This window comes from Hemiscyllium ocellatum, chromosome 22, assembly GCF_020745735.1.
Source record: "Hemiscyllium ocellatum isolate sHemOce1 chromosome 22, sHemOce1.pat.X.cur, whole genome shotgun sequence".
Lineage (NCBI taxonomy): Eukaryota > Metazoa > Chordata > Chondrichthyes > Orectolobiformes > Hemiscylliidae > Hemiscyllium > Hemiscyllium ocellatum.
Genome location: NC_083422.1, coordinates 42,265,999 through 42,410,177, shown reverse-complemented (window position 1 = coordinate 42,410,177; position 144,179 = coordinate 42,265,999). Strand labels below are relative to the sequence as shown.

General features: G+C 41.0%; 2 protein-coding genes across 2 annotated transcripts; one reads left to right on the top strand and one right to left on the bottom strand.

Annotated features, from left to right (window-relative positions):
• Positions 1-47,489: 47,489 nt before the first annotated feature.
• Positions 47,490-69,593, bottom strand: LOC132826489 (pancreatic lipase-related protein 2-like). Its single transcript, XM_060842448.1, has 13 exons — positions 69,550-69,593; positions 69,413-69,461; positions 65,956-66,110; positions 61,758-61,883; positions 57,153-57,287; positions 56,952-57,060; positions 55,949-56,068; positions 55,746-55,865; positions 55,460-55,578; positions 50,770-50,899; positions 50,559-50,670; positions 48,860-49,027; positions 47,490-47,574 (listed from the first exon to the last, which is right to left on the bottom strand). The coding sequence occupies exons 2-13, from the start codon at positions 69,459-69,461 to the stop codon at positions 47,502-47,504; spliced, it is 1,416 nt and encodes a 471-aa protein (XP_060698431.1). The 5' UTR covers positions 69,550-69,593; the 3' UTR covers positions 47,490-47,501.
• A 16,749-nt stretch (positions 69,594-86,342) lies between these two features.
• Positions 86,343-134,848, top strand: LOC132826488 (docking protein 1-like). Its single transcript, XM_060842447.1, has 5 exons — positions 86,343-86,422; positions 87,276-87,572; positions 96,003-96,075; positions 125,334-125,506; positions 133,702-134,848. The coding sequence occupies exons 1-5, from the start codon at positions 86,366-86,368 to the stop codon at positions 134,770-134,772; spliced, it is 1,671 nt and encodes a 556-aa protein (XP_060698430.1). The 5' UTR covers positions 86,343-86,365; the 3' UTR covers positions 134,773-134,848.
• Positions 134,849-144,179: the final 9,331 nt, after the last annotated feature.

The window sequence follows — 144,179 nt, the reverse complement described above, 5'->3', positions numbered from 1 at the left end:
AAACCAGTTTTACAGAAAAACAGTTGAAGAGTCTTTCTTCAATCAAATGGTTCTGGTAACTGCCATAAAAAAATCCTGCCTAATAAAAACATTTCTCTCCTTTTGAAATAGAGCATCCTGCCAGAGCTCAGTAGGGGCAGTAAGACTACAGCCTTTCATTATTGGATATATTTTGCTTGTTTTTCATTTCCTTTTTCTTCTTCTTTTCTGGGTCTCCTTTGTTACAAAGGAAATTGATGGCTCCTCTTCTTCCTGTTTTACTTCTACCTCCTGCTTCTTTTCTTTCTTCTTCTTTGTCGGTTCAGCCTCTTCGATGATTCTGTCATAGCAAGCTCTAAAAGACAGGCCTTTTTTATGGATTTCACTTCCTTCTACATTCCCTCATCACCCATTTCCTCAAACATCCTTTTCTTTGGGGCTGAATGTACAGTCGAATCCCCAGGTAAGTCATATGTTTTCACTTCACTCTTAAGCTGTGCGTGAGTCTTTCTTGTGCCATTGTTACTTCCCGTCCCCTTTTCTTCTCAGTTTGTTTTGAAAAGCCATCATAATATTGTCATAGAGTCATAGAGTCTTGCAGCATGGAAGTAGACCCTTCGGGGCAATTCATCCTTGCCGACCAGGTTTCCTAACCTGAAATAGACCCATTTGCTTGTGTTTTGCCCGGATCACTCTGAACCTTTTCAATCCATGTATCTGTCGAAATATCTTTTCAATGTTGTAATTGTACTAGCCTCCACCACTTCCTCTGGCAGCTCATTCCACATATGCATAACCCTCTGTGTGAAAATGTTGCCCCTCAGGTCCCCTTTAAATCCTTTCCCTCTCAACTATGCCGTCTAGATTTGGATTCCCCTATCCTATGGAAAAGACCTTGGCCATCTACCTTATCTATGCCCCTCATGATTTTATAGACCTCTATAAGGTCACACCTCAGCCTCTGATGGTCCAGGGAACAAAGTCCCAGCCTATTCAGCCTCTCCTTATCACTCAAACCCTCCGTTCCCGACACCATCCTTGTAAATTTTTCTCTGCCCTTTCAAGTTTAACAACTTCCTCCCCATAGTAGGGTGATTAGAATTGTACACAATATTCTAAAAGTGGCCTTACCAATGCCTTGCTAATCAACCAATGAACACAGTGAAGTTGACTAACAGCCTCTTCTGAGGGGTTGGCTCATACACAGTCTAGTGTACTGCTCAATGGCAAAAGTGAGCAGATTGAAGTCAGCTTTCTAACATATCATCAATTTGTATTCGCCACCTCACCCCATAATCCTGAGATCCACCACCAGACCCAAACACCTCCACCTCATCTACTAGTAGCTGGACTGCAACCACAAAGGGATGTTTTCGTGGGTGTGCAGAAGATTCCTAATCAGTTACTTTCATCCTGTAAGCAAAATTGAGGACATCAGATGCTTGAAACCAGAGTTTAAATCAAAGTGGTGCTGGAAAAGCACAGCAGGTCAGACAGCAACTGAGGAGCAGGAAAATCGACGTTTCGGGCCAAAGCCCCTCTATTCCTGATGAAGGGCTTTTGCCCGAAATGTCGATTTTCCTGCTCCTTGGATGCTGCCTGACCTGCTGTGCTTTTCCAGCACCACTCTGATCTAAACTCTACTTTCATCCTGTGCCAGTCCACACTCCCTGTTTTTGAAGTGGAATTAACAGTTCGCCATTTGGGAGACAGGAGATATGTGTCTGAAATGAGGATGATGACACATCAGAAAGGCCTGAGGAATGTGTTCCAGGAGGCACAAACCACAGGACCACAGCTGTATTACAGCACACAGGAGACCAATTCAGCACATTGGTTCTGCACCAACTCATTTAATGAGCATCTTTACCTAGTGGCAAACTTCTGCTTTATTCTCATTTTATTTTTATCAAAATAATTATCCAACAGCCTCTTGAATGCCTCAACTGAACGGAATGAAAACTGTGTAGTGGCCAGACGCATCAACGAACAAGCCATCAGCATTTTGAAGGCACTTGGGAAAGCCATTCAATACACACCGGCTAGGATCTCCAGAATGAACATGGTGTGTAGATCCTTAACAACAGTGAGGTTCACACCTTCAGGAGGGAAAAAAAGCACAAAGCACAGATCCTCCTGTAATAATTCCAAGGAGGAGGAAGAATGAGAAGGAGGTAAAGGACCAGCTGCTGCCTGGGATGATCCCATTATTGTCAGTTGCAATGAGATTTCATGAATCACTCACCCAACAGTCACATATTTTCCTCTCAATTCCCTTCATCAAAACATGACAGTTCTGCAAACAGCTGCATTTAACTCTTCTAGGCATCAATCAATCCTTTGTAAGGACTGTATCTTTTTATTTAAAACCTGGGAACTGCAATGAGAAAGGTTTAAAAACCAGTGTTTGAAAGAGTGGCTGCAAGTTTGAAAGCAAGGAGCCTGATACCCGTTGCAGGTTTTGCAAGCATCCTGTCGTGGTTGCAGTAAGCTGTGACCTTTGAAATGATAAATCAGCGAAACTTTCCAAGTGAATCAGTTACTCTGTACATCTTACAAACCAGTAGAAGGACCCAGAGAAAGATTTCTGAACAACAAGCTGAAGAAGGATTGTTTCAACATTGCAACCAAGAAGCAAAAACCACAGAGCTGACTTTCCAGTTTTCCTACCTCTGACAATAATCAATTTCCATATTTATTTGTTTGTGTGCATTTGTGTATGTACATGATTATAAGGGGATTAGAGTTTTAGTTAGCAATATTATATACTACTGGTTTATATCTGTTTATCTGTAGTTAGGGTCTAATTACTTGTAATAAGTAGTAATTCTTGGTTACGGTTGAGACCTGGTCTGTGGTTTCGACAATTAGTCTGAAGTTCAAGTAAATTGGGGTACTGTAAAAATATCATTACCATTTGTTATAACTCTGAGAACAGTGGGTCATGATTTATGGTGTGCTACCCCACTGCATCATAACATCTTGCTATTCAAACAAAAAGGCCACTTTCTAGACAGTAACCAAAAAAATGGGCAATGCAGAAAGGAGGAAGGAACAAATAATATGTATACAAAAGAAAAAATTGACAGAATCCTAACCACCCAATGTTGTATAATGCACCCATATGCAACTACATGTCTACCAGATGTAATCTCACCAATGTCCTTTACAATACAGAAAAATGCCCTTAGACTAATACTACATTTCATTTCGCTTGTAATGCACAGGTCACCAGGTGAAAACCTAACATTCCTTATTGGTACAACCAAAGTGTACTCAGGTGTAATGGGTGTATGAGTCCAGTGACTGTATACCCTGGTGTTTGACCAAAACTCACATTCACATTTCGCATTATTCAGACATGTAGTAGACAAGTAAGCAGTATGTATGATGTATGTCCCTATGAGTGGCTGACTGCATCAAAAGCACATTCCTATGGCAGAGGAATTGCAATAGGCAGAGCATTGACTGTACTGAACTAGCCCCTCCTTGCAAAACTTAGAACATAATGTCTAATGTTAGGTGTGATTCTGTGATTGAACATCTTTTGCTGAACAACCCCAAGAATTACTTGAACAACCAATTTAAGATTATCAGTTGGGCTCATACTGATACTTCCTAGAAGCTACATAATTTCATGAGCAGCTGTATGTCTCTTACAAGATAAAATTATGTGGCATGGCACCATTTTTGAATGAAACAAAGCATGGGGAACAATAATTTCTGGGTAAATTCTCCATGGCAATGCTTTGACTAATCAGAGTGATCTTGCCAACCAATCAGCACTGTTTTCTCATGCAGTATAAATTATTGCTCTCTTTGAAATTTGGTTTTCCTGAATCTGTCCTGAAGAGTGCAAGGTGAAAAGCTTCAACAGCATATCTCTCTTCATCAACAATAATCTGAGTTTAAAAATCTGAATGCTTATGATATTAATAAAAATGTAGCTGTAATCTCTGTCATCACTATTTTCTATTGTCACTTCCAAATACTTCCAAAAGTCTATAGTGCAATCCTGTCCATAGTTCAGCTAAAGCATTGTTCACATTTCAAGTTTCCATTGTTGGTAATTATTTAGAAAATGTACTTAAAATTGTCTTAGTTTTACCATCCTGGGAAGCATTCTCACTAACTGCTGTTTGGACAAATTTGTTAAAAGGGATTGTCTGATGATCAAAAGCTAAATGGGTTGGGACCCTACTCACTGGAGTTTAGAAGAATGAGAGGTGACCTCTTTGAAACATATTGGATTCTGAAGGGGCTTGACAGGGTAAATGCTGAGAGGAAGAGTCCAGGACCAGGTGGCTTAGTCTCAGAATTAAGGGACACCAATTTAAGGTTGAGGTGAGGAGGAATTTCTTCTCTCAGAAGGTCATGAATCTTCAGAACTCCTTGCCATAGGGGGCACTGGGACAGGTTCTTGTGTATATTTACAGATGAGATAGATAGATTCATGATCAGTCACAGAATCAAATGTTATGGGGAAAGGGCAGGGAAGTGGAAATGGGGAATGTCAGACCAGCCATGATTCTATTGAGCAAGCTCAAGAGGCCTAATGCTCAACTCCTCTCCCTATTTCCTTGAGTGTTATGGCTCATTAAAATAGTAACTGCAAATGATAAACATTCATTGTCCATAAATCACTTGTCAAGATGTTGGTAAAACTGTTCTATGAATGCAGGTTAAATCTTTCCTTCTTCAGAACCTTTGACATCATGTAATTCACAATTTATCCACAAGGTAGCAGTTTCTGCCTATATTTCCGGTCTGAGAAAAACACAGCAATAAGCAGCAACGTACCTGAAAAGAGAATCAAGCTGATTAATGATGTGGGCTCTTGTACCATTGTGAAGTCACGTCTTAAATGGAGCAATCTGGGGGAGAAAATTGACACAAATAAAGAAAGAGAAACATTGATAAATTATCAGGTTAAAATAAAGCACAATTATTGAAGATGGAAAGGAGTACAAACAAGACAGAAAGATAAAAAGAAGATACAAAGAAATGTACAAAGTAAATTATGTTAGTGATCTCAATAGATGATTTAAATGTAAGTGATTTTGCTCCAAAACCAGTTAATACTGATCTTGTCACCGGTCCCTGCAATTCAACCTTATTCTGGTGTGTGTATTTTGTATTTGAACTCTCAGACAAGTAGTTGTGTGCAGAGTGTAGTGAGTACGCTGTTGTCTTTCTTGATTATGTGTTGCGAGGTTGCATAAAACAAAATTCAGTTACTAGTCATCTCCCAGTATACTATTCCCAAACACTATCTTCAGAAAATAGTATTATTTACTTCTTTCTGTATTCTTACATGAGATGTGGACAAGACCATATTTTGCGCTCATGACTAACTGCTCTTGATCTGAATGGATTACTAGGCCATATCTAGGAGTTAGTTATGTTACTGTAGGTCTGGAGACATATTTGCCAGACCAGGGAAGGATGGCAGGCCTCATTCCTAAAGGATGTTAATGATACTGGTACTTACTTTCAACGGCTTATTTTTAAGAGAACTCCAGATTCCTGAAGCTACAGCAATGTTCTGAATTTCTCATGTGAAAAAAAATCACATCACAAAGACAGAGGAGAAGGCTGAAGACAGCAGTGGAAAATGCCCACCAGGTTTAAGCTGATGAACAGCTTGGTAAAGCATTTTGGACATCCACTGCAACCAATCAGGTCTGGATTTAATTATTTATGGGATGCGGACATTGCTGGTCAGCCTAATATTTATTACCCAACCCAAATTGCTCAGAGGACATTTGAGAGTCAACCATATTGCTGTGGATCTTGAGTCATATGTTGGCCAGACCAGGCAAAGACGGCACATTTTATTGGTGAGTCATGGTTTTTCCAGCAAACAGCACAGTCATAATCAAACTTTTAATCCACGATTTTTTTTATTGAATACAAATTCCACTATCTGCCATAACAGGATTTGAACCTGGATCCCCAGAACATTACTTGGGTCTCTGGATTAATAGTCTCGTGATAATATCACTGGGCCTGCACTTCTGTTTGTGATTTCACACAACCATTGGCTGATATGATGTCCACTTTTGAAGTCTGGACCATGATTTGCAAGTCACTTACCAAAGACCAAACAGTCACCTGCAGGAGCTACAGGGCCCAGTGTTACTTACATGGCCCGGCACCCAAGGTAATTTGAAAGCATGTCTGAATTTACAGAGTGTCTAAAAGTATTGTTTTTGGAGGTGACCTTGTGGGTTCTGGCATTTGACAGATTATTGCAGCATCCTCACAGGAATGGCAGAGAGTAGGTAACCTCACACCAGCTCCAATAGGTATGAGGCCAGCAATATAACAAGAAGATTGTACAGTGGCTGCAAAGAAGGAAAGTTCTCGTAGAGTCCTTTCTGCCAAGGTGAAGCTGGACCTCTCTGTGATATCGATAGGAAGCTGGTTGGTATACCAAGCATTGGAACCAGTGTCTGAATGCACAATGCCTCTCAGTGTACTCTCAGTGTACTCTTGTGGAGCTCCATCAAAATCCTTATCCTGTATAGAGTCATAGAGATGTATAGCATGGAAACAGACCCTTCAGTCCAACCTGTCCATGCCGACCAGATATCCCAACCCAATCTAGTCCCACCTGCCAGCACCCAGCCCATAATCCCTCCAAACCCTTCCTATTCATATACCCATCCAATCTTGTAACTAAATGTGAAACATCACTCCCTGGTGAGCTGTCACCTGAAGTAGCCTTTATCCCTGGATAGACAGCAGTCTACTAATGTCTGGTGGCACATCAGGTGCTGATAACAAAGGTATACAGAGTTATCAGTTATCCAAAGGACATGGATGGGGAGTGTTTCAGTCAGTTAATCAAATGCATAGTTTAGCCAACCATCAGGACCTTGCGATCTTGGCCGGATAACTGAAATTCGGATAATCGAATGCCAGATACTCTAGGTTCCTCTGTACTGACTTTTGGGTTACACTCAGTTTCAGTATCTGGCTTGGTGACAGCAAGGGACAAATCAAGTGGCAGTGGTTCTTCGTCAGGTACTCACCCTCCTTCTCTTGGGATTCCTAGGTATTGGAAAGCAGAAAATCAGAAGGAAAAGGTTGGCTTGAGGAACTGGAGAGTGGGGTGAAGAGCAAGTGGTTTATGGTCACATCCTTGCAACTTACTCATCATGATAATGAGCAGGATGAGAAAGAGCTGGAATTTGATAAGGAGAATAGCATAAGATCAAACCATCTGGCCTGAATGTTTTCCTTTCTGAAGTTTGCTCCTGAGTGCCTCTTGGCTTTCCATGGAACCACGTAATTTCTTCTCCTATCTACATGTACTACCAAATTCTCCAGCACCACTTCTATCCCTGGAACCCTCGGTGTTCCACTTCTCTTCTTTACAACTGCAGTTATAGAATTTAGAAGTCTCCAATCTCAAATTGTAGTTCCCCATAATGAGGGGCAGATTGTATTGTATTGGCATGGTGGTGCTGGGCTCCCTGCTGAGCACAGAGGGAGGCTGCAGTATGGTACAGGCTCCGCCTTACGCTTTGGTCATGGAAATAATTTTGCAGCACCAAATGAGCAGCTTCCCACCTCCACCAGAACTGTAATCCATGAGCTTCCGTCCTGACTGCCTGTGTGAACTAGTTTTTATCCCCAAATTTCTCAACATAATATTCATTTTTTTAATCAACAGACAGCCAACCTAGAATATTAAAAATAGTATCAGAAATGGAATTTTCTTCAGGCTGTAACAATGGAGAGGATTATGAGTGGTGTTTGATGCACACTGAGTTAGCAAACTGTCTTTTGTCTTTACCTTAAGAGTGAGATTCAAAATTGACTCTGACTAATGTGTTGACAGTTTCCTGTCTCAAAGCTGTAAGGTTCCTCAATGAATTCTGTCTGAATCTACTTCTGACTGAGTCAGAATCCACAACATGATACTATTAATAAATCATTGATTTACTGATTTAATCAGAACTGAGAACTAACTGGTAAACTCACCTGAAGTCTTAGTCAGTTACAAGAAATTGAAAACAATTCACAGAACTCTTGGAATTTCTTAAGCGTGGAGTGAAAGCAATTAATCTATTTGCATTATCTTTATTATATTCAAAATGTGTATTTACACAAAGTCTTGTATATCTTTTTCCATTAATGCTTTGAGATGGGAAATTGTGGTAAATCCTTGGAGCCTTGAGTAATCAGTGCCTTCTGACATATGTCAAACTCCTTAATGATCACATCAGGCAGTTTTTCCCCTCGCAATATTGTTAAGCCTGATCTGCAGTTGAATGGATCCCATGCTTTCAGATCTACCTGTCCACTTAACTAGACAAGAAAATTATGTATTCATATAGAAGCCAGTTCCTTCCCTTTGCTGTTAGTAAGAGAGAGATGAGGATTTCTAATCTTGCAAAACAGGAATTTCCTAGAAATGCTCAGAATTCTCGAGATTCCAGGACCTTATTCTTTAACTACCTCAAATGAGTTTGTGCACTGTTCATATTTTCAAAATTTCTGCTTGACTGACTTACAGGAGAAACCATTTAAAATATCATTATATAATTGACAATATATATCAATACTGTTGAATATTACGGGCTAATTGCAATTCAGATGTAATTCACTCACTGTCAAAGATTTTATGCAGCTTCTAATTTTTAAAAAAATGCTCTGTTCTGTATGTATCTGAGTTGGTGTCAAAAAAAAGCAACTTTAGGAATAAGGTTCCCTTATGAGATTGATGCAATACCTTGAAGCCTTGGAAAAATGGCTGGAATTAGACTTGACTGTGGAGAAATTAGAGGCACTGTTTAATATTGGGTACTGCGTTGTGCATGAATTCTTGTGTTTGTTTTACTATTTGATTGCTACAGAAGAGCGAATAATGTTAAATAATTTATTTAAGTGAAACACAGCAAAAGAAAATGGACACAGAAGAATAACAAGCTGTCACTAATATTTGTTCACAGGAATAGTACAGGAGGGCTTGGGGCATTGATAGGATGATATTTATTTATGACTAAATCAGACAGAATCATTATTGTATCATTTACTCAGAGTCTATCATTTTGGAGCTGTCATCCTTGCCCTGAAGAGAAAATATTTGAATTTTCATCTCCACAGATGACCAAGAATATGTCCACATATCTTGTTGCTTCCCTCTGAAGGTCATGTTTGCATTTTATTTCTGTAATGCTTTAATAATTAGGGTGGCATGGTGGCCCAGTGGTTGGCACTGCTGCCTCACAGTACCAGGGTCCTAGGTTCAATTCCAGCCTCAGGCGACTGTCTGTGTGGAGGTTGCACATTCTCCCCATGTCTGCGTGGGTTTCCTCCGGGTGCTCCAGTTTCTTCCTACAGTCCAAAGATGTGCAGGTCAGGTTAATTGGCCAAACTAGATTGCCCATAGTGTTAGGTGCATTAGTCAGAGGGAAATGGTTCTGGGTGGGTTACTGATCAGTGTGGACTGGTTGGGCCAAAGGGCCTGTTTCCACACTGTAGGGAATCCAATCATCCATCTTTTGGAGTATTTGGGTCTTTTCTACCATCTTCAGGAACTTTACAGTAATGTTCTTAATGAGTGATGAGATCCTACATGATGCTATTCAGATTACAAGAATACATTTGAAGTGTAGATGCTACTGTAATGCAGGAAATGCAGCAATTGATATGTGCACAGCAAGATTCCATGAACAGCAATATGGTTGTGATTAGAAAATTATATTTTAATTACTTTGTTTGATTGATCAATATTAGCCAGGACAACAGTGAGGACGCAAGGAACTCCGCATGTGGTCAGGCTGCTTACCCCAGACATCAGACCAACAGCTGCCCACCCTCCTCTCCAAGCCACCAATCTGCTCTGTTCTGCACCAACATTCAGTTTGATTAGACTTACAGTGTGGAAACAGGCCCTCCGGCCCAACAAGTCCACACCGACCCGCCGAAGCGCAACCCACCCATACCCCTACATTTACCCCTTACCTAACACTACGGGCAATTTAGCATGGCCAATTCACCTGAGCCGCACATCTTTGGACTGTGGGAGGAAACCGGAGCACCCGGAGGAAACCCACGCAGACACGGGGAGAACGTGCAAACTCCACACAGTCAGTCGCCTGAGTCGGGAATTGAACCCGGGTCTACAGGCGCTGTGAGGCAGCAGTGCTAACCACTGTGCCACCGTGTTGCTCCAAGGTAAGCTCCAGAACTGACTCCCCTGTGCCGGTCTCTGCCCAGGACTCATTGACCTCGCAACGCTCCGAGACTCACTGCCCCATGCCTGCTGCTGCTTCAGGATTTGCCTCTGGAGCTAAGGGGAGAGAAAAAGGAAAGAAAAGAAAAAGAGAAGAAAGGAGAAGGAAAAGACCAGATGGAGCAGAGGATCTCCAGCGGGGCTGTCTTACTCTGCCACCATCTTGCTGAAGGGTTCATGTCTCTGGAACTAAAGAAAATCTCATAAAGCAGTTGTTTTAACAATTGTCAGAATTTTCTCCTGCATCATTAGTATTGGTGGCATGGTGGCTCAGTGGCTAGCACTACTGCCTCACAGTGCCAAGGGTCTGGGTTTTATTCCACCCTCAGGTGACTGTGTGGAGTTTGCACATTCTCCCAGTGTCTGCATGGGTTTCCTCCAAAGATGTATGTGTTAGGTGTATATGCTACTGTGAATTACCCACAGTGTGCAAACTGGATGGATTAGCCCTGGGAAATGCAGGGTTACACAGCTGGAATGGCCCTAGGAGGAATGCTCTTTGTAGGGTTGGTGTGGACTCGATGGGCTAAATGGCCTGTTTTCAAACTGTAGGGATTTAATCACTTGTGAATTTAAACCCCACATTTACAGTGCTCAGTCTGCAGCTTGATGAGTAAACATTAGAAATGCAAAATAGTGACTAACACAATTCAATAAAAGTATGTGAGGTAGCTTTAGTGGACATGCTTTTCCCTGTTGGCTTTGGAATCCCGCAGTGAAGGTCAAACTGGTGACAGAAGCTGCACTGTTTACTGAACAGTCGCTGGCTGTGATTTATCCTGAATTGGCCAAAGAGTGGCCAGAGGCCAGGATCAATGCTCAATTAAGGACAGTGGGCAGGCTCTGGAAACTACAAGGATAATAGGAACTGCTCCAACACTGCTTTAGCAGTGAAGTGAGACAGTGTGCACCTTTGATTAAACTAAATTACACAACAGATTAGGCAGCCTGACCATTGTCTGGGATAGACTGTCTTTCTCCAAAGGGTGGTCTCTCTGTGAAGGTGAAGCTGAAACCAGGTGGATAGGAACAGCCTCTAAGCCTGCCTATGCCAGCTTAGATCATCTCCAAAGGAAATGATCCAGGATCAGGATGGAGTTATGAAAGCGATCAAAGGACGCAGAATTCCCAGTGGACCCAGCTCTGTGCACACCCCATCAGAGGCTAAAAATTGAACCTGTTGTCTCCTATTCTGTGTTTGCTATCAGTAGCTACTTGCTGATTAATCGTTTCTTATTGATAGATTTATATATTTGATTCCTATTTCTCTATTCACTCCTTTGTGTGTTCCCTATCTCTTCATTTGTGCTTTATTCTTATTTATGATGGCAATAATGTTGAAATGTGCATGCACAGGGGAACCTCGATTATCCGAGTATCAATTATCCGAAAATCGGATCATCCGAAGGAGATCTCTTGGTCCCAATGGAAACATCACGTCAAAGACGTGTTGGCAACAGTGATTGCGTCTTTTGTCTACAGTGATTAAACAGGCACCATCTCCAAAAGACTAACCTCCCGCTCTCTTTCTCTCCCCACACTTTCCCTGGAATTCTACTGAGGGGTGTACCCTAAACCCCCCCATTCCCCAGAAAATCTCTCCAACATTGTCCTGTACAGGGCAAAGATGGAACCTGTCAAAAAGTTGCAGTAAAATGTGTGTGTGACTGTGGCTGTGTCTGTGGCTGGCTGGCCGTGTGTATGTGTGCGCGCTATTTGGAGATTTACCCCACAAAGAGCAGTAGCAGCAATCTTGTTGGTGTCCAGGTCAGCTGCCCTGGAGAGGGGACGGGTGTGTACGGAGTTGAGGGGTGGCAGGCAGGAAGCTGTATTGGATGGGTTTCAGGGTGGGAGCGATGTTGGGGGCGGGGGGACAGTGTTGGACAGGGTTGGGGGTGGAGGGGTGAGGTTGGGAGCAGGGGAGGGCGGTGTTGGACGGGGTGTGGGGTCGGATGTGGGGGTGGGGTTGGATGGTTGGACTTTAAAAACTCCGAGCCCCAGAGGAAAGGCATTTGATTGATTAACCGAGTAATTGATTATCCGAACGAAACAATGCCCGCGCGTCACATTCGGATAATTGAGGTTCCCCTGTATCTAAATCTGACTACAGATCATAGAAGCCCTACAGTGTGGAAGCAGGCCATTCGGTCCTTTGATGCTGACCCTCCAAAGAGCTTTCCACCCAAATCCACAGCCCTTCCCTATCCCTGTAACCCTGTATTTCCCATGGCTAATCCACCCAAGCCAGTATATTCCTGGACATTATGGGCAATTTAGCATGGCCAATTCACCTAACCTGCACATATTTGGACTGTGGGAGGAAACCGGAGCACCCAAAGGAAACCCACACAGACATGGGAAGAACGTGCAAACTCTACACAGTCACCCAAGAGTGGAATCAGGCCCCTGGTGTTGTGTGCCATTGTATTGTTGTATTATCCAGATGGACAATATGATAAATGTTAGAAAAAATATAATCAGAGGCCATTTCCTTTTTCTATTCTGACACACAAATGGCTCAAAAGATTCATTGTCAATTTTCTGTCCTCGACAACTAATAAAACCCAGGTGCATCTCATTGAAGAGTGATGATCTGTGTCTCATCTACTCACCATTAATCCCCTTAATCGCCATTGGTGTCATAAGGTTTATCATTGGCATCGGTTGAGTGGGTCATTGATGCAATTTATTTGAATAATTTCAGCGAACCTGCAACTGGATGGCATCATTTTCTCCTACAAGGGAGTTATGGCGTTGGTTTTCAGCAGATCTGTGCTTACATGAAGGAACACAACAGCAGACTTTTTTAAGTACACCCCTTTCTGGTTACATAATCTCACACCAAGGTATTTGTTTAGGACACAATATGACTTTCTCACAGTGGCCTGGAAAAATAGGTTTAGAGATTTATGTGGGAATTAATGTTTCTGTGTTTGGCTGCTGTCACAGTGCATTTGCTGCATTCACTGTTTTGCTACATTCATACCTGTCTAGTAGATTAAACTTTAAACCTGCTTTAGAAAATGCATTACTGAATTACACTAAGTCAGTAAAAACAAAACATCTCCTACTGTTCTCAACGTGAATGTAATCATGAACTTTTTTAAAGCTGCAACTCTACATGTAAGGTCAAGAAATATTCTTCTGATGTAAATTTGTGTATTCATTTTTCAGAGTGTTAAACACACGAGCAAATAAACGAATTACCTGCACAGTTTGCACTAAAAAATGGCTTTGTAAACTGACTAATATGATTTGCTGTGAACGTACCCAGATCTCATGAAACAAGGGAGATTCACCAACCCAGGTGGGTAACCTTATGGTGTATAGTCTTACAGAAAACTAATACAAAATTCTAAGATTTACCAATGAAAAGCAATCTGAAGGGTTCTTGTGGCTCAGTGGTAGTGTGCCCACCTCTGGGGTTAGAAGGCCTAGTTCAAGCCTCACCTGGATATTTAGAGGTTGATGTCAGCTGGGAAAATAACTCATTTTTGAAGTAGCACATCTCCCTGAGCCAAAAATCAGATCTATAGTATATTGACACTTAAAGAATGCAGGAGCAGGCAGATTTGTTCCCTTTTTTTGACAATATTAAGGTTTTCTCTAAAATAGAAAATGCCCATCAGATTATTTATTGACATGTTCCCAATTTGATAAGTCTTAACATTTTCTAGCCTGAGGAAAGATCATGTTTGATTTTCTGCCAAACATTTCCTTTATATCCCTTTCTGTTATTTTCAGCTGCTGCTATGTCAGGGGTTTTCTCACTTCTGAGTGAGTCTGTGGAGTCTGTCCAAGAGAAACTAAGGGGAGTGGGGGTGGGGTTCAGGTGGCCAAATGCTAAGGGAAGAAGACTTGGGAAAACCTGGATGGTGTAGGTTTGGGGAGGTGGGAAGCAGATGGTGTGAAGGAGTTGACTACAAAAGAGGGATCTGGTAAAACATGAATGGGAATTGAGAAATACAGGAAGGAGATTTGTTCATGTCAGGAGCACCTTAGCCTCAAGGAGAAGGATAGTGCATCATTGCACCTGGCATGGTCACCTCCTTTGCCAGCTGGGGGTCATGGGGAGGAAGGTGGCAGAAATAGGCTCATGTAGATGGGTTGAGTGGGGCCCAGGAAGGAGCGAAGCCTCTGGGCTTCGTGGGAAGAGTTACGAGGAATGGGATCTGGAAACCACTGTCTGATGTGTGCTCTCTGTTGCTATCCATCGGGTAGAATTTATAGGAGCCAGAATGACGTGGGCTATAGAGAGAAATGTGGCAGAATTGCATGGGAATTCCAATGAAGTTGACATCAGGAACACTAGTGTTGAAGCGAGGTTCTCACAAGGCAGCAGTGAGTTGCCTATTAAGGGGCATTATTGCTTGTTAATGACTTTATTCACTGCACAACTCAACTCATTAATATACAATTTCCAATTGAACCACTTACCACAAAGAAATGTACATATTTCTTCCAGGGGCTGCAGCAGCGTCTCTATGCAGACATCGCTCCATGGTACATTGCACATGGACCTGACGTTAAGCGTCGTTGTGGCACAGATCCCTTCAGGACTAGACAGAGACTAAAACAAATAGATCCAGTGTAAAAGTATTAGCTGTTAATGTATGCCCTCACACCTTGTCTTTTTTATCTTTCCCTCCCACAGTGCAGTCCATGGTTCTGCAGCTGGGGTGGAAGAAACCTATTGGTCCTGGAGGTTTAGTCAGGTGATCCTGGGCCATTTGTGTCTGAACAGCTCAGACACTCTGAGGTTCTTCCTACCAAAGATAAGAGAACCTTCAAGGTAAGAAGGGTGGGAGGCAGGGAGAAGACTGATCAATCAGACTGATCAATCACCTCTGGAGCATCCCGAGAGAGACTTCTGAGGCACCCTCAGCTGGGTGCATCCTGCCACAATCCCATCTCCCTGTAAAGAAAGGGCACCTGGATTGCATATCTCCTGCTACCATCCCTTTGGTCTTGAGGACCAATGGACAAGGTGATAGAGTGCAGGTTGGTGTCTCTTCAGCTGACCCTGAGGGTACAGGACCTGGCAATGTATAGCAGCACCAACCTGTCCATGGAGTCTGCCAGACAGTCACATACATGAGGCAGCTTGGTGACTCCTGCAACCTATGTGTAAGGAGGGTCATTGCATCCCACATCCCTGTCTGCTGCTCCTGTTCCTCCCCAATACCACAGGGGCCTCTCCTGCCTGGGTCTGAGCAGGTATTTCTGATTACCCTCGGCCTGGGGCATTGCCTCCTTGGGCAGCTGCAGAGCTAAAACAGTGAGGTGCTCACCAGATTATGCTACCACACCTTCTGGGTGTGAGACTCCCACTGAGGGATCAGTATTGGAGCTGGTGGGGGGTGCAGGAGGCTGATGATTCCTTGGAAGTGAAGGAGGTAGTTTCTAGTAGAATAGACCCATTTCTGCACTGAGGCTGTGGACATTCCACAGGTACCTGCAAGAGACAAAAGAGAGAAAGTGTCATAGCCAATGGTTAGAAATGGTGTGCAATGAATGAGACTGAGAGACCAAGGTCACTATGAGAGTCACAGTGGAATGAAGAGCAATAACTTAGTGATATCCCACTCAGTTAGTGGGATTTCTTAATGTCCTCACAGGATCTATTCCGCAAGAGCCAGGGTTCTCTCCTTGTGGAGACTGGGGAGCTTAAAATCAGGCACCACTCCACCTGTCCTAGTTCTTTCCACTCTGTTATGAGCTTTTTTCTCCTGTCATGGGAGAGAAGAGAGATTGAGTGTGATTAAAGTGTGTAGCAATGCTATTAGTGCTGGTGCAAATGATTGAAAGGTGGTGAGCTATCCCAAGGTAGCATGGAGGCCAGGCCGGGTGTGTGAGGGTGGAGGGGTTTGACAGTGAGTGAGGGAAGGTAGTGCAGGCAACACTGAGAGTGGCGCAGTGTTGGGAGGTGGGTGCAGTGGGAGAGATAGAGCGAGTGTGAGGTGGCAGAGAGAGAAGTGTGGCACTTACCTTAGTGGAACAGAAGAAATTCATTTACATTCCTTTCATCCGGCCATTCCTCTGGACCATTGAAACAGGACTGACCTAGGTGGTGACCTGCAGCAGGCTGACAGGATCTAATGGCCAGTCCTCTGCGAACAGACCCTCACCCCTTTTCCACTATCCCATCCAGCAGGACCTCCAGGTCTCTGTCAGAGAATTTTCTCCTATTCAAACATCTTTGGAATGACAGCCCTTCGATGAGCAGGACATCACCAGAATGCCAGTGTTCATCCGGGTGCATAGCGGCCTTTTAAAGTTGGCATGGCCACCAGGGATGCTGGTCCTCTGTTGGCTCTCTGGTGAGCAGTGAGTTGTTCAGAGAATGCCTGGTAGTAGAATGAGTCTGGAATCGGGTGAGAGGGGCACATTCAGGATGGGGTAGGTAGTTAATGAGGCCAGTTTGGCGAAAAATCTCTCTTGGGCTCATGGAGAGAGACTTGATTAAGCTGACAAAAAAAGGCAGCCTCTTGGGTGAGAAGAGATGCAAAGATACTGTCTGCCCTATTTGATAGATGTAAAAAATCCTGAGGAACTATATTGAAGAAGAGTGGGGGAGTTATTCCTGATGGCTGGTCCTATTATCCCTCAACCAACCTCACAAAAACAGAATATGCCAGCAAATCACATTGCTGTTCATGGGAACCTTCTGTGTGCAAATTGACAGCCACATTCCACTGATAACAATGACTCCACTTCAATGCTGAATAAATACTGTGATACATCCAGTGCCTGAATGACACTATGTAAATAAATGTATCTTTTACTTTAATTCATTCCTCTTTCTCTGCCTCCTTTGAGGCACACTGCATTCTTGTCCCTTGGGGATGTTAAAATAACAAGCAGCATATGTTCCTGACTGATGACATCCCCCTGCATTGTCTCTATTTTATTAGCCATTGAATAGGGGCTTGGAGTGTTGATCTCTGTCACTTAACCACTTGGTCCCTGCTTCCACATTTATTATGCTGGGCAATGATTCTACAATAATTTCTTGAATCTCCTCTAGCAAGTTCTCAGTTCCAAGTCATCAGATATTACGATCTCACCAAGTGAAACTAAAGCTGACAGTCTAAACACAGGTTGGAAATGTTAGGTTCCTTTCCCAAGGTTTCACACACGAAATGCAATTTGCACACACCGACTTCTGTAAACAGTTAAAGTTTATTAAAGCCTGTGGAAGCTCGGTGACCCCCTTTGACACTCTTCATAGGAATGTGAAGTTGGGTCAAAAGAGGCCCCAAACAAAGGAAACACATCCCTTTTAAACAGGTCAGGTGGAAATGCTCACAGGTATTCCAGCCACTCCACCTCCCCATAACCACATGTTACCCCAGATACAATGGTAGGATGAGGTCATCCTTGGAGATAATGTAAATGCCCTAATCTTGGGGAATCATTATGCAAATGATTTCCTGACTCAGTGATTCCTCAAGACAATGTAGGTGTGATATGTTCTAGCTGCGGGGCAGCCGTCCAAATGGGTTCTGGTTCCACTACTTCCCTGGACAATATAGGTGTGATATACTTCAGTATCAGGGGATAATCATGCAAACGAATTTGATTGGCTGGGGGAATGGCTATGAAAACATTTCCGAATGGAAGAGACTGAATGAGAGTTTAATTTGATAACAGCAGTAGAATAGTAGTAAATGGTTGCCCAAATAAAGTGTAGATTACAAAGGACAGCCATATAAATTCCTGCATGCTGTCTATGAGACATTTGTCGGTATCGGCACTACCTCGTGCTCCCATGAAGAGGTTGAGCAGTTCATCCACTTTACTAACACCTTCCACCCCAACCTCAAATTTACCTGGACCGTCTCAGACTCCTCCCTCCCCTTCCTATACCTCTCCATTTCTATCTTGGGCAACCGACTCAACACGGACATTTACTATAAACCAACTGACTCCCACAGCTACCTAGATTACACCTCCTCCCACCCTGCCCCCTGCAAAAACGCCATCCCATATTCCCAATTCCTTTGCCTCCACTGCATCTGCTCCCAGGAGGACCAATTCCAATATAGAACAACCCAGATGGCCTCCTTCTTCAAAGACATTTCCCCTCAGACATGGTTGACGATGCTCTCCACCGCATCTCTTCCACTTCCCACTCCTCCACCCTTGAATCCCGCCCCTCCAATCGCCACCAGGACAGAACCCCATGGTCCTCACCTACCATCCCACCAACCTCCAGATACACCATATCATCCTTCGTCATTTCCCCACCACCAAGGATATATTTCCCTCCCCTCCCCTATCAGCGTTCGGGAAAGAACACTCCCTCCGCGACTCCCTCGTCAGGTTCACACCCCCCCCCACCAACCCAACCTCCACTCCCAGCACCGTTCCCTGCAACTGCAAGAAATGCAAAACTTGCACCCACACCTCCCCCCTCACTTCCCTCCAAGGCCCCAAGGGATCCTTCCATATTCATCACAAATTCACCTGCACCTCCACACACATCATTTACTGCATCCACTGCACCCAATGTGGCCTCCTCTATTTTGGGGAGACAGGCCGCCTACTTGTGGACCATTTCAGAGAACACCTCTGGGACAGTCGCACCAACCAACCCAACCGCCCCTGGCTGAACACTTTAACTCCCACTCCCACTCCACCAAGGACATGTAGATCCTTGGCCTCCTCAATTGCCAGACCATAGCAACATGACGCCTGGAGGAAGAGCACTTCATCTTCCGCCTAGGAACCCTCCAACCACAAGGGATGAATGCAGATTTCTCCAGCTTCCTCATTTCCCCTCCCCCCACCTTATCTTAGTCCCAACCCTTGGACTCAGCACCACCTTCTTGACCTGCAATCTTCTACCCGACCTCTCCGCCCCCACCCCCACTCCGGCCTATCACCCTCACCTTAACCTTCTTTCACCTGTCGCATTCCCAACGTCCCTCCCCCCAAGTACCTCCTCCCTACCTTTTATCTTAGCCTGCTTGGCAAACCCTCCTCATTCCTGAAGAAGGGCTTATGCCCGAAACGTTGATTCTCCTGCTCCTTGTATGCTGCCTGATCTGCTGCGCTTTCCCAGCAACACATTTTTCAGCTTTGATCGCCAGCATCTGCAGCCCTCACTTTCTCCTCAATGTCGGGCCTACCCACTTCCAGAATATTGTTTCTTGGAGAAAGACAGTACAGTTTAACCCTTTAACATTACATTACTATCCAGAAAGATGGTACAATTTAATGCTTTAACATTATAGGAAAACACATGACTATCACACTATACCATCAGCTTGGTCCCTAATACTAGCACACGCTTGATTTAGACAGCAAAATTGCTTTGAAGCAAGGCTGCTTTCTACAGATGCTGCACTTACAGAGTAAATGGGCCCCAGGATTCTATTTAGTATGAGCATCACATGCATTAGAAACTGACTTTAATGCTTTCTCAACTTCCTTTCTTCCATGACATGTTTTAGTACCAAAATAACCTGAAACTGCTGACTCCCAATTGTTTACAAGACACAAGTTTAAGCTACGTTATGATGTTATTGTCTTCCACTGGTTTTTCACCAATACTTTATGTGCAGAGTAAAATTCCAAAAAATGTTTACATCAATAGCAATGACATGCTGAGGTAGCTTTTCCAACATTTACTCGGATCAGGCAATGGTCAGGCAGTGTGTTCTCATTAAACTGCCTGGATATTTCAGCTCTCTTTAATTTCAACTTAATCCTTGGCACATGATTTAGACTCTTGAGTTTAGCTCCAGTGTGAAATTGTTGGAGCTTTTAACAGATGTTAAATTTGAGTGAATATATGAATGATCCCTAAAAATGAAAACAAACATAAACAAACACATCAGAAGCCAGAGTAACTCACAATAAGCACAGGATTGAGTCTTTATGTATGTCTTTGAGATCAATGTAAATGCTAAAGGGAGAGGTGAAGTGGAGGAATAGGTCATTGGAGAGAGCCACCCCACTGCCCTTCACATTCTTTTATTTTAATGTTATGCCCTTGGGTCCTAGTCTCTCCTGACAATGGAAATATCTTTCCAACATCTACTTTGTCCAGGCTATTCAGTATTCTGTATGTTTCAGTTAGGTTTCCCTCATTCTTCTAAACTCAATCAAGTGAAGACCCAGAGTCCTCAAACCTTCCTCATATGTTAAGCTTTTCATTCCTGGGACCATTCTTTGAGCCTCCTCTGAACACGCTCCAGGGCCAGTGCATTCTTTCTGAGATATGGGGCCCAAAACTGCACACTATACACCAAATGTGGTCTGACCAGAGCCTTATATAGCCTCAGAAGTACATCCCTGCTTTTATATTCAAGTCCTCTCAAAATAAATGCCATAACTGCATTTGCCTTCCTAACTACTGACTCAATCTGCAAGTTTATCTTGAGAGAATCCTGGACTAGATCTCTCAAGTCTCTTTCCACTTCAGACTTCTGAATTTTCTTCCCACTTAGAAAATAGTTCATGCCTCTTTTCTTTCTACTAAGGTATATGACCTCGTACTTGCCCATGTTGAACTCCATCTGCCACTTCTTTGCCCACTCTCCAAACCTGTCTAAATCCTTCTGCAGCCTCCCACCTCCTCAATGCTTCCTGTCCCTTTATCTTTGTACTGTCTGCAACTTTAGTCAGAATGCCCTCCATTCCTTCATCTAGGTCATTAATGTATAAAGTGAAAAGTGGTTGTCCCACTACTGAGTCTTGCAGAACACCAATTGTCACCAGCTGCCATTCTGAGAAGAACCCTTTTATTCCAATCTCTGCCAGACAGCCAGGCTTCTATCTTACAGGTAGTGTCCTGTGTGGCACCTTGTGAAAGACCTTCTTGAAGTCCAGGTAGGTCACATCCATTAGCTCTCCTTGGGCTAACCTGCACATTACTTCCTGAAAGAATTCCAGCAGATTTGTCAGGCATAACCTCCCCTTGGTGAAACCATGCTGACTTTGCCCTATTTTTCCATACATTTCCAAGTATTCAGAAATCTCATCCTTCACAATGGACTCCAGGATCTTACCCTGATCGAGGTTAGGCTGATTAGTCTGTAATTTTCTGTCTTTTGCCTTACTCCCTTTTTAAACAGGGGTGTCATGTTAATGATTTTCCAGTCATCTGGGACCCTCCCTAATTCTAGCCATTCCTGAAAGATCACACCTCTGCTATCTCTTCAGCTATATCCCGTAGAACTCTATGGTGTAGTCCATCTGGTCCAGGTGATCTATCCACCTTCAGGCCATCAGTTTTTCAGGAATCTTCTCCTTGGTGATGGCCACCATATTCAGCTCTGCACCCTCACTCTCTTGAATTTTTGGGATATTACTCTGTCTTCCACTGTGAAGACTGACATGAAGTAATTATTCAATTCCTCAGCTATTTCCTTGTTCCCCACGTCTATGTCCAGCCTTATTTTCAAGTGGTGCAATGTTCACTCCTCCCTCTCTTTTGCCCTTTATATATCTAAAGAAACTCTTACAATCTTCCTTTATATTGCTGGCTAGCTTACACTCATATTTAATCTTCTTCTTCCTTATTTCTTTTCTTGTTGGTCTTTGTATGCTTCCCAATCCTCTGATTTTCCACTGCCCTTTGCCACATTATATGCTTTCTCTTTTGTTCTTATGCTATCTCTGAATTCCCTGGTCAGCCATGATTGCCTCATCCTCCCTATACCATGCTTCTTTTTCCTCAGGATGAATCTCTGCTTTGTCTCCTGAATTACTCCCAGAAACTCTTGCCATTCCTGTTCTACTATCTTTACTGCTAGGCTGCTTTCCAAGTCAATTCTACCCAGCTCCTCCCTCATGCCTCTATAGTTCTCTTTATTCAGTTGTAATACCCTTACCTTTGATTTTATCTTCTCCCTGACCATTCACTCTACAGCTCCCTGACTGATTGACCATGGTTACATTAGACCCATTGGGTTAACCATGGCCCAGAACCCAGACAATAGACATACTGAGCCCCTGACCCTAAGCATTGCAAGAGGCTGATAGGTCACACCCAAGTCCCTGGACTGATAGCGGATGAAGACTTTCTGTCACTGTGCTGTGACCCTCTGACTAAAAGCTTCCTCCATTAGCCTGATTGAGGACTACTCCCCTTCCACTTTGAGACATGGGCTGTTAGGTTGATGCACACATAGTGTGTTTTCTGTCACATGGTGGAAGTGTGAGATTGATGTAGCTCACTGCCATAAAGCAACATGTCCACCCTTTGGTTGAAGACTGCTGAAACCAGAACAAGCTGTTTGCCTTTGTGTCTGCACTGAACAACATGGCAACTCAGAAATGCTGTCAGCCTTTAAACTCTGGCTGAGAGGGCAAAGTGTAAAAGAGCAAGGCAGAGATGCTGTGAGCACCTAGTGGGGACAAAGTGAGTAAGTATTAAGAGAACAAGCACAGAGTCCTGAAGTGTCCAGGCTAAATCTTTGAGATGAATGCCTCTCCTTGCCATTGTCCTGGTAGCAGTATTCCAAGGAAAGGTGCTGGTACATTTCAAAGTGCCATATTGGAGAGCAGAATCATATTGTAAACAGGTTGGAGCTGTGCCCTGAGCATGTGGTGAGATTGGTACCTGCTTCGTGCCAACCTCTGTGGATGGGGTGTGTGGGCTTGCTGCCCATGGAGCATGATTGATTGCTGTCCAAGAAGGATGGCCAGAGGAGCAGGCAGAGAGCTGGAGACACTAATGACCTGCTGACTGTCAAGTTGGGAAGTGTTGCTATCTGACAAATAAGGGAAAGGGAAACTGTATATTAGTCAGGTGAGATTAATCAGTAATGAGATGCAAATGGACCGTATATATAGACCTTCTACTCCTCATCAGCGAGAATCCCATCCCGCTGTTCAATGCTTATTTGGAAAATGGGATGTTTTGCTCTCAGCGTTGGAAATCCAGTCACTGCTGATCTCACTGGATTTTCCCAACTGTCTTGTCAATGCTCATATTGTTCAGGGGTTGGAAAGCTTCAGGCCTGAGTGCCTGACAACAAAGGACTCCTCCCCAGGAACCCATGAGCAAAAGGGGCTTGCTTTTCGCAACTGCCCCATCCACTGCTGGTTGAGTGTCAAATGGGATGTAGCCCTTAGTTTCTTTTCTAAGGGTCCTATTTGGTATTGGTGCAGGAAACCCATCCATGAGCCTTCAGCCCAAGACTCAATCAGGACAGAAGCAGAAAGGTACCTCTCACCCTCAAGCCCAATTTAGTGTCCTCCTGCCTCCACACTCGCCTCGAGGGAAATCAATAAACTCCACTGATCCATACGCACATTGTTGCAATTCACATGATATTATGTGACTATTATCAGCTTGTTTTGATTGATCAATCTCAATCAATGGCTGCAGAATTTGCTTTTGTTGCAATGTTAGAGTTCTTTCTGAGAAAATGACTTCAGTCTAACATTTGATGAGCTGATTAGGGCATTGTGAGAGGGAACTTTGAAAGTGCAGCAATGAACACAAACCTGTACAAGTTCTGATGTTTGTGTGAAGCCCACTTCCTGTTTATTACCATGGATAGGATGTGGTCTTCAGAAGGCAAAGCAGCAACAACATTAAAGCAACTAATTGATACAACTCATCTTGTTTCTCTTTCTGAAAACATTTGTGATTTTTGCTTCTAACAGGGTATTTTAGTTGATGTGGCAGTGCTTATATTACCTCCCATAATGTAAGAAACTGGACAGGGATACTTTGGTACTAAAGTGTCTGATAGATGTTAATTGTAATGATTATGTACAAGTAAAAAGTGAGGTCTGCAGATGCTGGAAATCAGAGCTGAAAATGTGTTGCTGGTTAAAGCACAGCAGGTTAGGCAGCATCCAAGGAACAGGAAATTCGACGTTTCGGGCCAGAGCCCTTCATCAGGAATTCCTGATGAAGGGCTCTGGCCCGAAACGTCGTATTTCCTGTTCCTTGGATGCTGCCTAACCTGCTGTGCTTTAACCAGCAACACATGATTATGTACAAACAATGCACTCCAAAGACAAGCCAGTCTTGAAGCTAATATTAATCTGTTTGTTTACAAAGAGTACCACGATGTAGCATGTCATGCTTCAAGTGATCCTGCGATAAGATGGCATACAAGTTCTCCATACCCCCAGGTCACATGCTATGATGCAGTGATGATATCTTGTGCATGTTTCCTGAAAGTAAACTTATATACTGACTGTGAGATGCAACATATTGAACAGGTCTCCATTTTGGTGAGTGATTAAAGTCTAATAGCAAAGAGAGCTGCCAAGTGCAGAGAATTTTTAATTGTAAAAATGTTTTTTTCTAAGTGAACCTACTGAAATATTGGGCTAGATTTTGGATAGAGCAGCAGGAACCCCACTCCTTAAAAGTTCGTGGTGGCATTACATTAAAAGCAGTACTAGTTCCCTAAGGTCAAGACTTTTACCCCCATCTCAGGAAGGAGTCCAACTTCGGAGAGCTACCAGCCTACAGTGCCAGCTTCGAGTAGTGGCCAGTGCTGGAACTACATGCAGTCTCAGACAAGTAGTGATTACCGATTCACCCCTCTGGATAAATGCAAAGTCTCACTGGGCCTGGCTCACAGATCCCAGTGATGGGCCAGGTTTGAGAGGCCAGTCATGAAGGTTAAAACGGAGTGTGATGTTGCAGGTGAGTGCCTCTGATGGGCATAAGGGCACCCCAAAGGAGCGTTCAGCCCTTTATAACATATATATATGTATATATACATGCGTGCGAGCACACACACACAAAACATGAGGCCATTGCACCAGACCGTGCAGTAAAAGCTGTCAGACTACCCTCCAGGTATGTGCTTCCCCTGGTCTGGGTGAAGGAGTGTTGGAGATGGAATGAGACGCTCAGGGTTCCATTAATTGACCACTTAAGTGCCTGAAAAGGCCTAAAGGCAGACGGGTGGCCTGTGGTATTCCTGTCATCACTCCAGAAGCTGCATTTTATGACCAATCCCACCTTTAAACATGCTGATGGGAAGAAATGTAAAATTTAATCCAATATTTTACAGTAAATATCATTTTGTGACATTATCATTATATATTTGCAGGACTAAAGAAAGGATACATTCCCTGACTTACAGTTAAATCAAAAATTGAATTTTCTGTCACTGAAATTTCCATTCCTTAGCTGGAAAAATGGAAATTCTGGGAATCCCGTAGTGAAAAAGGGTGATTTTCTGATGGGGTGTAATATGTAGCAGAATTTTATTTTTTCACCTCCTTGTCCCTTACTCTATCCATCAGTATTTATGTTGGGATTAAGCTTGTTCTGACATAATTGTCATCTTTTGTGCATTGTAGTGATAGATGCACATGGAACACATGCATCCCCGGTGAGCAATTTTTTTAAAGAGTTGGAAGGATGTTCAATTTTTAATGTCTGGTTTTCTTTACTGCAATCAATGGCAGAATGATCAATTCCAATAAAAATTCTGCTAAATTGAAAACTTGGCTGCATTTTTTTTTGAGAAAGGACAGTCAGCGAATTTTCTTTTCACACTCAACAACAACAGAACTACATGAGCAGACATCCAAGACACTGAAAGATCTCTGATAAATGGGCTGGGGTGGGAAGAGTTTAGTCAGAAGTGCTGTGCTGCAATGCTTGTCGGAAGGGCTGAGAACAATGGTGAATTCGGCCCTTCTGTCTTTTCCTTTTACTTTTCATTGTCAGCAACACTTTGATAAATGTGGGAATAGTCCTTGAAAATTCTAGGTCTGCTCTAACTTTGGAGAAAACATCAGTCAACTTCAACCTAATTTTTTTGATAGCTTCAACCATTCATCATTTACAAAATAGCTCTGTCTAAACCCCAGAATTGGAGCACCAAACTGTGACATTTCTGTGGTCTTGCTTTCTGAAGAAAACAAAAATAAAAATGGTTTGTCTTCCTGAGACATTTGAATGTGTCTTTCTGTTTATTTTCCACATTGTTTCCCACCGTATCCTTCTCATAAACTCTACACTATCACCTCTGCTTCCTCAATTTTAAAATTTATTTCCCGAGGATCAAGTACCTTTATGATCTCCCTGTTCAGCAACTCTGTTACCTGCTTTACCCCAACAACATCGTGAGGTTTCCATTCTCCTCTAACTCTAGCTTCTGGTGAGCTCTTATCTGCCTTCACACCAGCCAATGGTAGCTGTGCCTTTGCCTGTCCTAGGCTGTAAGTTTTGGAATTTATTTCTTCTGCTCTTTAATTCTCTCTCCTCCTTGAAGACACTTTGATGAGGCATTTGGTCACCAGGCCCAACTTTGCCTTCTTTGTCTTTGTGGTAAGCTTTACATGGTAATGTTTCTGTGAAAAGCAATGTTTGTTTTCTTACTTTAAGGCATCAGATACATGCAAGTAGCTGTTTTGTGACTCTTCACCTTGCCATTCAGTAAAACCTACTCTTTTTCGGCTGAATGAGGCCATGCTGTTCCCATTTCTGACCAAAAAAAAAAGCAGCTATCCTAAAGGGTAGTCAGCAACATTTGAAAAACAACTAATACTGGATACCTTGCCTTTATTGTAAACACATGATGAGCTATTTACTTAGCATGTCTATTGAACATGAAGATGAGCTGATCTTGTATCATGGGGTGATAGTAGTCACAGTTCCGAATCCAGAAGCTGTGCCTGAAAGCAGTGCTACTTTGCTGTGATGACAACATTGGTTCCCTGTCCAGTATTATATTGACCTTGTCTCTTTTACTTCATTTTGTAATTTGTAAGTGTGACAAATTGACAGCACCAAATTTGCAAGGTGGGTCAATGTATGCTCATTAAGCTGGTAGGTCAAGGTCATAATATGTTGGCCGACTAGCTCTTGTTTAGTCTATCCAAAACAGATGATGGTGTAATTTGGCAGCTGTTTTTCTTTTGTTCATTAAAAAAAAACTGTGGTGGGAATTTTGATGGCTTTTGGTGAGCTGACCAGCATATTGTCAACCAAATAGTGCCAATTGGAGGACCCAAACCAAATGGGCCACAGGACCTCATTGGCATTGGTCGATAGGCTCTGAGTTAAAGTAAATGTTGGCAGGAACCCACCAGCACCAGATCATCTATTAGACTTTAGAAATGATCTTATTGAAACACATAAAACTCAGAGGAGTCTTGATGGGGCGCACTGAGAAAATATTTCTTTTCAGAGGAAGATCTAGACTTAGAGGATACAATGTGAAAAATAGGGGGCTCCCAAATAAGGCAACGATGGGAGGAGGAATTACGAGGAGGAATTTCATCTGTCTGAGTTGTATTTGAAACGCGTTTCCATGGAGAGCCATGAAGGCTAAGTAATTGAATCTATCAATGGCTAAATGAGATAGATTTAGCACAAGGGATAATTTACAACACAGTACGAGGCCATTCAGCTCATTGTGACTATGCTGGCCAGAAAATAAACAAAAAAACTAGCCTCTTACTCTTATTTCACCTTCTGGAACCTGATTAATTTCACTTTATTTTTTGATGAATTGTAATCACTGAAAGGGTATGGGGTTCAGAAGGAAAGTGGGGTTAAGCTCATAATTACACAGCGTAACCTTATCAAATGGCCGAGCAGACTCAATGAAGAATAACGTATTTCTATTCCTGCATCTTATGCACAAGGACTCTCAGAAAATGTAGTTCAAGTTTGAGATTTGAGGAAAGCAGGCCTTTTGTTGGGTAGACTTTCTTATGAGTATTCCCATACAAGATTCTCACTTTCATTAGGGTTCCAGATCGGATACCCCAAATTTCCAAGCTTTTGGATGAGGAAGGATGAACTGTCTCCCCTTCTTTACTCACCCACTCATGTTGTTCTTTGCAACAAGGTTAAATTAAAAGGACCCTTTCCCTGTGGATACCTTTCACCTGGACCAAATTAATTTATCTTCTAATAGGAGGCAATTTAACCTGGAATTCTCGAGTAATGAAAGAGTGAGTCTACTAGTTACTAAATGCAAGATGAGATAATAACACAACATACATGCATACAGCTTAGAAATAAGAAATGAGTACAAACAAAGGTAAAAGCTGAGAAAAATATAGACAGCAGTCTCTGAATTCTGTGAAAAGTAGATGGTGGGATGCTGTGATTATTACATTGGCTGATACCAGTGGCACTGAAGTTGGCAGGTGAACAGTTGAGTTAAAGACTTGATATTGGCTTGGCTTTGTAGAGCAGCTGAAAAACCCTAGTCCTAGTCCCTTTTGACAGCATCTTCACTCACTTTTAGCAAAAGAATTTATAACTAGAGGTTTCCTCGACTGAGACACTAACAGCACACACCTTCACCCACCAACAGATTGCTCAGACTAAATCAGTTCACGGCTTGCTCGCTACAGGAACTTTCCATCTTAAAATGGATTCAATGCACCTGCTAAGAGTCAGGCTGACATTTCAGGTTGATCATCAGGTTACATCGGATTCAGTTCTCTTCTGCACCTTCTCTGAGGCCTTGAATTTGCTTCTAACATGCAGTGTTGGAAATTAAACACAATCCTCCTGCTGGAGTCCAGCCAGTGTTTTACAAAGCTTGACATAATGTCTTGGCTTTTGTACTTAATGGTTCTATTTATAATACCAAAGATCTTGACTTACACTTTAGCTGCCTTCTCAAATTATCCTATAACTTTCAAGGGTTGTAGATACAATCACCTGCCAAGTCTTTCTGTTCCTACAACCCATTACAAATTGTACCAATTAGTTTAGTTGCCTTTCATAATTCCTCCTAGAAAACTGAACTATATGACAATGCTCTGCCATTTCCTCCAGCAAGTTCTTGCCCATTTCATCATTAAGGATATTTTATTGAAGCTGTTTGGAGATATGCATGTCTGGAGCAGGTGGAACTTTAGCCCGTACCTCCTGGATCAGAAGTGGAGACACTGCCACTGAGCCACAAAGGTCCCATTTCTGCAGGATGTTGTACTAAGCCTGGACGTAAATGACTGCAACCAAAATGTTGACAATTTTGAATTTAATCAGAGTATGATATGGGATATAAGACATTTGTTATGCACCAAAAATATAAGATTATGACAAGTAGTGTTTACCGACCAGATTGGGCACGATGGATGGCATGCATAAGCAGCCCTTCCTTTACATCTTAGCTTTCCAAATCAGCAAATTTTACCTCCTCAAACTACCCAAAAGTGTTTGACTATATCTATCCTTTAGAGTCCTCATCCAGCAGTAATTGCACTAAAACCACACACAGTCTGTTTTAAATGCTGCCTTCAGGGGTGAACCTTGTCACTGGACTGGAAGGACTTTACCTATTGCAAAATAATCAATTTTGCCTTCATCTAAATCATGGGGTAAAGGTCCACTCTCATAGTATCTAACTTCCAAGAGGATCTTGATCATTTCTAATACCTACTGCCCTTGATCTACTTGGTCTTTGCATCACCTTTTCCTATCTCATTTCATGCTGTTCCACCTGATCAGACCCATCCCAAGACATGTTCCATCTCCAGCTTTCAACTCACTTTCCAAGGCTCAATTGTTCCAGAACAGTCCTAAGCAGGCAATAGTACCTGTCAATGAGTTGCTTAAAAATAGTGTTGAGCCCAGCTGAACTTTTATTCCTTATCAAACTAGCAGACCATAGTGATTCACTAAAGTAACTCTAAATTTTAAATGCCAGTGAACTTTACATACCAGCAGGTATCTTAATTAAGCAAGGTTACATGGAAAACACTAAAAAAAATTGCATTGTAGGGTTATGGATTTTTCTAGCTATGGTTCCAATGACCATTACAAAGAATAATCTGTCCATGAAGTTTGCTTCCAGTTATACAAAATTTAAAGCAGTTTCTAAGAAATTTAAATTTGCAGCTCTGTTCAATTCTATTATCTAATTGAAACAGATTATGAATTTATACAAGGCACTATCTATGACCTCCTAAAGACTGGTACTCAAAGCTAAACATCTTCTGAGTTTCATCTCATCTAGAAACTTTGAAATTCTGCTCTGGATATCCAAGATCAGGTTATTAACATATATCAATAGGAGCAGTGATATTAATACTGACCTTGGCAGACACCACTGCATGCTTCCATCAATTGTGGGACACAATCATTCACCACTAGTCACTGATTTCTGCCCCTTAGCTGATTTTTTTATCCATGCTGTCAATGCTATTTAATTCAAAGGGCTTCAATACTTTGTTCTAATAACATTAAAATAACTACTTAGGTGATATTTCTATCACTTGTGGCTGAATCAGGATATTGATCCAATTTCAATTTATTTTTAAAACAAAAGGACAAAAAAATCCAATGCACTCATCAGGGTTTTATGAAGCAATAAATGACTCCAATGCTGATTAAACATTGAAGCTGGAGGCAAGACATTGAATGAAAGTACAGATGCCACTTACTGGTAAAGACCCTTGTGACAAAATGAAATGTTATTGCTATAAAACTATATTTTAAAGTTTGCGAAGATTTATAATTGCAAATCGAGTCTATAATGAAATAATGCCCCTACCCATTGCACAGGATGGAGCTGAGTTACAGCCTTATATGTGCAAATTCCAAAGCACTAAATTCTGTCATGAAGTTCGGAGGATGCACCAAACAAACTCTAGGTCAGTTCAACTCCGATTAAACTTTACTGGATTGATATTATAATGCTATACTGTGTATAAAGCAGCACCTAGATTGTGGAGAAATTCAAATGACACTGCTATCAGCTAGCCAGACACATTAAAGTCTTGAACTCTCAAGTAATACAATTACTGGAAGGAAACAGGCACCAACATTAATACATCAGGCAATCACCAACAATCGGTCTTTCATTCTCAAGCACCCTTAGTATAGTAGTTACGTGCAATTATACCTGTCCCATTTCCAATATAATTCTGCTAACAGTACACCTTTGAACATAATCCAACCTCAATGCATTAAATGGAATAAATCAAGAGCCAAGTTCCATTTAGAGCCAGCAACACCATTTACACTACAAAATACAAAATGTACAGCAATTGATTTTTAAAAGACAAAATAGGAAATGAATTAGAATTCAAAGATTTGTAAAGCACTTATTTTGTCCATTGTATGTAGAAATTCAGCTTTTAAGTGTAACGTTTCTTGCCAAATACTTAATCACATACAAGTTTACTGTATTATGCTTTACACACAGGAAATCAGATAAGGAGTTCAATTAGTTGTGGTAGGTGACTTTATATGAAGCTAGGTTGTGTTCTGCATATAAATGGCCAAATATTGTTATGCATTATATTCAAAATATCAATGTACTGCTCAAGGTAATTTAGTTGATGAATCTGAAGATGTATTTCATACTTTGTATGATTTATCACAGGTAGAGGGAATATTTATATATTCTACTCAGGCAGTGAGGAATAGGGATAAAGAAATCAGACGAAATTTTAGAGCATAACTTTTTATGTTGTTATTTCAAGCAAGATTAAAGACAAAAAAAATCAAAGTGGGGTACCATTGTTGTTAAGATTCCTGCTTCATATTGGATGCATGCCTGTCTGGTAATAAATTCAAGCTTTGTTCCTTGTTTAGATTTCATCTAGACCTGGAATAGGATGATTTGAAACCTAATGTGTGATGAATAGATGAAGAGGTAAAGTTTAGCAGGGTGGAAAGGTTCAAAGAAATCCTTCAAATTTGTAAAAACATAAACATACCTCTGTTGGAGCATCTACCATTTCTCAAATAATCCCCCAGCAATATCCCCACATTTTCTATAACCACTTTTCACAATTATCATTCAACTTCATATGAAAGGCTTGATTTGCACTATTGCTTATGATGTGGAACTTATCTGTGGTTCCTATCCACTAAATTTCATTACAAGACAAGATATTCTCAAGTGCGAAATAACAGATAACATTCCTTTACACAATAATGTTATAGGCTATTGAATACCTGCTACACTCTCAATAGTTCAAAAAGTTCAAGGAAAAACAAGCACTTGATCAAACTGTCTGCTTGGTGACATCGCTGGAAGGGAAAAGCCATCTCAACAATATAAAATAATTACCAATAATTATCTGAGAAAAGGACTTTGGATTGAAACATCATGTACGACAAAGACCAGGTGTCAAAGAGTTTTACTTAGTATTTATTTTCAACTGATTTGGCAGGTTAGGACATTGAGGAAGTCAACTTTTCAATTCCGGTTTCTGAAGAACTAACTTCACCACGTTATATATAAAACAAATTTACATGAGAACATAAGAACTCAGAACAGGAGTAGGGAATCATTCACTCTTTCAACACTTGAAAGGGAGAGAAAGGAATGGAGACAACGGAAACTGCCTGTCCAGGATCCTCTTTGGTGAAGAATCAGGGCTGCTGGGTATCCATCCTGTTTGGAGACAGTGAGGTCTGCAGATGCTGGAGATCAGAGTTGAGAGTGTGTTGTTGGAAACGCACAACAGGTAAGGCAGCATCCGAGGAGCAGGAAAATTGATGGGTTGACTCCTGATGAAGGGCCCCAGCCCGAACTGTCGATCATCCATACTGTGTGTCCTGCTCAAAATCAATTTCGAGGAATTAAGTCTCTATGTATTCTCGCTAAATCTGCTGGAAGAATCGGCAGTGTGTTCAGATTGGTTGCCTTCTGTGACAGATTCGGCCCCATGGAACCAGTTGAGCAACACTAGAAATGTGTCAACAGATGGTATATGTGCTAATGCTTCTGAAAGAGTTAATGGTGAAACTGTGTAAGTTTTAACCAATCTGATAATGTCACATAATCTTTGGATGGAGAAGATGCAGTCTGTTATGAGGTTTTAATGGAGACAAATGTATCATCTCTGACCTGGGATAGTCTTTGTAATTTTATCTAACCAGTACCTTGTACCTATTGGCATCATGCATTAAACTACACCTTGTTATTTAATTAAATTTCTTTTTTCTTCAACTCAAGAATGGTTTATCCTCTACCACTGCAAATTAGATAGGCATTCAGACTTACCAAAGCAGGGAGATAACAGTCCTGGTAGCAGAGATATCGCCTCTATTATTGTGTTGGAAGATATCGGTATAAGTCCTGCCTCAGTGATGTGTCAGAACATGGTTGAACAGGTGGATTAAAAATAATTTCGGGAAAGGGGAATTGGTGTCAGTTCATATTAGTGGTTGGTAATGCAATATCCAACAGCTGAGATCTGGAATAGAGATTGGGAAGGCAGGAAAATTACCAGATTTTGCAGAATGGTGTCTTTCTGAAGCACTCCTGATCCCTGGGACACCCCGGTCTATTTCTCCTTTACTCTCAACACACCCCCACAGCACAGCACCTTCCCCTACAATTACAGAAGGTGTAACACCTGTCCATTTACTTTGTCCCTCCTCATTATCCAAGGCCCCTAACACACCTTCCTGATGAAACAGCGCTTTACCTGCACTTCAGTCAATCTAGTCTATTGTATTTGCTGCTCACAAAGTGGTCTCCTCTACACTCGAGAAGTGAAGGGCAAACTGGACGACTGCTTTGCAGAACACCTAGTTTCTGTCTGCAAAAAAAACACTGTGCTTTCAGTTGCTTACCACATCACCGTGTTCCCTGGTCAACATCTCTGTCTCAGGCTTGCTGTAGTGCTCCAGTGAATCTCAGTGCAAGCTGGAAGAACAGCACCTCATTTTACACTTGGGAACCCTGTAGCCTCTGGACTTAATATTGAATTCAACAATTTTAGGGCTTGACACATCTTTCCCCATGCTTTCCCCCAATCCCCATACACCAGACCTTGTCATCATATTGTTAACTACTAATAGTCTCCAATAGCAGCTATTCATTCTCTTGGGCTGGTCTTTATCCACTCCTTTGTCTGTTTTTCTATCTCCTTGGCGTTATCTTTGGACGAAAGTGAGGACTGCAGATATTGGAGATGAGAGTCAAAAATGCGATGCTGGAAAAGCATAGCAGGTTTAGGCAGCATCCGAGGAGCAGGAAAATCGACGATTTGGGCAAAAGTCCTTCTTCAGGAAGCCCCTTAGCTTTACCAATCATTTACTCATTCTCCCATACTATCTTCCACATAAAAACCATCTTTTTCCTAGCTACCATCAGTTCTGAAGAAGAGTCACTCGACTCAAAATGTTAACTCTGATTTCTCTCCACGATGCTGCCAGACCTGGTGAAAATTTCCAGCAATTTCTGTTTTTTTCTGAATTTCTAGCATCTGCAGTTCTTTTGAACTTTGAGCCTTGTGTTTGAAGTTTCCCAAGTGTTAGGCCAGGATGTGAGTAGCTTACTCGTTGAACAGTTTGGCAGGCAACATAAATTATTGAAAACATCAGTTCGGAATGATTAATAGAGACCACCAACAGAAGGTTTGCTCCTTAATGTTGTAATCCCTACTATCCCAAACTCCCCATCTTGCACATGATATACAAATGAGTCACAGTGACAGACACATTCTCTAAATACCCCATACTGATGTCACTAACACACTGCCATTGTTATTATAGGTGAAGATTGTACGATTTGCAGAAGGTGACCACAGTCAGAGAACTGGGAGGAAGTGAGGACTGCAGATGTTGGAAATCAGACATTCCTGACATTCCTGATGAAAAGCTTATGCTTGAACCATTGATGCATCTGTTACTTGGATACTGCCTGACCAGCTGTGCTTTTCCAGCACCACACTTTTTGACACAGTCAGAGAATGCCGAGTCCACATGCTTATTTTCTCTGTGGACGAAATGTAATAATCATTCATTGTCTACAAATAAACATAAGCACATCTCCCCAGGACTGACAGACTCACCAGATTGACTTGGAAGGAAACCCCCAAATGGTCATTGTCCAGCCTTTACACAGAAGTCTCCTTAGCAGCCCGACTGACATACCTGTAACCCTCAATCAGTTGCGCGTGACCTACAAATCAACAGATAGCAAGGCTGTTTTCTGCAACCACCTGATACATCATCAAAAGATGCTCAGCAGCCCTCTGCCTCCCAACTGCAGTCTCCTATAAACCATCTTGTAGGAGCATGGTCCACAAGCTGGCCTGAGGTAAGGCAATTAAGTGGAGTACTAAGGATCGTGGTGAAAGAATTGTCAGTCTGGTGTTGTAATTGGGCCTTATTGAAGTATTTTAATGAGGTTTTCAAAACCTCAGTTCAACCCCTATGGAGGAGTCTGATCCAATATGTTGGGCGGCACATTTTCTAGAATGTCAAGTTGGATCCTTTGGTCTTTGCTTTTTAATTAATGTCAACATCTAAATTGGTCAAATGTACACTAAAGAACTCTCTAATAGTTCAGTCCCAGTCTGGGAGCAACACATTTTACTGTCTTTGCAACATCCTTTCCATTTCCTGCATCACTAATTCTCGTATTTCTGGGTCGGGTCCATTCCTTTGGCTAAGTAGTCAAAGAACAAAGAGAACAAAGAAAATTTACAGCCCAGGAACAGGCCCTTCGGCCCTCCAAGCCTGAGCTGATCCAAATATACTGTCTAAACCTGCCGGTCAATTCCTAAGCATCTGTATCCCTCTGCTCCCCATCTACTCATGCATCTGTCCAGATGCACCTTAAATGAATCTATCATGCATGCCTCTACCACCTCTGCTGGCAACACGTTCCAAATGCCCACCACTTTCTGTGTGAAATACTTGCTGTGTATATCCCCCTTTCCACCTCTCCCCTTGAAAGCATGACCCCTCATTATTGAATCCTTCACCCTGGGAAAAAGCTTATCTCTATTCACCTGCTCTATACCCTTCGTGATTTTGTAAACCTCAGTCAGGTGCCCTTTCAATCTCCTTTTTTCTAGTGAAAATAAACCTAACCTACTCAACCTTTCTTCATAGCTAGCACCTTCCATACCAGGAAACATCCTCGTAAGCCTTCTCTGCACCCTCTCCAAAGCATCCGCATCCTTGGTAATGTGGTGACCAGAACTATATACAGTACTCTAAATGCGGCTGAACCAATGTCTTGTACAATTTTAACATGACTTGCCAGCTCTTATACTCAATACCCCATCCAATGAAGGTGAGCATACTATATGCCTTCTTGACCACTCATCCATCTGTGTAGCAACCTTCAGGGTACAATGGATCTGCACTCCCAGATCTCTCTGCCCATCAACTTTTCCCAAGGCTCTTCCGTTCATTGTATAATTTGCTCTAGAGAGCCAACAACACAGTCCACTCTGACCTTAGTCGTGGAATGAATCAGCTCAAAGTACATTACAAATGAGATCTGACTCTCATTGTTTCAGACTGCTTTTGAATCAAGCTCCAAAAATGAAAATCATATTAATTCATGGCATCACCTTGTCCTTCTGTAAAAATCATTTTGACTGCTGATCTAATCATGGCCTTTACATTCAACTAGTGTTTCCTCTTTCAAATCCTCCCATTTCCTCAGAGGAAAGGGGTAGCCATGGGCACCCGCATGGGCCCCAGCTATGCCTGTCTCTTTGTCGGCTATGTGGAATAGTCCATCTTCTGTAATTACACCGGCACTACTCCCCACCTTTTCCTCCTCTACATTGGTGACTGCATCGGTGCCACCTCGTGCTTCCATGAGGAAGTTGAGCAGTTCATTAATTTCACCAGCACATTCCACCCTGACCTTAAATTCACCTGGACCATCTCTGACACCTCCCTCCCCTTCCTGGACCTCTCCATCTCCATCAATGACGATCAACTTGACACAGGCATTTTTTACAAACCCACCGACTCCCACAGCTACCTGAATTACACCTCCTCCCACCCTGCCTCCTGCAAAAATGCTGTCCTGTATTCCCAATTCCTCTGCCTCCGCTGCATCTGTTCCCAGGAGGACCAGTTCCACCACAGAACACACCAGATGGCCTCCTTCTTTAAAGACTGTGGTTCAAGATGCCCTCCATCCACGTCCCGCACCTCCGACCTCAAACTCCACCCCTCCAACCACAACAAGGACAGAACCCCCCGGTCCTCACCTTCCACCCCACCAACCTCCGCATAAACCACATCATCCACCAGTTTCCCATTTCCCCTCCCCCCACCTTACCCCAGTTCCAAACTTCTAGCTCAGCACCATCCTCATGACCTGTCCCACCTGTCGATCTTCCTTCCCATCTATCTGCTCCACCTCCTCTCTGATCTATCACCTTTACCTCTTTCTCCATCCAACTATTGCACTCTCAACTACCTTCTCCCCAGCCCCACCCCCTCCCATTTATCTCTCCACCCCCGAGGCTTCCAGCCTCATTCCTGATGAAGGGCTCTTGCTAGAAACATTGATTTTCCTGCTTCTCAGATGCTGCCTGACCTGCTGTGCTTTTCCAGCACCACTCTAATCTTGGCTCAAATCTCCAGCTTCTGTAGTCCTCACTTTAACCTAGTGAATGCTGATTGTCATAGGGAGCTTACCCGGTTATTTAGTCTCAACGAGGTTAAACATTTCACCAGTCTCCATCTCTGGAAACTGACCACAAGATATTTCAGACTATTTTAGCAATTGAATAATCATCTGGAACTTGTTACCGCTTGATCTAGTCATCTCAATAGTATGCTTGGATCAAGCTACTTTGTCTAGTTTTCTAATCAGCTAATAGAAGATCCACAAAATTTGTTTTCCAAAGATTAGGAGTCCAACTTCATTTTTATGCATCTCCAAGGCTGATATCTGCAGCGAAATCATGGTAAGACAGAAAGACACCTCTGCACCAGCAGGTATTAAATTGAAGTAGAGAAATGAGCAGAAATACAAATAGAAAAACAAGTCATATTATATACAGCAAAACATCAATATTGCAACAACAATAAGCCTGAGGAAATTGCATAACTGTCAAATCTATCAGGTTAAGATTTAAGCTAGGCATAAAAACATCAAGAGATCGTATAAGCTAAGGCAAGGCAGTTTGAAATGTAAGCCTCAGGTAGCACATCGTGCAGCTGAACCCAAATCAAAATATTCTTAGAAAACTGAAGGCCTGATACTGGCAGATATGGTTTGAAACAGTTCAGGAAATCACAGAATTTGCACTTGGGATGTCATTAGATACAACTATCAGAGCTCCAGAGGATTAGACTAACATAACACAACAAGTGCTTGCAGCAGACAAGTGAACGTTATTGTGATGAGAGAAGAAAAGTCCAGGAAAATTGACAAAGAAAATTGTTGATTGAGGGGTTGATAAAAAATAAAGTCAAGGCAGCATTTTGGGTCGAGTCCTTCACAAATTCACAGATACTTCTAATCTATAAATTCACGATTGTGAATTTTCATCTAAAAAAAACTAAGTGAAATAAAATTAAATAGCAAATTGTAGCAAGGGATTTGGAACTAATAAGTGACAACAGAAAGGAGAGGTTAAGTGCATAGAAAACCAGAAAGGGCAAATACAGTGGATATGGAATAATATAGAAGTAGCAGGAATTAGATGGCAGCAAATAGCAAAGCTGACAAATATGGTGGTAGAATACATGTGCATTAATGTGAGGAATATTACCAATACAATTGATGACTTAGGGAACAAGTGACAACAGTATTTGACCCAATATGGTATCAATAGCCTTAGCAAAACTGGAGTCATTGGGTGGGGGGAGGGCTGGGGAGTCCTACATTGGTTGGAGTCATAATCCACAAAAGAGAATGATTATGAAAGTCAGAGGTCATTCAATTAAGTTTCAGCTCATCGGTGCAGGAGCTCCTCAGGATAGTACCTAGGTCCAACCATTTCCAGCTTCACTAATGACCATGCCTCCATTATAAAGGGCAGAAGTGAGGATTTCCACTGATTACTGTACAGTGCTCACTACAGAGCAACACCTCTGATATTAGAACATAGAACATAGAGTAGTACAGCACAGAACAGGCCCTCTGGCCCTCGATGTTGTGCCTACCTTTTAGGCGAAAGTGAGGACTGCAGATGCTGGAGATTAGAGTTGAGAGTGTGGTGCTGGAAAAGCACAGCAGATCAGGCAGCATTTGAGGAGCAGGAGAATTGATGTTTCGGGCAAAAGCCCTTCATCAGGAATGATACCTGCCTATCTTTTATCCTAATCTAAGATCAAACTAACCTACATACCCATCATTTTACTATCATCCATGTGCTTATCCAAGAGTCGCTTAAAGGTCTCTATGTATCTGACTCTACTACCACTGCCAGCAGTGCATTCCATGCACCCAGCACTCTTTGTATAAAGAACCTACCTCCGACATCTCCCCTAAACCTTCCTCCAATCACTTTAAAATTATGTCTGCTCATGATAGCCATTTCAGCCCTGGAAAAAAGTCTCTGGCTATCAACTCTATCTATGCCTCTCATCATCTTGTTCACCTCTACAAAGACACCTCTCATCCTTTTTTGTTCTGAGAAAAACCCTATCTCCCTCAACCTTTCTTCATAAGACATACCCTCCAGTCCAGGCAGCATCCTGGTAAATCTCCTCTGCACCCTCTCTAAAGCTTCTACATCCTTCCTATAATGAGACAACCAGAACTGAACACAATATTCCAAGTGTTGTCTAACCGGGTACATCTGTAGCCGAAGTTCACGGCTTTTAAATTCAATCCCCCAACTAATGAAAGCCAAAACACCATATGCCTTCTTAACAACCCTGTCAACTTGGGTGGCAACTTTGAGGGATCTATGGATGTGGACCCCAAGATCCCTCTGGACCGCTTCACTGCCAAGAAACCTGCCTTTAACCTTGTAATCTGTATTCAAATTTGACCTTCCAAAATGAATCACTTCACACTTTTCCAGGTTAAAGTCCATCTGCCACTTATCAGCCCAGTTCTGTATCCTGTCAATGTTCCATTGCAACCTGCAATAAACCCTCCACACTATCCACAACTCCACCAACCTTTGTGTCATCAGCAAACTGACTAACCCACCCTTCCACTTCCTCATCCAAGTCATTTATAAAAATTACAAAGAGCAGAGGTCTCAGAACATATCCCTGTCAAACACCACTGGTCACCCGAACTCCAGATTGAATACCTTCCATCTACTACCACCCTCTCTCTTCATGGGCCAGGCAATTCTGTATCCAGGCAACCAAATTTCATGTATCCCATGCCTCCTTGCTTTCTGAATGGGCCTACCATGAGGAACCATATCAAAGTCTCTGGCTATCAACTCTATCTATGCCTCTCATCATCTTGTTCACCTCTATAAAGACACCTCTCATCCTTTTTTGCTCTAATGAGAAAAACCCTATCTCCCTCAATCTTTCTTCATAAGACATGCCCTCCAGTCCAGGCAGCATCCTGGAATCATATCAAATGCCTTGCTAAAATTCATATACATCACATTGACTACTCTACTTCAATAATATGTTTGAAACAGTCTATGAAGAAGTTCACTGTTACCTTGTTGTGAGTAATTAGGAATGGGCAATAAATGTTAGTCTTGTCAGGATTCCCAAATCTTGTAAATAGATTAAAATGCTGCAAGAGAATAAATGCCAGCAAATTAGGTAATGGGTAATTGTGACTGCTGAGGAAAACAAAACAAAAAGTAAAACAGTAATGCTGCACATTAGTAGTATAGGAAGTTGAAGAAACAGTCTAAAGTGCAAAGAAGTTGAATAATTCCTAAGATGTGTACAGGAAAATATTCTTATCTGAATTCTGCTAACTAAATAAGAAAAGAAACAATGCTGGATCTACATCTGGTATAAGAAATAGGTCAAATGGAATATGTTTTTATCATAATAATTAACTTTACTTAGTTGAGGAAAACATTTCAAAACACAAATGTGAAACTGCTTCTATTGGAAGAAAAGTGATGTGGCTGGTTTGTGAAAGGATCTGGCACTAGTGGTCTGGAAACAAGGAGTGGCCCAGCACAAAGTGAATGAGCAATGTGAAACAGTTCAGATACAAACCAAACATATTCCCAAAATGATGGAGGATAGGTCTTCAGAGCTAAAGCCTTCTAACTGGCAAATGAAATAAATGTTAAAATGAGAATTGCAGTGAGGTCCCATTGGAATTGGCAGCATGATCAATGAGCTTTTTGTTTTATTTTAAAATAATCTAGTCTTGGTTATAACGACTGCTTTGAAGTTTGCAGATGATACAAAAGTTTGCAACAAGGTTGGAGCAGACCTCTGGGAGACATCAGCAGATTAATAACAGGAGCAAACACATTGCAGATGGAATTTAATATGGATAATTGCAAAGTCATGCACTTTGGAAAGAATAAAATGAAGAGGCTGTATAATCTAAAGGGGGTATTTTAAAGTAGTGCAAGAACAGAAGAATTTATGACTGATATTCACAGTTATTTTAAGGTTACAGCACATGTAGCTAAGGCAGTGATTTGGCTTTGTCAATTGGGGAATTGAATATAAACATCAGGAAGAATATTACAAATCATACGTTGGCCTCAGCAGAAGTATTTTGCATACATCTGGGTCTCATAGTCAGACAAGATGTCAAGGTTATGACAAGGGTACAGAGGTTTATTAAGATGCTATCAGGACTGAGTAAATTTAGATAAGTGGAAAAGGAAAAGCAGCTGGCTTTGTTCTCTAAAATGGACAGGTAAGGAGAAATCTGTTGCAAGTATTCAAAATTCTGAGCAATTATGATGGAGCAAATAATATTTCTTCTTACAAGCGGGTCAGTGATCAGAGGCCACAGATGACTGGGACTCTATGAAGAAGCCCACAAAACTAAGTTTGAGTCAAAGACTTCAAAGGGTTCCAAATGATTTACTTGACTAACTGACTTACTTACCCAGACAAAGTCAGATCGATTAAAACCTGATCTTACTCCTTGTTCACAATAAAACTGAGCCTGCCTCCCACCCGCCAGCTCTCCACCCCTTTACACCTCTGACACCACCCCAACTTGATCTGACCTATCCAGATGCCCCATCACCAGACCTAACCGGACCCAACCCACCCACTAGTCAACAGTGCCCAATCTGACTGACTCCCGACAAACTTAATCGTCACATCTCACAGCCAGAACCTGACCTGAACTACTCTGGCCGACACTAACCCTTAACCTGACATTGTCTTGAACTGATCCAATACCCCAACATCACAGACCTGACCTGATCCAACAGTTGACCCACTCTCCTGCTCCTTACTAACATATCTGCCCCGCTATTCCTCCAATCACCTGTCAACTCACACTGACCCTGATCTCCTCACCTGCCATCCTACCCCTTCACCCAGCCACTTTTACCTACCACTCACCCATGTGATAACAACCCTGACCCTCAGCCACTAGGAGAAAGTGAGGACTGCAGATGCTGGAGATCAGAGCTGAAAATGCGTTGCTGGAAAAGCACAGCAGGTCAGGCAGCATCCAAGGAGCAGAAGAGTCGACGTTTTGGGCATAAGCCCTTCTTCAGCCCTTCTTGAAGTAGGGCTCATGCCCGAAACATCGACTCTCCTGCTCCTTGGATGCTGCCTGACCTGCTGCACTTTTCCAGCAACACATTGACCCTCAGCCACTACCCGCCACCCTTCTTCTCACTGCCTTACATTGCACATTGACCTTTTCTTGAGAGCTTAGCAAAAAGACTTCGGATATTATTGAAAATGCAACGAATAGAGGGATACAGACCAAGGATAGGCAGAAGGGATTAGTTTAATTTGGTGTTATACTTAGCAAACATCATGGGCCAAAGGTACATTTCTATGATGTGGAGGTGCTGGTGTTGGACCAGAGTGGACAAAGTCAAAAATTATATGACACTGGGTTATAGTCCAATACTTTTATTTGAAACGACAAGCTTTCAGAGCCCCCACTCCTTCCTCAGGCTGTTCTATGTTCTATTTCAACCCCACAATACAGCAATTACTGGTGCACTAAATGGCACATGGTTTGGCCTTCCACTCTGATCCTGTTCTCAGTTTTGTTGTGCTCCCTATTTCTCAAGCTACCCGATTCAAATGTTTGGGTCAGAAAAACAGATCTCTAGGACAGGGTACTTGAAAAGGAGGAAAGTAACAACTTATATGTCATTGCCATTTCTCAGAAGATTTGGCCCTGAAACATATTTTGTCTTGTATGTCCATATAGACCACACAAAGCGTTGATTCCTGGCAATTAAAAAGAGTATTCCTCATCAGCTGATTAATTCTAGCTCACTATTTTTTTTAAGTGGAAGCAAATATTTAATTGAAACAAGTAATCATATTAAGAAACTACTGGAATTTCAATATTGTGCTTGCTTCACCCGCAGTCAAAACATGTCAAAGGATACAGGAACTGCTGTCTTCTGAGTGCTTACTTGTTCAACTGCACATGAAGCTCAAAATATTTAATATTCTGAGAATTTAGTGAGGCATCACACTGAAAAAGATAACAATGCCTTGCAATGCAACCTGAAATCCTCTTTCAAGTGATATGAATCCAGCTGCATCAGCCCTCACCATTAGACCCACAACAAACTGCCTTTGTGTTCTCAAGTACTTTCCTGGTATTTCTGAAAACGACATCCTCTGTGTATTGTTTTCAAGGCTGACAGATCAGTAACAGTTGTATAATGTATTCATTTTCCCAGCCAAAGCTGTCTGAAAAGTGCTGTGCTTCTACATAACATGTCTCTGGAAGACTAACACCAGAATGCTAACAGGAGTTACAGCTTTTTTCACATTTAGTACAGCAGATGGCACTGTGCTACCTATATTTTCAGAAGATTGGATGTGAGTTTAAAGTCCAGAAACTGGGAATGCTGAAGACTTACAGACTAAAATAAAATCGAAGAACTGTGGATGCTGGAAATGTAAAATTCAGAAAGTACTGCAGAGACTCAGCAGGTCTGGCAGCATCTGTAGAGAGATGTTCTGATGAAGGGTCACTGAACTTGAAATGTTAACTCTGCTTCTCTCTCTCCACGGTTGCTGCCAGACCTGCTGAATTTCTGCAGCACTTCCTGTTTGTGTGCCGAAGAGTTTTGGACTGTTAATATTTTAAAACGTATTTTTAAACTAAAGGTGCACGTAAATGAATGAAGAAAATGATGTGGGAGTGAAAGGGAAACATCAATTGTAAACTCTTTTAAATAAAATTAAGTTAGCGATTAATAAGGGCAGGATTAAGTCCTATTTTCGTAGCACCTACTCGGAAACCTACTGTTAATAAGGGACATGAAGGTGTTATATCTGAATGCATGCAAAATAAGGAATCAGGTAAATGAGCTTGTGGCGCAGATCAAAATTAGCAGGTCTGACATGGTAGGCCTCACAGAGACGTGGCTGCAAGGGGCTCAAGATTGGGAGCGGAACATTCAAGGAGATACATCCTATTGAAAAGATAGGCAGGTGGGTAGAGAGGGTGGGGTTGCCTTATTAGTAAGAAATGAAATGAAATCAATAGTAGGAAATAAAGTAGGGTCAGATGGTGTAGAATCTGTATGGTAGAGTTGAGGAACTGCAAAGGTAAAAAATCCATAGGTAAAAAAGGTAAAAAATTTATGTTAGGGTCTCCAAACAGTAGTCAGGAGTTGAGGTGCAAGATACACCAGGAGATAGAAAAGATGTGTAGGAAAGACAAAGTTACAGTAATCATGGGGGATTTCAATATGCAGGTGGACTGGTAGTGGATTGCAAGAAAGGGAATTTGTGGAACGTCTACAAGGTGGCTTTTTGGGGCAGATGTGCAAACCCTACACAGATGGTCACCTGAGGCTGGAATCAAACCTAGGTCCTTGGCACTAAGAGACAGCAGTGCTAACCACTGGGCCAATGTGCCACCAGTGCACCCCTGATGGCACAGCCTTAGCGTAAAGCAAAGACCTTTTAGAACGGAAATATGGAAAAACTTCTTCAGTCAGAGAGTGGTGAATCTATGGAATTCATTGCCACAGAAGGCTGTGGAGGCCAGGTCATTGAATATATTTATGACTGAGATAGATAGATTCTTGAGTATCAAGGAGATGTAGGGTTACTGGGAGAAAACAGGAGCATGGGGTTGAGAAACTTATCAGCCATGATTGAATGGTGGAGGAGACATCAAGTGGACTGAGCAGCCTAATTTCTGCTCATATGTCTTATGGTCTTAAGTCGTTATAGATCTGACATGTTGGCAAGCTCATGAATATAGATAACATAGACATGCCACTGGATCACAGGGCAGGGTCACGGCCTCTGATGTCAGGATCCCATTTCACAAGATGGTCATTGTAGGAGCTGACACTGTATTTAATCAGCTCCTGTTAGAGTGGGATATCATTCCGCAGCCCTTGCAGGTTAAGTCTTGAACATTTCTGTTACTCCAGCACAAGAAGACATTCAAAGTCCAGGGCAAAGAAACCAACACCGCACAAGATCATTTGGTGGCCTCGACTGGGTCATGGAGCTCTGAGATGTCCCTGCCTAACCTGATCAACCCCTCCAGTGCTCAAGGATGAAGTCAAACAGAGTGGATGATTCCCAAGCTGCTCTTCCTCTCCCTTTCCTTGTAGGCAGCATCCTTAATTTGCTTCCCTCAGAGTCTAGTCTGGAATGTCTCTTTAAGTTATGGAACCTCTGCATCTCAGTTGTGCACTGGCCCTTTAAATTCTGAACTTGGTATTTCTGGGTTCGGAATTTCTTGCCTGAATCTTCATTCCTCAGAGTGTCAGTTCCATGAGATTTCACACAAAGAAAACATCTTTAAGATCAAGTTAGTGCCTGTGATGAAGTCTCCTGGAAGTTCAAAGGACCTTCTATACTTATACCAAAAAATATAGGAGCAGAATTAGGTCATTCAGCCCATTGAGTCTGCTCTGCCATTCGGTCATGACTGATATGTTTCTCAACCCCATTCTCCTGCCTTCTCCCCATAACGTCTGATCCCCCTTACTAATCAAGAACCTATCTATCTCTGTCTTAAGTATACTCATTGACTTGTCTCCACAGCCTTCTGTGGCAATGAATTCCACAGTTTCATCACTTGCTGGCTGAAGAAATTCCTCCTCATCTTACTTCTAAAGAGTTGGCCCTTTGCACTGAGATTGTGCCCTCAAAGTGGCTTCCTTAATGTATAATAAGCCTTAGTCTTATTATACGAAGTCTTACAGAACAACATGAACAGGTAAAAGGATTTAGGGGCTATTATGGGAGAAATTGGGTAAATGGAGAAGGATTACATATCAGACATGAACTCACTGAATGGCTGGAAGGGCTGAATGGCCTAATCCCATTCTCATCTTCCTTTATTTCATTTATAATTTCTTGTAATATGTCCAGAGTGTCCATTTGGGATGTAGGATCAACTTAAAAGCAGTAATCAAGTGAGATAATTAATATACTCAGGTATTTTATTTGTTTTACTTCTTTGCCAGTTAATACTGCTTCCATATTGATAAATGTTGAAGATAAGAAAAATTTTGATTCATATAATAAAGACCGATTCAGTTGAATTAGTTTCTTTCAGTAATAAGTGCTGGCCCAGCCAGTGACGCCCATTTCTCATGTTGAATAATAAAAATATTTTGTTATCTTGTCTCTTTGCTGTCCTCTCTGTTGGGAAGATATTTATTCCTCACTCACATCTTTGCAGTCACCTTTACTCAATTGTAAAGCCCTTACATCAGATTCCACCTTCTCCCTCTTGAATAGCAGGATGAATTCTATTATAAATGGTCACTGCCCCTTAGGGTTACTTCACCTTAAGCTTCCCAATCAAGTCTGCTTCATTATGCATCAAGGAAACTGCATTTAATGGTCATTTCAGTGGGCAAGTTACTGGAGGCATGAGATACACATGGACATTTCACTAAATTGAGGAGGCTGAGAAAAAAATCGTATTAAGTAGCATATAGGTAAATGGAAAATTAAATGTATCAATAGATCTCCCACCTCTGATGGGTGAGTCTCCTTTTCTGACACTTCCCTCCCACTGAATAATCATGAGTAGTTCCCCACCACCAGATATCTAACATATGATGTCCCATGCAATTCTCCATGCCTGCCTATACTTTTGCACACTTCAGAGAGCTCCAACAATCCAGCCCACTTTATCTTGAAGTTTACAAGAGAACTCCTCACTGTATAATGTGATCGGTGTCCTCAAGAACTGACAAGACCTGACTTGATCATCATAACGGCTGCCTGCTGCTGAGGACGTTACGCTTAGTATGATACACTGAACTTATTGCTGTTTTAATGTTATCATTGCTGATTATGATCACATCTGAGTCTTCTTTATATGAAGGCATCATCTGTATACATTTGTACAATGAGAATACCATTTTTCCTTAAATCAAGTTCAATGACTTTTGCTGTTTAACTGGGCGAATGCCTGCCTAATGTGTGATAATTATTCCATTGTATCATAGATCTAGAGAAATGTAAAGCAAATTATTTGAAGTGTATCATTTTATTTTCATTTGTCCAAACTACAAGATTGTGAAATGATCTTTAAAGATTTGAGCAAGGCAAAATAGTTTGTAGAACATCTTCACCAACAGCGTCAGTCCCACAGAATGTGAAGCTGCAAAACAAAAGGTTACTTTTAAATTATTTTTACATTTATGAAACATTACATTCCCACATTTCATCAATGTGATTGTACCTGTACCACAAAATAATGTAAATGTGCTTGCTTTCTTTTAGGGTGATACATTCATAAAGCATTTCCTATCTCTTCCAAACAATAATTAAATATGTTCAGTTTTACAATGAGGAAACATTAACTGAGTAAGAGTTGAACATTTTATTTGAAAAGATTAGAAGTCCAATCTAACAACTATAGAAATGAGTGAACTGATAACATAAAAGTATGTGAAACTTTACTTCATTCCATTATATGTGCTATCTTGTAGATGAAATGCTTAAACACATTTTCTAAAACCCTTTTTATCAAAGCTTTCCAACAGTTATATACTGATCAGTTTTTTGCTGAATTTCATATTTGCAAGACCTGAGTTCAGTTGAGTCTGGGAATCAGGTGGGTGAGGCTGAGATAGTGAGCCTGAGGTAAGCACAAAGTCTCCACTGGCCTGTGCAGTTTGAGGCCCAAGCAGTTTTAACAGTTGTATACCAGCGGAAATCAGCAAATGACAGGAATATCAGGGAGTGAGATGTCATCCACTGGCACTGAATGTACAAGTCAGCATCTCAAATTAAGCCATGGAATAAAAAGTAACTGGTTGAAACTTAATGATTTTTGACAATAAATCCAATAAATATTTACCCTGTGATTTACTGAATAAAGGTGGTACTTTTCTGAAAACGCCCCAATCTATGAGCTGTTGAGATTGATTTTCCAGAGTTTTTGTTGATTTGCTGTTGAAGTTACAGCAGACGATTAGAACAGAAATTTCAGGCTGCTGATTTGTGAGCTGGCACCAGAAAAAAACTCAATAATTAATAACTTCTGATTGTTGGAATGTTTTCATTCAGTAAGGGATGGGATGTGGAGCTTGGAGATGAACTTGGGTTTCTGGGCTTAATAATGTTCAAGTCCACAACTGAGGTGAACAATCTTCAACAAAGGCTTATCAAAGCCTCGAATAAGCTTGTGGGTAAAGTATTGTAGTCAAACAGTCTGGATTTATCCACAGAAACTGTAATGGAAAGATACAGAGCAGGGATGAACTGAACTGGTCCTATATCTGCAGTTTTGTAACGTTTATGAATCTCTTCTCTCTGCTCAATTTCTATGTCTAAATACACTTGTGTAACCAGGATTCACACTAGATATAAAAATAGTATGAAATATTACAGCCAGTATTTGAATCATTATTTGGTCCATAATTTCATAAGTGTGCACTTACGTTTGTTGGTCATACACTCTTAATAAAGTTACCATTTCAGCACCAATTTTTGGCCCAAAAAGATTTGGCAACTTATTATTCCAGATAAATTTGACTTTTGTAATCTCCCCTATGTTTTCCTCCACATCAATGTCAGCTGTGAAAGTTTTTCCAGACTCCAAAAGTGCTCTGTGAAGTTAAACATAAAAATTAGCACCTAATCATTTGTGGCATTCAAATGTTCCCCAGTGCCATAATACAGGGCAACCTCAAGTTAAACAGTGGAATAAATAATGATTGAAACAATCCTAATGGTTTTTAACAACTGATCTGGCAAATATTTACACTGAGATTCACTAAATTAAGTAGATAATTTTCTGAGGCTTGCCCAATCTATGAGGTGTTTAGATTTTCTCTACCGTGCTTGTGTGATCAGAACAACTGCTGCAGAAAGTTCAGGCAAATAATTGTGGTCATTTATGAGCTGGCACCTGAAAATAAAATGACCTTGAAAGCTGATAGACTGCAGTAAAACCCAGCTGGTATACAGATGTTCCTTTCTGAATGGAAATGTGCCAACCTAACTGGGCTAGCTTATATATTCCAACTTTGTAACTAATGCTTAAGTACATTGCCAGTGGCCTAACAAGTTGCACACTTTTAAAATTGCTGGAGGGGGTGGATAGGTCGCTGATGATGTTCAGTGTAAAGAAGTGTGAGGTAATACATTTTGGTAAATAGAGCATAGAGAGACAATATAAAACAAAGGATTCTATTCTAAAGGACGTGCAAGAACTGGATGAACTCAACACTTGTACAGAAGTCATTAAAATTGGCAGGACAGGTAGAGACAGCTATTACTGAAGTATACAGCATTCCAGGCTTCACAGATAGGAGCATATCAAGTGCAACATCAGGGAGGCTTTCCGAAACTTATGGAAGATACTTGCTGGACACCAACTGGTGTATTGTGTACAGTTCTGGAGCAAGGATGTAAATGCACTGGGACAGTGCTGAAGACGTTCATGTGAACAGTTCCAGGGATAAATCAATTTGGTTATGAAGGAAGATTGGAGAAGTTACAGCTGTTTTTCTAGGAAAGCAGAAGGCTAGAGGAAATTAACAGAAGCTTTCAAAATTGTGAAGTGTCTAGACAGTTGATGGAGAAAAGCTGTTCCCACTCTAAAATGGATCAATAAACAAAAGGGCACAGATTTAAAGAGTTCTACATAAAATGCAAATGGTAAGAACAAAAAAAAATCAGATACCAAGTTGTTAGGGTCTGAAATGCACTACATAGTGGTGCTGTGGAGGCAGATTCAATTGAGCAATTCAAGAGGGCATTTAATGATTATTTGAATGATAACATTGTGCAGGGTTATTGGAATGAAGCAAGATACTGGCTCCAGGTTAAAATGCTCAGACAGCCAATGATGACATGGTGGGCTCATTGGTCTCCTTCAGCACCATAACCATGCTGTAACTGAGTGGTTTTGAAACCATCATTCTGGGTGGCTCGCTATCTACCCAGCACCATTTAGTGATGGGCAATAAATATGACCTTATCAACACAGTCTGCATCACAAGATCAAATTTTAAATCCTCACTAAATAAATGATAAAATTGGGATCTCTGTTTTATTAGACTGGCACAATGAAAAAAATGCGAAGGATTTTTCATCACAGAACAGTTACCTCCTGATCAGCAGCCATAAACTTACTTTGCAATTTGATATTGTTGGGTATTGACATTGGAACCGTACAAGGCAATATTGAAGAACCCTCTGATACTCCGTGTACAGGTAATTTTGACAGTAACCTGGTATCTCCAACCTGTTGCAAATGATTCATAACTTACATTGCAATCTAGTTAATAAATATACTTTGACAGCAATTTGAAAAACATTACAATTTGTAACGTGTATAACATACGTGCAAATGTTGGAGCAGCACCCGTGTTCAGAAAAAACTTTGGTTCAGTAGTATCATTTCCAAGAGGGTAGGTATCAGCATAGTGACCCATTAGGGGACAGCCTTTTGGTGGACAACTGAAGCAATTTCCCTTAAGAAAGCAAAAAAAAGTAGGTATTTTAACATTAACTGTCTTCCTTCATTAAACATTTATAAACAACCATAATGCCACAAGAGAGTTTGATTTAGAATTAACATTCCATTTAACTTCGGACAATGAGCCAATCCAACAGCTGATATCTAGCTTGCATAGCAAATGTGGGGTTAGTAAGTGTCAGGGATGTCTACCTTACCATCAGACACTAAAGGACTAAAGTAATGTCTTCAATGCGCTAAAAAGGGCAGGTCAGTGCAAAACATCCTGAGAAAACTCTGGCGGCAAGAACTCTGAAACTTCAAATGTAATGTGGCTATATTGTGTCTATTTACCTTATGTTCCACTAAAGTGATAGTAAAGCATTGGTAAATTATGTCAAGCTATTAAACAAAGAAAGTCAGCAGAATATATGAGTAGCTGATAAATAAGTACCAGTTTTAGGCAGTCAGTCATCTATTTATATATTCAGTGCAAATCATCAGTTTTTGAAAAGGTTTGTTGATATTAAAATCTATAAAAAATATAGGAAAATATGCTGTGAAACATTTCATCTAAATGCCAAAACACTGAATCAATTCCATCTCAACATATCTTGCTTCTGATTTTTAAAAAAATGATACATTAATAACTTAACATAAGCATTGAGATGCTGAAGCTTACAGTCCTGAAAGATTATAGGACCCCTGAGTTGATTCACTGTAATTCGAGAGTTTTGTTCATTTATATGCTTCTTTTTAGTGTAAATCCCTTGTAACATGGAAGAATTGTGTTGAGAAATTAATATCCGAGCATTTAAAAGAGTCTTAAGTCATATTTGTTCAGCAGCACTAATGTTATAAAACCATTTAGGCACTTCAAGAGTGTTGTGAAGCAAAAGTAGACATTGAGCCACAAAGGCCATATTAGAGCAGATGGCCAAAAGCTTAAGTAAAGAGAGGCTTCAAAATGTTAATCTCAGAGAAGCAGACAGGAAGACAGGAGATGGAGTTGGCCATTTAACCCATGGAGCCTACTCTACTCTTCCTGATGAAGGGCTTTTGCCCGAAACGTCGAATTTCCTGTTCCTTGGATGCTGCCTGACCTGCTGCGCTTTAACCAGCAACACATTTTCAGCATTCAAAATAATGGCTGAACAACTACCTCAATGCCATTTTCTAATGTTACTTTCATATCCCATGATGCCATTAATTTCTAGAAATCTGCAAGTTTCTGTTTGATATTTGATTGAGCTTCCAAAGCCCTCTATGTTAGAGAATTCACCCTCCTACCTTTCATCTCAGGCTTAAATGGCCTACCCCTTATTCTGAGTGTAGGTCATCTGAATCTAGTGTCACCAGCCAGCGAAACGTCTATATCCATTCTGTTATGCCCTGCAAGAATTTGGTAAAATTTTCAACAAAATAATTTCACATGTTTTGAAATTCTAGTGGCTGCAAGAGCAGGTGAGGCTCAGGATCCTGCAGGATAATGCACATTTGGCATTCCCAAAGCCTATCCAGCATTCATAAGGTGCAATTCAAGAATGTGATGAAATACCCTCGACTTGCATGAATGTGTGCAGACCAAACAGCAGTAGAGACTTGATACTGTGCTGGTCAAAGCAGCCCACATGACTGGTTGAGGATCTACTACCTTCAAAATTGACTCCTTTCACCATTGATGTACAGTGCAAGATGCACAATAGCAACTCACAGTACCTTTCAAACCTGCAACCTCAACCAATTCGAAGGACATGAGCAGCAGATGCTTAGAACATCGCCACCTACAAACTCCCCTTGAAGCCACTCACAATCCTGATTTGGAACTTTATTGCCATTTCTTCACTGTTACTGGTTCACAATACTGGAACCTCTTTCCTAGCAGCACTACTAGTGTTGCTATACCCCAACCAGCGTTGTGGTTCTAGACAGTAATTCACTGCCACTCTCCCCAGGGCAATTACGGATTGACAATAAATGCTGGCTTTGTTAGCGATGTCCACAGTTACGAATGAATCAAAAAGAGAATTTTGACCCAGTTTCCTTGATCTCTCCTGCACCAATCCTGCCGTGTAAGGAATTAGGTACATATGAGCAGGAGCAGGTCATTCAGCCCTGGGTCTGGTCTACCATTCTTGATCATGGCTGACCTAAACTTCCTATTCCTGCACAATCCCATATCACTTGATGTCATCAGCAATAGATATCTACCAATGTCTATATTTAATTTATTTAGTTTACAGTCGAAGAGTGTGGTGGTGGAAAAGCACAGCCTGGCAGGCAGCATCCGAGGAGCAGGAGAGTCGATGTTTTGGGTGTAAGCCCTTCATCAGGAATGAGGCTTGCTTAGCTTACACGGTTCTTTGAGGCCAGCAAATTCCAATGATTCACCATCTTCTAAGTTCCTCCTCATCTCAATCCTAAATGGCTTACGTTTTATTGTGAGTTTGTGTCCCCTGATTCTTAACACCACAGCCAGAGGAATTATCCTTTCTCTAACTATTCTGTCTAACCCTTTCAGAATTCTAGAAGTTTCTATGGGGTCACCTCTCATTAATCTGCTGAACCTTTGTTACCTTTTCTATGGCAAGTAATCTTTTCCCTTGATAAGCAGACCAAAACTGTACTGAATACAGTGGGTGTGGTCTCACCAAGGCTCTATATAATTGCAGCAAGACATTTTTCATTCTGTGGTCAAGTCAGTTTATAATGAAGACCAACATACTGTTTTATTATTGCACACAAATGCTAGCTTTTAGTGACTCATGAACAGTGCCACCTCCTTTGGTTATCAGAGCTTCCGAACCGCTCACCATTTAAGAAATATTTTATCTTCCTGTATTTTTAAAATCAATGTGGATAACCTTATGAATATTCACATTATATTCCATCTGCCACGTTCTTCCTCATTGCTTTTTTCTGTCCTAGTTCACTTGATGCCTCCTTGCATCTTTCTCAAATTACATTCCCAACTTGTTATGTATCCTAGATAGGTCAAAAGTCAGAGAAATTTAGGGAGTGCATTCCAGAGCTCAGTGTCTAGGCAACTGAAGGCAAGGCAACCAATTGTAGAGCAATGTACAGTCAGACAGCTTGAGAGGACAGAATTGGAGAAGCACAAGTATCTTTGAGAATTATGGGATTAGAGGAGATTGCAGAGATCATAGCTCACCTTCTTAAGTCCCAAGCTCCACCAGTCCTACAGTACAGTAAAACCTTGAGGCCTCTGATTGAATGGCATCTCTCTAGGAGAGCTCTCGCTTGTCCCAGGGGTAGTGGAGATCCTGCCTCCAAATGGCTGCAGGGCTTCCATTGGTCATTTGGGCAAGCTCTACCTTGACTTTTTAGATGAGGGTGGGGAGCACACCACTCCTGTAGAAGTCACTTACTCCAAATTCCAGAGGAAGGCCTAACCAGGGGTAGGCAGCTTATGTCTGTGTCTCTGAAAGCATAGCAATAATGCTCACCCAGTTGAGGTTTGGACATCACATTGTGGAAATCCACAGATAATTGTTGAATGTTTATCATTATAGGGCCTTAGTATAATGGGTCTCAGTAGGCATGGGTTCTAATTGATTCTTTTAGTTGATATACTGAGCACAAGCTTTTAGGGAAGCCTGGGAACATCCTCAGGATGAAAATGAAGACTGCAGATGCTGGAGATCAGAGTCAAGATTAGAGTGGCGCTGGAAAAGCACAGCAGGTCAGGCAGCATCCGAGGCAGGAAAATCTACGTTTCGGGTAAAAGCCCTACATTTGGAAAAACCTCAGAAATTTCATCTTGATGTGGAGTGTTGGTGTATCTTGCTTTCGATCCACATTACAATTCTCTTCCCACTTCTCCAGGGGGAAAGGTTCTGGTGCAACTAAGTTCCAAATATGCCCTTTCTTTGATTCCCTTCTCCAACAGCTTCTCTGCCACAAACCAGTAACTATGTTAGAGATTTGGACAGAACTTCCAACCTAAAGGTATTGGCCCTAATTACTTACTCATTTTTGATCAGAACTGATAAGAAACATGTGATTCAAGGGGGCAAGGAAAATGGCTCAGAGACAAGAGAAAGAATTACTGCTTGCCACATGTAATACAATCGAATGTACTTCCTTTGAAGTGCATTGGCAAAATGTAGGTGCTAACTCCTGGAACAACTAACCACCTTTGGTGTTTTATACTTCATAAACGTTACATAGTTCTAAAGTTAAAAAGGAAACCATAAATGCAGAATATGCCAAACGCACTAGTCTATCTTTGCAGTTAGCTTTCTTATGGTCAAAGTTGCTTAATTTAAAATAATCTGATAAGTTTGTTATTTGAAATCTAAAATTTAACATTGCAGAATTGCTTACATCAGTTACTTCAAACTATTGAATGATTTGAATCAGTAGATTAATCAAATGTTTTAAATAGCAATAATTGCAAAGATCCTCTTTACAGAAGTCAGTGCTGTTCTCTGGAAACAAAGAAAATTGACTGAGCCACATGTAAAGTTTGAAAAACTAGATGTGTCACTAACTCAGAAACTCTTAATTACTGTGCCATTTCAAATTTTGGAGAAATTGCAAAAAGGCAACTTACTGCTGTAAAGTCATCATAGCTATTACATGGAATCCCAGTGAATCCATTTTTGGTTCGGATGCTCTCTGTGTAGTATTTATACGACCGCAAGTGGTTGCAAGCTGCAAAGTTCCGAGTGCCTGTAAAAGAATCAGTAAATATTTGTACAGTTTATTGTTTGAATGCAAAGCCATATTTCAGAAGCTCTCAATTATTAACTGATAGATAATTCAAAAATAATAAAGTTAGTACAAGGAAAAGATAATGTTGGAATTCTAAAGCATGTGTTGACTAAGAAATTTTGTACCTTCCCAAATGCCATTAATATCAATTATAGTTGAAACAATATTTTTATCGCATCCAGGCATTAATTCTCCACCATTTGGATAGAAGTCAAGGTGTCCAAGGGGTTCAAACAATCCAAAACCTGTTAATTCAATTACAAATAGAAAGCAGTAAAAATCAATTTTAGCTTTCTGTTGCTCAATGATTTTTTGTAGAAAATCTTACCAAGATAAGGAATCAATGGAGCCCCATTAGTGTGGATAATGTCAACAAACTCTGCATCTGAAATATCCAGTCGAACTTCAACAGGTGTATTCTTAAAAAAAGGTTTGGCTGGATCCAGACCTAAAGGAGATAAAGTTAGTGAATGCAACTTTTTATAGAGTATTCATTATATTTTGTTATTATTTCGATTTGGTAATATATTACATGCAGAGTACATTTGCTTTTACATATCAGTCCCCTCTAATTGTCGCACATTTATGATGACCTTCTCCAATAGTAGATTCAATTTAGTCCCAAGTGGGTATAGATCACACTTCCAACCTACCCAGGTGTAGCTGTCAGTGCTTTGAAATATACAATGTTTGGATATTTTTGGGCCTAGTGTTAGTATTGAGTACTCCAGCATGTGTAATACATCAGCCATATGCTTCATCTATTCCCTGTTGCAGTAATCTTTACAGCCTTCATCTCTGAGTCAGACTGTCAATTAGTGTAACATTATGGGTAATTTTATGCTGTATACTACGCAGCAAAGGAACCTAGATTGACACTTTCCAAATTTACCTCACTCAGAACCCTGACGATTGGCAGATACAGTACAAGAGATTTTCATCTCACTGGTCTAGACTGACTCCCAATTCAAATTTCAGATGTGGAATGACTAAATTATAATCCAACATACCATTGAGATCTCTGTGCTTTTCAAAATGCTGTTTTACATTTTCTCAGTCCTTCACACATGCAGCCTTGGAAAATTACCTGTCTGCTCTTAGACATACATTAACAAATCAAGTGAGTGTGACAGACTTCAGCTATTGTGCATGAACAACAGAACACTAGCTCCTGACATACCAACAATATTTTCTTTTTTCATTGTCAGAGGAATCCCTTGGGGGAAATATTTTTGTTGCAGTGAAGTTAACAGGAACTTGAAATTTGTGTAAAATATTCACATTTTGCTTTACCTCATCAGTAAGTAGTTCCTGACAACTGAAATACTTACCTGTGATTCTTCTAATCCCTGGAATGCGTCTTCCTGTTTCTCCAGCAGCATGACTGCCCAGGCTATGTCCAATAATGTGGACCTCAGAACGTGAGTGGTTAAATGTTTTCTATTTATATGTAAAAGAATACATCTTAATGTGATTGTGTGGTTCTTCCTGAATTATAATGCGCTATAACTCTTTAGTAAGAATGGCTTTACCTCTAACACATCAATAAGATATGCCACCTCTGCTCCAACCACTCGAATGTTGTTGGCAGCTTGGTCATATAAGGTTCTCGATCCATGTACCCAATCAACACAAAAGCAATTCACATCTTCCACTTCAAACATTGCCTTAAAAATAAGTTTAAAAATAAACATCCTTTGCTTTTAATATAATGTCTTTAATGTAGTAAAATGTCCAAAGGTGAGATAATCAGAAATGTTTTTAAAAATGGCATTCAAAATTAAGAGGACACTTGACCGAAGCTTGGGGAAAATATGCATGTTTAAGGAGTGTCTTAGATCATAGTCATAGAGAAGTACAGCACTGAAACAGACCCTTCGGTCCGACTCGTCCATGCGATCAGATATCCCTATCCAATCTAGTCCCACCTGCCAGCACTTGGCCCATATCTCTCCAAACCCTTCCTATTTACACACCTATCCAGATGCCTTTTAAACATTGCAATCATATTAGACTCCACCATTTCCTCTGGCAGCTCATTCCATACACATACCACCCTCTGCATGAGAAACTTGCCTCTCAGGTCTCTTTTATATCTTTCCCCTCTCACCCTAAACCTATACCCACTAATCTGGACTCCCCCACTCCAGGGAAGAGACTTTGTCTACTTAACCTATCCATGACCCTCATGATTTTATAAACCTCTCAGCCTCAGCCTCCGATGCTCCAGGGAAATCAGCTCCAGCCTGTTCAGCCTCTCCCTGTAGCTCAAATCCTCCAACCCTGCAACATACTTGTAAATCTTTTCTGAACCCTTTCAAGCTTCACAACATCTTTCTGATAGGAAGGAGACCAGAACTGCACACAGTATTCCAACAGTGCCCTAACCAATGTCCTGTACAGCCGCAACATGATCTCCCAACTCCTGTATTCAATACTCTGACCAATAAAGGAAAGCATACCAAATGCCTTCTTCACTAGTCTTAAAGGAAGTGAGTTGAATAACAGGCAATGCGGGGCATAACAGAATACTACAGCATGATCCTGAGTGGCTGAAGATGGATTGCCACTTGTTGAGTGAATGGGAGGAGGATTATCAAAAATGTAGGAAAGGAAGAGAGCAGGAGTAGGAAGAGGAGATTCAAGGCTGAAGGAGGTACTGAAATAGGCAACAACACCCCAATTTAACAGTCTCGTATTGAAATAATTTAAAAACAAACCTAAATCAGAGGTGTTCGCAAACTGATGGCCATTGCAGGTCTGCAAGGTCAGAACCACTGCAAGTAAGACTTAGAGTGAAATGGGATACAAACAGTAGAATTTTTCGTGATTTGGGCTTTGGAGAGGGTGACAGACTGGACACAATAGGATTACACTTACCAAGATTAAAAACAAAGGCACAGATAAACATTTTAGCTGCAGGTGGACTAGTGATGTTCCTGAGATTATAATAATTGACTGCAATGGAGAGATCTGCTCAGTGCCTCACATAGCAGCAAATAAATTTGGATGAGGTAAGAATAATGTTCAACCAGGGATCGAACCAGAGGAGGCATGGGCAATGGAAAAATCAAGGAGTGTCCATAAATATGATTAGGGATTCTTATACAAAAGGAAAGATCGAGCAAGGACATGAGAGCAGTGAACTAACTAGCAGTGGGTGCAAGGGGAACAGAGACGTTCATTAAAAAAAATGTGGATGACCATCTGCTGTTGAGAGTTCAAATCAAATAAACAGCAAGGCTGTGAAGGTCTGGTTCAGCCTGAATCAACGATGGGGGTGGGGGAAGGGGTGGGGGGGCGGGTGGAATTAGATTCAAATTTCAGGTTCAGAGTTTGTGGCAGAACTGAAGATGACACTTTGGTCTGCACAACATTTAACTGGAAGAAATTACAGGCAATGCAAATGATAATGTTGGAAAAAACCCTTGAAAAAACAGCAGCAATGGAGGGGCTGAGGGAGATAGTCCTGAGCATCATTATGTCCGTAGGTGAATACCATCAAGTGGAAATGTCAGGAAAAGGATGGAGCCAGGAAATGAACTTCAGAAGAATCTGTTGGTCACAATGTTGGGGATGGATCAGGAGCCATTACTGGAGTTGTCTGACCACAATCAGATAGGGAAGTAGCGAGGAGTGGAACTCTTATTGCTACAATTCAAATGTGGAGCTGTGTGAAAGATAAGCATCGATCTGGGAGGAGAACGCAATTACAAGGACCTTGAAGAGTGCAGGGTGAATGGCAAAACCCCTTGGATTTTGTGAGGTGCCGTTATGAAAAGTTTGGGAGAAACCCACTTACTGTCCTGATAGAGATCTAGCAGTAATTTACTGCTGAAAGCAGCATTCATTGGTTTAAGGCAAGATTTGTCCCCCTTTCTCAGGACAAAGGCCCTTCTTAGACAGCCGTCACTCAATTCAATTGGTCAGCAGCTCTGTAGTAACCAATCAGTAGTGCTTCTTGGACCACAGTTAGTCTGCTCACTGAGGAGTCCTGGTCAATCTAGGAACAGAGTTTAATGAAGGGTTGGGTTGTTGAAGGGAGGATTCAAAAGGCCAGTGGAAAGTTTTTAAGTGGGTGGGGTGTTGGATATTGAGGTGGGTGGATGTGGATCCCATAAAGCAGGCAACCCCTACCAGGCCTGATACCAGCCCACAAATCTAAAAACTGCTGGGCTTCAAATCTGACAAGCTTCCCCTTACCCAAGGTAAAATACCAGTACACGAAACAAGGTCCTTCGTAGTCATTAATTGTGTATGTACAGGCCTCAATAGCCCCAAGGGTGGGTAGGCCTCCAACCCCTCATTAAAAAAAAGGGTTGGTCGGGAATGTAAAATTGAGACAGAGTAAGATTAACAATGATTTTATGGAGTGGCAGAGCAGGCTTGAGGGACTAAATGGCCTATTCCTGCTTGTAATTCGCATGTACATAGAATACTATATTTGCATTTCAGATAGGTCAGTGGTGGGCAGTAGAAGACTAGAAAGCTATTCACTGCATCTTACGTGGTTCTCCCAGGATCCAGATCAGCCCTCAAAACCACAGGTAGTAGAGCCTAAAATCCAGCTCAAGATTTGGGATTGTAAGGTCAACGGGTTTAATAGTGGAGGTGGAGCAGTTCGAAAGGAAGGTGGGGTTTATACAGTGTCCACTGGTGTAGAGATCAGCAAACAAAATGGGAAGGTAAGCAACTAAGTAAGAATAGGATCAGGGAGCATAAGCTGAAAATATGTTGCTGGAAAAGCGCAGCAGGTCAGGCAGCATCCAAGGAAAAGGAGAATCGACGTTTTGGGCATAAGCCCTTCTTCAGGAATGAGGAAAGTGTGTCCAGAAGGCTAAGATTCCTGAAGATTCCCCATTCCTGAAGAAGGGCTTATGCCCGAAATGTCGATTCTCCTGTTCCTTGGATGCTGCCTGATCTGCTGTGCTTTTCCAGCAACACATTTTTATCTCTGATCTCCAGCATCTGCAGACCTCATTTTCTCCTCAGGGAGCATAAGGCAAATCTCATGGGCAGAACACGTCTGGGAAAATGCCTTGATTAAACAGCAGCAGTGGAAGGGCTGAGGGAGATAGTCTGGACATCATCATGAAAAGAAAAAAATGAGAAACAAAAATGGATCCAACACTGGGGAAGGCAGAACCTGTGGGAAGTAAGGAGTATTTGATGGTCAAGTGAGAGGGAGGAGCAGCTGCTAGGCTCCTAAATACTCCGAAACAGAAAAGTCCATGAGTTCCTGAAATTTGTTTGGAGAGTGGGGAAGGATGCTGCAGAGCTGTGTTTAAAGAGAAATGTGGCAATAATGAGTAGAATCCATTTTATCTTTGCTTTTTTCTCTCTTTGTCTTTTGAGAGTGCATGGTTTTGGTAGAGGATAGAAAACCCTGGTAATCTTAATGCAGTCCAACCTCATTTGGCGAAAACGGTCAAATTGTTTTTATGTCAGAAACATTCAGGAGTCCTGAACCTAAGCAGCAAAACTGGAGTCCTTTTGTGGAAAAGAAAACAGGATTTTAGTGGGAACATAGGCATTAAAGATGGGAGTTGAGTTGAGTGGTTTGACAGCTCTAAACATGTTGAGAAAGATTGGGACCATAGGTTCAGCAGTTGTCAGTTTGATAGTGCAGCTATATGGCATTTAGAGGGGGTATGGATTGAAAAGGGTAGGGCGGTGTAGGTCACCAGTGATCAAGATCATGGGAACAAAGAGGTCATATAAAATGCTATGATTGAGAGATCTATCAGGAAAATGGGGGAGGATACTTATATGAAAGGAGACATTTAGGAAGAATGGGAAAGCAGTACATTAAAAGGAGTGAAGCAAAAGGGGAGCTGAGAGAGAGATTCAAGTTATTGAGAATGAAAAGCTACTCAGTGCAAAGGCTGAAGAAGGAATGGACTGAGGATATCTCAGTGAGAAATGAAGATGGTGTCTGAAGCTGTGTTTAATGACAATGCTTTTAAAGGATAGGCAGGAAGATTGGCTAAGGGGAGATTACCAAAAGCAGAGAAAGCATTGAAGAGTGAGGATCACACATATTTACATAAGAAGTGGATTTATCTTCATTTTTGCTAACATTTTAAGTTGACATTAACATAAATACAATTTGTTTTCATATTTGTTCCAGCCAATACCTTGCACATGTCAGAGAGCCACGATTCTTCTCCTTTGTCTATATACCCGTGAATTATGAAACAGGTTTTTTTTGTCCTGTCAAAATTAGAATTTTCGATCGTTGAAGGATTAATTCCAGTAATTTCCTGTACAGAAAGTAACTCTGTAAATAACACTGTAATTGCAATTTCAAATAACATTATTAAAGCAGATATAGTATCTTAGTAGAAAATCGAACATTACAGATCTCATTTTCTTAATGTTTATGTTTTGTTGATGCATGATAGTAATACCATACTCTTGCCTCATGTTCTTCTGTTATTTAATATTTACATGGCACATAATTAGAGTAATATTCACTACAGCAGACAGCCTGTTCCATATGAAATTTATATGTTGCAAAACAATGTTTAGTGTAATAAAAATTGTGCAGAATATACATTGGAGTTTTCGCTCAAACAAATGCTTCCTTGTAAAATGTCACTGTCATTTTAATGACTGATTAAAGATATTACATTCCATGATTGATTTCTGAATGACAATTTAAATGTTGGATCATTGTTAGCTCACTAATTTGTCTGCCTGTACAATTTGCATCTAGATATTAGATTTGGCAATGTGGTATCATTCTTGCTTCTGATTCAGGTGTTTCAGCATTTCAGTCCCACTATAGGATTTAAGCAATCCATATAATGGTGGACAAGGTCAGAAGTCACATCACACCAGGTTATAGTCCAACATGTTTACTTGAAATTACAAGTGTTTGGAGCTTTGCCCCTTCATCAGGTGAAATGAGCCTGATGAAGAAGCAGCGCTCTGAAGGTTTGCGATTTCAAATAAACCTGTTGGACTATAACCTGGTGTCACGTGACTTCTGATCTTGTCCACCCCAATCCAACACCAGTAACTCCACAATATAAAGGTGATATAAGGTCTTCTACAACAAGAAAAATGATTTAGAATAAAACTACCACAACAAAACTATATAGACACTGTTAGGATTACTGGGCAGGCAAAAGCTATGTTTTTAAAAAAATGATTTTTTGATGTTTTTTGACATTCTTTTCTATTGTCTGAAGTTTTGATTCCTTGGGGCTTAATATCTGGATTTTATACACATATGGTAAAAGTAAAATCACCCTAGGTCTCTCTTAGAATAGGTCAACTGGTGATGGTTTAACCTGAGGGTCACAATACTTCAGGCAAAGGGAGAAGTTGAGGAGGGAGTCTTTGTGGTTACCTTGGCCAGTCTAGCAATTGTACCCAGTTTGTTGACAACACTCTGCCTTGCAAACCTGCCATCCAGCCAACCGAACTAACCAACCCTTTGAAAATTAATTCAAACTAAGCAGCACTCAAAAGGTGTTAACAACAGTTTGTACTGTTTATTCAGTATTCACAAAAACTGTGAAAAGTAACAGTATCCAATTGTATAATAATGGAGTTCATAAAGGTGTCAAAACATATCCATGATTTCTTAGACAATGGTTTCAAGATTTCTATTGTCAGTTTATTTTCCTTTTCAGTTTTATTCCTTTCTTTCAGAATCAGTCAAACTGTAACACTGTCCAGAAAAAACTCAGGAGGAATAAATAAAAAGCCAAACCAAAGTACTTTGTTTATATTCAATCCAAACCACGCTGTGTAAAGCATCATGGGGCCCCACCATTCTCGTCACTGCAATGTTCTAACAAGCAACAGTATAGTGTGGTTCAACAGAATCTACAGGTCACTCTGGTATAATGCACCTTTCATCAACGTGAATTGGCTAGAATGCGATTGACGAATTGTGGACATGGTTTGGATAATGCAAACTTTCTACTGAACTGCTACAGTGACTTCCTTTCAACCATCTTCTATAGCGTGATTTCTGTAGTGGTTCTCCACAGTGCAATTTTCTAAAGGGTGAGGTTGCAGAGGAACACAACTGTTGTGTTATAGCAAAACAAGCTGTAATTATTTATCTTCTCAACAATATCACTGTAACCTGTCAATTCCTGTTACTTACACTACAATATTTATCTTTCAATTTTATTTTGATGCTGTTATGCTTTTTCTTTATTGTTCCATTTTCTACTTTTTGCCTCAAAATTGGTGTATTTGTTTGTTTTCTTTCCTTTCTCGTTATCTTTAAATGCACTAATATTTTCTGCTCTTCACGATGTGTCATGGGGTTTCCAATTGCTTTTATTTTTGGTTTTGAGCTCACTCAGTTTCTCTCATTCACAAGTTTCGCAGTGTCTGTTTTCATTGTGAGTGGGAATGGAGATTATTTATAGAAGCCGATTAACAACTGTCTCTTATGTGTGGTAGGTAGAGGAAACTTTGCTCAATATATTTCTGTCTGTTTACCTCATTACCTTCTGTTATCTTTGTTCTTAAAGTCTCATCTAGTTATGATTTTTCCCTTCTCAGGCTGGTTATTCCTCTTTGTTATTCACTTTCTTTCCTTACTCCAGTTATTTATCGTATGTGTGTCTTTTTATTCATAACAGTTCTCACTTCTTGGTCAGCTCCTAATTACTGTACAATTCTTAGATTAAATGGGAATAGCTCTGACACACTGCACTGATCCAAGTTCAGTTCTATCACTGTACATTCTGGTACCTCTGATCTGATGTTGGGATGATTTTACTTTCCTCTCTTGATTGCAGATTAATGGTGGGTTGAATCTTAATGGGGAGCACACTGCTTGCCCCTTGGAAGTAAAGTTGATCAGTTTTAAAAGTGACTGTGCTGCAGCAATAATATTCTGTGGATGCATCAACAGGCTAAGGGTTGGACTGGGGCCCCTCAAAAGGAATGAAATCCTACCTTTGAGAGCTGATAGCCAATCAGTTTATCTGGTTCTGAGCTTTATGGGCATGAAAGGCTAGGCTACATTTGGAAAACAAGATTCAAAGCCTAGGTAAGAAGCATAAAGGCTGGCATCATCTTGGAAGGGATGCCCTCGAATACCCTTCCTTTCTACTTCTTATGTAATAAATTGGGCAAAAATTATGGCTATCCCTCCCTCATCTGCCTTCCATTGTCTCAGGAGTGGAGGCAGATAAACGGCTTTGACTAGGTAATGTTAGCCATTTACAGCTTTAACAGTTCAAAGGATATGCAAGCTACCTTACCCACCTCTATGGGGACTCATTTGGGAGTGGGCAGGATGGCAGTGGATGGGTAGGTGGTGGGCAGGAAAGAATTGGGGGAGCAAGGCAGTGGGTAGAAAGGTGGTGGGCATGTCATCTAACAGGTTTAAATGACCATCTCCCTTCAGAGCTGTTAATTCCAACCAAGTATTTTACTTGTGTTTTGATATTGAATGTGTTTAAGACATATTTTGATTTTTTTCTATTCTTCTTATTCACTTGCAATGAATTTTCTACCCACATTAACTATTTTCACATTCTTTAGTTCTTTTTATGTCTTTGTCTTATTTCAGTCATCAATTTTCCATCAATCATTCTTCACGGCATTGGATCAAAAGTAGCTATGTCACTTCTCCATTTCTCATGCTGAAATTTGGTTTACCTGACACTCAGAGAGCAAGTGAGCATAAGGTAAGTTAGACTACTAGGGACACATGAGGATTTGGAACTCCCTATACAATGTGCAGTGTTAACTTTATAGAGTGACTAAAACATGACCAAATACTTCCCCAAACCAAAGGTGAGCCTGATTGATAGGCTCGTCCTTCCATTAGGCACGAAGCCAGTAGATAAAGGCTGCAGATAGAGGTATGTTTGTGCCAGACAATGGTGACGAGGGGAGAAAATGTGATTGAATGGGTTTGGCACTTGTGGAATGTGGCAGGACGAGGTTTTGGAAGGGATGGGGTGTGTGGGCAGGAGAAGGTTGAAGTTGCGGGACTGAGGATAGCTCATGGGTTCGTGGTTGGGGGGAATATCAGAGGCTCAGAGCAATGAAATTAGAAACCTGCTGGTGTTGGGGGAGGAGTTGTGGAAGAAATCAGGGGCCCTGCAGGATAGAGTGATCTTCAAATTATAGAAGTTCTTCGAGCAGTCACACCTGATCCAGAACATAGGCCTGAAATCATCACATCCAGAATCCACCAGGTCCTCATGTCAATGAAGCTGTCAGATTTCCTGGGAAATCCAGCCCAGTGACACGAGGCACACACCCATTATATTTAAAAAGTGCCATCCACCATCTTTGATGATATGCCAATTGCATTCCAAGCCATTACAGAATGTAGATTCTAACTACCTGAAAAGTTTTTGTATTTCTTCTTGTCCAGAGCAAAAACCGTGTATTAATATCCTCTGGGGACCATGGTAGCTTTTTAATTGGTCTTTGCTTTGTTCCACCCCATGGAACATCATCTGTGAAACATCCGAGTCTATTATAGCAGATTTCAGCAGCTGTGAACAGAAATAATTTTTAATGCAATTTTCACAAATCAGAGTTTACATAATGTATATAGTTTATCTTTTCACTTGCCATGACTGTTACCAAACATGATAATAATTAGCAGAAAGTGTAATTGAATAGAAAAAAAGGAACCTGCCAATGTTGCAAAATTGTAAATAAAAACAAAATAATAAGAAATAAATGTTGTTTTGTTAAAAGCATTACAATTATCTGCTTCCTTTTTGTGCCAACCTTGGCTTGGAGGCAGTTTTGAATGTTATGTTTTCACGTTCCACTTCAGACAGTCTGATATACCAGTTGAATAATGAGAGACTGCTATGTTGGCAGAGGTGATAGCCATGAAAGGGGAAAATGCTGGGATTGGCTGCAGAAGACAGTGTGAGCAAGAAGAACAATGAATGATGGCACAATCTGGGAAAGAGTGTGCTCCAAGATTTGCTGATGCTGCATTGAAAGCCTTGGTATAGGAGATGCAGAGAAAGAAATGTTATCTATTGACAGTGGTCCAATGGGCCTTCCAATTAAACCCTCAACAGGCAGTAGGAGCAGAAAGCTATGGTAATCACTATGTCAGATTAATATCCGATGCCCAAATATCTTCAGATTTTTTTAAAAACCATTCATGGATCCTAGGCCAACATTTATTGCCCATTCCTAATTGCCCAGAGGACAGTTAAGAGTTACCACATTGCTGTTGGTCTGGAATCACATGGAGACCAGACCAAGTAAGGATCGCAGTTCTCTTCCCTAAAGGACATTAGTGAACCAGTTGTTTCAATTGCTGCATTAATGACTTCCCTCCGTCATAAGATCAGAAGTGGAGGCGTTTACTGCTGATTGCACTATGTTCAGCACCATTGCTACTCCTCAGGTGCTGAAACAATCCATTTCCAAACACAGCAAAACCTGGACAATATCCAGAGTTTATCTGGCAAGTATCAATTGTATCACACAAATGCCAGGCAGTGACCATCTCCAAAAGGAGAGAATCTAACAAATGCCCTTAACATTTAGATGCATAACCATTACTGAATACTCCACTAGTCCTAGAAATGCTGTGGCTGAAAGAGCAGTTACGAGACTAGGAATTCTGAGGCAGGTATCTCCCCTCCTGTCTTACCAAAAGTCATTCCACATCTACAAAGTACAAGTCAAGAGTGTAATGGAATATTCCTCACTTGCCTAGAGGAATGTAGCTCCAGCAGCACTCAATAAGCTTGACAAAGCAGTCTGCTGAATGGCAATCTGTCCATTATTTTCAATATTCACCCCCTTTAGCATTAATGCACATGACAGCTATACGTCCTATAAGCAACACCATAGCAACTCACCAAGGTTTCTTTGAAAGCACTTTCCAAATCTTATGGCCTCTACCAGCCAGAATCATGGGAAAGCAGACACATGGGAACATCCCTGCCTGCAATTTCACACGATCGTGACTTAGACCTAAATTGCCATTCCTTCACTGATGCCGAGTCAAAATCCTGCAACTCCCTTTCTAACATCTCTAGTATGTGTACCTCCATCCCAAGGACTGCAGCAGTTCAAGAAGGCTGCTCACACTATCTTTTCCCAGGCAACTAGGGATAGGACAACTAATGCTGATCATGAATGCATAAAAACATGTGTAGCCTATGGACAATGATGCAGCACTGTGAGAAGTACAATGCTAAATTTTTCCTAAAGGTATTATTGACAATTGCTACCAATCACAGTTCAACAGCAATCAATACCTCCTCCTGTTTCCTGCTCAGCTCATTGTTGTATAGCTGGCACCAAAAACTGGCTCCCATATGGTGAGATGATGCAGCAATAGAAAACTGCTTGACATTGGTGCGAACTTTAATAGCTAACTGGGAGTGAATTCAGCTGTGGATTGTGGCTCTGAAAATTATCAGGAAGCTGGAAACCTGACACCATCCTGCCCACTTGCAGGTTTCACTCGCTTGGAGACAAGCTGTCAGATCGGGCACTGAAATATTTAAATAATCAATTCATTAAATCTTTAAGCTTATATTCTGGCTTTCACAGCCAGAGAATAGAGAATCTTGAGTTGTGTGAAACTTGCCTTAGTCAATACAGTGAGAGTGCACTGGGGAGCCATTGATCTTGGAAAAACCCTTAAACAGAATGGTTTCCATATAGCTAAGGCTGGCGCTCATAGTATTTGTACAGAAAAGCTTATTTCACTCTTCTCATGTGAATTCTGGACTTTCTGAAGTTATTTTAGTTATCTTAGACCCAGCTAAAAATCACACAACACCAGATTATAGTCCAACAGGTTTATTTGGAAGTATTAGCTTTCGGAGCACTGCTCAATCGTCAGGTAGCTCGGTGACTAATGTGATTTTTAACTTTGTCCACCCCAGTCCAACACTGGCCCCTCCCCATCATATCTTGGACCCTATCACCTTGATTGACACTTCCTTGTTATCTGCTAGAAACAGCATAGGGACAGCTTTACCTCTCTCCAAGAGGAGAAGCAACACTGATACCAAAGATTGCCTTCTCCTCAGCCACAGTCTGCACCACCGAGCAACTTTTTGGGTCCCAACTCCAATTGTTTGAAGTCTAGGTGTTTGTAACCTTCTAGAATCCTGTCTAATTCAGGAGGGGACTGAGCTGATAGGGCAGAAAAGTCAATGTCACCCTAGGGTCTGGGTAGTCAGATATGCCACTGGGAGAGGTGGGTGCTGTCACACCATGAGGGCATTACAAAATGGAGGCATCTACCACAAGCTTTTTTCTGCAGAAGACCCTCTCTGCAGAATGACCTATGGCCTTAGCTGGGACTTTCTGCCACCTTCAATGCCAAAGGTTTTTCCTCAATGAGGATTGATTATCAACATAATCGTAGTGGCATAAGTAATTTGCTGAAAAAACACTTATTTGTTGATAATTAGTTACCTGGCATTGCTGAGTGGATAACCAATGCCATTCAGAGCCAACCTCAAGTAAGATTACCCAGAGGCAGCAATGTGTCAGGGAGCCCTGCTGAGGAGCGATTCTCTCTGAAATGATAACCCCAATTCCCAATACCACCTTGTCACAGCTAATAAAACTTCTCCATCTACTTGCTCAAAACATGCAATGATGTGTCAAATACAAGTCAAAAACAAATATGCAATAGATGTGCACCATACACAGGGTCAGGGAGAGAAAAAGGGAAGAGGGAAAAAAAAATCAGTATCACAGCATTTTCTGATCTGCAGCCCTGCAAACAAAGTGTTAGTTCTCTTGCGGCACACAGTTGACAACAACCCGATACCATTTTATATTGTTCTGTTCTTACCTTTCACTGCATTGCCCAAAGTGACTGCTGCAATTATAAGCCAGAGCATCTAAGATGAAATTTACAAGACAACATTACTTTTAAGCAAAATAAAATGTTAATGCTTTTGAGAATCACACTCAGGAATTCTAACTTACTTCAGCAATTGTCCTGGTGTGAGAGCAACTAGTAATTGCTTGCATGATGTGCACACACAAAGGGATATTTATACACACAAGGCCTCTTCATGTTTACTTTGCAACTTCCATGCTATTTTTATGCATGTGAAACAGGCAGATGACAAATTAGTTCTTGGAAGAACTTCAATCAATATCAAACAGTTTTATGAGTGCAATCTTCTGAACTTTACAAGATGATGGGAAACAGATATTTTGAAATTAACATTTTGTTGTTGTCTCCATATTCTTTATCAGTGATGTAGTAAGGTGACTTACACAGGTGCAACACTAAAGGCAATTTTAATTTATGGATATTGCTTTAACTCTAATCAACATTTATCTCACTACAGTAACATCTATTCCTTCAAAGTGAAATATTTTATTTAGTGATAGCTAATTTCATTTCAGAAAAACACCACTCGATAGTTATAACATTTTGTTACCTCATCCAATCCTCAGTAGTAGTAACATTTTCTGCATTGCTTCCATCTAGTGGTGAATCTGATTTTCTAACCATGACAATAAAATAATTATATTAATCTAACATGTCTAATATTAGGTGTGAGGAAAACGGGCATTAAGTCAAGAAGTAGACAGGCAGGAGGCTGGAAGAACACAACAAGCCAGGTAGCATCAGGAGGTGGAGAAGTCGACGTTTCGGGTGTAACCCTTCTTCAGGACTGGCATAGGTTAGAAGAGGATGACCAAAGAATTAGTTGATGAAATAGATTCCGCCACCTGTGTTTGAGTTTGAGTTTGGTGATGGGTGAAGTGAGGGACAGATACACAAGAGACTGGAGTCAGAGCATTAGAATATTAGGAAAGGAGGGAACAGAGGACCATAGACCAGGTTTAGGCCAGTTTTCCTGCCAGTTTGTTCTGCCCTTCAGGAGTTTGTGTCTGCAATCTAATTTCATATACCTGCATTTACCATATAATCACTTTATCCAAATGTCTATCATTATATGTGTGTGTGTGTGTGTGTGTGTGTGTGTGTGTGTGTGTGTGTATATATATAATATATGTTTCTAAGATGAAGTAGGGAAATAAAAAGACAGTCATCAATTGTGGTAATTATTTGAAATGGCAATTAATATGGGGATATAGGAAATCCGATATCTAACAAAACAAAAAGGATGAATCAACATAATACCAGAGACAAAGAAAATAATAAAGTAATCTATAATTTGGAAATTATTCAAATTAATTTATTTTTTTCCTTTGTAAGTTTGCCTTCTGATTTGTGTAACTGTACATAAAACTTATGAACACATATACTGAGTTAAATAATGCACAGTTATAATACACATAATTCAGGAAGAAAATCTAAAGAATTGATACAAAGATAAGTTGGGACACTGATAAAACAATGTATAAGTGTTTAAAGAGACTATTTGAAGGACAAATAAGCAATCAGAACAGTTGATTTCAAAAGGTAGCATGTGTGAAGGATTTTTTTATTTAATTGAGATCCAAAGAGGAGCAAGACAATATGAACGGGTGGGGGTGGGGGTGGGGGTTGGAATGGTTCCAAATTTGATGTTAGGTAACCAAATAAAAATCTGAAAATCAAATAGGAATGTGGATTGGTATAAGATTAAGCTTTTTCTGGTATCTGACATTATGTTGATCCATCCTTACCTTTTGGTAACTATGGGATCTCAGCTGTATCATTTAATGTTAATCCCCATTTCAAACAATCTCTACAATTGATGATTATCAATTTGTTTCTTCTGTTATCATAAACATATGTATTGATAGCTACTTGTATAAGTGATATGTGACAATCTGCATTGGAATATGATGCAAAGCAGTCCACAGGTATTTTGGATTGACCCTTGTGATAATACCACTATTTTTGTTTTGCACTTTAGTAGGATGATTGAAAGTAGTCTCCTCCACAGCTAACGCATTTGTAAATATATATTCACTGCTGACAATTATCTGTTTGTGAGAGTCTCTGTACAGCTGCAAATGAAATCTTGAACATTCTAAAGCCTCCCATCTTTATCCCTAGCTAAGGTCCCACAAACCAAGGTGTTAAGTCAAGGTGGCAAGTAGGCTCCATTTTTCTAGGTGGACAAACATTGTGACTGCATCACAGTTATTAGTGGGGTTCAGCTTGTATGAAATGGTCATGAGTGCTTGGATCAAGGAATTGGACTGCACACAGCAGGTTGGTGCCTAAGGGTCAGTAGGAACAGAGTTCTCAAGTATGTTTTACCTTCACTGTATGGGTGTGTGTCTACTGGTAGGAGCAATTTACTGCAGATACTAGAATCTGTACTGAAATTGAAAAATGCTGGTGATCACAGTGGGTCAGGCAGTGTCCATGGACAGCAAGCTAGCATTTTGAGTCTAGATGAACCTTATCCAGGGATAAAGATGGGAGGCTTTAGAATGTTCAAGGTTGAAGAGTCATCTAGACTTGAAACGCTAGCTTGCTGTCTCTTCCCGTGGATACTGCCTGACCTGCTGTGATCTCCAGCATTTTTTATTTTCAGTGTGTCTATTGTGTTGTCTTTGATGGACCACACATAGCTATAGCTTACATTCCTTTAACTCACAGCAATTACTCTGCCCACTCTTGATATGGTAAAACATTTTGATTTCTATCAGACTCTGTAATTTATAAGATGATGGAAGGTAAGAGCAATTGCTTCACAGATTGTTAGTTCTAGGCTCCACCTCATCATGTTGGTGCACCTTCAAACATTAACATGACAAAATTTGCAGGTCCAAGGACAAATATGCATCTAATCCTTGTGTCTATTAAGTTAAGTGCATTCTCACTAATTCCATGAAATGCAATGACGGTGAGCTAAACATCCTGTTGGGCCAAAGCAGATGGAATGCCGCTGTAACTAAGTGTTAAGTCCTTGTTTCAAATCAATTTTTTAACATTGCTTTGCTTGAACACAAATAAGTTAATAGTGAAGTTATAATTAGATTGAATATTGCAAGATGTTTTTAATGTTATTTCCCAAGGTCACTTCCCATGCTTGAATCCAAAACCTGTGATCACTATGTTTGACTCCCTGACCTGTAGCCTCTCCCTGTGCCCGATTCCCTGCCAGATCCAATCCAATGTCGGAGTTTCAATGTAAGCAGGGGAACAGGAGATGAGCATTATCTGTGAGAGAAAGGAGTAGCTTCAGCTGTCATCTCATGACTTAAGGGAAAATAAGTCAATTGAGTTGGTACGTCTGAGAAAGTAAAGGGGCTTTGAAGATGTTTCGAAGTTTTCACTGCAAATCTTTCTCATCACTTTCTTATCTCAAACTTTGCGTAAAGACATAAATAACTGAATTTTTGTTTTATTCATTCACAGGACATGCATGTCACTGGCTGGGTCAGCATTTCTTGCCCATATATTGTTGCCCTTGTGAAGGTGCTGGTGAGGAGCCATCTTGAATCAGTCACAAAGCCCTTAGAGAGGGAGTTCCAGGATTTTGGCCCAGTGACACACAGAAGAAACAGTGATATATTTCCAAGTTGGGATGATGGATATCTTGGAGGAGAACTTGCAGGTGGCAATATTTCCATGTATCTGCTGCCTTTGTTCTTCCAAATGGTAGTGGCCATAGATTTACAAAGTGCTGTCTGAGGAGCTTTGTTGAATTTCTGTATGCATCTTGTGGTCAGTACACACTGCTACTGCTGAATGTTGTGGCGGAGGGAGTGAATGTTTGTGAATGCGATGCCAACCAAACAATGGTTTGTCTTGGATCATGTCAAGCTTCTTTAGTGTTGATGGAGCTGCACTCATCCAGGCAAGTGGGCAGTATTCCATTAGGCTCCTGACTTGTGCTTTATAGATGGTGAACAGGTTTTGAGGAATCAGGAGATGAGTTACTTGCCAAAAGATTCACAGCCCCTGACCTGAAGTTGTAGCCACTATACTTACGTGGCTAGTCCAGTTTAGTTGCTGGTTAATGGTGATGCCAGGATGTTTATGGTGGGGTATGCAGTTGATGTTGGGGTAATGGCAAGGCCATTAAATGTCAATAGGCGATGGTTAGATTCTTGAATTTTATACATATCAATGCCAAAGATAACTGTGACTGAAGTGGTGATTCACACACATTCCAATCTGGTCTATGGATTGAAAGGGGCCTCTGTGATCTTAGGGAGGAACAGAAAACATGCAGTCAAAAAGCAGGACTCCGGTCATTGTCCAGCTGCTGGCTACAGTGTGCATTGATCAGATGAAGCTGCATATCCACATGGCCACAGGGGAGTTGACCCTCGGGAAACGGAGTCAGGTGGAGAGAGATGACATTTTGTTGTCAAGCCCAAGTCCAATTCTTATTTCCCATATCAAAGCACTGGAAAGCCATTTTCTGGAGAAGGAGAGTATTTCTGTCAGATTAATTTGTGATGTTAGTTGTCATCCTGATAAAGTCACTGGAACTGAACGTTGTGCTGCTTAAACTTGGTTCAGTGGGAAGTATCTGGACTGTAAGTAAGAAAATTGCCAAGTTCTTTCATACTTTCAAATATACTTGATTTTAAAAGTTATTTCATCAGACATGTAGGGATTTAGCATCATAAAATATTTCAGGTTACAGAGTGTAATGTTCAGTGCTTCCTTCAGGCAATGAAGTTTTTCCAGAACTTAATTCTCACTTTAACATTGATGCCTATGTGAAACCATGATTCACTTAAAGTTGTGTCACTTGAAGTTTTATGATTTAAGGAACACATTTTCAGCTTTCAGTGGCGGCTTACTGTATTATATATCCATCCTGAGAATGCTTTATTCTGACTATTTCTTGACATGATAAGAGGTGCAATCCATTGCTCAACAGTAACAGTTATTCTGTTGAGTATAAAAAGTCAAAAGAACAGAAAGACATACAATGGTTGAACTACAGGTTCATCTGATATTAAGAAATATCAAACAAAATGACAAGCTATGCATCTGTTGTTTTCAGAACTCCAGGATATTTCCACCATTTTTTGCTGTTATGATTGTTCTAATTAATTGTTTAGGTAGAAGAGCTGCCAAAGAATTGTTTTGAGACAAAGTTTAACTGCAGGGTTGTATAATTTGTTTTCTTTAGATAGCTGTATGGAACGTAACATCTGCGATGCTAATAAAATTTCTTCTGTAGCTCTTAAAACAAAAAAAGATAATATTTTGATAAATTAGAGCAATTAAAAATATTCAACCTGTAAGAATATTGTATGCTTTAGGTAATTTTTATGAATAACTTTATCTTGCACAATGAATTTATGTTATGGTAATGGTGTTTTCACTTCACTAAAGTTGTGATGTGGAGGTACTACCATTGGACTGGGGTGGGCAAAGTCAGAAGTCACACGACACAAGATCATAGTCCAACATGTTCATTTGAAATCAAGAGCTTTCGGAGCATAGCCCCTTCATCAGGTAAAATCCTCGAATACAATGTATCAGGTCCAGTGGACGTTTTGGCCTTTATTCCTATTGGTTTCCCTAATACTTTTTCCTCAAGTAATAGTTAATGTATTTTTTTTCCCTCCTGACATTTTGCAAACGGATTTAGTATTTTTTGGAATGCTATTACTGTCCTGTATGTTAAGACTGTTGTAAAGTATTTACTCAACACTTCTGCTGTTTCCTGAAACACTATTATTATTTCCCTAACCTCATTCTAAGGAGCCTATGTTAACTTTGGCCTCTCTCTTCCTTGTAATATTTAAAAAGAAGCTCTTACAGTGTATTTATATATTTCTAAAGAGTCATATATAACTCAAAACATTAACTGTTTCTCTCTGCACAGATGTTGCCAGACCTGTTGAGTTTCTCCAGAATTGTTTGTTTCAGATTTCCACCATCTACATTATTTAGCTCTTATACTATTTGCTAGTATATTGTCTGTACATCATCCCTCTCCTTTTGTTTTGGTCATTTTTGTTTGTTATTCAAATTTCTCCAAACCACTCAATTATTGTTAATCCTGGTCACATTGCATGCTTTTCTCTTTTAATTTTATACTGCCCTTAACTTCCTTGATTAACCATACTGTTTTATCCCCTTCTGAAATCCTTCCTCAAAGACATTTCCCTGAATATTCAATTCCTAACTTTGATCTTTTTGTAAACATTTTTCTGTAATGGCTGTATGATTATGCCTGTTTGCTTTGTCCTTCCTATCTCATTACCTAAATAGCTATCCTGTAAAACTGCCATATCCTTTCATTTTGTAAGCTTATGTTACCCCCATTCCTATCAGCTTGTCAGAACCTCTCTCATGCCATGTTCATTCATCTAAAACCCCTTGATTTGCCAGGTTACTAGTCCTAACGCAATTTGAATTAAGTCTGTTCTACTCATATAACTTCCTTCTACACTACAGCTGATGCCAATTCCCCTTCAACTGAAAACCATTCCTCCCACATCAATCTTTGAGACAGCACTTGACTTTATTTACACAGTGGCAGCTGGTCCGTGGCTTGGTGAGTATTGCAAGGATTATCTTGCAGGTTCTGTTTTATAATCTAGCTCCTAACTGTTCAAATCCTTTCAGCAGAACTTTATTTCTTGACCTATCAATGTTGTTGGCAACAACAAAGACAGTGATAACAGGATCCTTTCGCCTTTCACTCCACGTTTCTCTCTATCCTTAAGGAGATGTCCTTAAACCTGCACCAGACAGGGAACACAGCCTTCAGTCTAACACTTATGGCTGCAGGGAATGGCATCCATTTCCCTTATTCATATTGTCTCCCATTCCTATAGAGTAACCCACTTGAGTGACTCTCTATACTATGATCTCATGGTCAGTTTTCTCATTTACCCCTGTAATCCATACATCCTGAAAGAACCTTGAAACAGTTAGGTGATTGCAAGGGTCAAGGTTCCTGTACCTGAATCATATCCAGATACGCCATCCTGTGGCTTATCACACATTTGAGTTACATTGTTTAAGGGGTATGACCACCCTCTGGAGCAAAGAGTCAAGGTGGTGCAATGTCTTCAGCTCACATTCAAAATTGTTCAAGCTGTAAACATGTACAGCAGATGAGTTCTTTCTGGATCACCTACCCTGCCACATCTATTGTATTTCATTTAATTTATTAATCACTTTTGTATCCCCATTCTTTGTACTTGAAGAGTATTGTGCTCTTTACATTTTATTGCAAGTTTTATACTAGTGTCAATCTTACATTTAAGAAGCTTTTAGCAAATACAAAGTAAAGACTAGAAACAGTCACCAATCCCACTCACCAATCAGCTGCTTTGTTTAGGCAAATGAACCAAACATCTTTTTCTTTTCTTCACTCAACTCTGGCGAGTGCAAAGTCACATTCCATTGGCTATTTATGCACTCTATCAATGCAGGGGGTCTATCTGAGTCGCTTAATGAGGATTGGGTTTTAGCTGATTCCTTATTAAGCTGCTTTTACATTGCAACCTTTGAAAAAGAAATCTCTTTACGTTAGTAACTACAAAATTGACCTGGAGTCCCAGGTTGAGCTTAGTTTACTAGCCATGCTTAATTTTTTTAAACTTATTTTTCCTAAACAACCTGTTCAGAGATAATTATTACGCACCTTTGGAGCAAGTAGGACTTTCAGTCCAGGTGTAGGAATAATACCACTGCACCACAAGAGTCTTTACTAGCTTAGTGTTTATGCTCCCAACACAAAGGATCTAGCTGCGTCACCGAATAAGGATCAAGTTTTAAGGATAAGGTTTATCCCCAAGAAAAGAAAGATTATCCAGGGAGGGATTAGACAGCCATGGCTGACAAAGGAAGTCAGGAAATGTATTAAAGAAAAAGAGAGATCCTATAAAGTGGCCAAGAGCAGTGGGAAATCAGAAGATTAGAAAGGCTACAAAAACAAATAGAGGATAACAAAGAAAGAAATAAGGAAGAAGAGGATCAAATATGAAGGTAGGCTAGCTAGTAATATTAGAAATGATAGTAAAAGTTTCTTTCAAGATATAAGAAACAAACGACAGGCAAAAGTAGACATTGGGCACTTCAAACTGTGCTGGAAGCCTAGTGATGGGAGATAAGGAAATAGCAGGAGAACTTAACAAGTAATTTGCGTCAGTCTTCACAGTGAAAGACATGAGTAATATTCCAACAATTAAAGGGATTCAGGGGGCTGAGTTGAGTATGGTGGCCATTACAAAAGAGAAAGTGCTAGAAAAGCTAAAAGGTCTTAAAATTGATAAATCTCCTGGCCCCGATGGGATACATCCTAGAGTTCTGAGAGAAGTGGCTGAGGAAATAGCGGAGGCATTGGTTGAGATCTTTCAAGAGTCATTGGAGTCAGGGAAAGTCCTGGATGATTGGAAGATCACTGTTGTAACCTCCTTGTTCAAGAAAGGATCAAGACAAAAGATGGAAAATTATAGGTCAATTAGCCTAACCTCAGTTGTTGGTAAAATTCTAGAATCCATCATTAAGGATGAGGTTTCTAAATTCTTGGAAGAGCAGAGTCTGATTAGAACAAGTCAACATGGATTTAGTAAGGGGAAGTCATGTCTGACAAACCTGTTGGAATTCTTTGAAGAGGTGACAAGTAGGTTAGACCAGGGAAACCCAGTGGATGTGGTCTATCTAGACTTCCAAAAGGCATTTGATAAGGTGCCACACAGGAGGCTGCTGAGCAAGGTGAGGGCACATGGTGTTCGAGGTGAGCTACTGGGATGGATTGAGGATTGGCTGTCTGACAGAAGGCAGAGAGTTGGGATAAAAGGTTCTTTTTCGGAATGGCAGCCGATGACAAGCGGTGTCCCGCAGGGTTCAGTCTTGGGGCCGCAGCTGTTCACATTATATATAAATGATCTGGATGAAGGGACTGGGGGCATTCTAGCAAAATTTGCCGATGATACGAAGTTAGGTGGACAGGCAGGTAGTACTGAGGAAGTGGGGAGGCTGCAGAAGGATCTAGACAGTTTGGGAGAGTGGTCCAGGAAATGGCTGATGGAATTCAACGTAAGAAATGCGAGGTCTTGCACTTTGGAAAAAAGAATAAAAGCACAGACTACTTTCTAAACGGTGAGAAAATTCATAAAGCCAAAGTACAAAGGGATCTGGGAGTGCGAGTCGAGGGTTCTCTAAAGGTAAACATGCAGGTTGAGTCCGTGATTAAGAAAGCGAATGCAATGTTGTCATTTATCTCAAGAGGGTTGGAATATAAAAGCACCATTGTGCTACTGAGACTTTATAAAGCTCTGGTTAGGCCCCATTTGGAGTACTGTGTCCAGTTTTGGTCACCACATCTCAGGAAGGACATACTGGCACTGGAACGTGTCCAGCGGAGATTCACACAGATGATCCCTGGAATGGTTGGTCTAACATAGGAGGAATGGCTGAAGATCCTGGGATTGTATTCATTGGAGTTTAGAAGATTAAGGGGAGACTTAATAGAAACTTACAAGATAATACATGGCTTGGAAAGGGTGGACGCTAGGAATTTTTTTCCGTTAGGCGAGGAGACTAGGACCCGTGGACACAGCCTTAGAATTAGAGGGGGTCAATTCAGAACAGAAATGCGGAGACATTTCTTCAGCCAGAGAGTGGTGGGCCTGTGGAATTTATTGCCGCAGTGGAGTGCAGTGGAGGCCGGGACACTAAATGTCTTCAAGGCAGAGATTGATAGATTCTTGATGTCACGAGGAATGAAGGGCTACGGGGAGAATGCGGGTAAGTGGAGTTGAAATGCCCATCAGCCATGATTGAATGGTGGAGTGGACTCGATGGTCCGAATGGCCTTAATTCCACTCCTATGTCTTATGGTCTTAAGTTTAAACTGGCTATTAATTAAGCTGCTCTTTTACTGCAATAGTTGAAAAAAAGTACTCTGCTTAAGTGAGAAAATCAGAATACAAAATGTAGATTTCAGTATAATACTTGCATAAAATTTATTTGTATAAAATAAAAATTTAGACTTCCTTACCTAACAATTTCATGCAACCATTTCGAGTCATCACGTATTAACTTGCAAAACATTTCCTTTTGAAAATGACAGAATTTATGGTAAAATTCAATTTGTCTTCACACAGAATGTTCCATTTTTAGATGCCACATAACACTTGAAATACTCTTAATATTTACATATACATTTCATGTCATATTTACAGCCTAAGCACAAAATATTTCAGTTTGCAAATTTGAGAATTGTGCAATTGAAATAAACCTTTCTCCCTGCATCATGTACCAATCTGAGATGACTCAATAGAACTTAACTAAACTTGAGATTCAGAAAGTCTATTGTTCATCAGGCATCCAGCCTGTGGTGTCCTGCAGATTTTGGTGTACTATAGTTGAAAAGTCTTTCCCCATTGTACCTCTGTGGCAATTGACCCAGACTTTTGTACATTCCTCAGCATGGAATCCCACACTTCACTGCACTTTGGAATTAGGTCAGACTTGTAATTCTATATTTACGACAGAAAGCTTTAGCCTGGATCTGAAACAAAGCCTCTTCACAGTAATACTAAAGAAAGGAAAGGTTACATTTTTCCTGACCTTAGGATGACCCGTGTTTGAAGTCAAGATAAACTACTGGCAAAAACCCAGAAAGATGAATAACAAAATGATTGTGCTCAATTGACCATATGGACAAATTCTTATATCCCAGCAATAAAGTCAATTAGTATGATAACTGCAATCAAATGACAAATAGCACCAGTAAAACAATTATTTAAGAACATGCCAAATTGCTCAGCCAATGAAAAACCCAAACTGTTAACAATCAGCAAGATAATGAAATGACGGGCTCAGGTGACAAACTTATGTGAGGGTGAAAAATCAGGGTCAACTGTGAAGTAATCAATTCCATTACATGGGAGGCAGCCAGGGTGTGTACGCTGCCAATCAGATTGATTTGGTTTGGAGGGCTAAAAGTATACCTGTCTTGGAACCTCATTGAAAGGCCACTGATAATCTGGTCAGATATTTGCTACAGCTCGCAAACAGCAGGAATGGTTGCTCTTAAGAGTGTTTAGCTAGTTCAAGTAAATTAAAGATGAATGGAAAAGAAGTTGTGAGGAAGGATCTCAGAGGAACATACAACAGAAAAGTAGGGCCACAAGGAACTATAATCCTCTTCATTACCAAATTAAAACCATTAAGAAATCTTTTATTCCTACAATTTTGCAGCAATCTGCAAGAGCCATTTGTTCGACGGCTGCATGCCAATAAACAGTGAGCTTGTCTACCACATGTTCTGTCCATCGATACTTCAAAATTGTGCCATTCTACTGATGCCTCAGTGCACTGCCAGTTGCTGGCAGAAACTAAAAACCATATTCTTCATAACCCTGTAGTACTGGGAGCTAAGTCAGCTGCTGAATTGGCTGTGTGGCAGAATTTCCAAAGAGGCATCAATTTTTAAGACTGTGTTGACATGTCATTCTGCTATAAGGTGCATTTCCTTAATTGGCTATAAGGAAATTGATGAATTGTGGATGCTGTTTGGATAACACAAACTGTCTACTGAACATGTATAGTGATTTTCTGTTAGCAATCGTCTCCAGCGTGATTTTCTATAGCGGGATTTTCTATAGTGTGAGGTTGCAGAGGAACACAACTTATAAGAGAACGATCTGTATTTATACTGATAATTGTTTTTCCAAGTATTTTATTGTGAAGGCAAAGGGCAATCTGGGAGATATTTTTGATTGTTAGGAAATTAGTCTTGATCTGCTTGTGCAAAAGGTGTAACAAAGGAGGGGAGTGTTGCTTAAATTGGAAGATCATTTACTAATCAAAGTAAGATAGAGTTAGGGCAAAACGCAAAAAAAGTATCACACCATGAAATATACAAAATGATCATCTGCATATCAAAATAACCTCAAGCAAGAAATAAAATGCAATTTAAATATAAAACACAACTTGTCAATGGACAAAGTGACTGTGGTTATCTTTAATAGGAGCCTGGTGAGAAATTAGGCTTGACCAAACCTTTTGGGGAGTTATGAATGGCCTTTGAGTAACAACATAATGCCTATGGCACACATGAACATCATTGTGAAGCTTTCCAGACAACATCTTGGTAAAAGTATTAGGGCATGTGCAATGAATATTTGCTATAAGTGTGTAGTACAGACAGGTTTTCTGTCATGGGATGTAGCAAATGGAGCTGAACATTGTGTTTTCATTAGAGAACATCTCAACTTATGATCTTATGCTGAGGGAAGTGGATGAAGCAGCTGAGGACAGTTGGGTCTAGGATGTGACTCTGAAGAACTCTTGAATAATGGTCTGGACCAAAACATTTGACCTTCAACAACCACAACCACCTTACTTTGTGCCCACAACGCCTCATGTATGTCCAGTGTTGAGTTGTTCAATCTGTCTCAGCATATCAAATTACTTTAGCGATAGTGCTTCACAACACAATGTAAGATATTCTCAAATTAAAGGTGGGACTTTGTCTCCAAAGGTTGTCACTCTTATCGATAGTGTCATGGACTGATGCTTCTGCAACAGACAGATTGCTGAGGATGAGATTAAATATGTTTTGCCCTCTTGTTGGTTCCTCACCATCTGTTGTAGACACAGTTTAATAAGTATGTCCTTTATGATTTGACTAACTTGGTCACTGGTGATACAGCTGAGTTACTCTTGGTGTTGGATGCTGACATCCCTAAATCCCGAGTATATTCTGTGCCTTTGTCACCTGCCGTGCTTCCTTTCAGTTGTGTTCAACATGGAAGAGGACTGATTCATCAGCCCAGAAGAGGGGGGATGGCTTCAATACATGTTAGTTGGGAGGAGGTTTCCTTTGTCATGTCTAACCTGATGTCATAAGACTTCATGAAGTCTGGATTCAGTGATATGTGATTTATATATAGTAAAATCATTCATTGCAAATTCAGGTTCCTAGATTTTTACTGAGTAAAAAAGCTGTTCTTTTACTGTGTGCCTGGAGTTAATAATTAACTTATAAGTATTTCTATAATCATGGTGATTTTTTAAAGCCATGTTTTTGAGGCCTAGTTTTAGAATTTGCCTACCTTGGTAAGACTTTATAATTGAACAAGATAAGCAAGCTGTGGAAGCTTGACATCAGGTTAGGCATGACAAAGGAAATTTCCTTCTGATTAACATGTTAGCATGTATAGAAGTCATCCTCCCTCCCCTTGGCTGATGAATCAGTCCTCCTCCATGTTGACCACAACTAAGAGGAAGCATGGTGGGTGACAAGGACACAGGATGTACTCAGGGTTGGGGATTTCAATGTCCATTACCAAGAGTGATTCAGCCACAGTACCATTGACCAAATTGGTGAAGTCATAAAGGACACAGCTGTTAAACTGTGTCTACAACAGGTGATGAGGAACCAGCAAAAGGGAAAAACATACTTAATATCATCCTCAGCAATCTGTTTGCTACAGAGGCATCTGTCCATGACTTTATTGATAAGAATGATCACTACAGAGTCCTTTTGAGACATAAGTCCCATTTTCAATTTGAGAATACCTTACATTGTGTTGCGTTGCACTATCACAATCTTAAATGCGATATGCTGAGAACAAATCTAGCAATTAAACACTGAACATACATGAGTCACTGTAGCCATTAGCAGCAGAATTATACTCCAATACAACCTCAAGGTCTGGTATATCTCCCACTCCACGATTACTGTAAAATCTGGCTCACTGAAGATGAAATGCCAGGAACAGCACCATTCAAACCTAAAATGTTAGATGTCAGCAAAACAGAACTACTTGCATGCCAATAGCAAGTGATAACAGGACTGAATGACTGAACAACAACAAATCAGATCCAAGCTCAGCAGTCCTCCCAAAACCTCTGTGCATGAATGGTGGTGGACAATTAAACAATTCATTAGGGGAAGAGGCTCTATAAACCTCTTCATCATCAATAATGGGGGAGTTAAGTCTAAAGCATTTGCAACTATCTTCAGTAAAATGTTCCAAGAGCCTGTTCCATCTCGGTCTCCTCCAGATGTGCCCAGTATCACATATGCCAATCTTCAGCCAGTTAGATTCATTCCACATGATGTCAAGAAATGGCTGAAGGAACTGGATATTGCAAAGTCTATGGACCTTGACAACATTTCAAAACAGCACTGAAATCAAGTGCTCCAGAACCTGCTGCGCCATTGCTGAGCAGTTCCAATATACAGTCAGTTCTGCTATAACACAATAGTTCCATTCTCGTGTAATCCCATATTATAAGAAAATCGCGTAATAGCAGCATCATTTAAACTACTGAGGCTGGAATCACGTTACAACCAACACACTTTTTAAAAGTTCGTGCTTTAGAAACAGTGTCCCCAATTTGTCAATTGCATTACAGCAAATTCGCTTTAACGAAACACACATTATAGCAGAATGATCTGTAGCTACAACACAGACATTTACCCAACAACATGAAAAATTGTCCAGGTATGCCCCACTTATATAAAAAGCAGTACAAATCCAAACCAGTTAATTACCACCCCATCAGTCTACTCCCAACTATCAGTAAAGTGATGGAAAGTGCCATCATCAGTGCTAACAGGCAGCAGAGTTTCAGACTTGGTTCCACCAGGACCACTCAGCTCCTGATCCCATTATAGCCTTAGTTTAAACAAGAACAAAAAAGCAGAATTCCAGAGCTAAAGTGAGAGTGACTACCCTTGGCAGCAAGATTGCATTTGAATAAATGTAGAATCAAAGTGCACTGGCAACCTGAGTCTAAGGGAATCAGAGGGAGAACTCCCTATAATCAGATACAAACTTGACAAGATATAATTGGAGGTCAGTAATCTCAGTCCCAGCACATCTTTGCAGGAGTTCCTCGGGTCCAACCACCTTCAGCTACTTCATCAATAATCTTACCTCCACCATAATGACTGGTAATATTGACATTGTGTTTTGAGATTCTTGGCTTTGCAGAACAATTACACCTTTTTTATTCATTTTCTTTCAGCAGTGGCTCAGCTCATTGGCTTTGAGCACTTCACGCAAGGATCCTTCTGATATCGTGTTTTCTTTTGACTGGCTTACTGGCTAGTCACCTCCCAGCACTTGAAGTGAGAGAGTTTTATTTCCCTTTTCATTACCTGTGTTGGTGCTTTTAATACTAACTCTGAATGTCACAGTACACAAGTCAACTAAGAGGACTAAAACATATTCTAGTGCTGTTGTGGTTTCTAATCCATTTTTTCTGTATATTTCTGGAAGGCCAGAACACTAATATTCTACAAGAAGTGGTATTCTGTAGATTGGAGGAGATAGTCAGCCCCTTATTATCTCTTCCTGTTACATTTCTCTCTCTGTTGAAAGTTTCCACTGACACTCTACAGATGTAAAATTCCACGGATCTCTCATACAATTTCAGACATCAACGGAATTTACATCTCAGTCAACTTTTTGATGGAAGCAGGTTTCCTTAAAAAAAGGAGTTAATTGTTTACAATGTCCATAGTATTTTGGGGCTCTGCTTTATCATTATGACACCATCATATGGGAATCAGGAAAGATGATTTAAAGTTTCATCAAAGAAAAAAAGATATTAAGACCATCTTAAAAGAGAAGTGAGAGATGGGGAGTCACAGAGATGTTTAGGGAAAGAATTGAGACCTTAGAGGTAAAGCAGCAGAAAGCAGGATTGCCAGGGTTGCAGGAATTAAAATCAGGAATGCAAAGAGGACTAGAATTGGAGATATGCATATATCTTGATTGCATATGGGGTTGGAGGGGGCCAGAGACTCAGGGAAGGTAGATGAGAAGGGAGGATATGTAAACAAATATTTACTGGATGGGGGTCCAATGAAGGTCAATGAGCATGTTCGAATAATATTAGGGAGACAATGGGATGCAGGCAATAGTTTTAATATATTAACATGAGGGTGACAATCTATCAACATGAATATTTATCTTCCACCTTCAATGTGACAATCCACTCGCATCAATGTGAACACAGATTTACAAAGGGTGCAACATAGGAGTCAAGCCACTGTTCCACAGGAATAATCAAGTCTCAAGGTAACAAAAGCATGGATGAGGTTTCAGTATCAGATGAGCTGAGGGAAGATCAATGTCAAGAAATGTTATAGAAGTGGAAGCAGGTAGCTCAGTAATGGAGTGATATGTGCTTGAAAACTCAAACCCAATTGCAACACAAAGATTGGTAGTGGCCTCAGTCAGGTTATGACAGTTACCAAGGATGGAAACCATGGTCAGGAAAGGTCTTTACCTTGGGGTGCCAAACACACCTTCCCTAGTATTTAGTTGGAGGAAATTTTTGTTCACCCAGTATTGGATGTCAGACAAGCACTGTGACAAATCAGAGAGAGCTAGGGAGCTGATGGTTGAGATGGAGTGTTTTCAGATAACACGTGAACCTGGTGTTTTGTTTTCTGATAATAGATGGGAAACCATCCATTGCGTTTCTGAGCCTATCCTTAGTTTTTGCTACCTTCAGTTGTGCAGCAGCTTCTTCGATGACGAAAGGAAGGGAAGCAAGAAGCATGAGAAATCATAAAATAGCGTCTTGACAAAGGTCAATGCGAGCAATGGCCACCTAAAAACTCATTGCCACTTTCAAAAGACTGATCGTGCTGTTTAGAAAAAGTTGCATTGCTTTTTGACAGCTGGTGCTCAATTTAACATCCACAAGCTGCTTTGAGATTAAACTTTTTTTTTTGCGTGTGTTGATATGAAGGTTATGTGAAGGATGCTCATCACTTTGTACCCCTCCCAATGCTTCCTGGTGTACACGCCACTGCTCTGCATTTGGAAACTAACGGAAACTCGAAGCGGAAACGAAGCATATCCGCCACAACAGAACTGAACATTAGCCTCAAAGTGTCTGTGGAACAAATCTACAGATATGGAAGACGTCGTGAAAGAAGGTCCGCTTTGTATGCAGCAGCATAAATTCAGGAAGGTATCTTAATTTGTTTCCGTTCATGAGAATAATATCCAACACTATTCTCCCCCTCTAGGATATCGACAAACGGAGAGTTTGATCACGTTCTTTAAAACTAAGCTCACATGTTGGGAATTATATTTAATGAGTCGTACATTGTATATAGATCTCCTAACAAGAGGGACACTACTAGGAATACATGTTTAGATTTAAAGGCATCTATGGTGTTATTTCATTTTGATTCTTGTGTTTATTATTGACAACCTACAGAGTGATTTATTTTCAACAAGACGCTTTTGTAAAATCGGCGCATGCTTTGAACAATTGTAAATCCATTTGTTCAATAAAAACTGAAAGAACTCCGGATGCTGTAAATCAGAAACAAAACCAGAAATTGCTGGAAAAGTTTCGGGCAGGTCTGGCAGCATCTGTGGACAGAAATCAATGTTAACGGTTCAAGTCAAGTGACCCTTCCTTAAGACTCATCCTCTGAACTAAATCTATTTGCATTGTTTGTAACTGAGCTGTAGACAGCGATTGTCAAAAAAAAACCGACCTGTCATACCTTGAGAAGGCAGATGAAGTTCACCTTTTCGTTTTGTGTAGAGTTTTGTCAATTTGGTCTGAGATCATGGCGTGTAGCCAACACAAGACAGTAGTACATCTGTGTGCAAGTACCAGCGACCATTCAAACATACACCAGTTATCATTTTACAAAGCCATTCAATAATTTCTTGTTATTGTGAATGGTGAACAGTATTGGACGCTGTGCACTGTTTTAACATTCTCAAATGAACGGTGTTTGACCTGTTTGTGCGCCTAATTCCACCTTCCCAGTAATTCTAATGTGTGTCTTTTCTATTCCCCTCAGAAATGGAAGAGGGTCTGGCTAATCCTCTACTCCCAGAGCAACCAGTCTGTCGCTCGCCTCGAGTACTTTGAGTTCAAAGAGGGCTCCAGTTTATCCGAGAAGCAGATCACAAAAAGGATAGACAGAAAGGTCATTCGCATTAGCGACTGTATCCGAATATCTGAGGTTGTTCCAGAAAACTGGTCAAAGGATTCAAGCGCCTTTACAGTAGAAACAACTTTGAAACTGTACACGTTTTTAACGGAAAAGACAGACTGCAAAGAATGGATCCAGAAACTCACAGAAACTGCTTTTCAGGTGAGTACAGTTGAATATGAAACTTACTAAGTTGCATGGCATGTCATCATGATAGAAAGATGGCCAACATTAGAGGTAAGAAATAATAAAATGATTAACTGTGCTTGTACACCTTCTCAGATGATTAACCATTTAGTACATAATAGAGGAAGTTCCACAATATACATCTTATTCTGAATTATAACTACACTTTACCGCGAGCTTTTTATATTTCTGTGGCATTAGGATTTAGAATTCTAGTCTTCAGACCATTCATAAGTAAAACTAAAATATAGAAACATAGAAAATATAAAAATATACAAAGTAGGAACAGGAATAGGCCATTCTGCCCTTCAAGTCTGCTTCACCACCTCATGTGATTGCAGCTTATCATCCAACTCAGTACCCTGCTCCTGCTTTCTTCCCATACCCTTGGATTCTTTCAACCTGAAGAACTGCATCTAAAGGTTAATGGTATAGTTGCCACAGTTCCAGAGGACTGCTCTCTCATCACAGAGAGAGAAAAGCGATTTGGTGATGGTTAAGACGTGGGTCATCATGCTTCAGGCGACGGGTGAGGTTGATAAGGTGGGACCTTCATGATAAACCTCAGCTGGTACAAGAATTGGATCCTCACTGTTGGCATCACTTTGCATTGCAAACCAGCCATCCAGCCAACTGAGTGAACCAACCCCCACCCCCTCCCATGAACTGTATCAAACCTCTTGATAACATTCAATATTTTAGTCTCAATTGCTTTCTGTGACAGATAATTCCATAGCCTCATCACTGTTTGGGTGAAGCAGTTCTTAAAATGTAATGATCCATTTGCATAATCATCATGGGACCACCATGGAAATTAGGTATATCCCATTCATAAAGCTAGTGATGACTGAATCCTACTGAACTGATCATAAAAGACTCATTTATCTTTTTCTCATCCAGTTGCTGACTAAAGATAAAATACCAAGTTGCTTTTATTTTACAAGGCAAATCAGATCTTATTGTACAATAGTGTTAATGGATCAGTTACTTTACACATCTACTAAAATTGAAAAAAATTATAATAAAGAATGCAACAGGTACAGCTGGCTGTAGGTCAAGATTAAATAGATGCTTCAAGGTGAAGCATCAGTTTTCCATTTTCAGGACTTCAGTGAGTTTGAAAATAAGATAAAAGCAAACAAGGTGTATGGAGTTCCAAGTTGTCCACTATCTCTTGGCTAGTCACATTCTCTTCTTGATAAAAGGTAGTCTACCCCACCTTAATATATCCTAAACACTTGTTGGATGTAGGTCACTGTAATATGGAATCTATTAACTTGTCTGAAGCTCTGAAATAATCAAGCACTCAGAGCCTTCACAGGTAATCCACCAGAAATCCTCATTTCCTGAGTAGTATGTTGTGAAAGACTCAGTGTTGGAAATAAACTAACTTTATAGAATTTTTCTGACTCAAGGAACTTCAAATTGGGTTTGGGTCAGGTGGGCAAGGATGCTAAACAAATCCTGGATTAGCAGCATGAAGTTTGGGCAATTTGAATTTCTGGGCCAAACCCACTGAACAGCTCAAAGTGTTGGCTGTTGGTGAGAAGGAAGGGTGTTGTTATGCCTCATTGGGGCAGTGCACTGGAAATTAAGCCTTGCTCTTTCTGGAGTCATCACAAAAGTTAAAGTTATAAAAAACATGCAAAGTTCCCCAATTTACCTGACCTTCAGATCCAGGTTGGTATAAAGCATCGGCCAACTTTCTATAGTGAAACAGAATTATTATTTTTTACAAATAATTGGATTCTAGCCACAGGTAAATAGATATAAACCATCGGCATATAACAATAGTAATCAAACCTCCAATCCCCAATAAACTCCCTTTTCATATAAACACGAATAGACATAGTAAAATAAGTTATGAACAGAGAGCAAAAACGGAAAGAAATTTCCATAGTCATTGTTTCCAGATTTGGTTGTTGAGATGATCCTTATGACTGTTCTGCTGGCTAGCATGTTGCTTCAGTCATCTTTCTCCCAATGTTTCACTGGTAAGGGGCACAAGGAGGACAATTCACTTATACAAGTGGCTTATCAGTTAAAAGTCACAATTTGCAACAAATGTTGCAGAAAAGATAAAGCTAGTTCACTTCAGTGTTACAGTGAGTTTTGATTGCAGAGAGCAGAGACACCATTCCTGAGCTGAGGAAGAACTGAACATCTCTCTGTAACTTGTTCCAGTTCCAAGCTGTTCATTTATCTGAGAACCAATTGCACATTTATTGGAAACAAAAAAGATCTCTGTCATTTGTAGACCAGTCAACTCTTGTTACCGACAAAAGATACATCTATATACCCCAAAGATTCCAAATCATCTGCAACTCAATCTTCAATTATAACTTCAATTAATGTCTCCCCCTGGCCTTTTACCTGCACTTGACCTGTCCATTGAGAACTGTTGATTGATTGCTTTGATTTCTTTGTCTCCTTCACCCATTTGAACCTATCTCCCTCTGAACTGACAATACTTTGAGATCCAACCCTGACTTTGTCATCAAACATGTCGACAAGTGTGGTCTGTTGTTGTCTGCCTTACTGACCTTTACATTGTAGACGCTGAGCGCTGACTCTTCAACACCTCCTCCTATCTGCCTTTAGACCATAGTGTCATGATCGAACATAAAGCTATTGTGTTCGCAAGTGTCACCAACTTTTTCTCACCTCATATCTTCCCCGACAGCCTTTCAACCCTAATGCTGCACAGCCCACTTCTACCTTCTCCCCAAAATCCACAAATAGAATTGCCTGAGCAGACCCATTGTTTCTGCCCATTCCTACCTCACAGAAATCTATTTCCCTCCTACTTCAACTTTTTTTTTCTTTGACACGAGGTGGCACGGTGGCGCAGTGATTAGCACTGATGCCTCACAACGCCATGGACTCGGGTTTGATTCCAGCCTCGGATGACTCTCTGTGTGGATTTGCACATTCTCCCTGTGTCTGCGTGGGTTTCCTCCGGGTGCTCTAGTTTCCTCCCACAATCCAAAGATGTGCAGGTTAGGTGAATTGGCCATGCTAAATTGCTCATAGTGTTCAGGGATGTGCAGGTTAGGTGCATTTGTCAGGGGTAAATATAGGGTAATGGGTTTGGGTGGGAGGGTCAGTGTGGACTTCTTGGGCCGAAGGGCCTGTTTCCACACTGTGGGGTTTCTAAGATTCACTTATACAGTCACTCCCTGATTAGATTGCCTGACACTTATTGTTAAAATGTTCAGTTTGTGGGCGCCAGCCCCCTTCTCTTTACCATGGACATGCAATCCCTTTACACATCTATCCCCCATCAGGATTGCTGCAGAGCTTTCCACTTCTTACTGGAAAGAAGGCCTGACCCATTCCTATCCATCACCACCCTCCTCTGTCTGGCTGAGCTCATTCTCACTTTGAACGTGTTCTCCTTGAACTCCTCTCACTTCCTGTGGGTCATTGGGGTGTCTATGGGTACCCACATGGGACCCGGTTATGTCTGTCTCTTTGTGGGGTACATGGAATACTCGTTGATCCAGTCCTACTTGGGCCGCAGTCACAATTCTTTTTCTGGTGCATCCATGACATCATTGGCAGCTTCCCTCTTTTGAACAGAATTGGAAAAAACTATCAATTTCCCTTCCAATTTCCACCCTGCTGTCACCTTTATTTGACAGCGCTATTTCTGGAATGTTATTAGGGCCCACAACATTCACAGTATCTCATGTCTATATAAACCGACTGACTCCCACAGCTCACAGACATCTATAAACCGACTGACTCCCACAGCTCACAGACATCTATTATAAACCGACTGACTCCCACAGCTACCTGGACTACACCTCCTCCCACCCTGCCCCCTGTAAAAACGCCATCCCATATTCCCAATTCCTTCATCTCCGCCGCATCTGCTCCCAGGAGGACCAATTCCAACACCGCACAGCCCAGATGGCCTCCTTCTTCAAGGACCGCAGATTCCCCCCAGACGTGATCGACGATGCCCTCCACCGCATCTCCTCCACTTCCCGCTCCTCCGCCCTTGAGCCCCGCTCCTCCAACCGCCACCAAGACAGAACCCCACTGGTTCTCACCTACCACCCCACCAACCTCCGCATACAACGTATCATCCGCCGCCATTTCCGCCACCTCCAAACGGATCCCACCACCAAGGATATATTTCCCTCCCCTCCCCTATCAGCGTTCCGCAAGGACCACTCCCTTCGTGACTCCCTCGTCAGATCCACACCCCCCACCAACCCAACCTCCACCCCCGGCACCTTCCCCTGCAACTGCAGGAAATGTAAAACTTGCGCCCACACCTCCACACTCACTTCCCTCCAAGGCCCCAAGGGATCCTTCCATATCCGCCACAAGTTCACCTGTACCTCCACACACATCATCTATTGCATCCGCTGCACCCGATGTGGCCTCCTCTATATTGGTGAGACAGGCCGCTTACTTGCGGAACGCTTCAGAAAACACCTCCGGGCCGCCCGAACCAACCAACCCAATCACCCCGTGGCTCAACACTTTAACTCTCCCTCCCACTCCACTGAGGACATGCAGGTCCTTGGACTCCTCCACCGGCAGAACACAACAACACGACGGCTGGAGGAGGAGCACCTCATCTTCCGCCTGGGAACCCTCCAACCACAAGGTATGAATTCAGATTTCTCCAGTTTCCTCATTTCCCCTCCCCCCACCTTGTCTCAGTCGGTTCCCTCAACTCAGCACCGCCCTCCTAACCTGCAATCCTCTTCCTGACCTCTCCGCCCCCACCCCACTCCGGCCTATCACCCTCACCTTGACCTCCTTCCACCTATCCCACTTCCATCGCCCCTCCCCCTAGTCCCTCCTCCCTACCTTTTATCTTAGCCTGCTTGGCTCTCTCTCTTATTCCTGATGAAGGGCTTATGCTCGAAACGTCGAATTCTCTATTCCTGAGATGCTGCCTGGCCTGCTGTGCTTTGACCAGCAACACATTTTCAGCTGTGATCTCCAGCATCTGCAGACCCCATTTTTTACTTAAAGCCACCATCAATTTACTTTGACCATCATTCACAGTTTGCACTTAACTACACCAAGGACATCTATGTCTTTCATGTTTTCCATAACAAGCATGCGACAAGACATACTGACTATACTGAATTTATGTTGAAATTTTCTAACCCCAAAAAAGCTTAAACTCAATGAGGAATGTATTGGGAAGGCACACTGGCTCAGTGGTTGGCACTGTAGCCTCACAACACCAGGGACCCAGGTTCTATTCCATCCTTGGGTGATTGTCTGTGTGGAGTTTGCACATTCTCCCTGCATGGGTTTCCTCCTGGTACTCTTGTTTCTTCCCTCAATGTAACGATGTGCAGCCTATGTGGATTGGTCATGCTAAATTTCCCATAGTGTGCAGGTTAGGCAGATTAGCCATGGCAATACAGGGATGTGTGGGCTGCTCTTAAGAGGGCAATGTGGAGTTGATCAGCCAAATGGTCTGCTTCCACACTGTAGGGATTCTATGACTTGCACTAGTCCATTATGAAGCTTCTTTTTATGAGTTATAGGCTTGCATCGCTGATCATGCAACACACAGTTTCTATGCAAGAACCAAGCACAAAGATGTGTACGAAAGTTCATTGGTGCTGAGAACTCTACATATCAGATCGGTTTCAGTGTCTGTGCCAGAGTTGTCTTTGACACATGTCTGAAACTAGCTTTAGGCCAATTTCTGTGCAGATTATAAAAAAAATGTTGTGATCAACCAGAGATCAGAGAGCGGTAGATGTGATTTATATGGACTTCAGTAAAGCATTCTACAAAGTTCCCCATAGGAGACTGGTGAGCAAGGTTAGATCTCATGGAATACAGGGAGAACTAGCCATTTGGATACAGAACTGACTCAAAGGTAGAAGACAGAGGGTGGTGGTGGAGGGTTGTTTTTCAGACTGGAGGCCTGTGACCAGTGGAGTGCCACAAGGATCGGTGCTGGGTCCTCTACTTTTTGTCATTTACATAAATGATTTGGATGCGAGCATAAGAGATACAGTTAGTAAGTTTGCAGATGACACCAAAATTGGAGGTGTAGTGGACAGCAAAGAAGTTACCTTAGATTGCAACAGGATCTTGACCAGATGAGCCAGTGGGCTGAGAAATGGCAGATAGAATTTAATTCAGATAAATGCGAGGTGCTGCATTTTGGGAAAGCAAATCTTAGCAGGACTTATACACTTAATGGTAAGGTCCTAGGGAATGTTGCTGAACAAAGAGACCTTAGAGTGCAGGTTCATAGCTCTTTGAAAGTGGAGTCGCAGGTAGATAGGATAGTGAAGAAGGCGTTTGGTATGCTTTTCTTTATTGGTCAGAGTATTGAGTACAGGAGTTGGGAGTTATGTTGCGGCTGTACAGGGCATTGGTTAGGCCACTGTTGGAATATTGCATGCAATTCTGGTCTCCTTAATATTGGAAAGATGTTGTGAAACTTGAAAGGGTTCAGAAAAGATTTACAAGGATGTTGCCAGGGTTGGAGGATTTGAGCTATAGGGAGAGGCTGAACAGCTGTTTTCCCTGGAGCATCGGAGGCTGAGGGGTGACTTTATAGAGGTTTACAAAATTATGAGGGTTGTGGATAGAGTAAATAGACAAAGTCCTTTCCCTGGGGTCAGGGAGTCCAGAACGAGAGGGCATAGGTTTAGGGTGAGAGGGGAAAGAGTTAAAAGAGACCTAAGAGGCAACTTTTTCATACAGATAGTGGTACATGTATGGAATGAGCTACCAGAGGAAGTGGTGGAGGCTGGTACAATTGCAACCTTTAAAAGGAATTTGGATGGATATATGAATAGGAAGGGTTTGGAGTGATATGGGCTGGGTGCTGGCAAGTGGGACTAGATTGGGTTGGGATATCTGGTCAGCATGGATGGGTTGGACTGAAGGATCTGTTTCCATGCTGTACATCTCTATGACTCTATGACTGAGGAGAATTACAAAAGTGCTGCTAGGACTGGAGAACTTTAGCAATGATAAAAGTAATTGGAACGGATGGGGTTTTGTTCTTTGGAGCAGAGAAGCAGAGGAGACTTAATAAAGATGCATCAAATTTTGAGGGGCCTAGATAGATGCACATATAAGAAGGACTTATTTCTGTTTGCAGCAAACTCAATTACCAGGGATTATACATTTAAGTTGAAGAACTAGAGAAGAGGGTTAATTTTTTTTCTGATACAGATGGTGTTGGGGATCTGGAATTTAGTGTCTAGACGTTTGATAGAGGTAGAAATCCTCATTACATTTATAAATATTTTGGTGATGCACATAAGTGTCATAATCTACAGCGTTGTGGATAAAGAGTTTGAAAGTGGCAAAAGTTGATAACCTTTTCAGCTATTATAGGTACAACAGTCTGGAAAAAAATCCTTCTTCACTACAACATTTCTATGCTTCCTGTCATGGGATTCAATGTGAAAAGGCTCATGATATTATTCAGTTATCTGGGGATGGCCTGTGGCACCCACATGCCATGAACAATGTTTTAAAAATTTGGAGAGCAGCAGGTCATAATGAAATAGGAAGTAGTGGAAAACAAAATCTACTGCTCTATCCCAGAAGAAAAAAGCAGTAAAACTTCCAAATGATGCATACTGGTCTGACTTGTTTTGAATATCTCAGAACAGTGTCTCTATACAATCAGTGCATCCATTTCCAAATATTAAATTGTTTTACTGGTTTCTCCCTCTGCATCAGTAACATCACCAACATACAGTAACAAATATTTCCTGTATTTGAAGAAATGAAACAACCAAATACCACCTGATTGGGATCTCCAGTACAAGACTCAGTTTATAGTGTTTCTTTGTCACCTTACTTCTTATTTTTGCTTTCAGTTTACTTCTCCTTTCTCTGAAGGGGGTCAATTTATAGTCTGTAAGCTTCTAAAAGAGGTCAGTCCCCACAGATCAAGGGCAATGTCTTTCTGTCTGTTCATTTTAACAGGAAAGAAAATTGATGGAAAATAATAAGACAAGTGCCTGAAATTTCCCAAAAGTTTTTTGTATAATGATTGCTCTGCAGTAGAACCACACAAATTAAAACACAGTCCTGGTGATCTATGCAAAGCTGTCAGTACTCAGTTCAATAGTGACTGAGTGAGACAATGTAGAAGCAGTACATTCTGTTTGTACTCATTTATGTAGAGTTTTACTTACCTAAAATATTGCAATTATAAAAATTTTAAAACATTATACAGCTAAATATTTCTCTGAATGAAGCAGAAATATCTTCTGTCCAAGTGTCTCAATTCAAAAGATACAAATCAAAGGCTTTGAATGTAGATACAATGAATTACAGTTTTCTATATTGCTATACTTGATGTAAATAAACACGTAAGTTGTTTTCTTCTAAATATAATTGCTAATTTTATAGTTTCCATTTGTGAAATTTGCTTTTATTCAGCATCCGGAAGAGGATTCCGATATAGTGGCAATGAGAATGAAAGAAAATGAACTTTACTGTTCGCATGAAGGAGGTAAAGTATGGATTCCTTCTTTTCATAATTATAAGTACCTTTCATAATGGTTCACAAGTTTGGATATCATTTTGGTTCGATGGAAATCTAGCAAGACTTGTATTTTCCAATTGAAACAAACAGCTAATCTTGTCTCTGTGCTGTCACTTAATCTCACATTATCAAACATTAAGTGTTATTTAGTTAAGTTATAACAAGATAAATGCATTCAGAATTTTCTCAGGGAAAGATGGTAGCAAAAGTCAAATTCAATCATCTCTCAGAGTGACAAATTAAGGCCAAAAAAAATCTAATTATCTTAATAGTTTATACATTCTTAGACTTCTATATGGCCAGGGCACAGTTCATTGCTTTTATGGCAAAACAGTGCTTTAAGATTAATCCTGGCTTAGATTACTTACAGCATGGAAACAGGCCCTTCGGCCAAACAAGTCCACACTGACCCGCCGAAGCGCAACCCACCCAGACCCATTCCCCTCCATTACCCCTTCACCTAACATTATGGACAATTTAGCATGGCCAATTCACCTAACCTGCATGTTTTTGGATTGTGGGAGGAAGCCGGAGCACCCGGAGGAAACCTACACAGACACGGGGAGAATCTGCAAACTCCACACAGAGAGTCACATGAGGCAGGAATTGAACCTAGGTCTCTGGCGTTGTGAGGCAACAGTGCTAACCACTGTTCCACCATGCCGTTGATTTGAACCTGGTTAAAAAAAAATACGATTGGCTAATATGGATGAATGGGATACCACAGAGGCCGGTATCCCATCACCAAGTCATCCTTTATTTATACGTGGAATGTCCTTGACATGGATCAAGCTCAGGTCCCTCAGAGGCAGCTCTCAGGGTGAACAAGATGTCTGTTCTTATCTGTCAGCCAGGGTTCCCTGATTGAACCAGATTAACAGCCCTAACCAGGGAACTCATATTCTATGAGGTCCACCTGGATGACCTTGTTACAATCACTGCAATGGATTAATCTGTAATATTATGCTGAGATATCACAACTAGATTCCTTTAGGGTCAACTTCTACACCTTGCTGGAGGTAAAACTTTCCCGGACATCAACACAGAACAAAATGGAGTCAACTCTTTTAGAACAGGATGCTGTGACTGATAAGCAACCAACTAACAACATGGAGAAAGTGAAAGAAAAAATATCAGCATCCTTCTGGTCAACAGTAATTGCTTGATCACAAAGTAAATGTTTTCTCATTGTTATCCCTATGAAGTTGGGATAAAAGAGTGGATTCTGGATTAGTGGTGCTGGAAGAGCACAGCAGTTCAGGCAGCATTCAAAATGCAGCAAAATCGACGTTTTGGGCAAAAGCCCTTCGTCAGGAAGGGCTTTTGCCCGAATGTCGATCTCGCTGCACTTTGGATGCTGCCTGAACTGCTGTGCTCTTCCAGCACCACTAATCCAGAATCTGGTTTCCAGCATCTGCAGTCATTGTTTTTAACCCCATAAAAAAGTGGATGTCTTCTTCTACAAAGTTGATCTTAAAAATGAATACAATCACCTTGAAATTTGTTCATAGACACAGACATACATTTTATGGTACCTATTATTCTATTTTTGTGCTTAATGGCTTAAGTGTAGCTTAGTATATTCATTCCAATTTCAAAAAAAACACATTAAAAGGTGTATATTTATAACTTCAGTACATGAGTAATTGGTTTTGTTTACTAATAATGTATATTTTGTTAAGTTCAAGCATTATACTGTTAAATCTGAAATAGAATTTCATTTGAAACTTGCACAGGTTTTTTTGTTTGTAGGCTGAATAGTATATAAGCGTAATAATGTTCACTAAGAATGAAATATTATTGAGTGGATCAGAAACAAGGGTACCTAACAGATGCTGAAGATTCCCAGGTTTATTTTAAATGGGTCAACAGTCCATTAATGTAATAGAGAGAGAAATCTTGGGTGAATGTGTTAAGTATTTGGATAATAATGTTTCACAGTCTTGTGTTAAGGTGAAGCCTTTTATTTTACTAAAACGAATTCAAACCCCTGTTGTGAGGATACCTAAGCTTTCAGAGATGGATTTTGGCCTTATTTTAATGAAGCAAGTTTGAGTTAGAGGTAATGAGTAGTCTGCTTCAAAACTAATAAAGTAAACAGTTTATGAGGTCTTGGTTTTTTTTTCCTGAAGTCAGAACTGTAGAAGCAGCCTGAATGGGTGGGGTCAAGCTCCCAATGAATCAGGATTTTTAGTTTTAGTTTTTCAGTAGTAGTTTCTGCTGGGATCTTGAAGCTGGATGTAGAAACTATTTTTCCTCTCCCTGTTACAGCTAAAAGCTGAGGTTCTCTTCCTGCTGTTAGAATTGCATATGATATAACCTGTTTTACTGAATTTGTTTTTCCAAGAGTATGTTTACAGGATGATTCTATATTAAGATATTTAATTAGCAGTAGCTAATATAATTTTGTGAAGCATTACAACAGAGTTACAGATAAGCTAATTCGTTTATTTTTAGTTTGTCCATATTCTAATTACAGTATGTGAATAAAGTATGTTTTGTTTCGAGCCTAGTAGTTTGACCAATTGAATGCATCCAGAACACAACTTACACTTACCTTTAAAATAAGAAAATGTTAGGGTCTAGACTATCTTTTTAATATATTTGAGGGGTTTAATCTGTTTCATAAGAATGTCTATACTGTGATAAAGGTTATGAAAAATTGCTTGATTGTACAGAATTTAAACATTGCTAAAAGGAAAGAAGTTGAAACTTTTAGTCTTGCAGTCAACAAGCTATATAAGAAATAGACAGGAATAAAGGGATATAATTTTATACAGCATGAGAAAAGGGTGCTGATTAATTGGATCATCACTGGCATGGAGGTAGAGTGAGAACAGTTACCTGTCAATCTTAATTCTCAGACCTGACAGCTAGATGCTCATCTCTCAGCGTACTGCTATGGAAAGATTGACTGTCTCCGTGACCCCTTTTTGAAAAAAATGCATCGGATGCACAAATTACTTTTGCCTACATATAACATTATTCTTGCTGTGACTGTCATCACTGAAGGGCACATTAGTATCTTTGGCCACAGAATTTCAATTGTGCATTCAGCTTTAGTGGGTGGGGATTAGAATAGTTTGTAAGTACGGGTGGGCACTCACGTCTCTTTTACATCAAAAGATAACTATTTATTAAACAGAACTCAATGCTTTTCAGTAATTTCAGTTATCTAGATTTAATAAAACTCACACACCACGGATTACAAGCTCCTCAGATGTGTGCAACTAATTCAAAAGCAACTCTTCATTAATATATTTAATTGTTTTGTTCCCTTACTCCAGTCAGTCTCAGGCATCTCTTCAGATCGTATTAGATGATAACAGATCCTTTTTTTTCTTTTATATTAATCAAACTATAATAATCAAAGAACACAAACATCAAACTTAGTGGGTGGCACAGTGGCACAGTGGTTAGCACTGCTGCTTCACAGCACCAGAGATCCGGGTTCAATTCCCGCCTCAGGCGACTGTCTGTGTGGAGTTTGCACGTTCTCCCCCTGTCTGCGTCGGTTTCCTCCCACAGTCCAAAGATGTGCGGGTCAGGTGAATTGGCCATGCTAAATTGCCCGTAGTGTTAGGTTAGGGGTATGGGTGGGTGGCAGGTCGGTGTGGACTTGTTGGGCCGAAGGACCTGTTTCCACACTGTAAGTAATCTAAACATATATAATGACAACAAATTATATTCCTTACTTTAAACTTGCACTTTAAAAATACCAACCATCCTTGTGCCAATATAAAAAACAGCTTCTTAGAACTTGACATTTTCATAGCAAAACAATCAAATTGCTGACAGTAGTTATCCAACGATTTTAATTTGGAGGTCTCTCCATTCTCCACCACCTGTTTTAAAATTGCACTATCGATCCCCAGTCTCTTTCATTCACACGTTTCACTCAGCGTATGTTACCCCATAGTGACTTATTGTCCCTGTAACACTGAATGGGTATTGTTGCTGCATTCATTTTTAGAATTTCTTCCAATAGTTTTGCTAAAGAAATGCCTCATCAAGTGCATAATTCTCTACTGCTAATGTCCTTTTTAACCTACTCTTCAAATCTTTTAGCTTCCCAAGTTAAAGAGCAACATTTACCTGCCTTTCCCAGAAGAAAAGTTATAACCCTCCTGCACTTGAGAATCCATCACAGAGATTTGCATGAGACACATAAATAAAAATCAGAAGTTTTATGTTGCTGGCATCTCCCAATCATGAAAATTTCAAAACACAATTTTTCACTTTGAATATTGTTGATGTTTTGCTTCCCTGAATAACAGTTTCCACCTTGGGATTTTTTTTGTACTTGTACTCAACTCTAACCCTCCAAAAACAGGCCTCAGGCCTTGTTTGGATGCCCAGCCAATTCAGCGATGCAATGAGACTTCAGAATACCTTCATTTCAGTTTTGGAAGCTACAGCATTTATTTGCGAAGCCTTACTTTAACAATTAGCAAATGGGGCTAACATTTTCCAAAAAAAGGATTGTTGATGCAAATTAATACTTGATTCATTCCGTCTGATTTCCAAATCAATGTACTTAAAGGCTGCAGAATCCTGACTTCCCATTTTGAATCAAAATCAGAAATTGTTGGAGAAACTCAGCAGTTCTGGTAGCATCTGTGAACAGAGAGCAAAATTAATGTTTCAAAGCACGGCAGTTCTTTGTTTTATTTTCCCATTTTGAATTCTGCTTTAAGCCCATTTAAATGAATATTTTCAAATTCATTGCTCCCACCCCATTAAAAAAATTGACTACAGTCAGTTCTGCTATCACGCAGGAGTTCCATTCTCCTGCAATCCCGTGTTATAAAAATAATCATGTAATAGCTGCATCATTTAAATTAATGGGGCTAGAATTGCATTATAATCAAAAAATACAATTTATAAGTTTGAGCTTTAGAAACGGTGTCCTCAACTCGTCAATTGTGTTATAGCGAATTCACATTAACAAAATTCGTATTATAGCAGAAAGGCGTGTACACATCTTATAAAGATGCCTGAAGGCTATTTCTTAAGATGCTAGTAGGACATGGTAAGGTCTGAAGATGACCCAATTTTAATAAGACACACCTAACTGAGAAGACCAAATTCCAGAGGCATCACTTAGGCTATTCACACACTTATTTAACTTTCAAAGTGTCCCCACTGCACTTGGTGCCTCTTTTGGAGGACGAAGAAGCAGTCCTTTCTAAAGCTGATCTCCCTGCTGAAATGCAGCTTTAATATCAGTTTGAACATTTCAAACATTTGTTGCTAACAAAGCTGAAAAAAAATTGTTTTCCTGCGGTTGTTAAATCTACCTTTAGGTCTTGATGCTCCAGTGTTTTTGGCCACTAAGACTTCCCAATTACATCATGCTTTGATCCCGGTGGTATTATTGGTTTAAACAATGTTTCTTGTCCCTTGTTAAATGAGGTCCTCTATCTTGCCTTCTATCTCTTTGTGGATTGCTACCACTTGACCTCCCTCTCCTATTAATAGCATGTGTGTATGTGTACATGCATATGTGTGAAGTTATACCAACAGTTCATAATTATTTACTTGTGGCTAGAGTCTAATTACAAGTTAAAAAAAATTGTCATTGTTGTTAAATTCAGAAACCTAGTCCATGCTTTTTGTTAACCTGGGTCTAAAAGATAGGCAAATTGGGCAATTCTGCATACTATTTTAAAATCTTTAACTTCTCTGATGACTCAGGAATAACAGGGCTTTATTTCCAGCACATTACCTCAGGCTTGCTGCAGTGTTACAGCAAAGTTCAGCACAAGCAGGAAGAACAGCATCGCATTTTCCACTTGGGAACTCTCCAGCCTTCTGGATTCAGTATCAAGCTTAACAATTTTAGGGCTTGAGAAATCTTCTCCCAATTCCTTAACCCAATCCTGACACACCAGATTTATTACACACAACCCATTGTTAGCCACTAACAGCTGTTCATTCTTCTGGGCTGACTGTTATCTACTCCTTTGTCTGTCCAACTGTTTTTCTCTCCGTTTAGGCTCTATCTACACCTATCGTTTACACCTTATCCCTTCCCCACCCCTCAATCTTCTGCATAAAAGCAACAACTTTTCCTAGCTACCATCAGTTCTGAAGAAGAGTCATTGGACCTGAAATGTTAACTCTGATTTCTCTTCACAGTTGTTACCAGACCTACTGAGTTTTTTCAGCATTTTCTGTTTTGTTTCATGCCAATTCTGTATCATTTAGGTAAGCATTCCATCAGATGTTTTGTTTATGTGCTGTACATTTTAATTAACTATATATTTCAACTTTCTCTTTAGACCTCTTGTACTTATAATTTTTCACATTTAAAAAGTGTTTTGTTTTAGCCTTTTAGATTCAAGACGGATGATCTAATATTTGATTACATCTTTTGTTCATTCACTGCATCAATACCTCTTTCAAATTTCCATCTACACTACATACAATTCTCTGACCTTTTGTGTCATTGGCACATCTGAACATTCAATATTCAATTCCACCATGGTGGATAATTGAAATTCCAACACAGATTCTTGGAGGATACCTCTAGTCACATCCTACCAATTAAATGAATGACTGAACAATTTTATTGTCATGTGCATTTTACATACAAATACAGTGGAAAGCTTTCATTTGTCACCATCATTTGGCGCCATTTTGAATAATTTAAGAATAAGGAGAAAAAAGATATAGCTTATAGAGGGATACAATACCAGTCCATTAAATCTACTCTCTGTCTCTTGGCCTTAGGCAATTTGTTAACCAGGTCCATAATTTGATATCCATACCATAAACAATTACAGTCACAGAGTCATAGAGATGTACAACATGGAAACAGACCCTTTGGTCTACTCGTCCATGCTGACCAGATATCCTAACCTAATCTAGTCCCATTTGCCAGCACTTAGCTCATGTCCCTCTAAACCCTTCCTATTCATAAACCCATTCAGATGCCATTTTAAAAGTTGTAATTGTACCAGCCTACATCATTTCCTGTGGCAGTTCATTCCATTTCCAGACTAAAAGACAAGTGTCACTTCATTTAAGAGAAAAAATGTGAGCCGATGAAATTTCTTATTAAAGAAAATAAGAAATAATCTTGATAATGTTTCTTGATAATGATTTGCTAAGAATACAATATGAAATTGAATATTATCAAATTTTTAGTCTTTTGTTTCCATCAAAAATCATCAATTACTCAGGTAGAATTCTGTTCTTGATAGTACTGCAGGAATGTAAAATTGTTACAGTTTCACTATAGACATTTATACAGGATAGATCATTCAGCCCATTATGCCTGTATATTTTGAAAGCCGAGCTTAGTTTCACATTTTTAAAATATCTGTAACCCTTGTAAATTCTTTATCATCATCTACCTCATACAACCCCTGTTTAAAATAATCCATAGGATTAGCCTCCATAACATTTTCAGCTCAAGTGTTCCTGATTCTGACAAAGCAAAGTAAAAACATGTTACTTATCTCTCATTTAGCATGGTTTTAAATCTACGCCGGCTGGTTATTGATCCCTTTCTACAGAGAATAGTTTTTCTCTGTCTTCTCTATCAGAATCTCATCAACTTGAAACCTCATCACTAGGTCACCTTTAATCTTTTTTGTACCAAGGAATTGTGTTCAATTTTCTGACCTCTTCTCTTAACTGAAGTTTCTCATCCCGAGTTGCATCCTGGTGAGCCTCCTTTTCTAAGGCCTTTGCTCCTCAACCCAGGAATGATGTAGACGTTTTACTTCAGCCATACAGTTTTAGGGTTATATATAGCAAGGTGAGCTACCCATCTAACATCCAGGAAATAAATGGGTGGAAGTTTAAAAATATAATTTTATCAAATAATATAAAGAAAATTTGCATCACGGGTGAAGTACTTCAGGCAATTGCTTGTGGAAAACCTATGCAGGTAATGATGAAAGCCCTGTTTCCACACTGTAGGTAATCTAATCTTATTTAAAAACTGTTGTAGGAAGTATCATGTGAGATACTCACTCTACAGGCATTTGGATTGAATGAAATGGGTATTAAAGCTAAAAAGAAGACCATGGAAGTGTTTCCCTAAAACTTTTGAAGCACTTCTTATATCTAACAAAAGTCATTCAACAATTCACTGAATTGCTTCCTTTCATGTGATTATGTTAACTCCATAAATATGAAACTCAACTATCTAAATGCATTCAGAACTATTATACTCATGGTGATGGTTTATAATAATATTATTTGGGAAATTGGGTTCTAAAATAGCGAAAAATATCAGTTGGAAATCAGTTCTGTGAAAGTGACATTTTTTTAACGGATCAGAAACTTTTATTTTGGCATTGGGCCAAAATAGCATTTCTAAGAAACCATTTGATTTAAAATTAAATGAGTAGACAAGCTACTGGATGGTTTAATTGCTGAAGTAGTTACTAATTTAAGCTTTCATGATGCTGAGAAAGAAAAGTCAGAGGTCAGAAGCAGGTTTGGTTCAGAAGCAAAGATCCAAACCAGCAATTCATTCTGTTCCCAAAAGTATTCAGTGGTTTAGGTGGGTCATTTAAGGTGGCAATTACACTTTACCATTTGCACATTGTTGCCCTCTGCACCATAGTATTCATATTAGTGCCAATATCATATTCTGAGTCTCACTCATAATTATCGTGAGGACATAGATTAAAATTTTCTTTAACAGCCTTGGGGTGTAGTTTTGCTCGCTGAACTGAGGTTTGATATCCAGACGTTTCATTACCTGGCTAGGTAACATCATCAGTGGCGACCTTCAAGTGAAGCGAAGCTGTTGTCTCCTGCTTTATATTTATATCTTTCTCCTGGATTGGGTTCCTGGGGTTTGTGGTGATGTCATTTCTTGTTCGTCTTCTGAGGAGTTCGTAGATGGCATCTAGATCTATGCGTTTGTCTATGGCGTTGTGGTTGGAGTGCCAGTACAATCCATGGACAAAACCAACGTCATCTACAAAATTCCATGCAAGGATTGCCACAAACACTATGTAGGACAAACAGGAAGAAAGTTAGCCACCAGGATACATGAACACTAGCTAGCCACAAAAAGACACGACCCTCTCTCCCTTGTAGCCCTACACACGGATGAAAAAAAACACCATTTCAACTGGGACAACACATCTATCCTGGGACAGGCTAAACAAAGACATGCCAGAGAATTCCTAGAGGCCTGGCACTCATCAATGAATTTAATACACACCGTGACGTCGAACACTTCTTCCGCCGCCTCCTAGCTTACTTGCACAATCAGGACTCCCACCCATCTTCTGAGGACTCCTTTGCCCACCTCCAACACACTGCATCCACCTGGACACCCCGCGATGGCCTATTACCCGCCCTCGACTTCTTCATTTCCAACTGCCGCTGGGACATTAACCGCCTCAACCTGTCTACCCCCCTCTCCCACTCCAACCTCTCACTCTCACAATGCGCAGCCCTCCAATCCCTCTGCTCCAATCCCAATATCACCATCAAGGCAGCAGATAAACGGGGCGCAGTGGTAGTCTAGCGCACTGACCTCTACACCGCTGAAGCCAAACGCCAACTCGAGGACACCTCTTCCTATCGCCCCCTTGACCATGCCCCCACCCTCCATCACCAAACCATCATCTCCTAGACCATACAGAACCTCACATCACCTCAGGAGACCTCCCACCCACAGCTTCCAACCTCATAGTCCAGGAACCCCACACTGCCCAGTTCTACCTCCTTCCCAAGATCCACAAGCCTGACCACCCTGGCCGACCCATTGTCTCGGCTGAAAATGTGTTGCTGGAAAAGCGCAGCAGGTCAGGCAGCATCCAAGGAACAGGAGAATCGACGTTTCGGGCATAAGCACTTCTTCAGGAATGAGGAAAGTGTGTTCAGCAGGCTAAGATAAAAGGAAGGGAGGAGGGACTTGGGAGAGGGGCGTAGGAGATGTAGTAGGTGGAGGGAAGTCAAGGTGAGGGTGATAGGCCGGAGTGGGGTGGAGGCGGAGAGGTCAGGAAGAAGATTGCAGGTTAGGAAGGCGGTGCTGAGTTCGAGGGATTTGACTGAGACAAGGTGGAGGGAGGGGAAATGAGGAAACTGGAGAAATCTGAGTTCATCCCTTGTTGTTGGAGGGTTCCTAGGCGGAAGATGAGGCGCTCTTCCTCCAACCATCGTGTTTTTAAGTCTGGCGATGTAGGAGTCCAAGGACCTGCATGTCCTTGGTGGTGTGGGAGGGGGAGTTGAAGTGTTGAGCCATGGGGTGGTTGGGTTGGTTGGTCCGGGTGTCCCAGAGGTCTTCTCTGAAACGTTCCGCAAGTATGCAGCCTGTCTCCCCAATATAGAGGAGGCCACACGGGTGCAGCGATTGCAATAAATGATGTGTATGGAGGTGCAGGTGAATTTGTGGCTGATATGGAAGGATCCCTTGGGGCCTTGGAGAGGAGTAAGGGAGGAGGTGTGGGCGCAAGTTTTGCATTTCTTGCGGTTGCAGGGGAAGGTGCCGGGAGTGGAGGTTGGGTTGGTGGGGGATATGGACCTGACGAGGGAGTCATGGAGGGAGTGGTCTTTTCGGAACGCTGATAGGGGAGGGGAGGGAAATATATCCCTGGTGGCAGGGTCCGTTTGGAGGTGGCGGAAATGACGGCGGATGATATGCTGTATATGGAGGTTGGTGGGGTAGTAGGTGAGAACCAGTGGGGTTCTGTCCTGGTGGGGGATGGAGGGGCGGGGCTCAAGGGCGGAGGAGCGGGAAGTGGAGGAGATGCGGTGGAGGGCATCGTCGATCACGTCTGGGAGGAAATTGCGGTCTTTGAAGAAGGAGGCCATCTGGGTTGTACGGTATTGGAACTGGTCCTTCTGGGAGCAGATGTGGCGGAGACGAAGGAATTGGAAAATGGGATGGCGTTTTTACAGGGGGCAGGGTGGGAGGAGGTGTAGTCTCGGTAGCTGTGGGAGTCAATCGGTTTATAGTACTAATGGGGACAGGACTGTGTCGAGGTATGCAGAGATGCTCCTGCCCCACTGAACTCATCTCTACCTACCTCGACACTGTCTTATCCCCCCAGTCCAAGAACTCCCCACATACGTTCGAGACACCACCCATGCCCTCCACCTCCTCCAAAACTTCCATTTCCCCAGCCCCCAATGCCTCATCTTCACTATGGATATCCAATCCCTCTACACCTCCATCTGCCATGACCAGGGCCTCCAAGCCCTTTGTTTTTTCCTCTCCAGTCGTCCCCATCAGTACCCTTCCACCGACACTCCCATTCGTTTGGCCTGTCCTCACCCTTAACAATTTCTCCTTCGAATCCTCCCACTTCCTCCAGACCAAAGGGGTAGCCATGGGCACACGTATGGTCCCCAGCTATGCCTGTCTTTTTGTTGGCTACGTAGAACAGTCAATCTTCCGTAATTACACCGGCACCACTCCCCACCTCTTCCTCCGCTATATTGATGACTGCATTGGCGCCACCTCGTGCTCCCGCGAGGAGATTGAGCAATTCATCAACTTCACCAACACATTCTACCCTGACTTTAAATTTACCTGGACCATCTCTGACACCTCCCTCTCCTTCCTGGACCTCTCCATCTCCATTAATGATGACTGACTTGACACTGACACTTTTTACACCGACTCCCACAGCTACCTGGATTACACCTCTTCCCACCCTACCTCTTGCAAAAATGCCATCCCGATTCCCAATTCCTCCACCTCCGCCGTATCTGCTCCCAGGAGGACCAGTTCCACCACAGGACACACCAGACGGCCTCCTTCTTTAGAGACCACAATTTCCCTTCCCACGTAATTAAAGATGCCCTCCAACGCATCTTGTCCACATCCCGCACCTCCGCCCTCAGACCCCACCCCTCCAACCATAACAAGGACAGAATGTCCCTGGTGCTCACCTTCCACCCTACCAACCTTCGCATAAACCAAATCATCCGCCGACATTTCCGCCACCTCCAAAAAGACCCCACCACCAGGGATATATTTCCCTCTCCACCCCTTTCTGCCTTCCGCAAAGATCGTTCCCTCCGTGACTACCTGGTCAGGTCCACCCCCCTACAACCCACCCTCCCATCCTGGCACCTTCCCTTGCCATGGCAGGAACTGCAAAACCTGCGCCCACACCTCCTCCCTCACCTCTATCCAAGGCCCTAAAGGAGCCTTCCACATCCATCAAAGGTCTACCTGCTCATCCATTAATATCATTTATTGTATCCATTGCTCCCAATACGGTCTCTTCTACATTGGGAAGACTGGGCGCCTCCTAGCAGAGTGCTTTAGGGAACATCTCCAGGACACCCGCACCAATCAACCACACTGCCGTGTGGCCCAACATTTCAAGTCTCCCTCCCACTCTGCCGAGGGCATGGAGGTCCTGGGCCTCCTTCACCGCTGCTCCCTCACCACCAGACGCCTGGAGGAAGAACGCCTCATCTTCCACCTCGGAACACTTCAACCCCAGTGCATCAATGTGGACTTTAACAGTTTCCTCATTTGCCCTTCCCTCACCTGGCCCTAGTTCCAAACTTCCAGCTCAGCGCTGTCCCCACGACTTGTCCTACCTGCCTATCTTCTTTTCCACCTATCCACTCCACCCTCCTCCCTGACCTTTCACCTTCATCCCCTCCCCCACTCACCTATTGTACTCTATGCTACTTTCTCCCCACCCCCACCCTCCTCTAGCTTATCTCTCTACGCTTCAGGCTCTCTGCCTTTATTCCTGATGAAGGGCTTTTGCCCGAAACGTCGATTTCGCTGCTCCTTGGATGCTGCCTGAACTGCTGTGCTCTTCCAGCACCACTAATCCAAAATCTGGTTTCCAGCATCTGCAGTTATTGTTTTTACCTAGCAAGTATTCTCAATGCAACTCACCACTGCCCCATACTTATGTGAATAATATGTGTACCACATCCCAATGGTGCCACCTTCGTGCTATTGTATGCTCACCAATGACACAAATACTTGTCACTGTCAGGACCTTCTGGGATTTGTACAGGCACCATATTTAAAGCATGGCTATGTTTCAGGCCAAATTCTGCCAGCCAGGAAGAGCACTTGACAGTACACACAGTGGGAGAAAAACTAAAAAAGGAAGTTTCTGAGGGGACATGGGGTGGCACATATGACACCTTATTAGAAATAAAATCTCAAAATCAAACATCAAATGCCTCTTTAAATTATCATGTGTCTGATTAACAATCACCATAACCGAAGAATGAAGCTATAGAGGCTATCTGCCCTTAGTGCCGTACTGTGTTAGAATCCTGACTGCGGGAGTACTACTACTGTGGGAGCATTACAAGTTGAAAATCTTTCAAACAGTTAATTACATCAACTTCTTTGAACTTTTAAAGAAAAGCAAAGAAACAGCAAATGAGGTGAAGGTAGTCAAATTCTAAATCACCACTGTCCTGACACTGATCTCTTGACATTGAACTTAAATCTAAAATGTTGATACTTAGGATCCTGAGACACTGATCTATAAAATGATAAGAAAATGATTTCTAAAAAATTGAGATATCGAAATAGTAAAAATATTAATTAAAAAGATTTGAATTGACATTTATCAATCTAATATACAATGAATATTTATAACTTATTGAACAAATTAATACAACCCTATCAATCTGCATCCCCTGCACCTGCGAGATTTAAAATATTGTCGAAAATATTTTTTAGGGATGTATTTCCAAAATCCCAGAAACATTCTTTCCCATTTCATGAATGTTTGACTATACCAATGCATATTAATATAAAGGATTGAATTCTATCAGAAATTGTCTGTATCAATGTTGTTGAGTTTCATGGTGGTTTTCTCTCATGAGCCATAGTGACTTTTCCTGCAGTATCCTTCCAAACCTTCAATACCTAGGCTTTGCTTTACCTTGCCCTTTCACCCCTCAGCCAGAAATACCAGATTCATATTGCTGCTGTCTTGCAGTGACATTTAGTATGGACACAAAGGTAGGAAGTTTGTCATAGTTGCTGCTTCCATCAAAACAAGGCCTTCTTTCAACAGGTTGTGGCACAGTAAGTAAAGGGCAACCTCCAATACCAGTCGAGCATCTGCTTGGGCTGCTCTGAGTCAAGAAGCGGTCCTCAAAAGGGTGAGGAGCTGAATGCCACGGAAAATATCACTATCCTGATTCTATTGTGGCCTGTTTTCCTCATGGGATGAGAGAGGAGTAGGTATTATCGGAGATTAATGGGGTAGCACAACTATTACTGTTGGTGCGAGTGGGGAAATGTTCTGATTAAATGAATGGGCATTGCAGAATTCATACAGGGTAGTGGTGTTGGGGATTGTGTGGGTAAGAGCAACTGGGAAAGGTGCTGCAGGAAACAATAAGAGGGGTAGAGCATGAGCATTGGTGGGAGGTCAGCACACTAGTATGGTATTGTGAGTATGAAGTATTGGAGAGAAGATGGGGGTACTCATGCTGGTGGGGTGGAGAAGGTAATTTTTCTTTACCAAGCTACACCAAACAGACTCTGTAAATTCCCAGTAGAAAAGTGGCTGGTGGCAGCAAATTGAGCAGCCAGCTCAGACAACATGATGAGCAGTAATGAGGATACATCTCACAACCAGAACTTGTGCATGGAACCTTTTAACCTGAGGAGGCTGCACAGCCAGTACTGGCTGACCAGGAACCTCTTCAACTCTTAGTGTCTGATGTAGGCTGTGGATGGATTTGTTGATTGATAATCAATTTTTTGGCCATGTTAGAGCATACCTTCCATTGACATAAAGGCCTGAGGTAGACCAGGAACCCAATGATGTTGACCCACCTATTGGGAAGGTATCTCTATGCTTCTGAAGAAAATAGTAACAATTCTAAATCTCTAACTTATTTATTACAGCAGCTGATGATTGCAATGGCTTCCTATTATTTTGTTCTCAAGCTTTTAAACGTAGACGATTCATGTGTGAAGATACAAAGAGAGGAAGTTCTTTAAAATATATTTGGCCCATGGATAAACTGGGGATAAGCCTTTGCAAGAATTTTGGACACCAAAAGATGACTCTTGCATCTTTAAGTACAAATAGACCAAATGTTTATCAATTTTTTAAAAGTACTTGAATATATCACTATAATGGGTATTATAGCACACCAGATAATAAAACCTTTATCAAAATGTAATGAGGTCAGCCAGCTGGATGTCATAGAATATGAGTTCACTGATTGGGTTTGTTAATCTGGTCCAAACACGGAGTCCTGGCTGACATATAAAAAAGGTGTGTCCCTGCACACACATGACATAAATGCTGGGGTAAAATAAGCACTACTGCTGTCAGGCAGTAGCATTGGGAATAAATGGGTGAGTGTCAGAGATACTGGCACTCTGGTAGCTGACTCTAAATGAGGCAGTACTATAATCAAGGACTGTTTGTGTGTGAATAAATAGTGATTTGTTAAAGGGATACCAGCCACAATAGAGTTATTTCAGGATGTTCATAACTTACTTGGGATTGTCCAGTCAGCAAAGCCCAAATTCTCTAAATGAATGAAGGAAACTCCATAACAATAAAATTATAAAGCAATGTTTTATATTATAAAAATGCTTGATGTATTTATTGGCCTGAAACCACTGTTTGTGTTTTAAAAGACTGAACAGCACTTCAATAACTTAAACAAGCTGCTTCTGAGATCACTGCACATTAATGTAGCAAGACCCTACACAATAAAAAAGTTTTTGTAATGGACCCAGACTGTCTCGATAAATCCCTTTGAGAATCACTTTACAGGAATGTAAAAGGTCTGTTTCCTGACCCACTGATAACTCAACCAGGTAATCTGTTATTGGGAAAGATGATGGTTATGTACTAGTAATCCAGAAACTGAATCTAATCCAAGGATATAAATTCAAATCTCATCATGCCAGCTGGCAGAATTTAAATTAAATATATTTTATTAAAATTGGCATCAAAAACCAGTTTCAGTGATGGTGACTGTGAGACCATTGTTGATTCATATAAAGAACCATCTGGTTCATTAATGTTCTTTCAGGGAAGGAAACTTGGCTTTCTTAACTGGTCAGGTCTACACGTGACTGCAGACACATAGTAAAATGGTGACTCTTAGCTGCTGTCTGATATGGCCTAAAAAGATAGTCAGCTTATGATGGAAATAGGCATGGGAAACAAATAATGGCCGTGCCAGCAACATTTACATCTCGAGAAACAATTTTTAGAAGTCAACTGAATGTGGAATGATTTATGAGACAGAAAAAGGTTTGGACAATGTGCTCTGGTTGATATAACAGCTATAATCTAATCATGTCTAAATTATGGACTTGTAATGAAATTGCTGTGACCATGTTTGGGTAACTGGTCTACTGGTGAGATGGGATCATACATTGATTCCTTTCTTGTGCTTCAAGAAACTGCTTTTCTCCAGGTCACAGAACTCAAGAATACATAGGAGGTGAAGGATGTTGTGTGAGTGTTCTCTATCTCTATCTATTTTATAAGCTTAAGGTGTGACTGTTGTTTGACTATTCACATGCAACAGACATGGATAATTTATGAAGCAACTCAGCAGCTGCTGTCTTCAGAATAAAAGATAAGTCATCTGCCAACATATTTTAATTGTCCGATGCAAAATCTAGAAAGACTATTGGGCCTCAGTCTGAAACCATCCAGTCATCAATCTGCAAGATTCGTAAAAAACACTGTCCCTGATTAGCCTTTAAACTACTGAACATATCCTTCCACTTTGTAAATTACTTGCCTCTGTGTGTGTGAACCCTTGAATGCATGTCTGAGATTGTGGGAGCATCTTTAAAATTAGTCTTATTAGATCAGGTGGCAAGTACAGTAGGCATCGCTTTCTGTTTAAATAGATTTTTTGACAGCATCACACAATTGGCTGTCAGCAAGAGATATTTCCATTTCCATGCCTAAAATTACATTGAAACTGTTTTGGGGTTAAATGGCTGTATCCTGTCACCAAGTTGCCCTTTATTTACATGTAGAGAATCGTTGACATTGATCCAGCTCCCTAAGAGCCATCTCTCAGAGTGAACAGGATGTTTGACACTTCTGTTCTTATCTGTCAGCCAGGGATCCCTGACTGGACCAAATTAACAGTCCCAATCAGGGAACTCATATTCTATGATGTCCACCTGGCTGTCCAAGTTACAAACACTGCAGCTTTCATTTCCTTTTTGTTTAAGAATTTTTCTTAAATTAATTTTTAGTTTTGTATTTTACTCCAGTCATTGAGAAGTTTTTAATGGAAGCAACAGAGGTCTCACCTACTAAATGGGCAGTGCATGAGAACATCACACCACCTACTTTTGGATAGGCATACTGAGTGAAGTGACTTTTACCTGAGCAGTGGCAGATCTTCCCTGGGAACAAGGGTAACTGTGTTAGAAATCACCCCAATGCCCAAGAGCCTGCCAATCAGAATCCAGACGCTGTGCAATGCTCAGCAGTGACAATGAAGAGATTGAGCTGGTTGCTGGAAGCGCATCCACCCAGGATGGCTGAGCAGCAGGAGAGGAGTTGTAAAGTGGGAATCATGACATAAGGAGGAGGTTGGTTGATAGTCGGAAGGCGAAAGTGAGGACTGTGGATGCTGGAGATTATAGCCAAGAGTGCTGAAAATGCACAGCAAATCAGGAAGCATCAGAGAAGCAGGAGAATCAATGTTTCGAGCAAAAGTCCTTCATCAGTAATGGCATCAGGAATTGATAGTGGGAAGGGCATATGGAGCAATTGCTTTGCTGCTTTGCCACTGCAAGGTCCCTCAATTGGGCAGTGAAAGTCTGCAAATGATAGACCATCCCTTTGGAAGACTGAAAGAAAACATAATCTTATTTGTTTATAGAGTTACAACACGGGGTAAACCAGCAACACACAAAAGAGTTACCCGATGTCATAATAGTTTGGGGGCTCAGGTCCATGATTTGAATTGGTTTAGACAGATTTGAATAGATTTGGGGGTATGAAAAATCCAGCAGATTTAAACACTTGCAGGTTAGTGTCCTAGATGTTTAAATAAAACGTAGGTGAGACAATTTGTTTACTTTCGGTGACTTGTAGTTGATTAAATTAACAGTGAAAGAAATGGTTCTTAAAATTGCTAAGAGGTTCTGGGATTTGAAGATGATTCTCAAATTTGCCAAGAAAGTTTAGAAGGAAAGAAAAAGGCCATAGGGTTAGTATTAGCAATGAAGTTGGATTCGGGTTTAACCAAGGACAACAGTTAAGCTGAAATTGAAAGGCCATTACTCAAACACTTAGGTCTGTCAGAGAAACAGACAAGTGCAGTAGAGGTAGAAAAACTTAACTTACAATTGAGGAAAATGGAGTATGAAGATACACAAAGAGAGAGAGGGAGAGAGAAAGAGGAAGAGAGAGAGGAAAAAGAGGGAGAGAGGGTTTTTAGCTGAGCATAGAGAGAGAGAAGAAAGGGAGACAGAAATAGAGAGAGAGAGGAAAGGGAGAGACAAAGAGAGAGAGAATTTGAACTTGAGAAGTCACAACTTCATCAGCAAAGTCAAGTTAATAGGATATAGATTAAAAGAGAAGGTAGTGATATATACAAATATGTCAAACTTCTGCCACATTTTGATGAGAAAGATATTGAAGCCATCTTTATTTCATTTGAAAAATTGGCTAGGCAGATGGGTCGTCCAAGGATTTATGGGTACTGCTATTTCAGACTAAACTGGTAGGCAGGGCGAGTGAGGTATTTGCATGCTGTCAGCTGAGGGGTCAAGAGATTATGAAGAGGTTAAACAGGCTATATTAAGTGCTTATGAATTGGTACCAGAAGCATATAGACAGCGGTTCAGAAACACAAAGGAGGAACCAGGTCAAACTTATGTTGAGTTCAAAAGAATTAAACATAGTCATTTTGATAGATGGGTGTGTGCTTTAAAAATAGATAGGACCTTTGAGGCTCTAAGAAAGATTATTCTGCTGGAGGAGTTTAAAAACTCACTAACCACTGAGCCGCCGTGCTGCCCCTGATGCTTTGCAGAATCTTTGAAAGCAGGGGAGGTCCCAGAGGACTGGAGAATTACTAATGTTGCCCCCTTGTTTAAGAAGGATAGCAGGGATAATCCAGGTAATTACAGACTTGTGATCCTGACATCAGTGGTAGGGAAGCTACTGGAGAGGGTACTAACGGATAGGGTATATACCCATTTGGAAGAAAAATGGGCTTATCAGTGGTAGGCAATATGGTTTTGTGCAGGGAAGGTCATGTCTTACAAACCTAATAGAATGCTTTGAAGAAGTGACAAAGCTGATTGATGAGGGAAGGGATGTAGATGTCATATACATAGACTTTAGTAAGGCGTTTGATTTGGTTCCCCATGGTAGGCTGATGAAGAAGGTGAAGTTGCATGGAGTCCGGGTGTACCAGCTAGATGGATAGAGAACTGGTTGGGCAACAGGAGACAGAGTGGAAGTAGTGGAAGGGAACTTCTCAAAATGGAGACCTGTGACCAACGGTGTCTCACAGGGATCTGTGCTGGGACCACTGTTGTTTGTGATATACATAAATGACTTGGAGGAAGGTGAAGTTGCCTCATTAGCAAGTTTGCAGATGACACTAAGATAGTTGGAGTTGCAGATAGTGAAGGACTGTCAGGGACTACAGCAGAATATAGATAGATTGGAAGGTTGGGCAGAGAAATGGTAAATGGAGTTCAGTCTGGATAAATGCGAGGTGATGCATTTTTGAAGATGTAATTCCAGAGTTAACTATACAGTAAATGGAAAATTCCGGGGGCAAAATTGATGTACAGAGAGATCTGTGCATTCAGGTCTATTGTTCCTTGAAGGTGGCAACGCAGGTCAGTAGAGTGGTCAAGAAGGCACACGGCATGCTTTCCTTCATCGGATGGGGTACTGAGTACAAGAGTTGGCAGGTCATGTTTTTTACAATTGAATAAGAGTCATAGAGTCATACAGATGTACAGCAAGGAAACAGATCCTTCGGTTTAACTCGTCCATGCTGACCAATCTAGTCCCACCTGCCAGTGCCCGACCTATACCCTTCCTATTCATATACACCTCGAGATGCCTTTTAAATGTTGAAATTGTACTACCTCCGCCACTTCCTCTGGCAGCTCATTCCATACACGCACCACCCTCTGTGTGAAAAAGTTGCCCCTTAGGTCTCTTTTATATCTTTCCCCTCTCACCCTAAATCTATGCCCTCTAGTTCTGGACTCACCCATCCCAGGGAACAGACTTTACTTATTTATCCTATCCATGCCCCCATGATTTTATAAACCTCTATAAGGTCATCCCTCAGCCTCCGACACTCCAGGGAAAACAGCCGCGGCCTACTCAACCTCTCCAAATAGGCTCAAATCCTCAAACCCTGGCAACATCCTTGTAAATCTTTTCTGAACCCTTTCAAGTTTCACAACATCCTTCTGATTGGAAGGAGACCAGAATTGCACGCAATATTCCAAAAGTGGCCTAACCAATGTCCTGTACAGCCACAACATGACCTCCCAACTTCTGTACTCAATACTCTGACCAATAAAGGAAAGCATACCAAACGCCTTCTTCACTATCCTATCTACCTACAACTTCAAGACTTTGGTTTGGCCACATTTGGAATACTGTGTACAGTTCTGGTCACCACATTACCAAAAGGATGTGGATGGTTTGGAGAGGGTGCAGAGGAGGTACACCAGGATGTTGCCTGGTATGGAGGGTGCTAGCTATGAGGAGAGGTTGAGTAGATTAGGATTATTTTCATTGGAAAGAAGGCAGTTGAGGGGGGACCTAATTGAGGCCTACAAAATCATGAGAGGTGTAGAAATGGTGAAAAGCAAGAAACCTTTTCCCAGATGGAGGACTTGATTACTAGGGTTCATGAGTTCAGAGTGGGAGAGGAAACATTTTGGGGAGTTACATGTGGAAAGATCTTTACGTAGAGCGTGGTGGGTGCCTGGAACGCATTGCCAGCAGAGGTGGTAGAAGTGGGCATGATAGTGTCATTTAAGATGTATCTGTCTAGATACATGAATGGGCAGGGAGCAAAGGAATACAGATTCTTAGAAAATAGATGGCAGATTTAGATTGAGAATATGGATTGGCACAGGCTTGCAGGGCAGAAGGACCTTTTCCTGAGCTGTAATGTTCTTTGTTTTTTATTCTTTGTTCTTAGAAAATAATTTGAGTGAGCTAATTTTTTAAAAATAATTTAGTGCAGGGAATCTATGAATTTGGGTTTAAACTCAACAATTTGATACCTGTAATGCTTTTACTGTAGAACAATGATTCAGAGAGATGTTTAAAAAATTACTAACCTGTTGAATATACTTTTCATTCCCCAGAGTTAAAACATTTGATAGACTTGCTCTTTTAGTTTTATTATGACAAAATAAAGTTTTAAGTTGGAAAGCAATCACATTGTTCAAATGTAACGTGTTGATATATTCTGTTTTTATAGATAAGACCACTTCCTTAACAGTATTTCTGTATCTTTTGAGATAAGCATATTTGTAAATGGCAAATCAGATCCAAAGTTACAATAAAAAAGGAAAAAGAAACAACAACAACTAAACAAAGAACTATAAATTCTGGAAATCAGAAATAAAAAACAGAACTTTTGTTGGAAAAGCTCAGTAGTTCTGGTAGCATCTGTGGAGAGAAAGCAGATTTAATGTTTTGGGTCCAGCGACACTCCTTCAGAATTAATTGTGAACCGATTCAGGACTGATCCAAAGTTACAATACAGTATTTAAACAAAAACAGGTAAACAAAAACATGGCATATTAATTGAGAAAGTTACTTCAAATGCTCTTCATTGCTGGAATTGCAGTAGGGTGGGGTGTCCACCTTTTGCCTCAACTTTGTTTCAAAGCCCACTTATTTTTCTATTTTGGAGGTCAATATGTATGCAGGTCCAGATCCCTGCAGGATCCTTCCACCGAATGAGAGTTTTGCACTGAAAAGCTGTAAAGTGCTGGTGACATTCAACACCAAACAGGACAAAGCAGCACACTTAATTGACATGCCATTCATTACAGACTTCATTCTCTCCACCACCAAAGTACAATGGCTGCAATGTCTACCACTGCAAAATACATTTCAGCAACTTGCGCAAGTTTTATTGATTAGATTAGATTACTTACAGTGTGGAAACAGGCCCTTCGGCCCAACAAGTCCACACCGACCCGCCGAAGCGCAACCCACCCATACCCCTACATTTACCCCTTACCTAACACTACGGGCAATTTAGCATGGCCAATTCACCTGACCCGCACATCTTTGGACTGTGGGAGGAAACTGGAGCACCCGGAGGAAACCCACGAAGACACGGGGAGAACGTGCAAACTCCACACAGTCAGTCGCCTGAGTCGGGAATTGAACCCGGGTCTCAGGCGCTGTGAGGCAGCAGTGTGCCACCGTGCCGCCCATTGCTTCTGAGTCAGACGAATGAGTCAAATTTCCACTCCAGAGCATTAAACCAGAGAATAAATTGACAGTCTAGAGCACTGTTGAGGGAGTGTTGCTTTTCTGATTAAATCAAGACCCCCATCTGTTCTCTCAAGTGATGCAAATGAGCCTTTGAAACTATTTTGAAGACAAGCAAGCTAGCTTTACTCATTATCCAGGTCATTGTTTCCCTTAATCAATGCCACTAATAAATACCATTTTATTGTGCGTGGGGATTTACTGCGTACAATTTTGCAACTGACAACTCCATTTCTGACCACAATTTAAAAACACTTTATTGTCTGCAAAGTATATAAAGCATTATAATAATATGAGCAAAATCTTTTTATGTAGTGAATGGTTAGGATTTTGAATGTACTGCCTGAGTGAAGAAGAAGTAGTGGAATGGCAATGTATGAATTATTCTCTCATAGGGTCAGCATAGACACAAGTGGCATTCTTCCGCATTATCTATTTTATGATTCTATATGTTGTGAAAGGCTTTAGTATGTATGCAAATTTTCTTTATCAGTTACAATTGTAATGGAGAAATCCTTGTATCTCTAAAAAGACAAATTCATTTTTTTAATTTGATGTAACCTAGATGTAGTTGTTTTACTTCCTACATGTAGGACTTACAAATATATAGAAAAAAACTTGCACAAATAGATAAAATTGCTGATTTAAAATAACTATTAGCATTTATATTTAGAAAATATGGCATAGGTTACAATTACAAAATTGTTGTTGAATGACATCTTATCTGCTGCTTCTGCCTTGACCTCAATGGAAAATAATGTCGAAAGCAGGAGGAAGGAAGAGGTAATGAAAGAAAATGCACATGTGTACAATAATAAATGCTGCTTTAAAATAGAACAAAATCGTGGTAAATGTTAATTTCCATCAATGATTGCATAGACTATGCGCTTGAGGCATTTTTACACTAAAACCAGAAGTGGAAGGTTTTGAGGTCACTTTTTTCCATAATTAATTTGGACATGCTAATATTCTGGTTTACTTAGTTGTATTGGTACCAGATACTTCTTAAGATATATAAGGAATTATATTTTCTCAGCTTGTTATAATATGATTTTCTAAAATTCTCAAATATACATGTGTCTGACAGCACACAACATCAATCATAATCAAATGAACTAATAATTTAATGGGCTGTTTGATGAGTCACAGCTTTTACTGACTGAATTTTTCTGAGAATCTAAATACTCATCACACCATTGTAACTTAGCTAAGCTAAGGAGAGTAGAGTACACAGACAAGTACTTAGGAATTCATACGTTTTGTGGATAATAAAACATATAGTCTCTGAATATAATTTTTATTTGAAATGTTAGTGCAGAATCATCTGTTGTTAGTAAGTCATTTATAAAGTTTGGGCCAATGTTATATCATCTCCACAAGACTAGCAATAAACTTAGAAATGTGGTAGAGTTTCACTCTAGAATCTCAATGAGGCCATAAGATCATAAGAAATATACACAGGAATAGGCCACTCAGCTCCTTGAGTCTGCTTCACCATTCAACGGGATCAGGACTGATCTGACATTCCTCATATCCACTTTCCTCATTATCCTTGATTTCCCAACTGACCAAGAATCCACCTATCTCAGTTTTAAATATCTACAAGGACTTTGACTCCACAGCTGTCTGTGGCAAAAAGTTCCAAAGATTCAACCCTCTGAGAGAAGAAATTCCTCTTCATGACAGCCTTAAATTGGAGACCTTTCATGCTGAGACCTTGTTTTCTGGTCCTACGCACTCCTATGAGGGGAAACATCCTATCAACATTTACCCTGTCAAGCTTATATGAACGTTATGAATCTTATATGTTTCAATGAGATCACCTCTCATTCTTCTAATTTCCAATGTGTAGAGTCCCAACCTGTTTAAACTTAGCTTATAAGCCAACCTTTCCTTACCGGGGATCACCTTAGTGAATCTTTCTGAACTGCCACCAATGGTGTGGTTTCGTTAGCACCTTGTACAGTTGCAGTAAGACTTATCTATTCTTATACTTCAATCCCATTGAAGTAAGGGCCAACATTCCATTGGCCTTCCTGATTAATTGATGCACCTGTGTGCTAGCTTTCTGCACAAGTCTTCAGGGATATCACTGATTTTGCCTACTTATATCCTTTTTTAAAAAAATTATTCCCCCAACTTCCTTGCTCAGCTATGGTTGGTTTATCCATCTCTTAAAATCTTTCCTTCTTACTGGGATGCATTTTTGCTGACAGTCATGAATTACCTCTTTAAATATCTGCTACTGCTTGCTTCCTCTCAGTTCCAATTGTTTCACTTACAGTTTCTCCAATCTGATCACCGAAGGCCCCACAGTGTGAGCTGAGGAAGGTGCTGCCATGTAAATCCTGTAGTTCGCTGTTATGTACTATGACCTGATTTCTACAAACCAGTGTCATTTGTAGATCATGGGCAATTTGCCCCACTGAGTGATTGAGTCATTGTGCAAGCTGGAACCATTTTACCTGAGGCAAGAATCTTCTGTTGTTGGGAATGAAGATATTGTACTGATACATCATCTTGCTAATTCTGGCAGCTAAGAGAAGACAAGTATAAACTGTACAAAGTGCTGGATGTATGCTATTTAGAAGAAGAAGAAGAATCCCTACAGCCCTTCAGCCAACAAGTCCTCACCGACCCTCCGAACCCATTCCCCATTACTCTACATTTACACTTGACTAAGGCACCTAACCTACACATCCCTGAACACAGTGGGCAATTTAGCATGGCCAATTCACCTAACCTGCATATCTTTGGATTGTGGGAGGAAACCGGAGCACAGGGAAGAAATCTGGAAAGGCACAGGGAGAATGTACGAACTCCACACAGACAGTTGTCCAAGGCAGGAATCGAACATGGGTCGCTGGTGTTGTCAGCCAGCAATGCTAACCACTGAGCCAGCGTGGTGTCCTGGGATTCATTAATATGTAAATCCCAGAACTTCTTTCAAGTCACATTCCTGAGATAACTTAAGGTTTTATTAAAGAAAGGTGACTTTTCAGCTCAGACAATGCATTAAATGTGAGTTTAGAGTCTGTCTATATTCCAACCTTGAGTCAGACTGGCTCTATTTCCAAAGTAGGAATTTATAAAATGTCACATGAATTGACTATCTACAGATTGTGTGCTTTTTGAACAAAATAGAATGCATCTACAAATACAAATCTGTAAATGCAAATTCACCCCATAGACTTATATGTATATGTGTGTGAGGGAGTGAGCCAGCATGCACGTATGTGTGTATGCGTGTTTGATAGAGTGAGTGTGCGAGAGTGACGGAGCATATGCCTGTGAGAGGGTTTGCGCGTGAGTCAAACCTGTTGGACTATAACCATGTGTATGTGATTCCTGTCAGGAGGCAGCTGAAGTCCTTTAGTTGCCATGAAGGTCCTCAACCCACCACCACTATGTGGGAATTTTTCCCAATTTCTAATGACTTCAACTTTGCTACAACTCCTTGATACCCTACTCAGTCAACTACAACATTGAATAATTGATTGATTGATTGTTGTCACATGTACCAAGATACAGTGACAAGTGTTGTTTGGCTTGTGATACAGGCAGATTGTCGACAGGCAGGAGGCTGGAAGAACATAGCAAACCAGGCAGCATCAGGTGGCATAGAAGTCAAGGCTCTGGGTGCAACCCCCTACAGGACCCTTCTTCCTAAAGAAGGGCCACACTTGAAACGTTGACCACCGCACCTCCTGACACTGCCCGCTGTACTCCTCCAGCCCCCCTGCCTGTCCACTTTGGATTCCAGCATCTGCAGTTTTTTTGTCTCTATGCAGGCAAATTGTACCATTCAATATGTGTCAGGATAGCGGAAAAGAGTGGGGATTACAGTGTCACAGCCACAGAGAAGGTGTAGAGAGAGAGAGAGAGATCAGAATTAACATTTGAGAGGTCTGTATAAAAGTCTGATAACAACGGGTGTTCTTGAATCTTGTTCATATGTGTATTCAAACTTTTATGTCTTCTGCCTGATGGAAGAGAGTGGAAGAGTATAACCAGTATGGGAGGGGCCTTTGATTATGGGTTGCTTTCCCAAGGTAGCAGGTAGTAAAGATGGAGTCAATGGATGGTAGGCTGGTTTGCATGAAGGACTGGGCTGTGTTCACTATTCTCTGTAGTTTCTTGTGATTTTGGGAACAGCAGTTTCCATACCACGCTGTGATGCATTCAGATAGGATGCTTTCAAAGGTGTGTTTACAAAAATTGATAAGAGTCCTTATGCCAAATTTCCCTAGCCTCCTGAGGAAGTAAGATGCTGTTGTGATTTCTTGACCATTGCATCAATGTGGGTGGGCTAGAACAGATTGTTGGTGATCATTATGTCCTGGACCTTGATGCTCTCGACTATTTCCACCTCAGCACCATTGATGCTCACAGGGGCATGCCCTCCACTCCATTTCCTGAAGACAATGACCAGTTCCTTCATTTTATTGACATTGATGGAGACAGTATTGTCTTCATTGAGGTCAAAGGCAATCATTCTCACCTCACATTGCCTCTGGAGTTCAGCTGTTTTGTCCATATTTGCACCAAACCTGCAACAAAGTCAGGAACTGAGTGGCCTCAGCATAACCCAAACTTAGCTTTAGTAAGAGTTGTTCATCTTGAATTGTCCCTCAATAGCATCGTTGATGACTTCTTCCATCACCCTCTTAATAATCGAGAGTAGACCAATAGTGTAGTACTTGGCTGTGTTCAATTTTTTTAGCATTTTGTGGACAGGACATACCTTGGCAATTTTCCACATTGTTGGTCAGATGCCATTGCTATAGCTGCACTGGAAAAGCCTGGCCAGGGGTGCAGTTAGCTCTGGAGGCACAAAATTATTGGACTTTTACCAGAATGTTGTCAGGCCACAGCAATTGTAGTACCCAGTGGCTTCAGCTGTTTCCTGATATCATGTCTGAATTGTTTGGCTGAAGAGGAGACAAGCAGGAGGCTGGAAGAATACAGAAAGCCAGGCAGCATCAGGAGGTGAAGAAGTCAACATTTCTGGTATAACCATTTTGGCTGAAGAGTAGCATCCATGTTGTTGTTTACCTCATGAAGAGATATGGAACATCTACTTTGCACTTCTGGCTGAAGATTGATGCAAATGCTTCACCTTTAAGGCAATTGGATGGGTATATGAATAGGAAGGTTTTGGAGGGATATGGGGCGAGTGCTGGCAGGTGGGACTAGATTGGGTTGGGATATCTGATCGGCATGGATGAGTTGGACGGAAAGGTCTGTCTCCATGCTGCACATCTCCATGACTCCACTGTCCCTTGTACTGATGTGCTGGGCTTCACTATCGTTGAGGATATTTGTGAAACTTCCTCCTGTAAGTTGTTTATTGTCCATTTCTCACGATTGGATTGGCTATATTGCAGAGCTGAGACCTGACCCATTGGTACAGAATCACATAGCTCCATCTATTGTTTGTCATAGAGGGTAAGAATAAGCAAAAAGCTTTATTGAATGCTAGGATAGCAGGAGAGGTCTCAATTCAGGTAAACTAGGAAATGACCCAAGTGGAATTATTCAGCATAACGTCATTCTCCCTTCATTGTATCCCCAGGTTGGGGAGGAATTTATTGTGGGAATTTAGGCATAGAAATTAGGACTGATAATGAGCTCATATAGATATGTTTTAAGGATGTCTTAGAAGGAGGAAAAAGCTGGAAAGGCAGATGGAATTAGGAAGGGAATTCCACAGTTTTGGAGAAATAGGTGACTGGGACTTGGTATGAATGAGGACGTGGACAGCACAGACACAATATGTCAGAAGTGACATATTACAGAGATGATGGCCCTAAAGCTAACATCTATCACAAGGACATCAGCTTCTTATTCATCTGGTTCTACACTGGGTATTTGGATTTTCAGCTGGTCTGTCTCCTATCTTGGCACTAAGATGCCTCTGTGTTTTGAACTTTTTTTGTGACCTTTTTATTGCGTATATTTGTGGTATATCAACAATGGTCGCCTATATGTCTTTAGCATGCAAAATAATCTTAAGCCCAAAGGAGTTGCTTGCAACAATTGTCCCACATGAATGAGGCAAATCTCAATAAACAGGAAATTGATACAAAACAGAGAAACCAGCTTTATCTTCTCAACAACCAGAAGTACAATTCACAAGTTAGATGACTCAGGCATTTTATGTACATTCTGGAAATCCAACCTGCAGAGTTTTTGTTCACAAACATCATTCGAAATGGTAAACAATTTAGGACCAGTGTCAGGAGCTGGAAGTAAATTGATTTAAATGAGCATTATAAACAAATCACTCCGTGGTTCATTTGTGACTTGGAACAGAAAGCCTAAGGACACTAGAAGATTGCAAAAATACAAATTGGTTAATGCTGCTATTAGGAAGTTGAAACTATTGTGATATATACACAAATATATACATTTGTATATGTGTAATTACACTTAAGTAGAAAATAATAAACTAACTTATCAATCTGTAAATAATGTAACTTTCTGTACCTTGAGCTCAAACTCATGCTATTGAAAACATTGAACGCATGTGTAATAGGGAGAGATGGAGGAAGAAATTCATTTCAACTGCATGTAGTAAGAATTTATTTTTTCTAGTGTCCATTGTTTGTATAGCTGCTACAGAATACAATTCCCTCCTCTGATGTGGGGTCCTTTCCATCTTTAGCCTCCTACTCTGATTGTGCTGGACCAGAGAGGAGCAGGAATGAAGAGAGGAAGTAGCATTATTTTGCACTGGCAGGGGCCAATGTTACATTTTTTTCACTCTTGATTTTACTTTCTATTTTACAGCAAAGGAGTATAAGGTTTCGATAAGAAGGACAGATGCTTCAGAGAGATGTGAACTTAGTGGAATGTATCTACTGAAGGCTGGCAAAGATGCACTGATTCTGAAAAATATTACCCTGGAGCAAGTAATATATGAATGGCCTTATATGTTTCTAAGAAGATTTGGTGGTGACAAGGTACCCTTTATTTATTTTAATATTTAAATAGAAGGTTATGAGTGTGTCTGCTGTGATATTTCATTTGAAGGTTTTTCGAATGAAAGTAGCGACTTACTCATTTGTCATTGTTCAATCGCACTCATTGAATACTATGCCACTCCAATTTAGACTTCAAGGTTATCATTATGAATAGCTGCAAATGTGTTGCTGGTCAAAGCACAGCAGGTTAGGCAGCATCTCAGGAATAGAGAATTCGACGTTTCGAGCATAAGCCCTTCATCAGGAATGCTCTATCATTATGAATACCATAAATATCCTACCATTTCTAACTAGGTGAAAGGTCATGGATATAAGGATTCTAGTCATGTTTTCCCAAATCCAATTCATTTGTTCCATTAAAATAGGCAGAAAAGTTTGTTCTGGGTCACTGCGAAAGAGGTGATGCAGCGAGGGTAATGGTCCAAGGAATGCCAAAATGATCATGGGAAGCAAGTACACATTCCATCCAAAGGACTATCACCCGATATATTGAATAAAAATAAAAATATGTATTCTTTACTCATGCTTGAAGCAGGTAATAAGCTCCTTACTTACAAATGTGAAAAACCCGACATCTATCTGAATTGTTTTCCAAGATTGGCTTGTCCAGAGGCAACCAGTACCAGGGCAGTCTAGACTAAACACAACAGAAGGATTACCTGAAATAAAACAGAAATGCAGCAAAGAGCTACTGGGTACAATTCCTGCACTCAAGTTCACAGCAGTAGCAAAAAATGTGGAAAAATTGGGGAAAAAGTTTGAAGTGGTAAGATTAGAATCTTACTCATTAGTGGTAACAGCTTAATTTCCATGCATTTGCATCCCAATATCAGTCCAATACGCCTCCTGACTGCACAGTTTCCAATTCTCCTGTCCTTCCCTAAGAAACTAGATGGTGCAATTTTCTAATATGAAAGTTAGACAAATTACCTGGCAACAGCAGCTCACTGCTTGCTTCTCAAGATCTTCATCAAATTCTGTCATTATGGCATTCCTGCCTACTCCATGAAAACCATCCTTTGGAAATCTTCGGTGCATCAAGTTTGCATTAGCAAATCACCAGCCTCAACATGACATCATGCTAGCTCTCAGACCAAACCACACATCGTATCAGCTATTCAAGACTTCACCTTGGAACTCAGGGACATTAATGAAATACATGGTTCTGCCAGATTGTTTTTCAAATAGGGACATCCACACATCTCAGACATCCATGCAGCATACATCTTATGGCTGTTGGCTTCATTTCCTCAAGTTCATTCTTTGTGCTTACTTGGAAGCTGTTAACCTCTGTGGCTTGCTTTGCTTTTTAGTGCACAGACTATTCAGTGCTAAGTTACAGGCTGTTAGCCTCTTGTGGCTTGCTTTGTTTTTAATGCAGAGGAAAAGGCAGGCAGGTACCTCGTCCCAGTTCAAGCAATAAACAGTCAATGGGATGGACATGTTGACACCTAAAACATGTAATATATGCAATGCACACACACTAAATGTGCTACAGTGACACCGCTATGAGATAGAAATGAAAAGGAATCAGTTAGTGGAGTTAAGGAAGCAATGTGAAATTGTTTAAATTTGAGGCCTTGCTGGGGGATATTACATTAATTATGCATTCACTGATTTAGTAATGCTACTCCACTGGCATCAAATTGTGCATCTCTGAAGATTAATCATTCTCCAAGAATCACCATTCTAAATTATAGCATTGAAATAGTCGTGACAGTTAGACTGCCTGTACTGAATGTCTCCTTCGCAAATCAGTTAAGCAAGTGTAATTAGATGCTAACTTAAAACTGTCATCTGGTCTTGACTTTTATGAAACACATTTAATAAGTAACTGTGGAAGACAATACTTCAGAGGTGCCATATTTGCACACTGAACGATAAGTCTGTGATGTTCAAGGGTGCCATTTTTGAGAGCCGTGGTTATCACAGAAGCTTACTGCTGAAATACTCCCAGTGTGGCCTGAACACCTTGGTTGTGCATCATACATTTGCACTAGGATATGTACTTCGGTGCTCCTGAGACATGACAATAACCACCTTTCAAAGGTGACATCCTGAATTGAGCAAAGTCCTGGCGAAGATTTCTAAAGGAAACAGAGGAGGATGATACAACTCTCATCAGCAGGCGCTATCATTTTCTACACCTCTCAGATCCATAGTGCAGGCACATATTAGGGATGCTCCGGGCCCTCACTGAGGCACGATTTGTGCTCAGAAGGACTGGTACTGTGAAAGTTACAAGTGTGTTGAATTTTTAAGCTAGTGGCTCATTTCAAAGAGCAAATTTTGATCAGTGTGGCATCTCACAATCCTCAACCCACAAGTGCATCTTTGTTGTTATTGATGCCATTTTCTTCAGATTACATTAGTTTATATCCTTCCCCCATGATGTCATGAGTCAAGCAGCTGAAGCAGTAGATTCTGCCACCATAACTGACTTACCCCTTAAGTGGCAGGCTGGAATTGTATCCACACTGATTTGAGAGCACCTTAGTGCCACCAAGTTGCTGAGTTCTTCAATGGGAAAGTCTTCTACTACATCGATCTTCAAATTATATTTAACCATTGATGCCAGATGTTGGAGGTATGTACCAGATACTCTGGGAAATACCATGGTGCATACATACTGTACTTGAGAACTACACAGGTTCCTGCGCCCTTCCAAAATCATCCGTCTAGACAAGGATGGCTATGGAAAGTTAAGGGGTATCTCCTCCAAATATGACTAATGACACCTGTATGAAACCTTCAGGAAAAAGATGTAATACTCCCACACTTACACCAGGGATATAGTGGAACAGACCGTAGGCATAAGATCCCTGGACCATTGCACTTGAGCCTTGCATTATAGCCCAAAATGGATCTGCCACGTTATTGTTGCTGTGGCCTTCACAACTGGAACTGACAAAGGGGGAACATCCCTGAAGCAGATGGAATGTAACTAATTGCAATCTTTTGAGGATGAAGATGAATTTAAGGAGCAGGACATTTCTTGGAAGGAACAGCCAAGACGTCATGATAGAACAATGCATCATTGAGTGTAAGAAGCCAGGGAGAATCTAATTGAAATGTGTCTACAGGATGAATGAGCTGGGTTTGAATTTTTGATGGTTTAACTTTCTGTTGGTTAGACTTCAGTCAGCAAATGACTTGTTATCAATACACGCAAAAACCCAGCAACAGCCACAGTTACCTGGATGATAAATCTTCACAACCCTGCTCCCTGGAAGGATTCCATCCCATTCTCCCAGTTTCTCCATTCTGTCACATTTGTTCTGATAAGCTTGTAATTTCAAATAAACTTGTTGGACTACATCCTGGTGTTGTATGACTTTTGACTTCTGTCTTCGCTGACCAACATCTCTGTGTTGAGCTTGCAAGCTGGAAGAATAACACCTCATTTTTTGCTTAGGAACCCTACAGCCTTCTGGACTCAATATTGAGTTCAACAATTTTAGGGATTGAGCACCTTCTCCCATGTCCTTACTCCAATCCTCTACACCAGGCCTTGTCATCACTTGGGCTGATACCACAAATAACCTATTGTCAACCACTAATGGTCCCCATTAGCAGTTAGTCATTCTCCCAGGCTGACCTTTACTCATTCCTTTGCCTGCTCACTTGTTTTTCCCTCTCTGTCTAGGTGCCAACTCTATCGTTTACAGCAATTTCTGTTTTTGTTTCTAATTTCCAGCATCCGCAATTCATTTTGTTTTGTTTACTGAATGTGCTGGACCTGGCATCCATGGCAGTCACCAACCTTTTTGTAGAGACAGCCAGCCACATGCATGCCACTGATAACATTTATAGACACCTCCATCTTTCAAGCTAGTTTACCAACTACTTCTGACAAACCTAACTGGGGTTTGTGTGTCTGTACATTTTGACCATGTCATTAATGGCCAAGAATATGGAATCATCTTCTGCCTTGGTCAGAGAAGAACTTTGGGAGCCCTCTTGAATGCCAGATAGCTGAGTTATTTTGTTCATTGACCATTTGCAGAGACCTGCCAGTAATGTGGTCACCAGATCGTGCTCCCAAATCTAATCTAGATAGAGAACTACCAAGGTGAAAATCTTTGAGTTGGTGGAAGATGTTGGCACATATTCTGAAGGTAGAGCTCATACTCATAGAAGCTGTAGGTTTGCTGGTTACCACTGGAGCCTGGAGAAGATAGGAAATTAGTTGTGTATGAGGGATAAAAGCTGGTGCAAATTGAGAATGAGCACTGAGAGCAGCATGTTACAGACAATGAAGCTGACATGGTTGGCTGCACACCGAGGTTTCCCCTATTCCCCGCATGAGTGGTCATGCACTTCTCCAGCCACATCCAAGATTATGTCATGAATCTCACTTGGCAAAAAAACACACTGCTTAAAAATGGGAAAAAAAAAGTACAGTGCTTCAAGTTGGAATCTATTACCAAAACTAAAAGAAGCTCGAGACAAAAGCAGAAGTTGTTGGAAAAGCTTAGCAGATCTGGAAGCACCTGTGAAGAGAAATCAAAGTTAACGTTTCGAGTCCAGAGACCCTTCCTCAAAATTTAGAGATGTCTTAAGCAAAGGTTTTAAGCAAAGACTGGGTGAGACAAGGACAAAGGAAGGTCTGTTGATAAAAGATTGAATAACATATAAATTAGCCTTCCAGGACCAAAGGGAGTTGTGATGGGGCAACAAAAGAAGCAAAAACATATTTAGAAAGGTGTGCTGCTGCCTGAAGACAAAAGGAAAAAAAAGAAGAGAATTGGAAAGAAAATAAAAGAAAACAGGATACAGAAGTTATGGTCTGAAATTGTTGAACTCAATGTTGAATTCAGAAGGCCGCAAATCGCCTCATTGAAAGAGTACAGTAGAATCGTTTTTATTTGTCATTTCTACCACTTACAACTGATACAGTAAAAATGATACAGCATTCCTCCAGTACTGAGGATGCTACATTGATAGTCCAAACTACAGAATCGTACACAGCATAAAGTGCATAAGAATTGCAAAACAAGTGTATCGCAAGTTACAGTACAACAAGAATAATGAATAATAGAATTTTTCTAACAGCAATATGAAAGAATTTCAGAATGGAAAGAGTCCGATTATACTGTGTTAAGGAGCCTGATAGCATGGGGGAAGAAATTGTTGAATAGTTTGGCCGTGAGAGATGGTATGCTCCTGTATCTTCTACCAGATGACAGGAGGGAGAAGAGTTTGGGTGAAGGGTGTGTGGGGTCTTCCACAATGCTCTTAGCCTTTCGGATATAATGTGTGGAGTAAATGTCTGTAATGGAGGGAAGAAAGAACGACGACTATCCTCAGCTGTCCTCACTACCCGTTGTAGGGTCTTACGATCCGAGACGGTGCAATTCCCACACCAGGCCGTGATTCAGCAGCTCAGGATACTCTTAATGAACCCTCTGTAGAATGTGGTGAGGATGGGGGCTGAGAAGTGGGCTTTCCTCAGCCTTTGCAGCAAGTGGAGACACTGCTGGGCTTCCTTGGCTATGGAGCTAGTGTTGAGGGTGCAGGTGAGATTCTCTGCCAGGTGTACGCCAAGAAATTTGATGCTGTTCATGATCTCCATGAAGGAGCCATCGATGTCCAGTGGAGAGTGGTCGCTCCTTGCCCTCCTGAAATCAACAACTGTCTCTTCCGTCTTCAGAGACAGGTTGTTGGCTCTGTACCAGTCCATTAGCCACTGCACCTCCTCTCTGTATGCTGACTCATCGTTTCTGCTGATGAGATGCAGTACAGCTGTATTATCAGCGAACTTGATGATGTGATTCGACCTGTGCATTGCTGCACAGTCGTGTGTCAGCAGGACCCCCCATGCTCTGTGTGAGTGTTGGAGAAGCTGTTGAAAATGTGTTGCTGGAAAAGCGCAGCAGGTCAGGCAGCATCCAAGGAGCAGGAGAGCTTGAGCCCTTCTTCATGCCCGAAACGTCGATTCTCCTGCTCCTTGGATGCTGCCTGACCTGCTGCGCTTTTCCAGCAACACATTTTCAGCTCTGATCTCCAGCATCTGCAGTCCTCACTTTCTCCTTGGCGAAGCTGTTCCCAATCTGGACTGACTGAGGTCTCCCAGTCAGTAAGTCCAGGACCCAGTTACAAAGGGAGGTATTTAGGCCCAACAGACTCAGATTTCCAATCAGGTTCTGAGGAATGATGGTATTAAATGCAAAACTAAAGTCTATGAACAGTAGTCTGACATAGGTGTCCTTCTTCACCAGATGGGTGATGGAGGATGGTGGAAATGGCATCATCTGTTGAGCGGTTAGGTTGATACACAAACTGCAGAGTGTCCAGTGAAGGGGGCAGCAGGTCTTAATATGCATCATCATGAGCCTCTTGAAGCACTTCATGATGATGGGTGTCAGCACAACAGGGTGATAGTCATTGAGACAGGACACTGAAGACTTCTTCGGCATGGAGACGATGGTAGCAGCCTTGAAGCACGTTGGACTGATGGCACAGCTCAGGGAGATGTTTAAGATGTTCGGGAGAACATCCGCCAGTGCGTCAGAGCATCCTCTGAGCACTCTGCTAGGGATGTTATCTGGTCCAGCAGCCTTACCTGGGTTAACTCTGCATAGGGTTTTCCTCACGTCGGCCATGGTAAGGTCCCTGGTCATTGGGAGGGGGTGTGGACTTCCTCGCTGCCACGTCATTTCATGCCTCAAACCATGCACAAAAGTTGTTCAACTCATCCGGGAGGGAGGCATCACCAGCACAAACAGGCGATGCTATTCTGTGGTTAGTGATGGCCTGGATGCCCTTCCACATACTCCGTGTATCGCCGCTGTCTTGAAGTGGCTGTGTTTTCTCTGTGATGGCCTGAGTCAGATTGGCCCTCGCTGTTGTTAAGACCACCTTGTCATCTGTTTTTCAAGGTTATGTTGTGCTTGACTGGAACAGTAGAGCAGGCCAAGAATGGAGATGGTAACATGATAGCAATGCTGAAAATTAAAGTGACAGGCCACCAGAGGCTTGAACTGAAAGGATGTGCTTTGCAAATGAGTCACCCAATATGTGTTTGGTCTACTAAATGTACAGGAACACCAAATTTATTATAATAGACTAAATTGAAAGGAGCACTGCTTCATCTCAAAGGGATAGGTGAAGCTATAAGGAGAAAAGAAATAAACAGACAGATGTTACATCTATTTGGGAAGGAGAAGGGGTAATTGGAGGTATATGAAAGATTTCCTGCTAGACTTAACCAAGAAGATAAGGAAGATGTTGAACTACCCTATACCCCTGTATTAAAGAAATCAGTAAAGAAATGAATTACAGCGAATCCCAGTCCCAATCATATCACAGAATTCCTACAGTGTGGAAACCGGTCATTTGGCCCAACAAGTTCACACCAACCCTCCGAAGAGTATCCCACCCAGACCCATTCCTCTACCCTATTACACTACATTTCCCTTGACTAATGCACCTAACCTACACATCCCTGCACACTATGGGTAATTTAGCATGGTCAGTTCACCTAACCTGCACATCTTTGGACTGTGGGAGGAAATCGGAGCACCCAAAAACCCACACAGAGGGGAAATGTGCAAACTCCACACAGACAGTCATCCAAGGCTGGAATCAAACCTGGGTCCCTGGCACTGTGAGGCACCGGTGCTAACCACTGAGCCACCATCCCAATATCATTCCCTGGATCCTACTCCTGTGTTGTTGGCCCCATTTTGCTGTCTCCTTGGCTTACCAATCCTCACATCCACAATCCTTGGCTCTGTATTCTGTGAACCATCTGAACTCCTGTGTACCTAACCACATCCCTGGGTTACTTAAGTGAGGGTGCTAATGATTCCAGCAGTAGCCAGAATTTTCACTACTCATTGCCCACAGGCTTTGATGCAGCATTAATTTCATTGTCAAGACTCAATTGCTGCATAGATGTGGGACTCACCGTTCTCACACTGAGGATGCACCGTGTCCCTGCGAGACAACGTCTGAGTAAAAATTGAACGGTGTATTTTGTTGATATTGGAGGCAAGATAGAAGGTGTAATTCCACAATTGTCCCCAGTGACAGCCATTCTGACAGGGAATAGAGATCAGAAAATTGGGGCTAGAGTATTTAATATGGCCCAACTGGCAGAAAAGTAGTGTAGAATTAATTTTGTATGCTTATACAATAATTTCATGTTCAGTAATGTTTATATTTTTCAGAGAATGTTTTCAATTGAATCTGGAAGAAGGTGTAAATCTGGTCCAGGCACGTTTGAATTTGAAACAACGCAAGGGAAACAAATTTTCATGTCTGTAAATGCCGCCGTAAAGATGCAAAGGGACAACAATGAAGAGGAGCATTGCAATTCAGATCCTTTAGAAAGCTACAATTTATTCCCTGTGGAGACTGCTACTTCCAAATCATATTCAAGTAGCACATGGTCTCACAAGGAGTTTACCACTGATCATAAATCTAAATTATCGAAAAATGTATCCTCCATAATATCAGACGTTTCTGAAGGTATGCATCATTTGTGTTATGACACGTCCCCAGATAATCAGACACGTAGTTCACTAAGCAAATCACCAGTCAAGTTTCAGTACAGTTTCCCATCATCACCTCTATTTGGTAAAGTAAATTCTAAATTACCAGCAGACACAGTAGAGAATCAGACTACATTATTTGCAGAAACAAGTCCAGGAGATGTTCATGTGACACTCCCTCTGGAAGCACCAAACAGTACTAAATCCATATCAAGACAAATAGGAAGACAGCAAAGTAGCTTTACATCTCACAGAGAGGATACCTTATCACACAAAATCAATGAACCGTGTTTCAGATTTCCCAGCAAAATACATTCACTTAACAACGAACACAAGTCTGTTAAAAAGAGTATTCCTTCCATTGTAATGACTAAGCATCCAGAATCTCTTTATGATACTGTATACAGTGGAACCAATAGACCAGAATGCACAGATGTGTTTAATCAGAACACAAATCGCAAAAAGAGTGAACACGTATATGAAGTAAGCGATGACTCTTTACTTTATGATGAAGCAAAAGAATTAAATGAAGCATGGAAAGTGCAAGGCAGACTGAATGACTGCTTAGGTTATGAATACCCATACAATCCTTCTGTTGATGACTATGCTGTACCGAAACAAGCAATTAAAGGTGCTCCTCCCAGGCCACCTAAAAATGTGCCGTCGCTAAAGGGAAGAATGCAGAAAAATGATTACGTCAATGTGGAATCAATTTTTTGCAATAGGCATTCACGCCACAATTCGTAATTTGTGAAAACTGGAAGTAGTCCTGCATTTTTATTACACTTAAACGGAATTTATATAAGTACCACAAAAAACTGAATGTTGTATGAGTATGAATTAGAGTACTCCATAAATATAAGGTTTTAAAAATTCTATTTATATATTTCTAACAAAAATGTGTCATTAAATATGCTATGTATAGTGGTTTGTGCAGATATTTTACATTTAGAAATGTCAACTGGAAGGGATCATTCTTGTGATTATTCATTATTAAATAATAACATTTAATTTTTGTTAACTGTGACTTACTGTTGTATATTTTATTGGTGTATATAGCAAAAAAAATTCAACTCTGAATAAAAACCAATTGAAATGAAAATATCTATAAATAAACTTCACAAAAAAAGTATCCATTCTCATAATTAATAACCTCTGACTCCATTATTGTGAAAGTTACATTAGCTCCAATTAGCAAGAAACTAATTTATAATAACCATAAAATCCATTATTTAATATGTAACAACTTTTGTAAGTCAGTACCCTTATAGTGCTGCACTTTTGCTGCAGCTCAGTTGCCCTTGAGTATTATAACAATCGGATGTCTTCTGTCAAAATATTGGGGGGAGTTTCCACATAGGCCACAGCACAGCAGCTGTTCTTTGCACAAAAAATGTTAGATTATTTACATTCGTGGCCTAAGTATAATATACAACGATGGATGCACTGCAGCTTTCCTTGAATCCTATATATTCTCAAAGGAATTGAGACATGCAGAAGTGAAGAGATGTGATTACAGATGTTCTAAAGAGTTTCATAGCTATAATTGGAACTGTGAGCCATTTTTGCTGATTTGTTTTTGGCATTCTGCAACTTGCTCTTTTCTGCTTCTGCAATCATCAAAAGGCTTTTTCATCTCCTCACACAATCCCCACAGTGGGGAATTTTCAGTAACTGGTGTGTAGGCATGGGCATGAATGCCATTATAATGGAAAAGGAACAACAGGAATACAGGGTGGAATGAATGAAATACAGATAGCCTTCGTTGCATGGGTGATCAAAGTGCAGGTCATTTCCATCCAAGATTCTGTAATGTCAAATGGAGGGACCTTTCTTTATTTCAGCACCAAACAACCAAATGATACATCACATCTCTTTGCCGATATGACAATGTCAAAACTCTTCATTTGCTTAAATAAGGAAGCATCAAGTAAGTGCAACATGTCCTGTACAACACTAAATTAAAAAATAAAGCATAACTTCAGGGCAAATTCTATTTAGTACAATAAATTCCAAATATCTAGAAACCAAATGGACATTTCCGAACATGCGCTTCCCCACAATGTCTACATATACACATACATCCACACACACAATGCTCCTATGCATTTATGTGATTTTTAACTTTAAGGTCAATATCATTGCAGTGATGTGGTATAAAAGGTTCACGGGTCTGGTAGGGAGCAGTTGCTAGTTAAACTAATGGAGCTTGTTCAGAAGCCTGTTTTTTTTTCTCTTGGCATATCTCACTGGCCTAATGCTATGTGGAGGAGCAGCAGACATCCAGCAAGCATTGCAGCATCACAAAAGTGAAATTAAACCATTGTTATTCTACTGGACCACGGATATGGCTTCCCATTGATCAACAGTATAGTGAGTTTGTATTAGTCTAGAAATTGAAAAAGCCATGACAGAAAGCAGCAAATGTCATTGTTCTGCCACTTCCCCTTTGCCAAAAGAGATGCAATCCCATGGAAAGGGAGATCCAGACTGGTCTCTGGCTGGTTATGAGGTGGAGATCTACTATGGATTTCAAATAAACCACTACACGCATTAATTATGCCTGATTTACAGATCATGTGTTAGCAGTTGCCTCATATTAAAGGCAGATCTTAAGACCTGCGTGTAGTTGAATTGATTCTAAAATACTTTTCACAATTACAAATGCGTTCTGGTTCCTGTAACAGTGGATTCAGTCAGAACTATGCACACATTTGGTGAAAACTGCATGAGTTCATTAGAATTAAACAAAATATATATTGAGTGTACGCATGCTTAAATAATAAACAATTGTGAGCCTGTTTCAATTACTAAACTCTGTAGACATTGAACTGCACTGATTTAAACACGTCTTGGAAGTAGCTTTGTAGTTCAACATTCAATGAATAAATGAACTGCCCTCATGACATAATTATTAAACAGCACTTTCAAGATTTAATTAGAGCTTATGAGTTTAAGATATTATTTATCAGCCACAAGATGGCACTGTCATAACACCTTTCTCACATCATGACCTCACAGCATTCCAGTCATATTTGACACTTCAAAACTTCAATGCTTGGTTTAATCGAATTAAGAGACAGGTTACATATCACCTACATGTTGTGATATTTGAAGTTCATCAAATATGAGGTGTGTGTTGGAGAATTGATGGATCCGCATGCTAGCTATGAATCCTAAATGAGAACTGCTAAAGAGTTATAGATTCTTACAGCTTGGAAACACACACTTTGGTCTAACCAGTCCACGTCAACCATGTTCCCAAGCTAAACTAGTCCCACCTACTTGCATTTGATCCATATTACTCCAAACTTTCCTATTCATGAACTTACCCAAATGTCTTTTAAACATTCTAACTGTACCTGCATCCACTATTTTTTCTGGTTGTTCATTCCACACATTTCTCCTCTCACCTAAAAAAGTGCCGCTTAGTTTTGAAGTCCCCCACCCTACCGAAAAGATCATTGTCATTTACCTTACCTACGCCTCTCATGATTTTATAAGCATGACTATACTTGGAGTTTAGAAGGATAAGGGGAATCTGATTGAAACTCACAGAATACTGAACAGCCTGGACAGAGTGAATGTTGGGAAAATGTTTCCACTGACAGGAGAGACAAGAACCTGAGCACACAGGCTTAGAGTAAAAGGAAGACCCTTTAGAATGGACATAAGGTGAAACTTCTTTAGCCAGAGGCTGGTGAATCTGTGGAATTCATTGCCACAGAAGGCTGTGGAGGCCAGGTCGTTGAATATATTTAAAATAGAAATAGGTAAGTTCTTGATTGCCAACGGGATCAAAGATTACAGAAGAAAGTGATAAAATGGGATTGAAAACCCTATCAGCTATGATTGAATAGTGGAGCAAAGTCGATGGGCCGAATGATTTAATTTCTCCTCCTATGTCTTATAAACTTCAATAAGGTCACCCCTCGATCTTCTACAGTCCAGTGAAAGAAGTTCCAGCCTTTCCATTCTATTTCTCAGACACTCCATTACTGGTAACATTCTGCTAATTCTTTTCTGAACCCTCTCCAATTCAATAATATCCTTTATTTAACAGGGCAACCATAACTGCATACACTATTCCAGTTGAGGCTGCACCAACATCCTGTACAATCTTAATATGATGTCCCAACTGCTGATTGAGTACAGGCTTGAGTACAGTCTTTAAAGGATATTGGTTAGGCCACTTTTGGAATGCTGCATGCTGAAGGAAAGATGTTGTGAAATTTGAAAGGGTTCAGACAAGATATACAAGGATATTGCCAGAGTTGGAGAGATTATACTGTAGGGAGAGGCTGATTAGACTGGGGCAATTTTCACTGGAGCATTGGAGGCTGAAGAGGTTTTAGAGGTTTTTAGAGGTTTACAAAATCGTGAGGGGCATGGATAGGATGAACAGACAAGGTCCTTTCTCTGGGGTGGGGAATCCAAAACTAAAAGGTATAGGTTTGAGGTGAGAGGGGAAAGATTTAAAAGGAGCCTAAGGGACAACTTTTTCATGCAGAGGGTGGTGCCTGTATGAAATGAGGCTGGTACAATTACAGCATTCAAAAGGCATTTAGATGAGTATATGAATAGGAAGGGTTTAGAGGGATATCTGGTCAGCATGGATGAGTTGAACCAACAGGCCTGTTTCCATGTGTACAGCTCTATGACTCTAAGACTGTGACTCTATGAGTGATATGATTATAGTGCATTGAACAGCATGAGAGGTTAATTGTGTGGGGGCTGTTAGATGTGACATGGAAATACATTCACTTGCCTTGAACATCCCTGTGAAGTCAGTAACCTTTTCCTTAGCACTGTAAGCATGTCTACATGGCAAGACTCTGGGAATTTAACTCACTAATAGCCTGTTGCCACTCTTTTCAGAAGGATTTTGTGGAGCTCTTTCACCCTTCTCCATCCAGTAGAAACATAACCTATTGCCTGACTCCAACTTTGTGACTAGTACCTCCAAATTGACGTCACTCAATTTGAGAATCCTTTTCCCTGCCCTATGCACCTTGTAGCTTCCATCTTCCAAAATTATTTAAAAGGTTTTCAGTGAAGGTATGTAGTTCCCTTTCCTTCCTTGAGCAACATGGTACCACATTGTACCTCTGCACCATGTGATATCTACAAAACCTTGGCCAAGTGCTATGTGCAGAAGTAGCTGACAGTGCAAAGAAGGAAGCAGCATGGTAATTACTTGGCAATATGTCAGTCTTATGTAGATGAGCTGAGTGCACCGACATACCTGGATGGGAGAGGGTGAGAGGTCATTATTAATGCATACCCATTAGAGTGCTACACTGTCTCCCTTACAGTTTGCAATGTTTCCAAGTTTTGTTCCATCCACAAACATTTAAATTGTTCTCTCCACTCCAAGATTGAGATCATTAATATGCATCAGGAAAAACAAAGGTTTCATTACTGACTTCTGGGAACTCCACACCAGCCAGAAAAATATGCATTATCCATTAACTTCTCTTTACGATCATTTAGCCAATTTTGTATCACATTGCTGCTGTCCCCTTTATTCCATAAGCTATATGTTTTCTCACAACTCCATTGTGTGGCACTATATCAAATGTCTTTTGACAGTCTATGGAGATCACATGAACAGCATTACCCTTACAAACCTTCTCTATTATCTTTCAAAGAACTCTATATTGTCCATGATCCCTTTCCATCATCCTAAACTTTCAGATTCAATGATCGCTGCTCCCTAAACTGTCCCCCCACTTCTAGCTGATCCACCTTGTTTCCAGGAACCTGGTCTAGTGTGTCTCCTTTCTTGTAGGAATAGACACGCACTGCTGTAGAAAATAGTCCTGAATACAATCCAAGAATGCTTTCCCCTCTCTGCCATTAATAATCACCAGTTTATATTTGGATAATTAAAATTCCCCAATAAAATTACTCTATAAGCTTGTGCCTTCCTGTAATTTCAATGTATATTTGTTGCTCTACATCCTTACTATTAATTGGTGATCTATAGATGTAATGAGTAATGTAATTATTGCTCCTTAGCTTGTTCCTTTATTGTTCCATAGCTCTAACCAAATTGATTATATCCTTGAACCTCCTGAAACATTTTCTTTCTCTTCCTGGGTTATTGTTGCTTCTGGGATGTAGCTTATATCATCTATAGTGAAGACTGATGCAAAACTACCGAATCAAATTTCTTTATTCATTTCCATTATCAATACTCCAGGATTCATTTTTAGTGGACAAAAGTTCATACTGTTAACACTTTGCTGTTTGCAACAGGGTGTCTCTCGGACTCCTCAGACTCCTCAACCAGTGTATACAATATTAATTTACCCAGGCACCTTAGCATGCATCAGAAAAGGTCTACACAACATGAGTCTTCAGTTAGTGAACCAGGTCGCAACTTTATTTGAAGACAACAAAGGTTAAGAGTTAAACTTTATACTTTTAATAACTTTAGAATCAGATAGTCTGTACCTCTATTCACGGGTTAATTCTGTCTCTGGCTTCAGTGCGAGCTGCTCTGGTTACTGATGTATCCCAATGTAGCTCTAGGTGGGCTGGAGAGTAGGGTTCCCTGAGTCTGGCCAGACTGGGTTCTTACATCCTCCTCGAACTTTCTAAGGACTTGACCAATCAGAGGTTCCAAATTGATTGGCTTTATCATTGTGAAATGGTCCTCAATGGCTTACTTAACAGTGACCCCTTTGATGTGTCTGTTCTTGAACCTGGAAGTATGGTTTCATCTCAGAATACAGACCATTCTCAGTTATCCGAATGTCAATTATCTGAATTTTGGATTATCCGAACAAGATCCCAAGGTGCCGTAAAAACAACCAAACAATCAGTTATCCAATCAAAATATTCCCTGCCCTTTTAATTTGAATAATCGAGATTGTTCTGTTATATACCTTGTCTTTTGTTTTACTGAGGCATGTAAAACAAAGCCCCATGCGCTTAGTGTTGTTTGCTTGTCAGGAAAGGTTGAATTTCCCTTTCACGCTTCCTGAAGTGTTCTGGTGGCTCTCTGGTTTCAATTGTCTGGGCTTGGATCTGGCAAGGACTTGTCCATAGGCAGAATTGTTTCTTCAGTCTATCCTGGCTCTGGCATCCCCAGCATACTTTGTTTTTGTCCATTTTGATGCCCAATTTATTTTAGTTGCTTTACCTGTACTTCTGGCCTCCCTTCGGAATGATTTTTATTTCACTTGAACAGTCACAGACTGTTACAACTTCTTTTAAAATATTTATAGAAACTTTTGCCATCTGTTTTTATACTTCTGCCTAGATTCTCTCATACTCTAATTTTTCCTGCCTAATTAATTTTGTTACTCATTGCTCTTTAAAATGTTTGTCCCGTCTTCTGATCTGCCACATGTCTTTGCACAATTATTTGTTGTTTCCTTAAGTTTGATACTGTCTTTACCTGTAACCACAGATAATGAGCCCATTCCTTGGGATATCTTTTGCATGTTGGATCTATTCTGTGTATTCTGACTCTGTCACTGTCTCTCTATTGACATATGCTTCAATCTAAATTGCCAAATCATTTCAGCCAGCTCTGCTTTCGTGCCCTCATAATTGGATTATTTATATCTTTAAAAATGGTTTTGGACACACTGCCCTCTTGCTCAAACTGACAGTAAAACATGAATGCTATGTTGCTACCTCGGGGCACCTTCACTAGGAGATCATTAATGAATTCTGTATTGTTGACAAATGCTTTGTATAAGGTCTGTTCTCTGATCAGCTCCAGAATATTCAATCTGTTCTTAGAAATTATCCAAAAAATATACGATGAACCTGTCATTGAGATGATCTTTGCGAATCTAATTTTTCCAGTTGATATGTAAACTAAAATCTCCCATGATTATTGTTGTGCCTTTCTAACAAGAACATAGAACATAGAAAAATACAGCGCAGTACAGGCCCTTTGGCCCTCGATGTTGCGCTGATCCAAGCCCACCTAACCTCCAGTCGCCCACTATCCTCCATATGTCTATCCAATGCCCGTTTAAATGCCCAAAAAGAGGGAGAGTCCACCACTGCTACTGGCAGGGCATTCCATGAACTCACGACTTGCTGAGTAAAGAATCTACCCCCAAAATCTGTCCTATACCTCCCACCCCTTAATTTAAAGCTATGCCCCCTCGTAATAGCTGACTCCATACGTGGAAAAAGGTTCTCATGGTCAAGCCTATCTAACCCCCTAATCATCTTGTACACCTCTATCAAGTCACCCCTAAACCTTCTCTTCTCCAATGTAAACAGCCCCAAGTGCCTCAGCCTTTCCTCATACGATCTTCCTACCATACCACGCAACATCCTGGTAAACCTCCTCTGCACCCGTTCCAGTGCCTCCACATCCTTCCTATAGTATGGCGACCAAAACTGTACATAATACTCCAGATGCGGCCACACCAGAGTCTTATACAACTGCAACATGACCTCAGGACTCCGGAACTCAATTCCTCTACCAATAAAAGCCTTCTTCACAGCACTATTGACCTGGGTGGCAACTTTCAGTGATCTGTGTACATGGACACCAAGATCTCTCTGCACATCCACACTACCAAGTATCCGACCATTAGCCCAGTACCCCATCTTCTTGTTACTCTTACCAAAGTGAATCACTTCACACTTACCTACATTGAACTCCATTTGCCACCTTTCTGCCCAGCCCTGCAGCTTATCTATATCCCGCTGTAACCTGCCACATCCTTCCTCACTGTCAACAACTAAACCAACTTTCGAATCATCCGCAAACTTCTTCACCCAACCTTCTAGCCCCTCCTCCAGGTCATTTATAAAAATGACAAACAGCAATGGTTCCAAAACAGATCCTTGCGGAACACCGCTGGTAACTGCACTCCAAGATGAACCTTTACCATCAACTACTACCCTCTGTCTTCTTCCAGCCAGCCAATTCCTAATCCAAACCTCCAATGCACCCTTAATGCCATACCTCTGTTTTTTTGCAGTAGCCTACCATGGGGAACCTTATCAAACGCTTTACTAAAAACCATATATACCACATCTACTGCTTTACCCTCGTCCACCTCCTTAGTCACCTTCTCAAAGAATTCAATAAGGTTGTGAGGCATGACCTGCCCTTCACAAAACCATGCTGACCATCCTTGATCACATTATTCCTATCCAGATGTTCATAAATCCTATCCCTTACAATTCTCTCTAAGGCTTTGCCCACAACAGAAGTGAGACTCACCGGTCTATAGTTACTAAACTTATCCCTACTCCCCTTCTTGAACAAGGGAACCACATTTGCTATCCTCCAGTCTTCTGGCACTATTCCTGTAGACAACGAGGACATAAAAATCAAGGCCAATGGCTCTGCAATCTCCTGCCTTGCTTCCCAGAGAATCCTAAGATAAATGCCATCAGGCCCAGGGGACTTATCTATTTTCACCCTTTTCCAGAATTTCCAACACCTCTTCCCTACATATCTCAAAGCCATCCATTCTAATTAATTGTGACTCAATATTCACATCGGCAACAATGTCCTGTTCCTGAATGAATACTGATGAAAAGTATTCATTCAGTGTCTCCCCAGTCTCTTCAGCCTCCACACGCAACTTCCCACTACTATCCTTGACTGGACCTATTCCTACCCTAGTTATTCTTTTATTCCTGACATACCTATAGAAAGCCTTTGGGTTTTCCCTAATCCTACCAACTAAGGACTTTTCATGTCCCTTCCTTGCTGCTCTTAGCTCTCTCTTCAGATCCTTCCTGGCTATCTTATAACTCTCAATCGCCCCAATTGAACCTTCACGCCTCATCTTTACATAGGCCGCCCTCTTCCCTTTAACAAGGGATTCCAATTCCTTATTAAACCATGGCTCCCTCACCCTTTCCTCCCTGCCTGACAGGTACATACTTATCAAGGACAGTCAATAGTTGCTCCTTGAACAAGCTCCACATATCGATTGCGCCCTTCCCTTGAAGCCTACGTTTCCAAGTCACGCATCCTAAGTCATGCCTCACTGCATCATAATTTCCCTGCCCCCAGCTATAACTCTTGCCCTGCAGTGCACACTTATCCCTCTCCATCACTAGAGTAAAAGTCACCGAATTGTGGCCACTGTCCCCAAAGTGCTCACCTACCTCCAATTCTAACACCTGGCCTGGTTCGTTACCCAGAACCAAATCCA

Bases quoted from the DNA above. Each gene is read 5' to 3' on its own strand.
- LOC132826489 (XM_060842448.1), bottom strand. From the start codon at position 69,461: ATGCTCTGGCTTATAATTGCAGCAGTCACTTTGGGCAATGCAGTGAAA. The intron at 66,111-69,412 runs GTAAGAACAGAA...TTCTGTTCACAG, and splicing joins TTTGGGCAATGCAGTGAAAG to CTGCTGAAATCTGCTATAAT. The intron at 57,288-61,757 runs GTATTGGCTGGA...CTTATTTTTAAG, and splicing joins GGCTCTCTGACATGTGCAAG to GCAATGTTTGAAGTGGAAGA.
- LOC132826488 (XM_060842447.1), top strand. From the start codon at position 86,366: ATGGAAGACGTCGTGAAAGAAGGTCCGCTTTGTATGCAGCAGCATAAA. The intron at 86,423-87,275 runs GTATCTTAATTT...TATTCCCCTCAG, and splicing joins AGCAGCATAAATTCAGGAAG to AAATGGAAGAGGGTCTGGCT. The intron at 87,573-96,002 runs GTGAGTACAGTT...GCTTTTATTCAG, and splicing joins TCACAGAAACTGCTTTTCAG to CATCCGGAAGAGGATTCCGA.